At 62.7% G+C, this 101,402-nt stretch overlaps 15 protein-coding genes across 34 annotated transcripts; 8 read left to right on the top strand and 7 right to left on the bottom strand.

Annotated features, from left to right (window-relative positions):
* The first annotated feature begins 393 nt into the window (after positions 1–393).
* Positions 394–2,392, top strand: NDUFA13 (NADH:ubiquinone oxidoreductase subunit A13). The gene is made up of 5 exons (XM_071451993.1): positions 394–552; positions 661–739; positions 922–993; positions 1,410–1,479; positions 2,136–2,392. The coding sequence occupies exons 1-5, from the start codon at positions 459–461 to the stop codon at positions 2,253–2,255; spliced, it is 435 nt and encodes a 144-aa protein (XP_071308094.1). The 5' UTR covers positions 394–458; the 3' UTR covers positions 2,256–2,392.
* Positions 2,393–2,638: 246 nt separating this feature from the next.
* Positions 2,639–8,566, top strand: YJEFN3 (YjeF N-terminal domain containing 3). Of its 2 annotated transcripts, none has more exons than XM_071451991.1 (6): positions 2,639–3,161; positions 4,836–4,944; positions 6,146–6,256; positions 6,344–6,457; positions 7,029–7,182; positions 7,890–8,566. In XM_071451991.1, exons 1-6 carry the CDS (start codon positions 3,115–3,117, stop codon positions 8,090–8,092), a joined length of 738 nt encoding a protein of 245 aa, XP_071308092.1. In that variant the 5' UTR covers positions 2,639–3,114; the 3' UTR covers positions 8,093–8,566. The 2 variants fall into 2 exon arrangements, with proteins under 2 accessions (XP_071308092.1, XP_071308093.1); XM_071451992.1 differs by having other exon boundaries at positions 2,780–3,161; positions 4,832–4,944.
* A 1,127-nt stretch (positions 8,567–9,693) lies between these two features.
* CILP2 (cartilage intermediate layer protein 2) lies at positions 9,694–15,416 on the top strand. The gene is made up of 8 exons (XM_071451996.1): positions 9,694–9,989; positions 10,347–10,445; positions 10,908–11,180; positions 11,628–11,810; positions 11,924–12,406; positions 12,497–12,605; positions 12,684–12,841; positions 12,924–15,416. The coding sequence occupies exons 1-8, from the start codon at positions 9,866–9,868 to the stop codon at positions 15,314–15,316; spliced, it is 3,822 nt and encodes a 1,273-aa protein (XP_071308097.1). The 5' UTR covers positions 9,694–9,865; the 3' UTR covers positions 15,317–15,416.
* A 5,401-nt stretch (positions 15,417–20,817) lies between these two features.
* ABHD8 (abhydrolase domain containing 8) lies at positions 20,818–27,314 on the bottom strand. Its single transcript, XM_071451990.1, has 5 exons — positions 27,176–27,314; positions 24,372–25,074; positions 23,574–23,744; positions 22,977–23,193; positions 20,818–22,498 (listed from the first exon to the last, which is right to left on the bottom strand). Exons 2-5 carry the CDS (start codon positions 25,064–25,066, stop codon positions 22,349–22,351), a joined length of 1,233 nt encoding a protein of 410 aa, XP_071308091.1. The 5' UTR covers positions 25,067–25,074; positions 27,176–27,314; the 3' UTR covers positions 20,818–22,348.
* Positions 27,250–29,157, top strand: MRPL34 (mitochondrial ribosomal protein L34). Its single transcript, XM_071451994.1, has 3 exons — positions 27,250–27,365; positions 28,272–28,569; positions 28,661–29,157. Exons 2-3 carry the CDS (start codon positions 28,493–28,495, stop codon positions 28,929–28,931), a joined length of 348 nt encoding a protein of 115 aa, XP_071308095.1. The 5' UTR covers positions 27,250–27,365; positions 28,272–28,492; the 3' UTR covers positions 28,932–29,157.
* A 402-nt stretch (positions 29,158–29,559) lies between these two features.
* Positions 29,560–33,725, top strand: DDA1 (DET1 and DDB1 associated 1). The gene is made up of 5 exons (XM_071451995.1): positions 29,560–29,681; positions 30,342–30,422; positions 30,732–30,783; positions 31,097–31,158; positions 31,679–33,725. Exons 1-5 carry the CDS (start codon positions 29,679–29,681, stop codon positions 31,787–31,789), a joined length of 309 nt encoding a protein of 102 aa, XP_071308096.1. The 5' UTR covers positions 29,560–29,678; the 3' UTR covers positions 31,790–33,725.
* Positions 33,726–34,636: 911 nt separating this feature from the next.
* Positions 34,637–48,096, bottom strand: ANO8 (anoctamin 8). Of its 5 annotated transcripts, none has more exons than XM_071451984.1 (18): positions 47,742–48,023; positions 44,913–45,023; positions 44,221–44,353; positions 43,984–44,122; positions 43,647–43,743; positions 43,133–43,249; positions 42,857–42,984; positions 42,263–42,445; positions 41,756–41,908; positions 41,422–41,548; positions 41,266–41,321; positions 40,718–40,792; positions 40,381–40,524; positions 39,158–39,817; positions 38,641–38,832; positions 38,323–38,454; positions 37,751–37,861; positions 34,637–37,399 (listed from the first exon to the last, which is right to left on the bottom strand). In XM_071451984.1, exons 1-18 carry the CDS (start codon positions 47,842–47,844, stop codon positions 36,737–36,739), a joined length of 3,324 nt encoding a protein of 1,107 aa, XP_071308085.1. In that variant the 5' UTR covers positions 47,845–48,023; the 3' UTR covers positions 34,637–36,736. The 5 variants fall into 5 exon arrangements, with proteins under 5 accessions (XP_071308085.1, XP_071308086.1, XP_071308088.1 ...); XM_071451985.1 differs by having other exon boundaries at positions 42,263–42,424; positions 47,742–48,021; XM_071451987.1 differs by lacking the exon at positions 47,742–48,023 and adding an exon at positions 47,100–47,310.
* Positions 48,097–49,584: 1,488 nt separating this feature from the next.
* On the top strand, positions 49,585–53,403 carry GTPBP3 (GTP binding protein 3, mitochondrial). 6 transcript variants are annotated; one of them, XM_071451909.1, is made up of 10 exons: positions 49,585–49,638; positions 50,011–50,111; positions 50,184–50,402; positions 50,664–50,750; positions 51,051–51,253; positions 51,371–51,443; positions 51,808–51,951; positions 52,192–52,357; positions 52,452–52,778; positions 53,109–53,403. In XM_071451909.1, exons 1-10 carry the CDS (start codon positions 49,601–49,603, stop codon positions 53,341–53,343), a joined length of 1,593 nt encoding a protein of 530 aa, XP_071308010.1. In that variant the 5' UTR covers positions 49,585–49,600; the 3' UTR covers positions 53,344–53,403. The 6 variants fall into 6 exon arrangements, with proteins under 6 accessions (XP_071308010.1, XP_071308008.1, XP_071308007.1 ...); XM_071451907.1 differs by having other exon boundaries at positions 50,148–50,402; XM_071451910.1 differs by having other exon boundaries at positions 49,593–49,638; positions 50,011–50,075; positions 50,148–50,402.
* Positions 53,404–54,574: 1,171 nt separating this feature from the next.
* On the bottom strand, positions 54,575–57,466 carry PLVAP (plasmalemma vesicle associated protein). The gene is made up of 6 exons (XM_071451832.1): positions 56,695–57,466; positions 56,236–56,314; positions 55,422–56,014; positions 55,038–55,158; positions 54,812–54,890; positions 54,575–54,722 (listed from the first exon to the last, which is right to left on the bottom strand). The coding sequence occupies exons 1-6, from the start codon at positions 57,070–57,072 to the stop codon at positions 54,716–54,718; spliced, it is 1,257 nt and encodes a 418-aa protein (XP_071307933.1). The 5' UTR covers positions 57,073–57,466; the 3' UTR covers positions 54,575–54,715.
* A 2,144-nt stretch (positions 57,467–59,610) lies between these two features.
* LOC139602222 (coiled-coil domain-containing protein 194-like) lies at positions 59,611–63,086 on the bottom strand. The gene is made up of 5 exons (XM_071451863.1): positions 62,241–63,086; positions 61,119–61,215; positions 60,906–61,029; positions 60,509–60,592; positions 59,611–60,188 (listed from the first exon to the last, which is right to left on the bottom strand). The coding sequence occupies exons 1-5, from the start codon at positions 63,084–63,086 to the stop codon at positions 60,179–60,181; spliced, it is 1,161 nt and encodes a 386-aa protein (XP_071307964.1). The 3' UTR covers positions 59,611–60,178.
* Positions 63,087–63,117: 31 nt separating this feature from the next.
* Positions 63,118–67,286, bottom strand: BABAM1 (BRISC and BRCA1 A complex member 1). 8 transcript variants are annotated; one of them, XM_071451857.1, is made up of 9 exons: positions 67,177–67,240; positions 66,328–66,793; positions 65,985–66,043; positions 65,646–65,766; positions 65,225–65,303; positions 64,947–64,971; positions 64,554–64,683; positions 64,124–64,207; positions 63,118–63,564 (listed from the first exon to the last, which is right to left on the bottom strand). In XM_071451857.1, exons 2-9 carry the CDS (start codon positions 66,664–66,666, stop codon positions 63,364–63,366), a joined length of 1,038 nt encoding a protein of 345 aa, XP_071307958.1. In that variant the 5' UTR covers positions 66,667–66,793; positions 67,177–67,240; the 3' UTR covers positions 63,118–63,363. The 8 variants fall into 8 exon arrangements, 7 of the variants coding, with proteins under 7 accessions (XP_071307958.1, XP_071307956.1, XP_071307962.1 ...); XM_071451855.1 differs by having other exon boundaries at positions 64,124–64,210; positions 67,177–67,239; XM_071451861.1 differs by having other exon boundaries at positions 64,124–64,210; positions 66,328–66,681; positions 67,177–67,234.
* Positions 67,287–68,194: 908 nt separating this feature from the next.
* Positions 68,195–73,656, top strand: USHBP1 (USH1 protein network component harmonin binding protein 1). Its single transcript, XM_071451972.1, has 16 exons — positions 68,195–68,207; positions 68,851–68,913; positions 69,092–69,309; positions 69,411–69,475; positions 69,563–69,690; positions 69,762–69,971; positions 70,073–70,237; positions 70,404–70,480; positions 70,597–70,737; positions 71,066–71,145; positions 71,493–71,658; positions 71,747–71,978; positions 72,144–72,356; positions 72,435–72,526; positions 72,759–72,881; positions 73,352–73,656. The coding sequence occupies exons 2-16, from the start codon at positions 68,905–68,907 to the stop codon at positions 73,512–73,514; spliced, it is 2,082 nt and encodes a 693-aa protein (XP_071308073.1). The 5' UTR covers positions 68,195–68,207; positions 68,851–68,904; the 3' UTR covers positions 73,515–73,656.
* A 2,726-nt stretch (positions 73,657–76,382) lies between these two features.
* NR2F6 (nuclear receptor subfamily 2 group F member 6) lies at positions 76,383–84,027 on the top strand. Of its 2 annotated transcripts, XR_011683121.1 has the most exons (5): positions 76,383–77,443; positions 80,418–80,512; positions 81,190–81,726; positions 82,247–83,158; positions 83,322–84,027. XR_011683121.1 is itself a non-coding variant. In XM_071451765.1 (4 exons), exons 1-4 carry the CDS (start codon positions 77,175–77,177, stop codon positions 82,519–82,521), a joined length of 1,176 nt encoding a protein of 391 aa, XP_071307866.1. In that variant the 5' UTR covers positions 76,383–77,174; the 3' UTR covers positions 82,522–84,027. The 2 variants fall into 2 exon arrangements, 1 of the variants encoding a protein (XP_071307866.1); XM_071451765.1 differs by having other exon boundaries at positions 82,247–84,027.
* A 364-nt stretch (positions 84,028–84,391) lies between these two features.
* Positions 84,392–92,970, bottom strand: OCLN (occludin). Of its 2 annotated transcripts, none has more exons than XM_071451763.1 (8): positions 92,863–92,970; positions 90,389–91,086; positions 88,952–89,110; positions 86,767–86,906; positions 86,143–86,340; positions 85,532–85,703; positions 85,091–85,132; positions 84,392–84,983 (listed from the first exon to the last, which is right to left on the bottom strand). In XM_071451763.1, the coding sequence occupies exons 2-8, from the start codon at positions 91,082–91,084 to the stop codon at positions 84,882–84,884; spliced, it is 1,509 nt and encodes a 502-aa protein (XP_071307864.1). In that variant the 5' UTR covers positions 91,085–91,086; positions 92,863–92,970; the 3' UTR covers positions 84,392–84,881. The 2 variants fall into 2 exon arrangements, with proteins under 2 accessions (XP_071307864.1, XP_071307865.1); XM_071451764.1 differs by lacking the exon at positions 92,863–92,970 and adding an exon at positions 91,905–92,671.
* Positions 92,971–94,388: 1,418 nt separating this feature from the next.
* LOC139602223 (small conductance calcium-activated potassium channel protein 1-like) lies at positions 94,389–101,387 on the bottom strand. Its single transcript, XM_071451864.1, has 6 exons — positions 100,972–101,387; positions 98,732–98,873; positions 98,264–98,374; positions 97,717–97,844; positions 96,604–96,673; positions 94,389–96,009 (listed from the first exon to the last, which is right to left on the bottom strand). The coding sequence occupies exons 1-6, from the start codon at positions 101,382–101,384 to the stop codon at positions 95,680–95,682; spliced, it is 1,194 nt and encodes a 397-aa protein (XP_071307965.1). The 5' UTR covers positions 101,385–101,387; the 3' UTR covers positions 94,389–95,679.
* Positions 101,388–101,402: the final 15 nt, after the last annotated feature.

The following is a 101,402-nucleotide window of genomic DNA, read 5'->3' as shown; positions in this document are numbered from 1 at the left end:
GGAAGGAGAACGGGCCAAGGACATTCCCAGATGGATTTCTCCCCCAGTTCTGGATAAAATCCAAATCCTCAGAGCCTGGGAAGAGCCATGGCCACGTGGGAATTGCCATGGAATTGTCCCAAATTCCCGTGGAATTGGGTGGGGGATGATCCCAAGGAATCGTTGGATCCCCTTGGGTGGGAGATGATCCCAAGGAATCGTTGGATCCCGTTGGGTGGGAGATGATCCCAAGGAATCGTTGGATCCCGTTGGGTGGGGGATGATCCCAAGGAATCGTTGGATCCCGTTGGGTGGGAGATGATCCCAGGGAATTGATGTGGCATTGCCCTTTTAAGCGCGCGTTGCCCCTTTAAGTGAGGGTCCCCATCGCTCACGTGGCTGCATCACGTGAGGTTCCCGCGCGCGGGAGCTGGGCGGGCAGGCGGCGCGGCCCAGTGACGTCACCAATCCGCGCCGCGATGGCGGCGCCGAAGGTGAAGCAGGACATGGCCCCGCCGGGCGGGTACGGCCCCATCGACTACAAGCGGCACCTCCCGCGCCGCGGCCTCTCAGGTGAGCCCGGGGGGGGCCGCGGAGGCGCCGCCGAGGGGCGGCGGGGCCAGGAGCGGGGCCGTGCGGCCGCTCCGCACTGAGCTCCCCTCACGGCCCTCCGGCCCTCAGGGTACAGCCTGTTCGCGCTCGGCATCGGGAGCCTCCTGCTCGGGTACTACACCCTCGTCAAGTGGAACCGCGAGCGCAGGTGACGCTGCGAGCCCCCCGCGGGCACCCCCGGCCCGATCCCGGGGCTCCTCCCTGCGCTTCTGGCCCCGGGATGGGCTTTTCACACCCGGGACACCCAGTGCCCCCCGGGACCCCCCAGTGCCCCATTCCCAGTGCTCCCATTCCCCCCAGTTCCCCATTCCCCCGTTGCTGTCCCTGCAGGCGGTTGCTGATCGAGGAGCTGGAGGCTCGGATCGCGCTGATGCCGCTGCTGCAGGCGGAGTCCGACCGCAGGTACGGGGCTGGGAGCTCCCTTTATGGGATTTGGAATTTACCTTGCATTGGGATCCTCCTTTATGGATTGGGAACTTCCCTTTGGGACTGGGATCCCCCTTTATGGGACTGGGAGCTTCCCTTGGCACTGGGAACCTCCCTTTATGGAACTGGGAACTTCCATTGATGGGATTGGGGTCCCCCTTTATGGGATTGGGATACCCCCGTTGGGATTGGGATACCCCCACTGGGATTGGGAACTTCCCTTTGGGATCGGGATCCACTTTGGGAACTGGGAATTTGGGATGGGGATCCCCTCTATGGGATGGGGATCCCCTGTATGGGATCAGGGTGCCCTGTATGAGATCGGGGTCCCCTTTGGGGTTGGGATCCCCCGTATGGGATCGGGGTTCCTTCCCGTGCCCTGTGTCCCTCAGGACGCTCCGGTTGCTGCGGGAGAACCTGGAGGAGGAGGCCAAGATCATGCGGGACGTTCCGGGCTGGAAGGTTCGGGATTCCCGGGGGGAATGGGGGGGGGCTGCCCCTCTGGGACCCCATGGGATGCAGCATCCCCGTGGATGTGGCTCCCTCCCATGGATTTGGGATCCCCGGGCACTGGGGCTCACCCCTGGCACTCCCCGGTGTCCCCCCGGTGTGGGGCGGTGCCGCCCTCCCCCTGTCAGCTCCAGGGGGAGCTGCCAGGTCCTGACCGGGACAATCTCGGGAATTCCTGGCGATTCCTGACACAATTCCCAGTGATTCCCAACACAATTCTGGACAATTCCTACTAATTCCCAACACAATTCCCGGCGATTCCCAACACAATTCCCAACACAATTCCCAGCAATTCCCGACACAGTTCCCAACACAATTCTCGGCGATTCCCAGCCCAATTCCCGACAATTCCCAGCCCAATTCCCGGCACAATTCCCAACACAATTCCCAGCCCAATTCCCAACACAATTCCCAGCCCAATTCCCGACAATTCCCAGCCCAATTCCCGACACAATTCCCAGCCCAATTCCCGGCACAATTCCCGACACAATTCCCAGCCCAATTCCCGACAATTCCCAGCCCAATTCCCGACACAATTCCCAGCCCAATTCCCGGCACAATTCCCATTCCGATTCCCGCTGATTCCCAGCCCGTTCCCGCTGTTGCAGGTGGGCGAGTCCCGGTTCCACACGGATCGCTGGGTGCCCCCCACGGTGGAGGAGCTCTACTACCTGCGGCCCCCGGCCGAGCTGGAGCGAGAGAAGTTCGGGCTGCAGAACTACGTCTGACACCCCAAACCCCAACCCCGGCTCCTTCCAGAGCTTCCCCCCTTTCCTGTCCCTCTCCAGCCTGAGTCCCCCATCCCGAGCTTCTTCTGACGCCTGTTCATTAATAATTAATAAATAAATAATGAATGAATAAATAATGAATAAATAAATAAATCCTTTGGGGATTGGAATTGCCCCATGGAATTGGGGACCCCCCCTCCGGAAATTGGGATCCTCCCTTTGGGACTTGGAACCCCGTGGCTCCCGGACTCTGCTCTCTCCATCTCTCCCTGGAATTCGGCAGCTCCCGGGGGATTTTCCCTGGAATTCGGGCTGGGAATTTGGGATGGAGGGAGGGGCCGTGTCCTTGTCCCCCTCCCCGCGTGCCCCCCGCTCCCGGGACTGCGGATCCCGCGGGAAAAGCCCCGATCTGGGGGCGTTTAACCCCAAAATTCGGCCCGGTTGGAATTCCCGGGTGGGAACCACGGGCGGCATTCCCGGAGCGGGGCCGGGCCGGGAGCGGGGCGGGGGCACCGGAGCCGCCTCCCCCCGGGCGGCACCGCCGAGCGCCCCCCGCTCCGGCCGGAGCATCCTCGGCATTCCCGGGGGATCCGGTGGGACCGGAGCATCCTCGGCATTCCCGGGGGATCCGGTGGGACCGGAGCATCCTCGGCATTCCGGGGGATCCGGTGGGACCGGAGCATCCTCGGCATTCCGGGGGATCCGCTCCGACCGGAGCATCCTCGGCATTCCCGGGGGATCCGCTCCCGCCGGCGGCTCTGCGGAGATTCCAGCGGATCCGGTCCAGCCGCGGCTCCCGCCGGCTCCGCTCCTGCCGGGGTTCGGTTCCGCCGCCGCCGCCCCGGTCCCGCTCCCCGCCATGAGCTCCGCGCCCTGCCCGTCCCGGGAGCCGCCCCGGTACCTCAGGTGAGCCCGGGGTCCCCCCGAGGAGCCCCCGGCACTCGGGCGGTGCCGCTCAGCGGGGGCTGCCCCGGGACCGCCCCGTTCCCGTTCCGGGACCCCGCGGGGGCGGGACGGGAGCTCCCCCTGCCCCGGGAGCGGCCCCGGCTCGGAGCCGGCCCCGCGCGCCGCCCCCGGGCGGGGTCCCGGTCCCCACGCGCGTCCCTGGGCACGGGGAGGGGGGGTCGGTACCCACGGAGCCGCCGTCGCCGGAGCAACCGCATCGTCCCGGGTCTCCATGGCTGCGGCGGGGATGCTCCGGGACTCGGGATGGGCACCGGGGGCACCGGGGACACGCGGCGGGGACGGGCTGTACCGGGAGGGAGCAACGGAACGGGAACGGGGAACGGCACCGGGATGTGGGACTGGGGGGTGACACTGGGATTTGGACCGGGGGCGCAGAGAGCGGACACAGCCGGGATAAAGTGTCGGGACGTGGAGCTGGGATATGGAGCGGGGATGCGGGACCGGGATGCGTTCCGGGGGTGGGGCCGCAGCTCCCGGGGAGCCCCGGCCGTGTCCCCGCCCGGGGCCGGTGCCAGCCCCGCGGAGCCAGCGGGTGTCGCTGCCAGCCCGGGCTGTCCCTGCCAGCAGCGATTAGGGACAATGTTCCCGGGAACGGCGGCGGACACGTGGCTTTTGTTGGGCGAGGGACAACACAGCTGGGCCCGGCCGCCCCCGCCACCCCCGCTCGGCACGGGAGCGGCTCCGGGCACCGCTCGGGCCCTTCCCGCCCCTTTTCCCCCCGGTTTTCTCCCCAGAGCTCCCGCCTGGGGCTGGGACAGGGCTGGGACAGGGCTGGGACTCACTAGAGGGCACCAAAGGATCGGGGACAGGGACGGGACGGGAATGCGGGACGGGAATGTGGGATGGGAATGTGGGACGGGATGAAGTTTTCCTGGCAGGTTTATCAGGACAGCCAAGGGATGGGGTGTGGGAATGGGGGAACCAGGAGCTTCCTGGGGCCCTGAGATTTTTTGGGCTCTGCCAGAACACGGCTGGTCCGTGGGGACAGCCTGGATGGGTGGGAGCCCCCTGCGGCCTGGGACCCCGGCCCGGGCCCCCTCAGCTGCGCCCTGGCAGGGCCGGGTTCCCTCCCGGGGCTGCTCTGAGCGGTTCCCCCCAGCCCGGGGTACGGCGGGGTCTGGATCCGCCCAGCTCCGCTCGGTTCCCCCGGTACCGCCGGGATCCCGGCCCGGCGGGGCTCGCGTTCCCTCCCGGCGGCCGCGGCGGGCGCTGGAGGCGGCCCAGGCCGCTCCGCCCGCGCAGGTGAAGCCAACAGATGTGAGCAATTATTGTCGCGCTGGGCGCTGCCAGCTCCGGGCTCGGCGGCGGCGGAACAACCGCGGCTTTGTTCGCTTTTATGTAACCGGGGAACCGGGGCCGCCGCCAGCTCGGCCGAGCGCCGCTCCCGCCGGGCCCGTGCGGCCACGGTCCCCTCCGTGCGACATCCGTGTGACATCCGTGTGACATCCGTGCGACCTCCGTGCCCGTCCCCACCGCGGTGTCCACCCCGAGCCCCCGGCACGCTCGCCCCGTGTCCCAAAACCCCGTCCCGGGGGTGGAGCGGGGTCCCGAACCCTCCGCGGGGTGGGGACAGCTCTGTCCCCCTGCCCTGAGCGGGGACTGTCCCCAAGGCAGCCAGGCGGAGGCGGAGGCCATGGAGAAGGAGCTGCTGGAGGATTATCGCTTCGGGCGGCAGCAGCTGATCGAGATCTGGGGACACGCCTGTGCCGTGGCTGTCACCAAGGTGAGCCTGGGGACACCCAGAGGGGCTGGGGACACCTCAGAGGGGCTGGGAACACCTCAGAGGGGCTGGGGACACCTCAGAGGGGCTGGGAACACCTCAGAGGGCTGGGGTCCCCGCCGGGGGTCGGGGCGAGGGCCCTGGGGAGTCCCCGGAGGTGCCCGGGTGTCCCCGAGCCCCGGCGATGTCGCTGCCGCGGGGATGGCCCGAGGCTCGTGCGAAATGTGAGGAGCAGGAGGAGGAGGAGCAGGAGGAGGAGGAGGAGGAGGAGGAGGAGGAGCAGGGGTCCATCAAGGGCGGCTTTGTGCCTGGGGCCCGAGCGCCTCAGCTTTTCCATCGGCCCTTCCCTGCTCCGAGCGCTGCCTGAGGAGCAGGAATGTTTTGGTGCCGGAGCTGTTGCAGCATCCCTGACCCCACCTGGCGCTCGGCATCCTCCTCTTCCTCGGAGCCACCCCAGCTCCGGCTCCCCCAGCTGGCCGCGCTGTCCCCGCGCTGTCCCCGCGCTGTCCCCGGTGCCAGGAGGTGCCGGCAGCGTGGCCAGCGCTGGGCCGGGGCCAGGCCCGGGCTACCGGGGCCGTGTCCCGCTCCGGGCACTCGGGACGTGTCCCAGAGCCAGGATCCGTGAGCAGGAAAAAATCCGTCAGTGGATAAACAGAGGCAGCGTCCCTGCCTCCCTCCCTCCCTGCCCGAGCCATCCCGGAATGCGCAGCGGGCGGGACCGGGGCGGGGGCGGGGGGGCAGCGGGCACGGCCCGGCCCGGGCACCCCCCGGTCCTGCTGGGGGCATCGCCCCGAGGGTACCACGGGCATCGCCCCGAGGGTACCACGGGCATCGCCCCATCCCACCCAGGGCAGCGCCCGAATCCCACCCGGGGCACCTTCCCGAGCCCACCCTGGAATTCCACCGCAGGCACTGTCCCCATCCCACCACGGGCACCATCCTCATCCCAGTACGGCCCCTGTTCCATCCCACTCGAGGTGCCCAAGTCCTGCTGTGGATGCCCTGCCGTGCCATGCCAAACCATGCCAAGCCATCCCGTGCTATGGATCCCATCCCCATCCTGCTCCTTGTGCCACCTCCATCCCATGCTGGGTGCTGTGTGACAGCGCCATCCCCCGCGTCCCCTGTCCCTGTGTGACGCTGTCCCCGCTGTCCCCGCTGTCCCCTCGGTGTGACGCTGTCCCCGCTGTCCCTGTCCCCGCAGGCGTTCCCGCTGCGCTCTCTGCGGCGCAGGCAGCCCACGCTGCTGGTGGCGTGCGGGCCGGCGCAGAACGGGGCCGTGGGGCTGGTGTGCGCCCGCCACCTGCGCAGCTTTGTGGGTACCTCTGCCCCCGCCCTCCTCCTCCTCCTCCTGGCCTTCCTCCCAAGCCCCCCCGGCTCCAGGGCTCCGTTTTTCCCGCAGGATTACGAGCCCACCATCTTCTACCCCAAGCGCTCCCCGGACCCGCTGCACCGCGACTTCACCACGCAGTGCGAGAAGATGGACATCCCCTTCCTGTCCTACCTGCCCACCGAGGTGACCCCAGCCCCAGCTCCCCCTGCTTGGCCCCTTCTCCTTCTGCTTTCCCTCTGTGAACCCCCAAATCCCCCAGATCCCCCTGCTTGGCCCCTTCTCCTTCCCTTTTCACCCTGCGAGCCCCCAAAAGAAAGGAAATTCTCCTTCCCTTTGTCCTTCCCTTGAAATTCCCCTGCTTATCCCCCTCTTCTCTTTCCCCTCCCTGAACCCCAAAATCCCCCCAAATCCCCCCAAACCCCCCGGCTCTCCTTTTCTCCCTCTTTCCCCTCCTTTTCCCCCTCTCCCCTCCCCATCCCGGCGCTGCTGGGATCCCGGGAATGCCAGAAAATCCAGAAAATCCAGAAAATCCAGCGGCTGCTGCCCGCAGCCACCGGCTCTGTTATTTTTGGAACCTCTCAGCGCTGGGAACGGAGGAATTTGACCCAAAATTCGCCGTCTCGGCTCCGCGGCCCCTCCCTCTCTGCTCCACTTGGGGGGGATTTTTTTTTATTTTTTATTTTTTTGGCACCGCCGGGGGTTTGTGCCGTCAAAGGTGACACGGGGACACCACAGATGCCGCTGTCGCCTGCAGGTGCAGCTCATCAACGACGCCTACAACGCCGTGGTGGACGCGGTGCTGGGAGCCGAGGGGACGCAGGGGACAGAGGGGACAGAGCCGTGCGCGGCCATCCTGGCCACCCTCAGGCACGTCCGCATCCCCATCGTCAGCCTGGATGTCCCCTCAGGTGCTGCCCGCGTCCTCTCGGGTGTCCCCCGGTGCCCCCCCTGCCCCTCCAGGTGTCCCCTGTGTCCCCTCAGCACTGCCCGTGTCCCCCCGGGCCCTCCCGCGCTGCCGTCCCCGTGCCCCTGGCGGTGTCACCCCGGGACCCACCTGCGGTGGCCCTGGCGGGGTTGGGGACATCCACAGGAAATGACAGCGCGCCCGGCCCAGACATGACGTCACTGGCAGTGGCATTCCCGAACCGCCGCGTGCCTGCTGGCCAGGCCTGGCATTGTCACCAGCCGTGTCCCCCAGCCCGGCCTGGCCGTGTCACCCACCCCGGGGGGGTCCCCGCGGGGACAAACTCCGCCCGTGTCACCCCTGCCTGTGTCACCCCTGTGCCCTCCCTGCCACCGTCCACGGCAGCACCGGGACCCCCTGAGCCACCCCGTGTGTCCCCAAGGGTGGCATGTGTCCCCTGGGGCCACACCTGTCCTCTGTCTGTGACCCCACCGACCGTTCCGTGTCCCCGGTGTCACTCGTGTCCCCTGTCCGCAGAGCAGGCTGTGTCCCCTGATGTCCCCCGTCCCCTCTCTGTGTCCCCCGTGTCCCCGCTGTCCCTGGTGTCCCCGGTGTCCCCGTGACCGCTGTCCCCGGGCTGTCCCCGCTGTCCCCCTGTCCCCTCTCTGTGTCCCCGCTGTCCCCGTGACCGCTGTCCCCTCCCCGGGGCAGGCTGGGTGCCCGGCCCGGTGGGTGGCAGCGGTGACATCAGCCCGGACGTGCTGGTGTCGCTGGCGGCCCCCAAGGAGGTGGCGCGGCGCTTCCGGGGACGGCGACATTTCCTGGCCGGGCGCTTCGTGCCCGAGGAGCTGCGCAGGAAATTCGGGCTCAGCCCCCCCGAGTACCCGGGCAGCGACTGCGTGGTGGCCCTGTGACCCCAAATCAACCCTTGGGACCCCAAATAAACCCCTGGGACCCCAAATAACCCCCTGGGACCCCAAATAAACCCCTGGGACCCCAAATAAACCCCTGGGACCCCAAATAACCCCTGGGACCCCAAATAAACCCCTGGGACCCCAAAAACCCCTGAGACCCCAAATAAACCCCTGGGACCCCAAATAAACCCCTGGGACCCCAAAATCCCCTGGGACCCCAAGAAACCCTACTGGTGACCCTGGGACCCCAAAACCCCTGGGAGTCCAAATAAATCCCCTGGGATCCCCCAAATCCCCTGGGACCCCAAAATCCCCTGGGACCCCCAAAAAACCCTGCCAGTGGCCCTGTGACCTCAAAACCCCTGTGACCCCAAAGAAACCCTGGGACCCCAAAAACCCCTGGTGGGCCCTGGGACCCCAAATAAACCCCTGTGACCCCAAATAAAGCTCTGCTGATGGCCCTGTGACCCCAAATAAAGCTCTGCTGGTGGCCTTGTGACCTCAAAAATAAAGTGGTGGTGGCTCTTGAAATAAAGTGCTGGTGGCCCTGGAACCCCGAACCCCTGGTGGTGGCCCTGGAACCCCGAACCCCTGGTGGTGGCCCTGCGACCCCGACCTGCAGCACCGGTGCCCCTCAGTGGGGCTGTTTGGAGATGGGGACAGGGGGACCTTGGTGGCCTTGGGCTGGGCTGGGGACTTGTCCTGACCCTGCAGGGCCTGGCCTGGCCCTGGGCAGTGCCACCCCCGCTGCTGGGGACAGATGGGGAGACAGAGCTGTCACCACCCCTGCCACCCACCCCGGGGGACAGCGGCACCGCCGGATCCCACGGGCTGAAATGCCGCCAAAATGTCACCAAAATCCCACAAAATGTCACCAAAATGTCACCAGAATGCCACCAAAACCCCAGGAAAAGCACACGGGAACCACCCCCAGGGCACACAGAGGGTGAGGAGCCACCTCTGGGCACTGTCCCCTCCATCCCTTCTGTCCCCTCTGTCCCCTCCGTCCCCTCCATCCCCTCTGTCCCCAGTGCCCCCAGTGCCCCCAGTGCCCCCCTCCGGCCCCGGGGGGGCTCGGAGCCGCCGGAATGCCGGGAATGCGCCGGGATTTCCGCGCGCCGGGGCCGCTGATCCCGAACCCCCCGGTGCCCCTGGTGCCCTCCCGGTGCCCTCCGGTGCCTCCCGGTCCCCTCCAACCCCTCAGAGCGGCACCGGCTCCTTCTTTTCCCTTTTCTCGTAGTTTTGTTTTCCCCGTGTTTTTATTTTCCCCATAGTTTTCAGTTTTTATTTTGTCCTGTACTTTTATGTTTCCCATACTTTTTAGTTTTTATTTTCCTGTGTTTTCTAGTTTTTATTTTTCCTGTATTTTTATTTTTCCCGTATTTTTATTTTCTCATATTTTATTTTCCCCGTATTTTTATTTTCCACCTGGTTTTTATTTTTCCCATAGTTTCTAGTTTTTATTTTCCCCATATTTTTATTTCCCCCGTATTTTTTTCCCACATTTTATTTCCCCCGTGTTTTTATTTGCCCGTATTTTATTTTTCCCGTAGTTTTTATTTTTTATTCCCGAGTATTTTTATTTCCTTTCCCCTCCCTCCCGCCGCATTCCCGGCTCATCCCTCAGCCAATTTTCGCAGCTGGACCCGAACGGCGGCGGCGCTGCCCCGGGCGGGCTCCGCTCCCGATAAAAGCGGGGCCGGCCCCGCCGCGGCCGCACTCGCGCCCGGAGCGGCCCTGGCACGGCTGGCACGGCTGGCACAGCCAGCACCGATGGCACAGCTGGCACGGCTGGCACAAATGGCACGGGTGGCACAGATGGCACGGGTGGCACGGTTGGCACAGCTGCTGGCAGTGCTGGCGGTGCTGGGAGTCTCATATGCTGCCAGGGTGGCAGGTAAGGGATTGGGTTTGGGATTTAGGGGTTTGGGTTTTGGGTATTGGGGTTTGGTGTTTGGGGTCAGCAGTTTTGGGTCTGGGGTTTGGGAGCTGGGAGCTGGGGTTTGGGATTTGGGATTTGGGGATTTTGTGCCACCAGGGTTTTGGGATTCCCGGTGGGATGAAGGGAGGAAGGGGTGGGGATGAGCTGTGGCACAGGGAGGTGGCACGGGCTGGTGGGAGGGGGTGAGGGTGGATGGGGATCAGGGAATTTTGCCCTTCATGGGGCTGGAGGGACAGGGATGGGGACAGGGCCAGGGACAGGGATGGGGACAGGGATCCCGGGAATGTGGCAGTGCCACCCGTGTGCCCCCAGAGCCAATGGAGAACGAATCAGAGCCGGGCAAGGCTGGCACGAGCGGGAAGCCCTGGAAAGCCACACCTGACCTGGAGGAGCTGGACCTGGGCACGGCAGGTGAGGCCACCCCGAGGGCCACCGTGTCCCCTCAGTGTCCCCAGGGGCGCTGCCCACCCCGTGCCACCCCCACGGGACACTGATGGTGACCACCATGACATTCCCACGGGGACAGTGCCCACCTCATGCCACCCCGCGCGTGCCCCTGCCGTGTCCCCTGGGGTCACCTGTGTCCCCGTCTGTGTCCCCACAGGGCGGGCTGTGAACCCTGGGGTCACCTGTCCCCTCTCCATGTCCCCACAGCCCCCACCCCGTGTCCCTCTCACTGCCCCAGTGGCCATTCCTGCCCCACCAGCCCCTCAGGGGTGACCTCCATCCCCACACCCTCTGCCCTCCAGGTCCCCAGGCTGTCCCCAACCCCTGCCCAGTGACCCCCAAGCTGTCCCCAACCCATCCCCAACCATCTCCAACCCATCCCCAACCATCCCAAGCTGTCCCCGAGCCGTCCCCACCTCCCCTCAGGCAAAGGCGCCGCCTGGACCTCGTGGTTCAACATCGACCACCCGGGCGGTGACGGTGACCACGAGAGCCTGGCGGCCATCAGGTTCTACTACGGGGACCGCGTGTGTGCCCGGCCCGTGGCCATCCAGGCACGCAGCACCGAGTGGCACCTGCCCGAGGCCCTGGGACAGGTGGTTCGTGCCAGCCCCGAGCGCGGCTTCCACTGCCTGCACCGCGAGCAGCCGGCGGGCACCGCCTGTGCCAACTACCACGTGCGCTTCCTGTGCCCGCTGGGTGAGCTGGGGGGCACCTGGGGTACCTGGGGTACCTGGGGTACCTGGGGGGTACCTGGGGGCACACCTGAGCACCTGGGGGCACCTGGGGTAGCTGGGGGCACACCTGGGCAGCTGGGAGGTACCTGGAGGGCAGCTGGGGGCAGCTGGGGGTACCTGGCACACCTGGGGGCAGCTGGGGGCAGCTGACACAGCTGTGTGTAACTTCTGTCACAGCTGTCACACTTGTGTCTCACCTCTATCTCACCTGTCACATCTGTATTTCACCTGGGGCACACCTGGGGCACACCTGTGTCTCACCTTCACCTCGCCTGTATCCCACCTCTATTTCATGTTTGTCTCACCTGTGTCCCACCTGGGCTGTGGGACGGGGGCGTTTCTTCCCCCTGTAACCCCTTGGCTGCCGTCTCCAGCCCCGTGCGCCCCAGTCACCCCCAGTATCCCGCAGATCACGTGTACTGGTCGCACTGGTCCCCGTGGAGCCCCTGCTCACGCAGCGCCTGCGGCACCCGGGGCACGCAGAGCCGCTCCCGGCGCTGCGGCAGCGCCCGCAGCCCGGCCCCGCTCCGGGAGCTCCGGTGCCGCGGCAAAGCCACCGAGCGGCGGCCCTGCAGCGCCGGGCCCTGCCCAGGTACGGGCCTGAGCCCGCGGCGACAGCCGGCCGTCCCTGGGGGCTGCCGGGGAGGGACACGGCGGTGACCGCACGGGCCACAGTGACCGTTCCCACCGGGAATGTCCCCTCAGAGCCCACCTGGACGGAATGGGGCGCTTGGGGTCCCTGCTCCCGCAGCTGCGGCCGCTCGGGGACGCGCATCCGGCGCCGGAGCTGCCGCACCGCCAAGAACCCCCCGTGTCCCGGCCGCGCCACCGAGGTGCAGAAATGTCGCCCGCCCCCGTGCCCAGGTAACCCCAGCGGTGCCCCCTCGGCGGCGCCCCCGCTGCCCACGGGCTCCGAGCCCCCCGCGGGCTGCCCCGGGCACACGCTGCAGGGCACGGTGGTGACAGCGGCCGGGGCGGCACTGCCGGGTGCCCGCGTGTACCTGGAGGGCCGCCCGCCCGTGCTGCTGGCCCGCAGCGATGCCCGGGGCCACTTCATGGCCTCGGGGCTGTGCCCGGGCCCCGCCGCCAACCTCAGCGCCCACCGCGACGGCTTCGCCCCGGGGCTGGCACCCATCGTCACCAACGGCTCAGGCGTGGCCGAGGCGCACCTGAGGCTGCGGCGGCTCGGTGAGAAGGAAGGCGGGGGGCGATTTTGGGGCACCCCTGGGGGCGAGCCGGGGGTGCCCATGGGCTCGCTGCCCCTCTCGCCCTTTGCAGAGAAGCCCTACATGGTGCTGCAGCCCGCGGCCAGGGTGCGGGAGGCCGGGCAGGACGTGACCTTCTGCTGCAAAGCCTCGGGTACCCCCGCGCCCCAAAAGTATTACTGGTGAGCTGGCACGGCGGGCACAGCGGGCACGGGCGGGGGTGGCAGCGTCCCCGCTGAACCTGTCGCCTGTCCCCGCAGGTACCACAACGGGACGCTGCTGGAGGGGACAGCGGAGCGCAGCAGCGGCCGCCTGGCACTGCGGGGGCTGGCACTGGAGCAGGCTGGCACCTACCACTGCAAGGCCAGCTCCGAGGCGGGCGCCATCCGCTCGGCGCCCGCACACCTCACCGTGCTGGGTGAGCGCGCACGGGGGGCCCCTCCGGGCTGGCGAGACCCCCGCTGACCCCTCTAATGCCCCCCTCCCCTCCGTGCCCCCAGCCCCGGGCCAGCAGAGCTGCAGGGCGGAGCCCGAGCCCAGCCTGGTGGAGCTGCCCAGCGAGTGCCCGCAGGACGCCAGCGGCTCCCGCTACTACAACGTGGGGCGCTGCCCGGCCTCGCCGTGCCCGGGCGGCCCCGCCGAGCCCTCGGGCTGCGGGGGGGAGTCGGGGCTGTGCTGCGGCGTGCGGAGGATGGAGCTGCGGCAGGTGCCGTGCGCCGGCTCCGTGCTGCCCCTCAAGGTGGTGGCCGAGTGCGGCTGCGGGCCCTGCGCACAGCCCCGGGTGCTGGTGCAGGGCCGGGTGACGGCGGCCGACACCGGGGAGCCGCTGCGCTTCGGCCACATCTTCCTCGGGGGCAGGAAGGTGGGCTTCACCGGCTACCAGGGCTCCTTCACCATCGAGGTGCCGCCCGACACGCAGCGCCTGGTCACTCGCTTCGTGGACGGCCAGCAGCGCTTGGTGGACGCCGTCAAGGTGCTGCCCTTCGACCCCCGGGGAGGAGCCGTGTACCAGGAGGTGAAGATGCTGCGCAAGAAGGAGCCGGTGGAGCTGGACGGAGGGCGGAGCAACGCCATCCCCCTGGGCGAGGCCGGCGGCCGGGAGCCCGTCGGGGAGCTGGTGCTGCCGGCCGGAGCCTTCCTGCGGCCGTCCGGGGAGGTTTTCAACGGCACCGTCAAGGCCAGCGTCACCTTCGTGGACCCCAGGGATGTGGGCACAGCCAGCGCCGCCTCCAGCGACCTGAGCTTCGCCAACGCCGAGGGGGAGATTGTGCCCCTGCGCACCTACGGCATGTTCGCCGTGGATTTCCGCGAGGGCGAGAGCGGCGCGGCGCTGCAGGTGGGGCCCGTGCAGGTGAGGATGGACGCGGGGCAGGTGTGGATGGCCGAGCACCTGCAGAAGATGAAGCTGTGGTCCTTGAACCCCGAGAGCGGCCTGTGGGAGGAGGAGGCGGTGCTGCGGCCGGCCGAGGGCGGGCAGAGGAGGAGGAGGGAGGAGAGGACCTTCCTGGTGGGCAACCTGGAGATCCGCGAGCGGCGCCTCTTCAACCTGGACGTGCCCGAGGATCGCCGCTGCTTCGTCAAGGTCAGGGCCTACAGCAACGAGAAGTTCAACCCCTACGAGCAGCTGGAAGGGGTGGTGGTCAGCCTCATCAACCTGGAGCCGCAGCCCGGCTTCCCCAGCAACCCGCGGGCCTGGGGCCGCTTCGACAGCGCCGTCACCGGCCCCAACGGCGCCTGCCTGCCCGCCTTCTGCGACGCCCGGCGCCCCGACGCCTACACGGCCCTGGTGACGGCCACGCTGGGCGGGGAGGAGCTGGAAGCCGTGGCCTCCAGCCCCAAGCTGAACCCCAACGCCGTGGGGGTGGCGCAGCCCTACCTGGGCAAGCTGGGCTACCGCCGCTCAGACCATGAGGACCCGGCGCTGAAGAAGACGGCGTTCCAGATCAACGTGGCCAAACCCGACCCCAACAACGTGGACGAGAGCAACGGCCCCGTCTACTCCTACCGGAGCCTGCGGGAGTGCGAGGAGGCGCCGGTCAGCGCCAACCACCTGCGCTTCTACCGCGTGGAGGTGGACAAGTACGAGTACAACGTGGTGCCCTTCAAGGAGAGCGATGTCACCTCCTGGACCGGCGACTACCTGGCGTGGTGGCCCAACCCGCAGGAGTTCCGGGCGTGCTACATCAAGGTGCAGCTGCAGGGGCCGCAGGAGTACATGGTGAGGTCCAGGAACGTCGGGGGCAGCCACCCCCGCACGCGGGGCCAGCTCTACGGGCTGCGGGACAGCCGGAGCGTGCGGGACCCGCTGCTGGACAACACCTCGGGCGCCTGCGTGGAGTTCAAGTGCGGCGGGATGCTCTTCGACCAGAGCCTGGCCGACAGGACCCTGGTGTCCATCGTGCCCCAGGGCAGCTGCCGCCGCACGGCCATCAACGGGCTCCTGCGGGACTACCTGAGCCGCCACCCGCCGCTGGCCGACAACAACCACACCGGGGCCTTCTCCATGCTGGCCCCGCTGGACCCGCTGGGCCACAACTACGGCATCTACACCGTGACGGACCAGAACCCGCGGCTGGCCAAGGAGATCGCCATCGGCCGCTGCTTCGCGGGCACCTCGGACGGCTTCTCGAGGGAGATGAGGGCGGGCGAGGGCACGGCCGTCACCTTCGAGTGCCAGGAGCGGCCGGCGGGCAGGGAGAGCCTCTTCCAGCGCCTGCTGAGCGCCCCGGCCGAGGCGCTGGCCGAGATCCGCAGGGAGATGGGGAGCTCCGAGCTGCGCCGCGCTCCCCCCGAGGTGATGGACTTCGCCTCCGGAGCCCCCTCCGGGCCCGCGGCCACCCGCCGGACCCCCAGCAGCCAGCGGAGACCGGGCCGGCCGCGGGGACAGCCCTGAGTCCCCTGCGTGTCCCCTCCCCGGCTCTGCTTTGTCGCCCCCTTTCCCCGTCGCTTTTGGCCGCGCTCATTTATAACGCCCGGAGGACTGGGGGGACCCGCGGAGCGGGGGACGGGGGGCAGGGGACGGCGGGGACGTGGGGAGGGGGCCCCGCCACCCCCCGGTGCTGTCGCTGCCTCCTCTTGGTGCTCAGCCCCGCGCTGGCGGCCCCGCGGACGGGATGGAAATAAAAGGAATAAAAGAGGGGCTGGGGGCAAACCGGGGCAGGGGCGGGCATGGCAAGGGGGTCCCTGCCCGGTGCTTTGCCCGGTGCCACCGGCGCAGCCCCGGTGTGCCCGCGCCGGGAGCTGGGGGCGCTGCTTTCATCCCTGAATCCCACAAAACCGGGATTTTTGGGGGGGAAACCCCAAGGATAACGCGGATAAAACTCCCTCCCTGCGGTGTCACCCCCGCGGCGCCTCGGCCACCGCGCCGGCCCGGATTCGGGCGGATTTGTACATTATTTATTACAAAATATACAATTCTTGTACACCCGCCTGGCTGCTGGGCTTCTCCGGGACGGGGGCCCGGCCCCGCGTGTCCCCCGCGTGTCCCCCACGTGTCCCCCCGCGCGTCTCCGTTGTCCCCAGCCCCTGCCCCCGTTCGGTAGCACCGTCCCGGCCGCTCCTGTTTGCCTTGGGCCGGGCTCGGCCGGGCTGGCGGCGGCGGGGGGGGCTCGGTGCCAGCTCCCCGCGGCCAGCGGGACGTGGCAGCCGGGGCGGGGGCACCCCCCGGGACCCCCCCGCTGGCCCCGGGACGGGCCAAGCCAGCGGCCGGGCACCCCCGGCGTGACCCCCGCGGGAGGGGCAGGGGTGGCTCTGTCCCGCTGCCACCCGGGTGTCCCCAGCGCGGTTATTTTTGGGTGTCCCCCCCTCGCCGCCTCCCGCCGTCCCAGGCGCGGATGCTGTAATGGAACAGGCGGCGTTTATGGGGCCAAACCCGGGACAACATTTCCCTTCTCCAAGCCGCCCTGGCCCCCGCGCGGCATTTTTCCACCCTTTTTTCCACCCTTCTCGCTGGATGCGGCATCAAAGGGGGGCGCGGGGGCCCCCGGGGGGGCTCCTTGGCCCGGGCAGCGGCCAAATCCCGGCCCCGCTGTCCCGGCCCGGTCCCGCCGGGCCGCGATCCCAGCGCGGGCGGATGCCGGCACGGCGGGGGGGAGGCGGAGGGAGGAGGCACCTGGAATGCTGAGATTCCATGGCGAGGTGTCGTTCCAGCCCCTCCTTCCCAAAATCTGGCTGCTCCCTGTCCTGGGTTCTCCCTGTCCTCGGTGTTGTTTTTCCCTGGGTTCTCCTTGTCCTGGATTTCCCCTGTCCTGGATTTTCCTTGTCCTGGGTTCTCCTTATCCTGTATTTTCCCTAGCCTGGGTTCTCCTTATTCTGGATTCTCCTTATCCTGGATTCTCCCGATCCTGGATTTTCCCTGTCCTGGATTTTCCCTGTCCCGTTTTTCTCCTTATCCTGGATTTTCCTGTTTTTCCCTGGATCCCGATTTCCCCGGGTTCCAGGAATTGTTCCCACCGGATTCCAGGTCCCCTCCCCAGGGACCCCCCCGGGGGAGGCTCCCGGTGGCAGCGCCCGGGACAGGGCCGGGATCCTGCGGGAATGTGGGAATGTGGGAATGTGGGAATTCGATGTGGGAATGCCGGGATCCTGCGGGAATGTGGGAATGTGGGAATGCAAGGATTCCACGTGGGAATTCCGGCTTGGGCCTGGGCAGATGGAAATGGCTCCCGTTGCTATTCCTGGAGCCAGGAAGGAAAACAGGAGCGGAAAAGGCAAAAAAGGGGGGAAAATTGGGAAAATGGGAGAAAAAATGGGGGGACAGAGAAAAAAGGGGAAAAAAGGGGGGAGGGAAGGGCAAAAATAAAAAAAGAGGGACAGAAGGGGTGACCCCAATCCCAGGGACACCCCGGGGACCCCAATCTGTGGGATGGGGGATCCAGGGGGGATTTTTGCAGGTTTTGGGTCAAACCCCCTCAATTTTCCTGCTTTTTTCATGGAATGTGGGATGGGGATGGAGCGAGGATGCCCTGAAAGGCCCCGGCCGCGGATTTTGGGGTGCCCCAGAGGTGGATTTAACCCTGGAGGGTCCGGGAGGCAGGAGCAGAGCTGGGAACATCCCGGGAGACAGGAAAAACGGGATGAGAAGAGCTCAGAAAAAAACTTATTTTCCCCATTCCCGGCCCCTTTCCAAGCGGGAATGGGAGCCCGGAGCTGGCAGCTCCCGGCCCGCCCCAGCAATTTGGGATGGCCAGATCCCAAAAAAAGACGGGAAAAGGATGTGCCAGCACGTCGGGATCTCGAAGAGGCTTTTTTTGGGATATTCCCCCCTCCTACGCATCCCAAAACCCCTAAAAACCCCACAGGGAAGCGGGAGTGGAAGGATTTGGGATTTTATTTTGATTTTTTGGGATTTTTGGGGGATATTTTGGGATATTCTGCCCCTTTCCTCAGGGAATAAGGAGCTGGAAAGGCCCCTGGGAAGCTGCTTTTGTTTTGTGGGGTTTTTTATTTCTTTGAAAGAATGGAAAATGTAATGACAGGCTCTGAATGAAAAGAATAAAAGGAAGCAGCTGGAAAGGCCCTAAATAGAGAAAAATCCACCCAAAAATAAAACAGGATGAGAGGGAACAGGGGGTGAAAAGGGGAAGGGAAGGATTTGGGATCCCCTTTCCAGATCCTGTCCCCAAATGGGGCATCCCTGGGGACCCCAAAACCGGGAATCCCTGGGCATCCTGAATTGGAACATTCCAGAAACCCCAAATCAGAGAATCCCAGACCTGAGCATCTCTGGGGACCCCAAACTGGAGCATCCCTGGGGACTCCAAATCTGGGAATCCCTGGGCACCCCAAAACAGCTCATCCCGAGGCATCCAGAGCATTCCCAGGGACCCCAAATCAAAAATCCTGAACCACAGCATCCCTGGGGACCCCAGACCCAGAAATCCCTGGGAATCCCGAACTGGATCATCCCTGGGGACACCAAACCAGGGAATCCCTGGGAATTCTGAATCGGAGCATTCCAGGGAACTCCAAATCAGGGAATCCTGGACCTGAGCATCCCTGGGGACCCCAAACTGGAATCCCTGGGAATCCCAAAGCAGAGCATTCCAGCCCATCCAGCTGTGGAATTCCAGCTGTGGAATTCCAGCCCGTCTGGCCAAGAGGCGCCGCTGCGCTCCCACCGTTCCCTCTGCTGGGAGCCGGGAAAATCCCTGATCCCAAAAATCCTGCATCCCAAAAACCCCTGATCCCAAAAATCCCGGATCCCAAAAATCCCAGCTCCCCAAAATCCCCGATCGCAAAAATCCTCAATCCCAAAAATCCCTGATCCCAAAATCCACAATCCCCAGAAACCCCAATCCCCAAAAATCCCTGATCCCAAAAATCCCAGACCCCAAAAATCCTAAAAATCCCCAAAATCCCAAAAATCCCTGATCCCAAAAATTCCCAATCCCAAAACCCCGACCCCTAAAAACCCCCAATTTATTTGTGTTTTTCCAAGGTATTTTATTTTATTTTTCAGCCACCTCTGGAAAAAACATCCCGATTTTTTTTTTCTTCTTTTTCCATCTATTTTTGAACCTTTTTTTGGCTCCTTTTCCCTCTCTGGAGTTCCAGCCCATAAATAATAATAAAAACAACATTTTAAAAGCCTTTTCGCTGACACTTCACCAGCCCTGCCAGAGCCTTTTAATTCTCCAGATGGCGAAAATCCGCCTCAAAATAATAATAAAAAAAAAAAGTAAAAAAGGAAAAAAAAGGCCTTAAAAAAAAATAAAGGTCTGGAAGTTTTGGTAAATATTTGGTGTTTTTCTTTTTTTATTTTTCCTTTTTTTTTTTCCTTTTTTTTTTTTTTTGCTTTTTTGAAATTCTGTCACATGAAGTCGTAAAAGTGGACCAGCTTTTTTTGGGATATTTTTGGGATATTTTGAGGAAGGTGCCAGGGCTCCGTGCCCGCTTTGGGGTGCCCGAGGGTTTCCCCATGGTTTGGGGGTGTCACACCCGAGGGGTGGAAACTGAGGCACGGAAAGAAAAAAATTAAAGAATTAAAGAAAAATTAAACTTTAGGAAACTTTTTTCTTTAAAGAATTAAAGAAAAATTAAACTAATTAAAGAAAGTGGAATGATTATTGAACCTCCCAAATGTGTGAAATTCTCAGAGCTCCTCCCCTCAAATTTGGGATTCCCAAAAATGTACATATTCATAGGCTCACCCAACAAACTCATGCATATTCATTATGTGATCACGCCCACTTCGCTCCATATTGGTTGGAATATGAAATTCAAGGAAATCTCAAAACTTTGGGCCTGGAAGGCCAAATTTGGGAGAGAATTTCCCCAAATCCTTTCGGGAAATATTTCCTGGGAGAAAAGTGGAAAATCTGTGTCGGAATTAAGGCCAGGATTCGATCCCAGACCGGATTTGTGGTGTCGTGGTGGCTTTGTGGGGTTGGGGTCGCCTGTCCCGGCCCTGTGTCCCCTCTCCCGGCCCTGTGTCACCTCCAGGACATGGGCATCGAGGTCCAGTTGATGGCACTGGGCAGTGTCACTGGGCAGTGCCCACAGTTTGGGGACACCAGGTTGGGGACACTGGCACTGGTGGCACTGGTGGCACTGGTGGCACCGGGCAGTGCCAGTTCTGGCCACTGGGGGGCGCTGAGTGTATTGGCCCTGCCCCCTGTATGTGACGTCATGAGCCGGGATGGGCGTCACCCCAAATCCCCACCCCCGACCCCAAATCCCGCAGCCCCAACCCCAAATCCCCCATTCCCAATCCCGAATTCCCCATTCCCATTCCCTCATTCCCAATTCCACAGCCCCCAACTCTCCCAGCACGGTCAGGGGGTGCCGGGGCTGTCCCCAATCTCTGTGGGTGCCACCCTTGTCCCCGTGCCCACCCCCAGGCCTGTGGCCGCTGGCTGGGCCCAAGTGGCACCAGGGTGTCCTCGTCCTGCACCGCCTGGGGACACCCTCAGTGGCCCAGGGTGACACCAAACACCCCAAGGTGACACCGAGCGGCCCAAGGTGACACCAAGCACCCCAGGGTGTGACATTTTTGGGGAACATTCTGATTCTCCCAGTAAATTCTTCCCCGGGAATTTTGGGATCCCGTCCCTGCCCCGGCGCTCCCAGCATGGGCCCGGCACGGCTGGCATTGAGCACAGCCTTAGTGGGTGCCATGGCACGGGGGGGGCATTCAGCACGGCTTTAGTGGGTGCCATGGCACGGGGGGGCATTGAGCATGGCTTTAGTGGGTGCCATGGCACGGGGGGGCATTGAGCACAGCCTTAGTGGGTGCCATGGCACGGGGGGGCATTGAGCACGGCTTTAGTGGGTGCTGGCATTCAGCACGGCTTTAGTGGGTGCCATGGCACGGGGGGCCATTCAGCGCGGCTGTACACGGGTCCTGGCACAGCTGGCATTTAGCACGGCTTCACTGGCACGCTTGGCACGGGCTGGCATTTAGCACGGCTTTACTGGGTCCTGGCACGGACGCGGCGGTGGCAGCGGGGGTGGCAGCGCGACAGGAATGTGGCTCCCGGAGGGAGGGGACAGGGCTGTGACCCCACAGCCCGTGCGTGGCATTTTGGGGGCGTTACTGGCGGTTTTGGGGTAAAATTCTCATTATGAGACAGCAGCGGGCGGGGCTGGCACAGGGGACACCCTGGGGACATCAGTGGGGATATCACGGCGTCCCCTGAGCCCCTCGGTGCGGTGCCAGCCCCGTGTGGGGCAGGGGACAGGCTGGGGACAAGGGACAGGGGCGAGGTGTCCGTGGGGTCGGCGCCTTCTTTGGTTTAAATGTCGGGAATTTTGGAGAGGGGGGGTGACAGGTGGCACCTCCTGGCATTGCGGGTGGCACCGGCGACAGCCTCGGGTGGCTGCTCCAGCCGTGCTGGCTCCTGGGAACGGGGGTGTGGTACAGGAGGGGCGGGATCGGCGCGGATCGGGTGGGGTCGGGCGGTCCGGGACCCCGCGGAACCGGGCGGGAATGATCAGGAATCCCGGGAATCATCACCGGGAATCATCACCGGGAATCATCACCGGGAATGGGGGTCCCGCTGTCCCCCCCCCGTTGCTCCAGGGGCGGATCCCGGGGACGGAGCCGCGGGAAAGGCCCGGGAGTGGCCCCGAGGGGCTCTGCCCTGAAAGCGCTGCGGGCAGCGGGGACGTGGCCGTGGTGGCACTGGGGACACTCCAGGAATCTTCATCCTCATCATCCTCCTCCTCATGCCAGCAGGAGCCGCCGAACCCCACAAGGAACCCCCAAAATCCACGCAAATCCCGACGTGGGGGAGCCTCTGGATTCTCCTGAAAACTGCCCCAAAAATCCCTGTGGCGACCCTCCGTGTCCTCCCGGTGTCCCCGGGTCCTTCCGTGTCCTCCCGGTGTCCCCGGGACCCTCCATGTCCTCCCGGTGTCGCTGTGTGCGGGAATGACAACGACGGCGACAAAAAAACCGGGGCGGAGCCGCTCCAGCGCCGGGGGTGGCGTGTCCGGGTTTGGGGACCAGCTGTGCCGTGTCCCCGCTGTCCCCGGGATTTGGGGACCAGCTGTGCCGTGTCCCCGCTGTCCCCGGGATTTGGGGACCAGCTGTGCCGTGTCCCCGCTGTCTCCCCGGGGTTGGGGACTCGGTGTGACATGTCCGGGGTCCAGGTGTGACATGTCCGGGGTTTGGGGACCGGCCGTGCCGTGTCCCCGCTGTCCCCCTGGGGTCGGGAATTCGGTGTGACATGTCCGGGGTTGGGGACCGGCCGTGCCGTGTCCCCGCAGTCCTGTCGGGGTTGGGGACCGGCCGAGCCGTGTCCCCGCTGTCCCCGGCCCTGGGCACTCGCCGCGCTCCTCTCCCGGCGCTGCCATCGCAGCCCGGGGCTCCTCCTCGCTCGGCCCCGGGCACAAACCGGGCTGGCGGCCGGGCCGAGCCCGCTCCGCGCTCCGCCTCTGCCGCGGGAGCAGCCAGCCCGCTGTCCCCGCGTGTCGCTGGCCCTCATTTGGTGTCGCCGTCGCCGCGGGCCGCGGGCGTGTCGGGCTCCCAGAGGACGAACTCGTGCAGCAGCGTGTTCACCGTGTCGGGGCACTCCAGCATCACCATGTGGCTGCCCTCGTCGATCACCTTCAGGAAGGCGATCAGCAGGATCTGCGGGTGGCCAGCGGCACGGTGAGACCCCTCCCAGAGGTGGCACGAGCCCCAAAAGCTGCTGTGTCCCCTCCTTGGCGAGTGGCAGGGCCGGGATGAGCCCCAGCCCTGCCCCAGCCCTCAAAGCCACTCTGTCCCCTCGCAGGGAATGCCCCTGGCAGGGCTTGGAGCACCCTGGGACAGGGGGAGGCGTCCCTGCCCTGCCAAGCTGGCCCTGCCCATGTCCCTGTCCCTGTGCCACCCCTTGGAGCACCCTGGGACAGTGGAGGGTGTCCCCACCCATGACAAAGTGTCCCTCTCCCATGTCCCTGCCCGTGCCAAGCTGTCTCTGCCCATCCCTGTGCCACCCTGGCAGTGTCCCTTGGGTCACAAGAGGATTTTCCCCTCCCTCCCCACCCCTCCCCAAAGCTCCACAGCACCCCCCCATTTCTGGGGGGGCAGGGTCCCCAGAACCCCTCTCGGAGGTGCCACCCCATACCTCTGCCATCCTCTGGTCCTCCTCGATGGGCACGAACTTGTCGTGCATGCCGTGCACCAGCAGCACGGGCACGGCCAGCTCGGCGTGGTACAGCTCGTCGCCCTCGGGCCAGTACTGCCCGCTCATGGTGGCCCTCAGCACAAAGGACGAGACGTTGAAGGCGTTGCCCTCCTTCAGCAGCTGCTTCTCCTTGGCACCTTGGCGGGCAAAGCCAGCCCTGGCACAGGGGGAGGGGGCTCAGCCCGAAATTCGGGGGATGGCAGCAAGGGGGAGCAGCCCAGCCCCGTGGAAGTCACACTTTGTCACCTCCCTCGGGGTGGCAGTGCCAGGGTGAGCCCCTGGGTGGTGGCACAAGACCCTGGCCCCAAAATTCCACACTCTGTCCCCTCCCTCGGGGTGGCAGTGCCAGGGTGAGCCCCAGCCCTCCAGGCCCCCCAAAGCCACCCCCTGCCCCCTCCCTCAGAGTGGCACTGCAGGCCTGAGAGGTGACAGGAGATTCCAGCCCCTCAAAAGCCACCCCCTGTCCCCTCCCTCGGCAGTGGCAGTGCCAGGCTGACCCCTGGGTGGCACAGGACCCTCCCCCGGGCTGCCACTCACTTGAGGAAGCTCCAGGCCAGGCAGGGGGACAGGCAGTGCAGCACACAGGGGGGCAGGTTGAAGATGGAGCACAGGCTGGGCTCCAGCGCTGTGGGGCCGCCCCCATTGATCATGATCACCTTGTGCACCAGCTCGGGGTACTCGTGAGCCAGGAACGTGCAGAAGGACACCCTGAAAGGGTTAAAAATAACCACAGAGTTGTTGGCTTTCCCTATTTTAAATGTTAATTATACTAATTATATTGATTATATTGATTGTGATCACTTTGTGCACCAGCTCGGGGTACTTGTGAGCCAGGAACGTGCAGAAGGCCACCCTGAGGGGACATGGGGACGTGGTGCCAGCGTGGCAGGGCTCCGTCTCCTTTGTTAGTCTGCACCTAATCAGGAGCCCTAATCCTGGTTTATCCTAATTATAGCCCCTGCCCTTGCACTTCCCTCTCGGGATTAGCTGGACACCGAGATGGTGCCCACCCCAAGGGCACTCAGGAGCTCTGAATCAGGGGAGAAATGGGATAAAAATGGGATAAAAAGAATGGGAACCCCAAACTCCTAAAACACGGGGTTTGTGACCATTCCCATTTTCTAGGATGATCCCAGCCCCTTACCCATAGGAGGGCCCGATGAGGATGTTCCTTTTCTTGGGGAACACTTGAACAGAACCCAAGGATTCTGGAGCTCCAAACCCCCGGATAAATGGGATAAACATGGGACAAATCCCCCAGAATGGGAACCCCACACCCCTAAAACCTGGGGTTTGTGTCCATTCCCATTTTCCAGGTTGATCCCAGCCCCTTACCCGTAGGAGTGCCCGATGAGGATGTTCCTTTTCTTGGCATAACGCTTGAACACGGCCCTCATGTCCTCGGCCAGCGCGTAGAAGGTGTAGGCGGCGGCCACGGGCGGCGCCGAGCTGCAGCCGTGCCCCGCCAAGTCCGGCGCCACCACCTCGTAGCCCAGCTTGGAGAAGAACTCCAGCTGCTCCTTCCAGATGTCCAAAGAGCCTCCAACCCCATGGATGAAGAACAGCACCACGTCCCCGTGCGTGCCCTTGCAGCTGGTGATGCGCTTCTTGCAGTCCACCGTCACCACCCTCTTGGGCTTGCGCTTGCGGCGCTTGGCGGCGACACCGGCGGGCTCCGGCGCTCCCGGCTCGCCGTTGGCCTCGGGCACGGGGCACGGCGGGCACCGCCGCGGGCTCCGGGCGCTCTCGGGGCGCGAGGCCTCGGCCAGGTTCTCGATCAGCAGCTGCCCGTTGCGGTAGAGCGTGATGCGGCGCTGGCAGCGCACGGCGCCGCGCTCGGGGGACGATCCCGGGAATTCCGGGGGCCCCGGGCGCTCGGGAGCGCTGTGGTGGATGCGCAGGATCCGGCCGGGTTTCACCTCCAGGAAGGTGAAGCCATCGCTGGACTCAACGCTGTCCAGAGGCCCCACGGCGTTGGGGGTCTTGCCCAGCAGGCAGCAGAGGAAGCCGTCGGTGATGCTGGTCAGCATGGTGATGCCTGGGGAAATGGGGGAAATTGTGGGAAAAAACTGGGGAAAATGTGGGAAAACAAGGAAGACCACGGGAAAGCATGGAAAAATGTGGAAAACCAGGGAAAAACACGGAAACATGGACAATTCCCCATCCTGTTTTTTTCTGGGTCACATCTCTGTCCCCAAGCCCTGAAGTTCCCGTCACAGCCCTTGGAAAAGGGATTTATTCTGGCTGAAAGAAAAAACCTAGGGGGAAAAAAACCTGTTTGGAAGAGAAAATTCCCTTTTCCCAATAAATGTGGAGCACCGGGAAGCTCCAGCCCAGGGAATTCATTATTTATCCCACAAAGATAAATATTTATCCCATAAAATTGAAATATTTATTCCATTAAATATAAATGTGGCTGTGGTCAGAAGCAGCATCCGAAGTGGGAATTAAAATTTAATTAAAATCTCTCCACAAAATAAACTAAAGAATGTGGGGTGTGGGATTATCCAGGCTGTTCCCGAAGCTCGCTGCTGGAGTTGAAATCTTGGGATTTTGGGAATATTCAGGGAAAAGCTGGTGAGAATGGGGGCACGGAGGTTGGGAATGGGTTAATTATGGCGAAGGGAAAACGAACATGGTGAATTATTGATGGCAGCGGGAGGAGAGAGCGGGATCCAAGCGCTGATCCTGCAGGATCCTGATCCCAGATCCCATTCCTGCAGGATGCTGATCCCATTCCAGCGGGATCCGATCCCATTCCTGCGGGATAGGGATCCCAGTTCCCATTCCTGAACGATCCCAGGTCCCATTCCTGAACGATCCCAGGTCCCATTCCTTCAGGATCCCAGGTCCCATCCTTGCGGGATCAGGATCCCAGTTCCCATTCCTGCAGGATCCCAGTTCCCTGGACTCCTGGATTCCTGAATCCCCATATTCCTGGATCCCCAGACCCGTGGATTCCCAGATTCCCGGAGTCCCAAATTCCTGGATCCCCAGATCCCAGATCCCGGATCCCTGGCTCCTGTCTCCCACCTCCCCCGCGCTCGGTGCCCGGAACATCCAGGGAGGAAAGGCTGGAACAGGATCCCGATGGATGCGGGAATGGCGCCGGTTGCCATGGAAACGGGATGGGGGGATTATCCCGACCCGGCTCCTTCCCAGCCCCGCTCTGGCTGCCCGAGGGATCCCGGGAATCCGGGGATCCGGGAACCTGGGAAATCAGAAATGTGGGAATATGGGGATTTGGGAATCTGGGTATCCGGGAATCCGGGGATCTGGGAATCTGGGAAATCAGAAATGTGGGAATATGGGAATTTGAGAATCTGGGAGTTTGGGAATCCTGGAATTGGGGAATTCAGGAATCTGGGAATTCGGGAATTCGGGATTTTGGGAATCCAGGATTTTGAGAAATTGGGAATCTGGGAATTTGGGGTTTCAGGAATTCAGGATTTTGGGAATCCAATGCCTCTTATGTAAGGCTGGGAATGGAAATGAGGCAGGAATGGCAGGATCTGGCAGAGAGATCCTGGAGCCAGAGAGATCCAGCCTTGGGATCCTGCCTTGGGATCCTGCCTTGGGATCCTGGCACCGGGAATGGCACGGGGGACTCGGGAGCAGGAATAGGAACCAGGATTTGGAACCAGGAGCCTTTGGGATCAGGATTTGGGATCAGGGTTTGGGATCTGGGTTTGGAATCAGGCACTGGAACCAGCACTGGAGCCAGCCCAGCCTCTCCCTCCACCTCGGGCAGGTTTTCCCAAAATTCCGGCCGAAATTCCAGCGGGATCGGACCCCCCTCCCCCCCAGCAATCCTTCCCCGCCGTTGCATCACGAGGGGGGGAAAGAAGGAACGAAGGAATGAAGGAAGGAATGAAGGAATGAAGGAATGAAGGAAGCTTTTCCCCGAGCTGGTTTTCCAGGATAATCCCCCTCCTTCCCCCCCTCCCTGGCGCACCTGCACAAATCCGGGCTTTTCCCGGCTCCTCTCTGCCCCACAACATCCCAACCCCCCTCGCATCCCAGATTTTGTTTTCCCGACGGGAAAAATTCCCGCATTTTTGGGTCATCCCCACCCCCAGCAGCACCTCGGGCTCCAGGACATTCCCGCAGCCCCGGGGGGGGAAAAAAGCGCCGCTCACCTCATCGATGGCCCAGGGGCTCCGGGGATGCGGGAGGAGGGAAAAATCCTGGAAAAATCCTTGCGCAGGATTCCCGGTGCGAATCCTGGAATTGCGCAGAATTCCCGGTGCAAATCTTAGAATTGCGCCGAGTTCCCGGTGCAAATCCTGGAATTCCGCAGAATTCCCGGTGGAGAGGCGGAGCAGGGCGGTGAGAATCCTGATTTTTTTTTTTTTCCCAGGCGTTTTTGGGGGGGCGGGAGGGAGCGAATTCCTTCAGCCCCCCCCGAAAATTCCCCAAAACGCCCCAAATTGCCCAAATGCCCCCGACTGCCGCCCGTGCCCGCTCCGGGGGCGCTCCGGGCTCGTCCTTGGAGCGGTCGCCATGGAAAAGGCAAAGCCCGAAGAGCTCCGGAGGGGCGGGACCGCGGCTGATGGACAGGGACAGAGGGGACAGGGACAGAGCGAGGGACAGGGATGGGGACAGGGACAGGGGACAGGGACAGGATGGGACAAGGACAGAGGTGGCATTTGGGATGGAGTGGTGACACTGTGGTGCTTGTGGGGTGGCAAAGGGGGCGAGTGTGGCAGTGCCATGAGGGTGGCAGTGCCACAAACATGGCAGTGCCACCAACGTGTCACATGTATGGTAGTGCCATGAATGTAGCAGTGTCCCAAACCCATCAGTGCCACCAAGGTGTCACACGTGTGGCAGTGTCAGGGGTGTGGCAGTGCCACCCCCAGGAGGCTAAACACCAAACCAGGGCTGAGTTTTGGGTTTATTTTCCAAGATTTTGGGCTCGGGGAGGGTTGAGCCACATCCCCTCATTCCTGCCGGGCCACAAAAACCAGGAGGGAAAACCCTGGAGCTGCTCCTGCTCTTGGGCTGGGATTGATCCCAAAAAGGAAAATCCTGGAATTGTCTGGCTTGGAAGGACCTGAAATCCCACCCAGTCCCATCTTGGACCATCCCAGGCTGATGCCACCTTTCCTTGGACATTCCAGGGCTGAAGCAGCTCAGCTGCTCTGGGAATTCCTTCCCAAAATCCCACCCGAATCTTCCTTTTCCCATCCCAAATCCATTCCCTGGCTCCTGTCCCTCCATCCCTTGTCCCAGGTCCCTTTCCAGCTCTCCTGGAGCCCTTTCAGGCACTGAGAGTGACTTGATCGCCCTGTCGCGACATCCTGGGGGACAACTGACAGCCCCCGAGGCGACAAGGCCTCGGGTGCAGTGTGCGCCGTTGCCATGGTAATTCTGCCACGACCCCCGAGAGGACTACAACCCCCATCAGCTCTTGCGGCGCAGCGCCGCTGTGATTGGCTGGGAGGACGGAGCCAATGGGAAGCGGCGTTGTTGGCGGGCGGAGCAAAATGGCGGCGCTGGGCCCGGTGTGGGCGCGGGCCGGGGGTCGCAGGTACCAGGAGGGGAAAACTCAACTTTAAAATTCCAAATTTATCCTTTATTTCCCTTTTCTCACTCCTTTCTCTGCTTTAATTTCCCCCAAGTTTTTCCCTGCTGCGAGGTTTTCCCTTCCCGCTGCTCCCAAGCGCTCTGGAGCCTCTTGCCGGGACTTCCAACACCGCCGTTCTCTGCCGCATCCCGGTCCCAGCGTGGAATTTCCGACAAATCCGTGGAAAATCCCGGGGGAACGAGTACCAGCCCAACAACTGGAAGCGGAAGAAGACTCACGGCTGGATCAAACGGATCAGTACTCCCGGCGGGGTCGCCGTGATCCTGCGGCGGATGCTGAAGGGCAGGAAATCCCTGAGCCACTGAGGGAGCCCCGGAATTCTCCGGGAATTCTTCTCTGGGAATTCGGGATGAGCCCGCCGGGCCCTGGAGGGAGTGCCCAGCCCCGCTGGCCCTGTTATCCGTGCCCCTGACGGGTTTGAGGCGCGGCTGCTGCTTCGGTTATTAAATTATCCTCGCGTTTCCCATGTGTTTATTCCAGCTTTTAAAATTTTGTTTGTTTATAAACGTGGGAATGTGGAGTGTTTTGAAATCCCAGCGTGTCTCCTGCGTTAATTAGGGTGGGGAATTTAACGAGGAGGGGGAATCTGCAGCGTTCCAGGGCACATATTTGGGAAAGTTGGGGGTGCGGAAATTAGGGGTGGAATTCAGGTTTTTTCACTCATCAGCGCCTCTGCCCCATCATCTGGGCTCCTGATTCCACCATCACCTCTGGGATGGGATATAGGGAAGGAATTCTCCTCTTTTTCCCGCGCTGCTAATGAGCCTACACTTAATGAGCCGCCCCTTAATTAAAGAGCGGACTCGCCGTCCAAACTACAACTCCCAGCATGCCCCGCACCGCGCTCCATCCGGGTCTTCCAGCACTGCACCCGCCCCGCCCTTCCGCGCGAGCACTTCCTGCCTCAACCGAGCCCTCCCATCGATGATTGACAGACGCGGCGCCCAATAGAAACGCAGCGTTCCGCGGCGCGGACCAATCGGCGCGCGCGAGGCGGGCGGCCATGACAGTGGGCGGGCCGGGGCGGCTCCTCCTGGCTGGTGGCGGCGAAGATGGTACGTGAGCCCCCCGCCGCAATGGCGGCCCCGCGCCGGCCTCGGCGGGCCGCCCGCGGCTCCCGGGACCCGCCGCGCCGCCCGCGGCCTTCACGGTACCGCAGCGGCGGCGCCGCGGCCGCTTCCGGCCTGTAGGGCCCGCGCCCGCTGCGGCCTGGGCGGGGGTGGCGGGGCTGAGGGGGTGTGAGGGGTTCTCGCTCTCAGGGGTGGCGGTGAGGGGAGCTCCGGGCGGGGTGCGGGGGATTTGGGGGATGAGGGGAGCCCCAGGGCGGGCTGCGGGGGATTTGGGGTGAGAGGGAGCCCCAGGGCGGGGTTTGGGCTCGCGATGAGGTTGGAGGACCCCAATATGGGTGGGGGGCATCCTAAGGGGGGGCCGAACCATTTCTTTTGGGTGAGGGGTGACTTAAAGTTGGGCAGAACCATTTGTTTCATCGGGGGGGTTAGGGATCACCCTAAAATGAGGCTGAACCATTTGTTTTATGGGGGGGCTGAGGGGTCACAGCCTTGGGACCACCCTGGGAATTTTATCTGGGGAAGGAAAGTTTGGAGCTGCCCAAATCTCCCGGCAATTTCCCTTCAGCCCCTGGAATTTGGGGTCGGTTGGACCGACACCAATTCCTGGGGTTCCCTGAGGGGTTTTTGGGAATTGTGGCTCCCCAGGCAGATTTCCTGAAAGGGCTCCCGGTGTACAACAAGAGCAACTTCAGCAGGTTCCATGCGGATTCCGTCTGCAAGGCTTCCGTGAGTGCTCCGGGGCCCCATTCCTTAATCCTGGAATTCCCCAATCCTGGAATTCCCCCGTACCAGAGTTCCACAATCTCAGAATTCCCCAATATTGGAATTCCCCAATCCCGGAATTCCCAAATCCTGGAATTCCAAAATCCTGGAATTCCCGAGTCTTGGAATTCACAAATCGTGGCATTTCGTAGTCCTGGAGTTCCCCAGTCCCAGAGTTCTTGAATCCTGGAATTCCCCAATCCCTGAATTCCCAAATCCCCCCATTCCCCATTTCCATCCCGTCCCTGAGTCTCTCTCTCATTCCCATTCCAGAACCGCCGGCCCTCGGTGTATTTGCCCACCAGAGAATTCCCCTCGGAACAGAGTGAGTCCTGCTGGGAAAATCCCAATTTTTATTGGCTCCACCGGGGACATCCCACAGTCCCAGCTCCCCCTCTTCTTTCCCAGTATTCCCTCTCTTCATTCCCAGCTTCCCCCCTTTTGATTCCCATTTTCCCCTTTTAATTCCCATTTTCCCCCTTTTAATTCCCATTTTCCCCTTTATTCATTCCCATTTTTCCCCTTCTTTATCCTCAATTTCCCCCCCAACAATTCCCAATTTTTCCTCCCTCCTTACCCATTGAAATCCTCCTAAAACCTGATTTTTTTCCCCTGTTTTTCCTTGGAATTATTCCCAGTTATCGTGACAGAGAAGACAAACATCCTCCTGCGCTACCTCCACCAGCAGTGGGACAAAAAGGTGACTTTTGGGATCCAAATTCCCCAATTTTTCTGGGAATTTGGGATGGATTCATTCCAGGAATCGTTCCCGTAGGAATGGTGAACGTGGGAATTCCAGGCAGGAAATCCTGGGGTGGTTCTGGCCCTGGAAATGAGGGGAAATTGGGATTGAGGGGGAGTTGTGGTTGGGAATTTGGGAATGCTGGGATTAGGGAACTCTGGGATTGGGAATGCTGGGATTTGGAGACTCTGGGATTGGGGATGGTTGGCTTTGGGAATTACGGGCTTGTGAATGTTGGGGTGTGGGAATGTTGAGAATGGGAATACCGGGGAGTGGGAATGTTGGGATTTGGGAATCTGGGGATTTAGGAATCCCAGCATGTGGGAGCACCGGGGATCCCCGTGCTGGGAGTCTGCCCTGGAATTGCCCTCGGATTTCCCTGGAACCCCCCAAATTCCCTGAAAGCCCCTAAGCCCCCTGGCACGTCCCGAGGTGCCCCGATGGCCCCGGCCCTGCCTGAGCCCCGGCGCTGTTGCAGAATGCGGCCAAGAAGCGGGAGCAGGAGCAGGGCGAGCTCGAGGGGGAGAACTCGGCCCCGCCGCGCAAAATCGCCCGGACCGGCAGCCAGGACATGACCGAGGACACTTAAAAACCCTGGAGCTGGGAATTCCCAAGGCTCTTCCCGCTTTTTGTCACCTCCCTCACCCCTCCCCTGACCCGCTGGGAATTCCCAGGATCCGCCCTATTTATTTGGGATTTGCCTCGTGCCTGGTTTTTGGTTTGTATTTATGGGGTTTTTATGGAGAGGGAGAGTTGTTCGTCCTTAGGGGCCCTAATTCCCAAAACTCCTGGTTTTTCTGGGGTATCCCAGAATTCCTAATTCCCAAAATTCCCCTTTTTCCTGGGATTCCTGGGTGCTGTTCCCTGGGAAATCCCAGAATTCCTAATTCCCCAAAATTCCCCCTTGTCCTGAGATTCCTGGAATTTGTTCCTGAGATCTCCCAGGAGAGCTCATTTCCAAAAATCCACCTTTCCTGGGATTTATTCCCTTCCCAAAATTCCCTTTTTCCTGGGATTCCTCGGATCTGCTCCTTGTGAAATTCCAGGACGACTCCCTCCCCTTTTTTTTCCCCCCCAAAATTCCACTTTTTTTGGGATTCTTGGGATCTACTCCCTGTGATACCCCAGAATTCCTCATTCCCAAAACGCCACTTTTTCTGGGATCTCCTCCCTTCCCAAAAATCCCCTTTTCCCAGGATTCCCCACATCCCCTCCCTGTAAAATTCCAGGATTTTTTTCCCTTCACAACCCCCTGGAGAAATTCCCAGGAATCCTTTGGATATTCCCAATCCAACCACAACTGTGAGGCCTTTCCCATTTTTCCAGAAAATTCCCAACCCCTTCCCAGGCTCCGATCATGGCTGGAGCCGATCCCTGGGAATTTAGATCCTGGGATTTTTTTGGGGCTGGATCCACGGAATTTTTTTTCCCACCCTCTGGAAAAGCTGGGAATGTCGATCCTTAAATCCCGATTTTCTCCCGGGAATCGCCGGATCCTCTCCGAGGGATCACTCGGAATTCCCAGGACTGGGAGCGGCCCCGGATCTGGGAGAATCCAGGCTGGAATTCCAGGAATCCAGGATGGAATCTGGGATCTGGGCTGGAAGAATCCAGGCTGGAATTCTGGGAATCCAGGCTGGAATTCCAGAATCCAGGCTGGAAATCCGGGAATCCAGGATGGAATTTGGGATCTGGGCTGGAATTCAGGAATCCAAGATGGAATTCAGGATCTGGGCTGGAAGAATCCAGGATGGAATTCAGGAATCCAGGATGGAAGAACCCAGGATGGAATTCCGGGAATGCAGAGCCCATCCCTCGCTCCCCAAATCCTCGGGATTGAGACAATTCCCAGCCGCCTTTCCGGGAGCATCCAGAGGCTCAGGATCCACGGAGAACCTCAGGAAAGGACGGGATGATCCCAAAATTTCAGCTGCTTTTCCATGAGGAGCTGATTCCCGCAGGAATCCCGGAATTCGGGGCCCTTCTCCCTCCCCTTGCTGGGAAACCCACGGGGACTTTTCCATGAGATTCCCAGAATCGATTCCCAGCTCTGACTCTGGGAGGGTTCCTGCCGCCCCTTTTCCCGGAAAATCCCGGATCCACCCTGGGAATTCCGGGCTGGGAAGGGCCAGAGCTCCTCCAGAAGCCTGGGAGGAGCAGGACACGGCTCCGGTCGGAATTCCCAGAATTTGGGACTGGAATTCAATCCAGAACTTTGGCTCTGCCTCCGTTTTTCCCAATTTTTTTTTTTTTTTTTTGTTTGTTTGTTTTGTTTTGGTTGGTTGGTTTTTTTATGGAAGCGACTTTGGAATTCCTGGAATGCGGTGTTGGGGGGGTGGGGGGAGGGGAAGGACAAGCGGAATTCCCGGGATTTTGGTTTGGTTTGGGATTTTCAGCTGGAGAACTCTGGGAGGAGCCGGATTTGAGGAATCTCTGGGAGGAATTCCGGGGGTTCCAGGAGAGGAGGGCGGATCCCGGGGTTCCCGAGGCTCGGGAATGTTGTTCCATTAAAGAGTTGGCACTTCCTGCTGGAATTCCCACTTTTCTTCCCCCTGGGAAAGGGGGACGGGAGCCTCGGGAATGGGAATTTATCCCGGGAAAAACAGGGCTGGGGAATTCCGGGGGGAAAGGTCGGGATTGGCCGGAGCTGGGCGGGTTTGGGATTGCCGGGGGTTCCGGGTCCATTCGGGATTTGGGATCCCTGGATTTGGGGCTCTCATCCCATCCCTGGATTGGGGATCCCCCTTCCCCCTCTCCTCCAGCTCATTCCCAGCTTTTCCTGGAATTCCTGGAGCTCTGTTTCCCCCTTCCCTTGATCTGATTCAGGAAGTCTTCTGGAAAATTCCCGGAAAACCCCCCCCCGCCACTTCCTGGTGCCTTCCCACCCAGAATTCCCAAACTCCACCATTTTTCTGGTGGTTTTTGCCCAGTTCCCACCTCTTCCTCCTCATCCCGGGATTTCCTGTGTCCTGCAGCTCCCAAATCCCAGGATTCCCTCCCCAGACACCCCCAGGGCTTGGAATTCTTGGAATTCCTGGAGTTCCCAGAGCCCAATCCTGAATTTTTTGGGAATTTTCCACCCAATTTTGGCCATTCCCAAACCCCAGCAAGCTCTGTCATTTAGATTTTCCCTTCAAATCCTTCAATTTCCACCCAAAATCTGGGATCACAGAGCTGGAAAAACCTGGATTTTCCCAGCATTCCTGCTAAAATCCCAGGTGTCCACCGGAATTCTTTTTCCAGGAATTTCTTTTCCAACAATTCCACATTTTTATCAACAAGAAATTGATGGAATTTCAAGGATTTAATCGGATTTTTCCATCCTTTCCTGGATCCTGGAGATATTTGGATCTTGTTTTCCAGAGGTTGGGAATGCTGCTCTGGATCCTGGAGCCTAACTCAAATATTCAAAAATGCAAATGAGATGCAAATGAGCTGTCGAAATAAATTTCTTTTTTATTGCGGATTTTACAAAAATAAATTAAAAATAAATAAATTAAACCCCCCCCCCCCCCCCCCCTTTCCTTCCTTTCCTGGAATTCCCACGGAATTCGCACTCCAAGGAAAAAAATCAAAGGAAAAACCATTCCCGAATATTTCCCTCCTCCGAAATTCCAGGGATTTTTTTGTTGTTTTTTTGGGAAAGGGATGAAAATTCCCCAGATTTGGGGCTTTTCCCTCTGGGAATTCTCCACTCCAGAGGGAGATGGGATCAAAGCCATTCCCGGGGATTTTTGGGAAAATCCCATGGGATGAGGGAGGGAGAAGGAGCTGGAGCCTCCCGGAATTCCCAACGTTCCCAGGGCTCCCTTTTCCTGGGATTTGCCCCAGGATCTCTGCAGGATATTCCAGGCCAGGGCAGGTGGGGGGGATTGGGATCCTCCTGCATCCACGTTCCCAAATCTCCTTCCCTGTTCCCAAATCTCCATCCCTAATTCCCAAATCTCCACCCCCATTCCCCAACTCCATCCCTAATCCTGGTCTCCATCCCCAATTCCCAAACTTTCCTTCCCAATCTCCATCCCCAGTTTCCACATTCCCAAATTAACCCTCCCGATCGCACCTGGATTTTTCCCACCCCGGAGTGGGAACATGGAACTTTTCCCTTTTGGGAATCCCGGATTTTCCTGCCCTTATTGCTCTGGAAAATGGCTTCGATTTGGGATCCCGAAAAAAACCCCAAACCCCAAAATTCCATGGATTCTTCGACATTCCATGGATTCTTCGAAAGAGGAGGGGGGGAAAAAACCCCAAAAAAATTCCAACCTGATTTTTGGGAAGAGGGAACAGGAGGGGACTTGGGACCACCCCCCCCCCCCCCCCCCCTTTCCCAGCTTTTCCCTCTTTTTCCAGATTTTTCCCTTTGAGAATGGATGTCCCCAAGTGCCACCAACCCCGCGAAGCGAAGCAGGGAAAGGAGGGAGCGCATTCCCAGCATGGATCCCGCTGGATCCGGGGAATCCCGGGAAATCCGGGAATTCCTTCCCGCGGCAGCAGCGAAGCGGCTCCCACCCCCTCCCCATTGTCCCTCCCCGTGTCCCCTCCTTGTCCCGCCCTTTATTGCGACAGAATTCCAGGGAATTCGGAGCTGGAGCCGGGAATGTCCCGCTGGGATTCGGGATTTGGGAGAAGCGGCACCGGCGGCGGGATCGGGGTTGGGATTTAGTGCAAGAAACGCTGCCCATGCACGGCATTCCCGGGAAATGCGCCCCATTCCCGGCTGGAAAACTCCCGGGAAGGATCTCCGGGATTTGGGGTTGGGATCCGGGATTGGGATCCGGGATCCAGGCGGGGGGAGCGGGCGGAGCAGGGTTGAGGCACGGCTGAATCGGGCTCGTCCCGGGGTTCCCGGGAATTCCAGGAGCGGGATGTGGCTCCCGGAGGATCCCAAGGCTGGAGCGCGGCGTCTCTGGGGGAAGCGGAGTCTGGGAGAGTTCGGGATGCTCCAAAAACCGGGATAACTGCCCCCGGTTCCCATGGAAACCGGGATAACTGCCCCCGGTGAGCCTAGGAAGTTTCGGGATGCTCCAGCCGCACCGGGCTGTCCCGGCCGTCCCGGGATACCTCGCGCCGTGCCCGGGTACCGGGACTCCGCCGCCCGCCGCTCTCAGGCCTCCCCCGCCGTTCCCCCGCGGCTCCCGGGGCGGTGGCGGCGGCTCCGCGCGGCGGCGCCGGGGGGACCCGGGGGACCGGGGGGACACGGGGGGACGCAGCCCGGGGGACCGGGGGGACACGGCGGGGGGACGCAGCACAGAGCACCGGAGCGGAGCGCGGCGCTGGCGGCTCCCGGGCCGGCCCCGCGGGCGAGCGGCGGCGAGAGGCTCCCGACGGCCACGGCCGCTCGCAGCAGGGACCGGGCGGCCCCCGGAACCGCCGGAACCGCCGGAGCCCCGCTCAGAACCGGGCACCGCCGCCCTCCTCCTCCTCCTGCTCCGCCCGGTTCTCCGGTTCCCCGTGCCCCCGGAGCCCCGCTCAGAGCCCGGCACCGCCGCTCCCCTCCCCCGCCCGGCTCCTCCCGACCCCCCGGAGCCCCCGGTCAGAGCCGGGCACCGCCGCCCTCCTCCTCCGCCCGGTTCTCCGCTTCCTCCCTCGCCCCTTCCTCGTTGAGATGCGACTTCCCGGGCCCCGCGTCCGCCGAGGGCCCCGCGCGGGGCTGCGGGGACGCTCCGGCCGCGCCCCCGTTGGCACCGAGCCCTTCGGACTTGCCGAAATTAAAGAGCTTGCCGGGGTTGAAGGGCTTGGTGGGCGACTGCACCTTCTCGGTGCCCGCGTCCCGCTTAGTCTCGGGCGATTTGAGGAATTTGAAGCTCAGGAACCCCGGCAGTTTGTTCTCGCTGCCCGTGGGCGACTGCGGCGACCTGGCGGTGGCGGTGCCAGCCGCGCCGGTGCCCCCGGACAGGAACTTGCCCTGCAGGGGGATGATCTGCTTCAGCTTCATCACGTTGTTGGTGGCCAGCAGCGAGCTGGGCCGCTTGGGTTTGTCGGGGCCGTGCGCGGAGGAGCCGCCGGAGCTTTTCCCTTTGGCCTGGCCCTTGTCGTGCGCCGGGTCCTGCCCGGTGGCCTCGGCCTTGGCGGCCTCGTCGCGGGCGGGGTCGCGGTCGCGGCGCGCCTGGAGCTCGGCGTGGCGCTGCCGCTCCTCCTCCTCGCGCTTGCGGCGCTGCTGCTGCTGGAAATGGTGCTGGGCCTGCCGCTCGTGCTTCTGGGGACAGCGACAGGGGACATCGAGGGGACACCGGGAATGGGGCAGGGCCCGGGGACATCAGGAGGACGCAGCCAGGAGACATTGAGGGAACAGAAACAGGGGATGAGGAGGGGACACCAGGAAAGTGAGGGGACACTGGGCATGGGGTGCAGCCAGGGGACACAGCCCCGGGACATCGAGGGGACAGAGACAGGGGACACCAGGCATGGGGACACAACAGGGGGCACATCTAGGGACACATTGAGGGGCACATTCAGGGGACACTGGCCATGGGGACACCCCAGGGAGCCCAGTGGTGCCGGGGACACCTTGGGGACACCTTGGGGATGCCATCCCAGCAGGACCCACCTTGAAGGCCTCGCGGCGCTGGTACTCCAGCTTGGCCATCTCCTCGGCCACCCAGGCGGGAATGTCGGGAATGGCCACCTGGATCACGTACTTGAGGAGCAGGGCAAAGTGCTGGAGACACGGGGACACAGGGACACAGGGACACAGCTCAGCATTCCCGGCATTCCTGAAATCCCATCTTTCCACCCCAAAATCTGCCCCTTCTATCCAAAAATCCAGAATTTCCACCCCAAAATCTGGCCCAGTGTCCAGGGAATATATTAATTAATTGTCCAGGGATTTGAGTACCCAGGGCTGTGAGTCCCCAGGGATTTCAGTACTCAGGGATTTGAATATCCAGGGATTTGAGTACCCAGGGCTGTGAGTACCATGGAGTGTGAATATCCAGGGGTGTGAGTACCCAGGGATTTCAGTACCCAGGGATTTCTGGCCCATCCAGCCCAGAACTCCCCCGGCCATTCCCACCCTTGGCCATCACCTCCCTGAGCCGTGACCCAACCTGGGCACCCCAAACCCCATTGGGGTGATCCCAAACCCCATTGGGGTGACCCCAGCCCCGCTGCCCCCAGTACCTCGAGCACCACGACGCAGACGATGGCAGCCTGGGGGCTGAGCCCTGGGAAGAGGCGCTGCAGCTGCCCGCACTGAGCGATCAGGTAGCAGTTAACCACGATGGCCAGGACGCCCATGGCCTCCATCACCTTCTGCAGGACAGATTTGGGGCATTAATTAAAGGGTTTTTGGTTAATTTGTTAATTAGTGTGGTGGTTAATGGGGATCACACTGAGCCGATGCTGTCCCTGCTGTCCCCGTGTCCCTTGTCCCACCTGCCAGTGGCCGATGCTGTCCCCTCTGTCCCCACTGTCCCCATGTCCCACTGTCCCCAGCACCTGCCAGTGGCCGATGCTGGCCACGCGCTGCCCGAAGGGTCTCTGCAGGCCCGTGCAGAGCTTGAAGGCGTCGCTGCGGATCTCCAGGACGTTGTTGAGCAGCGCGCAGGCAGCCGCCAGCGGGAAGGCTGAGGAGAAGAGCACCACGTAGCCAAACTGGATGAACATCTCCTGGTAGTCCTGGAAGGTGTCCTGAGGGGACAGCGGGGACAGTGCCCAGGTCACCGGGGGCTCCGGGGTGGCTCCTGATGGGACAGCTTGGGAAGGGACGTTCTGGGAGGCCACTGGCCATGGGGACACCTCATGGAGCCCTGGGACACCCTGGGCATCCTGATGGCCACGGGGATACCTCAGGAAGGGACACTTTGGGAGGCCACCAGACACAGGGACACCTCAGGGGACCCATGGGACACCTCGGGTCCTGATGGCCACAGGGACACCTCAGAGAGCCCCAGAACACCTTGGGGAACCCAGCAAGTCCAGGGACATGGGGACAAAGGGGACAGAAGCCACCCACCTCGTACTTCTTCATGCAGCTCTCCACCTCAGCCTGGGTCAGCTGCGTGGAGTAATCCTCCTCGGGGGGGTCAATCCACGAGGCGCGGTTGCGCTTCCTCCCTTCCTCCTCGCCCTCCTCCTCCTCCCTCCTCCTCCTCCTCGCCAGCACCGCCGGCTCCGCCGCCCTGCCGGGGCTGCCGGGCTGCGCTTCGGCCTCCTCCTCCTCCTCGCAGAGCTCGAACACGGCCGCGGGGTCCATGCCCTTCTCCACCATGGTGGGGCTGCCCTCCTCCAGGAAGGGCTCGTCCTCGGTGCCGGCGGGCTCGGCGCGGCGCTCGGCGCGCTCGATGAAGCTCACCTTCTTCAGCTTCAGCCCGCAGTCCAGCGCGCTCTCCTCCTCCGAGTCCGAGCCGCGCCGCTCTTCCTCCCCTCCCGCCTCCTCCTCCTCCTCCTCGGGCACGCCGCAGCCCCCGTTCAGGCATTTCTTCTCGCCGCGCTGTCCCTCCGCAGGGGCGTGCGGGGGCGGCCGCGGGGCGAGCAGGCGGAGCAGGGCCCGCCCGAGCTCCCGCAGGCTCCGCACGCTCAGCTCGCCGCGCCGGAGCCGCCGGTACAGGTGCGGCTGCGACACCTCCCGCACGTTCTGCAGGAACTGCCGCGTGATCAGCAGCGTGGCCAGCATCTGCGGGGAACACGGGGGACACGGGGGACGCGGTGTCACCCCCCGCCGATAGCCGGGGATTGTCCCCATGGCCTGGCCCCGTGGGGTTCCTGGTGCTCCTGGCGTGTCCCTGCTTCTCCTGTGGGGTCGCTGCTCCTCTCTGATGTCCCCTCAGTGTCCCTGCTCCCCTTGTGGTGTCTCTGATGTCCCTTTAGTGTCCCCACCCCTCCTGTGATGTCCCCGTGCTGTCCCTGCTCCTCTCTGCTGTCCCCACAGGGTCCCTGCTCTTGGGTGTCCCCGTGCTGTCCCTGCTCCTCTCTGCTGTCCCCGCAGTGTCCCCACCCCTCCTGTGATGTCCCCGTGCTGTCCCTGCTCCTCTCTGCTGTCCCCGTGGTGTCTCCACCCCTCCGTGTCAGCCCCCCAGTGTCCCCTCTGCTGTGACCCCCGCCCACCACTGGCACCCCCATGGGGCGGGGCCGCAGCAGAGCCACCGCCACCCTGGGCGGGTTGGGTGTCCCCTGGGTGTCCCTTGAGTGTCCCCTGGGTGTCCCCTGGGTGTCCCCTGGATGTCCCCACGCTCCTACTTTGGATACTCCCAGGGTCCAGCAAAAGCGCAGGAGGCGCCTGAGGAAGATGAGGGAGAGGTGGAGGTGGAGGAGGATGGAGGGGAGCAGAGCCTCCCGGAGCTGCCGCGCGAGGCTCTGCGACAGGGACAGGATGAGCAGGAGCTGCGGAAGGGACACAAAAGGGACACAAAAGGGACAACACGGCGACACCACACAGGGATAGAGACACGCTGTGAGCCACGCTGGGCGGGGACACAGGCGGGGACACCCGGAGGGATGCGGTGGTGGTGGAGGGGGGTGGAGGGGTGCTGGGGACACTGTGGGGACATCAGCCCCGCTGGCAGGGTCCCCTCACCTCCTTGAGGCGCTCCATGTCCTTGAGGTAGAATCCGATGTAGAAAAGGCTCAGGTAGGAATTGACGAACTGGAACTGGCGGTGACAGCGGGGTGGCACCTCGGTCACCTCGGTGTCCCCTCAGCGCTGGCTGAGACCTTCTGCTTCCCTCCGTGTCCCCTCTGTGACACCTCCAGCCCCAGCTGCCACCTCTGCAGCTGCCAGGAGCCCTCCGGTCCCCTCTGTCCCTCCTGGACCTCTCTGGTCCCCTCTGTCCCTCACCAAGAGCCCCCAGTACCCCCCAGTGCCCTCTGTCCCCTCTGTCCCCTCAGCAAGAGCTGCCAGGACCTCTCCAGTCCCTCCCACTCCCCTGTGTCCCTGATCCTGGCCCCTCCAGTCCCCCAGTGTCCCCCCCGTGTCCCCATGTCCCTGTGTGCCCCCGTGCCTCCATGTTCCCCCCATGTCCCCATGTCCCCCAGTGTCCCCTTGTCCCCGTGTCCCCAATGTCCCTGTGTCCCAGTCTCCCCTCAGTGTCACCCCAGTGTCCCTGTGTCCCCGTGTCCCCTCACCAGGACCATTTTGATGATGAGGTGTTTCTCGTAGGCGCTCTGAAGCCGATAATTCTCTGCAGGGCACAGGGCGAGTCAGGGGGGCCCGGGGGTCCCAGGGCCACCCCAGGGCCACCCCAGGGCCACCCCAGGGCCACCGCAGGGTCCCCAGCGCACCCATGTCATTGAGCCACAAGGCCACTTTCTTGTAGATCTCGTCACAGGCAGTGACAATGACAGCCAGGATGATTTTGGGCAGGAAGCGAAGGACGCGCGGCAGCTCCTGGATGCTGAGCACCAACTCCTGTGGGGACAAGTGGGGACAGGGACAGGAACAGGGTGGGGACAGATGGGGACAGGGTGGAGACAGGGACAGGGATTGGACAGGGACAGGGATGGGACAGGGACAGGGGACAGGGAGACAATCGGGGTCAAGATCAGGATCAGGAACCGGAGCAGCACCAGCAGGAGGAGCAGTGCCACTGTCGCTGTCCCCAGAGCAGGGCCACACCTGGAGCTGGAAGCAGCCAAGCATGAGGAGGAAGACGAGGATGAGGCAGGCCAGGCAGACGGGGAGGCTGACAAGGCTCTGGAACAGGAGGCGCTTCCAGGGCGGGTAATAGAACTCCTCAGCGCTGGTCACTGGGCTGATCCGCTTGGTGCCCTGCAGGCACGGCCCGTGGCACACCCAGGGACAGGGACCCACGGGACACTCACAGGGACAGGGACAGGGACAGGGACAGGGACAGGGACAGGGACAGGAACAGGGACAAGAACCCCCGGGGCACCCACAGGGACAGGGACCCCACAGCCCCAGGGACCCCACAGATCCAGGGTCCCCTGCTGGGACCCTGGGGCTGGTGGCTGAGCCCCCCTCAGGAAGGGATCTGGGGGCCTTCCCGAGGAATGGGATACCCCAAAAGGAATGGGATACCCCAAAAGGAATGGGATCCCCCAAGGAACGGGACCCCCAGGAATGGGACCCCGGAAGGGAGGTGACCCCGTGCTGGTGTCTGACCCGGAACTGGGGCCGGGGCTCCTCCAGGGACTCTGCGGGGGTGTCCAGCGTCCCCCACTTGTAGGCGAACTCGGCGCCGCGGCGCTTCCACTCCTCCAGGAACAGCGTGGCCCAGATGACATTGAAGATGGCAAAGACCACGCAGGAGATGTCCTGGCTGGTCTGGGGGACAGACGGCACCAACTGCACCAGGGTTGGTCCCCTCCCCGCCCCCACAGACCCCAAATGCAGCCCTGGGGGGTTGGGAGCCCCCCAGCCTCGAGGGAAGGGATGGGGTGGGGCATTGAGGGAAAAGGGGGAAGGAATCCATCAGGGACGGGGGGAAAACCCCACAAGGACGGATGTAAAACCCCACAAGGAAGAAAAGGAAACCCCACAAGGAGAGATGGAAAACCTCAAGGAAGGATGGAAACCCTCAAGGAGAATTGGTAAACCCCAAGGAGGGATGAAAACATGTAAAGGAGTGTGGAAACCCTCACAGAAGGATGGGAACCCCAAGGGGGGGTGGAAACCCCCCAGGAAGGTTGGGAAGCCCCCAGAGTGACCCCAGAGTGGCCCCAGGGTGGCCCCAGAGTGGCCCCAGAGTGGCCCCACCTGGTCTCTGTCGGTGAAGGTGTAGAGGATGGAGCCGAACACGGCCGGGTACACCATGGCCGAGGTGTAGAAGCCCAGCCAGGCAAAGTACATCGCAATCTTCACCCCAAAATAGTCACAGATGTCATCTGGGCGGGGCACAGGAGACATCAGCAGGGCCGGGACCCCAAAACTCCACTGGGGTCACCCCAAAGCTCACTGAAGGGCTAGGGCCCCACAAACCCTCCTGGGGTGACCCCAAACCCTCCGAGCCCCCCGAAGCGCCCCTGGTCTCACCGAGGGGCTGCGCCTCGCACACCGCCTGCACCCAGGACTTCATCAGGCGCTTGAGGATCCTCTGCTCGTGCAGCGGGAACAGCTGCTGGATCACCCCCCGTGCGGCCAGCTCCGGGACTGCCACGGGGACACGGCGTCAGCGACATCGGGGACACGGGGACACGGCCCGGGGTCTCCGCTGCCACCCCGCGTGGCCCTGGGGGGGCGGGAGTAGGGGCGGGGACAATGGGGACAATGGGGACAGCTCTGTGCCCACCAGGATCCTACAGACCCCGCCCAGCACACGGCCCCAGGGATGGGGACAATGGGGACAGGGGGTCAGGGACAGTGGGGACACGGCCCGGGATCCCCACTGCCACCCTGCATGGCCCTGGGGTGCTGGGGCTGGCACAGGGACAATGGGGACGGTGGCACGTGGGAGCTCCGTGCCACAGGGGCAGTGTCAGCAGTGTCACCGGCTGCCGTGGCACTGTCACCGGCTGCCATGGCAGTTGTTACCGGGTGCCACACTCACTGATGGGCTGGCCCTCCAGGAAGTGGATGTTGTGCAGGGACTCGCCCTGCTTGGCCCGCAGGTTCTCCAGCCAGTAGCGGATGATGCTCTGCCGCTCCTGTGGGGGACATGCCGCCAGTGACCCTGTCCTTGTCCCCTCCCTGACCCTATCCCCTCCCTGTCTCTGTCCCTGTCCCCAGTGCCAGGGGTGGCTGAATCCTCACCCAGCCTCCCCAGATCCCCATATCCCCATATCCCAACACCCCCATATCCCTGGATTCCTGACGTTCTGTATCCCCTATCCCTGTACCCCACATCCGGGTACCCCATGTCCCCATATCCCACACCCCGTCCCCACCTGGGAGCTGAAGAAGCCGAGCTCGTTGTCGATGTTCTCGTAGATGAAATCCTCCTCGCAGGAGAAGCCGCGGGTGCCGCCCCCGAACTCCGCCTTCACCGGCTTGCGCAGCCCCAGCTCGTCCGCCCCACGCAGCAAACTGCGGGGACAGCGCGGGGACAGTGTGGGGACATGTTGAGGACAGCATTGGGGATACATTGGGGACACTCTGGGGACATTCTGGGGACAGGCACGCACCTCTCGTAGGTGGCGGTGAGGAAGAAGGCGTAGACGCGCGTGTGCCGGTGGTGCCGCACCTGCACGATCAGCTCGGGGATGCCCAGGCGGATGTGGTTCAGCAGCCACAGCAGCGTGTGGTCATCCGTGCTGTCTGCGGGGACAGTGCCGTGTGTCCTGCCCCGTGTCACCGGCCCGGTGCCCATCCTGACGCGTGTCCCTCATCCCTGCTCCGGTGCCCCTCCATCCCTATGTCCCTCACCCCAGTCCTGATCCTGCCATGTGTCCCTATCCCGGTCCTCATCCCTCCAGGTGTCCCTCATCCCTGTCCCCATCCTGTCGCGTGTCCCTGTCCCGGTCCCCATCCATCACACACTCCCTATCCGTCCCCACCCCTCCCTGCATCCCCAATCCCTCCCCCATCCCACATCCCACATCCCACCCCAATCCCGCATCCCAAATCCCCCAATCCCCCATCCCCCATCCCCTCTGCCCCCTCCCGGACTCTTCCTCCCATCCCCACCCCCTCCTGCCCCAGCTATCCCGGTTTTACCGATTACATCCCAGTCCCTGTTTTCCCGGTCCCACCCCACCCGATCCCGGTTTTCCTGGCCACATCCCAATCCCGTTCTCCCGATCACATCCCAGTCCCTGTTTTCCCAGTCCCACCCCACCCCTATCCCGGTTTTCCCGGTTTCCCGGACCGTTCCTACCCGGGAATGTCATCAGCACGTCGCAGTTCTCCGTGGGCACCGTTTTCATCCAGGCCTTGTGGGACATGATGTAGCGCCCGGCCTGGAGCAGCCGCTTCCCGAAGAGTTTATCTGCGGGGGGAGGCCGGGCAGGGATCAACCCCCGCGGGCAGCGGATCCCAGAGCGCCCCGGAGCCCCGGGCTGGCGGCGGGACGCGTCCCCGCCTGTCCCCAGCCCGGCCGTGGCACGGGGCACGGCGGTGCCACCGCCCTGGCATCGGGTTTCTCCTGCGGTAGCTCCCAAAATCGGCCCCGACAGCTGCGGGGAGGAGCCGCCAGCGCGTCCCGCCACCCCCGGCGGTGCCGAATGTCGCGGGGTGTCCCCTCGGAGCGTCCCCAAAGGCTCTCACCTCCTCCCGGAGCCCGGGCACGGAAAAGCGCAGGAAAAACGGGGATCGGGAAAAGCAGCCGGTCTCCATGGAAACCGCGCCGCCGCGCCGGGCTGCGGTGGGGACAGTCCCCAAAGCACCCCCGGGGCGCGGTGGCACCGAGGGGACACGGCCGCTGCCCCGCCCGGCGTGGCTGGGACGCGCTGTCCCCGTGCCCGGTGTCCCCAAAGCGCCGCCCGGGGAGGGTGGGGACGGGGGGGGGGGTCCCAAAAAATCCACCCGGGGCTGGCAGGGAGGGAGGGGGCCCCCGATGGCGTGGGGACCCCGTTTGTCGCTTCCCTGCCTCAGTGTCCCCTTGTGCCTCAGTGTCCCCTCCTCGGCCCGGGATGTGGCGGTGCCCCGGGGCTGGGAAGGGCTCGGGGTGCCGGAAACCGCCCGGGAAAACAGGAAATGCCAGAGCTGCTGATGCCAAGAAGGCACCCCAAAACCGGACACTTGTGGGGCCCCCAAAACCGGACACCTCTGCTGGGACCCCCCAAACCCGGGAACCTCTGCTGGGACCCTCCAAACCCCGCGCCCTGACGGGCTCTGAAAGGCTCCGCTGTCCCCGAGCCGAGGGTGGCACTTGAGGACAGCGCCAGGCTGCCACCCCCGCTGTGGCACCCGTCCGGCAGGCTGGGCACGGCCGTGCCCCGCCCTGGGGTGCGGGGGTGCCAGGCTGTGGGGCAATGGGGTGCCAAGGTTTGGGGGTAATGGGGTGCCAGGCTGCTGGGGCTTTGAGGTTTAGGGGTGCTCGGGTATCGGGGTGTCAGGGCGTTGGGGGGCTGGGGTACCCGGGTGTGGGGATGTTGAGGTATTGGGGTGCTGGGGGTATCAGGGTACTGGGATGTTGGGGTGTTGGGGTGTCTGGGTGTGTTGGGGTGCCAGGCTGTTGGGGTGTTGGGGTGTCAGGGTGTTGGTGCCAGGCTGTTGGGGTGCCAGGCTGTTGATGTTTCTGGGTGCAGGGGTACCAGGGTGTTACAGTGCAGAGCTCTTGGGGTGACAGGGATGGGATGCCAGGGTGTCAGGGTACTGGGGTACGGGGGTGCCCAAGTGCCTGGGTGTTGGGGTATCAGCATGCCAAGGTGCCAGGGTGTTGGGGTGCCAGGGTGCTGGGGGGCTGAGGTATTGGGGTACCAGGGTGTTGGGGTGTCAGGCTTTGGGGATGTTGGAGTACCAGGGTGTTGGGGTACAGGTGCAGCTGGGTTTTGGGGTACTGGGGTGTAGAGGCACCATGGTGGTGAGGCGCAGGGTGTTGGGGTATTGGGGTGCCAGACTCTCAGGGTGCCCGTGTTTTAGGGTGCCAGTGTTTCAGGGTGCCAGGCCATGGGGATATCAAGCTCTGGGGTTACCCGAGTGCCCACGGTGGGCATGGGGCGCTGGCGGAGGTGGCCGTGCCACCCTGGCCGGGCAGCCGGGTGACGCCGGCGGGCTGAGCTCACCCACCCTGCATTATTTATGTCCTGCCCGCAGCGGTGCCACCCGGCGCGGGCGGCGGCTGCGGGGCCACTGCCACCCGCGTGGGGCAGTGCCCACCCCGGGGGCACAGACCCAGGCCCGGGGGGGCCCAAGCTCACGGAAAAGGGGGGTCCCCAGCACCCCCAGGCTGGCTGGGCTTTGGGGGGTGACCGCCACCCTCAACCCCGCTGTCCCCGCGGCCCCTCCCGACACGAGGTGCCACCACCGAGGTGGCCCCGAGGGCTCGGCGGGGCCGGCGCGCCGTGTGCCACCCCCCGGGTCTCCCCGCTTGTCCCCGTTTGTCGCCGGCCGTGCCGCTCACCTTGGCTCCCGGGCTAAGGTCACCGGAGCTGCGGCGTGGCGGGCACCGAGCGGTGTCCCCGGGGGCACGAAGTGGGTCACCCGCCCGCCGGCAGGAGCCCCGCTCGGTGCCACAGCTGCCACCAGGCCCTGCCACCCCCCCGCGCCGCGGGGACCCTGATCCGGGGATGTCACCTGGCCCCGCGCCACGCGGGGGAGGGGACCCCAAGGCCGGCGTGGGGACAGCGACACAAAGGCTGCGAGCTGCGCCACCCCCCTGTCGTGCTGGGGGGGGCACGGGCCTGGCGAGGGAGGGTGGCGGGGGCAAAACGCCTTCCCGGGGTGGGGAGGGTGACACGGGGGGTGTCACCGGTGGGGGGGGACGGGACACGGCGCCGGCTGCCAGCGCCATCCCGGGGGGAGCTCGGGGCTGTCCGGGGAGGGGGGAGAGGTGACAAAAACCCTCCGAGAGCCACAGAACCCCCGCCATGAGGCGGGACCCGCCCGGGCGGGGGGGCTCGGAGCCCTCCCGGTACCGGGGGGATGCTCAGAGCTCCGGTACCGGCAGCCTCGACCGCCCCCCCGCCGCATCCCGGCCCGCATCCGCAGCGAGCCGCATCCCGGTCCTCCCCGTGCCCCCCCCGCCTCTCCCGGTTCCCCGTACCCAGCACTCCGGTGGGCGCCGCCGGTTCCGCTCGCTCCTCCGCGGCCGGGCCCCGCCGGGGCCGCTCTCCGTCCTGCGCCGCGGCCGCCGCCGCTTCGGGCATGGTGCGGGGCTCGGCGGCGGCGGCGGGGCCGGTGCATGGGGCCGCCGGGGCCGCCGGGGCCGCCGCTGCCGCCGCCGCTGCGGCCGGGAGGAGGGACAAAGGCGGCAGCGGCGGAGCGGAGCGCGGAGCCGCCGCTCCCGGTTCGCTCCGGTTGGCCGCGGCTCCCGGCCACGCGTGTCCGGCCGCGCCCCGCGGGGGGGTCCCGGGGGGAGCGCGGGGGGCGGCTCGGAACGGGGGTGGCACGGTGGGGCCCCCGCGGCGGCACCGGTGTGCCCCGAGGTGTCCCCCCCCCCGCTCCCCACATCGCCCCCCCGCTGTGCTCGGCCTGTCCCCAGCGGTGTCCCCAAGTGCCACCCCCCCGTGCCCCCCCGTGCCCCCTCAGTGCCCCCCCCGCCCGGTGAGGCGGCTCCCGGTAACCCGAGCGGGGTGAGCGCTGCCCGGTGACATTTGGGGTGACCCCCCCCTCCCCCAGAGCGGCCGCCCCAGCACGGGGGGGTCCCCCCAAAGTCCCACAAAGGCCCCCAGAGCCCCCCCAAAGCCACTCCAAACCGGGGGTCCCGCCCAGCCCGGCCGCTCGGAGCCCCCCGGGATGCGGGAATTGGGCCCGGTGCCAGCCCGGCTACCCGGTGCCACCGGGAGATGTCCCCGAGCCGTCACCTCGGCTGGCACGGGGGAGGCGGGAGCCGCTGCCAGGCCCGGGACTGGGGGGGCACGGGGGGGGCACGGGGTCAACGGGGCCGTGCGGGCTGTCCCTGCCTGTCCCAGTCCATCCCAGCCCGTCCCAGTCCATCCGTGCCTATATCCCCCCTGGAAGACAAGCCCAGATTTTGGGAATTGCAATAGGAATAATAATAATAATATACACTATCTAAATTATCATTATAATTATCATTACCATTATCATTATCGTTATCATTATTTAGCCACAAGAAGAAGTAAAATATATTGGTTTAATCTACAAGGTGGCGAGAAGACAAGTCAAAGGTTAAAACCAAGCAAAAAAAAGGTCTAAATGCAAAGAAATATTTTAAGATAAACTCTTATAAATCTGCATGAACCTCTGTAATGGAGTCTATAGAAAATATGGTTTAAGTTAAATAAATATACGTATATTTTTATATATTTTATATTTATATATAAATTATATATATTTAGTACAAAACCACTACAATACTATATTAAATATATATTATTTATATACATAAAACTATATATTTAATAAATTTATATTTATATTTATTTAACTTAAAACATATTCTCTACGGACTGCTCATTTACAGGGGGTACCTGCATATTCATATCAATAAATACAAATAAAAATAAATTAATTAAAAATATAAAAATAGAAATATCAAGCAAATAGCCAAGCACCCCAGCACCGGATTTTATCTCTTAATAAAATTTATAAATTTTTAAATTTTCTTTCAATATAAATAGATTTTAAATCTTACAAGAATTTAAATAATGTTTCTCACTGGGACCGGGCGGAGCGGAGGGGTTCGCGTGGCTTCACCAGGGCGCCGCCATCTTTGCCCACTAACCAATCAGAAGCCGTGTTTCACCGTAAGCCCCGCCCCTCAGTGTGTCTTGACCAATAACGTGCGTTAATGGGCGGGGGCGCTGAGGCCGGTGTGGCGGCTGTGCTTCTTATTAACCAATCAGAAGTAGAATCACCGTTATGACCACGCCCCCTCGGTAGGTTTGGCCAATGGCGCGGGGCGGTAGGCGGGGCCAGGCGGGCGCGGGGAGGGCAGCGATGGCGCTGAGCGGGGCCGTGAGGGCGGCGAGGGGCAGGTGAGGGGACGGGGGGGGCACAGAGGGACACGGGGGGACAGAGGAACAGAGGGGATAGGGGGGACAGGGGGGATAGAGGGACAGAGGGGACACGGGGGGGACAGAGGGGACACCGGGACAGGGGGGACACCGGTGGTGGCTGTGGGATGCGAGGGTACGGGAGTGGGTGAGCCGGGGTTTGGGGGTACCTGGGGAGGGAGGGGGCACACGTGCAGAAGGGTCCCACCTGGGGAGGGTCTCACTTGGGGAGGGAACACCTGAGGTCAGTGCACACCTGGGGAGGGGTCTCATGCCCACGGGGCTGGGGACACGGGGGTCGCGCCCCCTTCGTGCCCACCGGGGGTGCCCATAACGCCCCCCCCAATTCCCCAGGTGTGCGCGGGCTCTGCGCTCGGCGGTGCCACCTGCGGCGGGCACAGGTGCCACCCGGGGCACAGGTGCCACCAGAGGCACAGGTGACACCAGAGGCACAGGTGCCACCGCGGGCACAGATGCCACCCGGGGCACAGGTGACACCAGAGGCACAGATGCCACCCGGGGCACAGGTGCCACCCGGGGCACAGGTGACACCATCTTCGCGCTGTCCTCGGCGCCGGGGCGCTGTGGCGTGGCCGTGATCCGGGCCAGCGGGCCGGGCAGCGGGGCCGCCCTGCGCAGCCTCACCGGGATCCCCGAGCCCCCGCCCCGGGTCATGGCCCTGCGGCGCATCCAGGACCCCCAGACCACCGAGACCCTGGACAGGGGGCTCGTAGTGTGGTTCCCAGGTGGGAACACGGGGCTGGGGACATGTGGGGGGGACATGGGCACGGGACATGGGGCTGGGGACACAGGGATGGGTACCTAGGTCTGGGGATATGGGGCTGGGGTTTGGGGGCCATGAATTGGGGTTTGGGGACACAGATGTGGGGTTGGGGACATGGGGTTGGGGTCGCGGGGCATGAACTGGGGTTTGGGGACATGGGGTTGGGTTTTGGGGGCAGGGGGTTGGCAGCCGGAGGTGCCCACCCAGCCCCGTGTGCCCGCAGGGCCCCGCAGCTTTACCGGGGAGGACTGCGCCGAGCTGCACGTGCACGGGGGGCCCGCCGTGGTCAGCGGGGTGCTGCGGGCCCTGGGTGAGCCCCGACCCCCTCCTGACCCTGCTCCATTGTATCCTGTCCCTATTCCCATCCCATCCTGCCCCTATTCCAGCCCTTCCCGATCCTTTCCCTCTTTCCCTTGGGATGCCGGGTGATCCTCCCCACCACTTTCCCCCCTTCCCTTTGGGATTTCGGGGATTCAGCCTGATTCTCCTCCGTCCCATTTCCCCCTGTACCCTTTCCCCTTTCCATTGGGATCCCGGGGGTTCCTCCTGCTCCTCTCCAGCCCATTTCCCGGTCCCCCTCTCCATCCTGCCGTGCCCGGTGTCCCCCCAGGCCGTTTGCCGGGGCTGCGTCCGGCCGAGCCGGGCGAGTTCACCCGCCGGGCGTTTGCCCACGGCAAGCTGGACCTGACGGCGGCCGAGGGGCTGCGGGACCTCATCGGGGCCGAGACGGAGGCGCAGCGGCGCCAGGCGCTCCGGCAGATGGAGGGCGACCTGGGCCGGCTCTACCAGCGCTGGAGCCACTCCCTCACCCAGGTGGGGCTGACCTGCGGGGCCGCCGAGCCCTCCCGGGTGCAGCCGAGCCCTCCCTGGTGGCCACCGAGCCCTCCCTGGTGGCCAGCAGCTCAGGACTGACTCCCAGCCCAATGGCAGGCACTCGCCCACCTGGAGGCCTACATCGACTTCAGCGAGGATGACAACGTGGAGGAAGAGGTTCTGACCCAAGGTGAGCCCCTGCTGTCCCCAGCTGTGTCACGGCTGTGTCCCCACAGTGGCACAGTAGCCCAAAGTAAGCCTCTGCTTGTCCCCATGTCATGGCTGTGTTCCCATGGTGTCACTCTGGAAATGGGGACATCCAGGGGGCTTGTCCCATCCAGCCACTCCAGGTCCTTGTTCGTCCCCCTGACTGGGACATGGGGTCATCTGCCCCGGTGTTTTTATCCCAAATTTAGGGGTCAGGACTCGGGGTCTGTTCCAGTGTTTTATCCCAATTGAGGGGTCAGGACCCGGGGTCTGTCCCGGTGTTTTCCCCAGTCTGGGGCTCGGGCCCCGCTGTCCCCAGCTGGGCTGACCCCGCCGTGTCCCCACAGTGCGTGTCACCGTGCGGGCGCTGCTGCAGGAGCTCCGGGGCCACCTGCGGGACGGGCGCCGGGGGGAGCTGCTGCGGGGGGGGGTCCGGGCCGTCATCGCCGGCCCCCCCAACGTGGGCAAGAGCAGCCTGCTCAACCTGCTCTGTGAGTGGGGCTCGGGGGAAAAGGAAGAAAGGGAGCGTTCCGGGCCTCCAGAGGGAGCCATTCCCTCTGTCCCCAGGCCATCATGTCACCTGGGGTGGGGACTGGTGTGGAGGGGTTGGGATCATTCCCCAAATCCCACAGGGACCATTCCTGATGTGCCCAAGCCATCGTGTCACCCACGGGCATGGAGGGGTTGGGACCATTCCCCAAATCCCCCAGGAGCTTTCCCGCTGTCCCCAGGTCGGCGCCCGGCCGCCATCGTGTCCCCCACGGCGGGCACCACGCGGGACGTGCTGGAGGTGGCCCTGGACATCGGGGGGTACCCGCTGGTGCTCAGTGACACCGCGGGGCTGCGCCAGGCCACCGACCCTGTGGAGCGCGAGGGGGTGGCCCGGGCACGCGCCCGGTGAGCTCTGGGGGTTTTTGGGGCGTTTTCGGGCATTTTGGGGTGTCCCCACAGCTCAGCGCAGAAGGTGACATTGCCCTGTGTGTGTCCCCAGGTTGTGCCAGGCTGACCTGGTGCTGGCAGTGCTGGATGCCACCTCGGTGCCACCCACGCCGGTGGCTCTGGAGGCAGCGCTGGCAGCGCTGGAGCCGCCCCCGGGCACCCCCTGTGTGCTGGTGCTCAACAAGGCCGACCTGCTGGGGGGGCATGGGGGGTCCCTGAGTGCCACCAGTGCCCAGGGACCCCCTGCCACCCTCCTGTCCTGCGGGGGGTCCCCGAGTGCCACCGGTGCCCAGGGACCCCCTGCCACCCTGCTGTCCTGCAAGACGGGCGAGGGGCTGGAGGCGCTGCTGGAGCTGCTGACACAACAGCTGGCACAGCTGTGAGTCCAGGGGATCCCAAACCCTCGTCCTGGTTTTTGGGGCTGGCTGATCCCCCTTTCCCTGCCTGATCCCCTTTTCTATTCCTGATCCCCTTTCCCGTTCCCAATCCCCATTCCCATGCCCAATCCGCTTTTCCCTGCCTAATCCCCTTTTCCATTCCTGATCCCCTTTTCCATTCCCCATTCCCACTCCCAATCCCCGTTCCCACTCCCAATCCCTGTTCCCGTTCCCTTTCCCATTCCCAATCCCATTCCCAATCCCTTTCTCAATCCCTTTCCCGTTCCCAATCCCATTCCCGATCCCTTTCCTGTTCCCAATCTCTTTTCCAGGTGCGGGGATCCCCTCCTGGGCTCTCCCAGCCTGACTCAGAGCAGGCACAGCCGCCACCTCGGGGCGTGCGCAGCGGCCCTGGAGCGCTTTGGGGACCTTGGGGACAGCGGGGACCTGGCGGTGGCGGCCGAGCAGCTGCGGGTGGCGCGGCGGGAGCTGGGCAGGATCACCGGGCACGTGGGCGCCGAGGACGTCCTGGATATCATTTTTAGGGATTTTTGTGTCGGGAAGTGACGGTGGCACGCCATGGGGTGTGGTGTCACCGGCATTAAACCATGGTGCCTTTGGTGGCTTTGCTGTTGTCCCCTCGCTGGTGGCCATGTTTAGGAGTGTGTCCTGAGCCCCAAATGTGGGAAAAACCCCTGGAAAAAGTCCCAGTTCCTGGCCAGGGGGACAAACAAGGAGCTGGAGGGGAAAAGCCATCCCCAGTGTCCCCGTTTGAGGTGTCCCCATCCCCAGTGTGACATGGGGCACATCCCTGTCCCCCCCGACCCCAAGGATTCAATGTGGGGGGTTTGGGACCCCCGGGATCCCTCCCAATCCACGGAATTCCCCCAAGCTGTGGCAGATGTGGGGTCTTGCTGGTGCTCAGCCACCCCAAAAACGGTGGCATCTCCTGGGGACACCCCCGTGCCACCCCCCTGTGCCACCACCCAGCCGGGAGCTCGGGAAGCACCTGGTACTCCGAGATTATCCATGGAGGAATTCCAGGAAATCCTCTGGCAGCGCCTGCGGCCCCCCCAGACCTTCAGGGACAGTGAGACTTTGTCACCTTTGTCACCTTTGTCACCACGGTCCCACCCTGGGGCTGGGCAGGAGGTGGGAGGGGGGAGGTGGCATCGCCATCCTTGGAGGGGTGGCAGGAGGTGGCAGTGCCCTTCTCCCGGCACGGACACGGCTCGGGGGACACTTGGGATGGGGAAAGGGACAAGGGACGCTCCGGGAGGCCTCGGTGGCGCCTGGCGTGCGGGCAGGGGCGGCGGGGCAGGAAAAGGATTTTCCACAGGAAACGCAGCTGTAAATCCTGGGAATAAATCCTGGGAATAAATCCCTGCCCCGCTCCGGGAGGGGCGGGGGACAAGGACAGCACGGTCCCTCATCCTTTGGGGACAAGGACATCCCTGTGCCTCGTCCTTGTGCATTTCCCACCCCTCTCTGCAGAGCTGGGATGGAATTCCCGCTCCAAAAATTCCCGATTTTTCCATGGATTTCCACCCACACAAGCGGCAAGCTGTCTCCAAATTCAGGGCTGGGGGACAAGGACACTGCTGTCCTTCATCCTTTGGGGACAAGGACATCCCTGTCCTTCATCCTTGGGCATTTCCCACCCCTCTGTGTGGAATTCCCGCTCCCAAAATTTCCAATTTTTCCATGGATTTCCACCCACACAAGCAGCGAGTTGTCCCCAGATTCGGGGCCGGCTGTTGTCCCGCTCCAGCCGAAAGGCGGGGATACATCTGAGGGGACACGCGGGGTGGGCTTGGGGACACGGGGAAAAAGGGACAAAGGGACAAAGGGAGGGTGGCCCTGGGGCGGGGGTTGCCATCCGTGCTGCGGGAAGCACCTCCTGGGCGGCTCTCCTGGTTTTCCGTGGGATTTTCCAGCATTATCCGCTGTGGGAAAATGGGATCAGGTCAGGGGCAGCTCCAGGAGCCGTGGGTGCCCCAGGGAGGGTGGCCCGGTGTCACCACTGTCCCCTCACCTGGCGTTCTTCAGGGTGGCCGCGTACTGCTCCATCAGCTGCAGCATCTGCTGGATCTCCGCTGGGTTCTGCATTCCTCCTGGGATTGGGATGGGATCCATGGAATTGGGATCCATGGGATGGGGTCCATGGGATGGGATGGGATGGGATGGGATCTGTGGGATTGGGATGGGATCCGTGGGATGGGATGGGCACCCAGCATGTCCCCAGTCCCCCAGGGACTCACCCATGGTTCCCAGGGTGGCCGGGTTCTTCAGGAGCTCCATGTAGGCACCCGTGCCAGGGAAGGAGCCCGAGCGGGCAGAGCTGCCCAGCCCCCGCGAGCCTGGCAGGTCCAGGTGGGACATCTGGGGGGACAGTGGGCACTGCTCAGGGTGGCACCGCTCAGGGGTGGCAGTGCCCCCAGCAGGAAATTCCCACAGAAACAAAATCTCAGTGTCAGGAAGGAAAACCCCAGTGCAGAGGTGCCCGTGCCCATGTCCCCATGGGAGTCCCCATGTCCCCAGTGCCCAAATGTCCCATGTCCCCATGTCCCCGTGTCCCCATGTTCCCATGTTCCCATGTCCCTGTGTCCCCATGTCCCCATGTCCCCAGGGCTCCATGTCCCCACCTTGGTTCCCATGCAGACCCCGAGCTGCTGCCTCAGCGACTCCTCCATTGCCGCTGCCGCCTTCCTCTTCTCCTCCAGCTCCTTCCCCACCTTCTCCTTGTCCGCCTGCAGCCTCTTCCTCTCCTCCTCGCCGTCCTTCTGGTGCTTCTCCAGCCCCTGGATCCTCTGCTGCAGCTCCCGCGTGTCCCGGGAGCAGTTGTGGCGGCACTGCTGCACGCTCAGCTCGCAGCTGCTCCTCCACATGAAGAGCGAGTCGCGCTCCTTCTGCCGCCGCAGCAGCTCCTCCACGCGCTCCCGGATCTGCCCCAGCTCCTTCTCGGCCTCTTTGCACTGATATTGCTTGGCCAGATCCAAAACCCTCAGGATTTTCTCGCTCACTTCGCTCTGCAGGGAGCTGCAGTGCTGTTTCTGCACTTCCAGCTCCATCCTGCTCAGGTGGCCCTCGGTCCTGGTGCTCTGCAGGTCCTGCTGGCACTTGTCCCTCTCCTGGGTGGCTTTGGTCAGCTCGGCCTGGCTCTGCTTCCTGCTGTCCTCCACGGTTCTCTTGGAGGAGCTGGCCTGGTCCAGCTGCCGCTGCAGCTGCAGCTTCTCAGCTTGGGGGGAGTTGGGGGACAGGGTTTAGCTCTGGGGAATTTGGGATCCGGGGGTTTGGGTCCCCCCAGGTGCCACCTCATGGCTTGGGGTGACGCCTCTGCCTGGCACGGGTCATGTGGGGGTGCCCAGGAGGGTGGGGAGGGAGAGTTGGGGGTCCCCAAGGGGTGGGAAGGGGATGCTGGGGTCCCCAGGGATTTTTGGGGCTGGGGGTGTCTCTTACCGGTGCAGGTGCTGTTGATGAGGGTGGTGACCACCTGGCACTCGGTCAGCCTCACCTGCCAGAACAGGAGCTCCCGCAGCTGCGCGGGAGGAAGAGGAGAAGGAGGAGAGGGGTCAGAGAATCCCAAAAGAACCCCCCGGCATCTCCTCATGGGCTCTGGGAGAGCTCCAGGGCAACGGGAGGAAGACGAGGAGGAGGAGGAGGTGAGGAGGATGAAGAGGGGTGAGAACATCCCAAAAGGATCCCCTGGCACCACTTCAGGGGCTCTGGGAGAGCTCCAGGGAGGAGGAGGAGGAGGAGAAGGAAGAGAACGCCAAGATTGGAACCCCCTTGACCAAAACCCCACGGCACTTTCTGGGGTCCCCTCGCCGCCACCACCGGCAGGGACGAGGAGGCGACAGCAGCGTCACCCGCAGGCGGTGCCACCCTCCCGCGGGATTCCCAGGAGCCCGGGCTCACCTGCGGGATGCTGCTGGAGGCCTGGCTGCTGTTACACTTCTCCAGCTCCCTCTGCACCTTCAGCGCCATCCCCTGCACCTTGTCCCTGTCCTTCAGGGTGGCGTTGAGCGTGCGGCTCAGGTTGGCGTTGGTGGCACCCAGGGCGACAATCCTGCGGTAGTGGCTCTGCACCTGCTCCTCCAGCAGCCTCAGGTGGGTGTCGGTGCCCGCCTGGGCGTTCCCGTACACCATGAAGAGCACGAGCCCCAGGATGATCAGGAATTGGATCAGCGAGGTGAAAAGGAAAATGTACTTGAGGTAAAAACCGCAGTCGCGCTTCGGCATCGCCTCCTTGTGCTCCAGCCCGAACTTGGCCATTGCAAAGCTGCTCTTCTCCATCCTCGCCGCCGCTCTGGCCGCCCCACCCCGCGGGGACCGCGCTTTTCAGGGGGGCCGCGCCGGGGCGGGGCTGCTCCCGCCGCCGTGTTTATATCCCAGGATTTAATATTTCCTCCTGCCGGGCTCCTTCCTGCCGTGCCGGATGCTCCCGGGGACCCGCCGGGTTATCAGGGCACAGCTTCTGCTGGGGTTGTTGTTCCTGAAGTGTGGAAAGGGAAAAAAAAAAGGGATTTCGTTCCCTCCATCCAATTTCGGTGCCTGGAGCGCCCCTGGAATTGTCTGCCCCAAAATTGTCACTCCCAGCGTGAGAATTCCAATAAATTCAATCCCGCTGGGTGATCAGGGCGCTGGGATTGTTGTTCCTGGAGTGGAGGGGAAAAAAAAAAGGGATTTCATTGCCTCCATCCAATTTCAGTGCCCGGCGTGCCCTGGAACTGTCTGGAATTGTCTCCTGTCCCCAAATTCCCACTGCCGGCGTGAGAATTGCAGGGAATTCGATCCCACTCCCTTGGGATTGTCTGGAATTGTCTCCTGCCCCAGAATTCCCACTCTCGGCACGGGAATTCCAGGGAATTTGATCCCACCGGGTGATCAGGGCGCAGCTTCTGCTGGGATTGTTGCTCCTGGAGTGGAGAGGGGGAAAAAAAGTGGGATTCCATTCCTTGCAACCCATTTCAGTGCCCAGAGCATCCCTGGAATTGCCTCCCGCCCCAAAATCATGGGATTCGATTCCCCCCATCCCATTTCGGTGTCCTGCGCTCCTGGAATTGCCTGGATTTTGCCTGGGATTGTTTGGAATTGCCTGGAAATGTTTACAATTGTCGGGAATTGCCTCCCGCCCCAAAATTCCCACCCCTGGCACGGGAATTGCAGCGCTGATCCCGCCGAGAGTGCCGGGGGGGACCCCGAGGACGGCACGGGGGTGGCACACGGGGACGGGGACAGCTCGGGTGGCACCGAGTGAGGCGGGGACGAAGCCCCCCGTGGGAAGGCAGGGCAGGGACGGGGACAGGGACCGGGAGCAGCTCTGCCGTGGCTTCCCAGCATCCTTGGGTGCACTTTGAAGAGGGTTTCCAGGAAAGTTGGATTTTCCTGCGGCCGCATCCTGTGCAAAGGGCAGCGACGCATCCGGGCCCCCCCACCCCGAGCCCCCCAACCCGCCGGGAGGAGACAGAGGTGACATCCCAGTGTCCCGCCCCCTCCCCGAGCCCCCCGTTCCCTCAGGGGATCCCCCCGAGCCGCCGGGAGGGGACAGAGGTGACATCCCAGTGTCCCCGTGAGCCACTCCCAGCGGGGGATCCCAAATCCCAAACTTGGGTGGGGCCACAGCGGCCCCCCCGCCCTGCGAGGCTTCGGGATGGGGAGGGGAACCGGGAACGGCGCTCCCGAACTGGGAACAGAGTTCCCGAACTGGGAACGGCGCTCCCGAACTGGGAACGGCATTCCCGAACTGGGAACGGCATTCCCACGGTGTGGGGATGGGTTAATTAGGGCGGGGGTTAATTGGAGGGGTTAACTTGGGAATGGGAGGGGATCTGTGGGGTCCCGGGAGACTGCGAGGAGCCCTCGGGATGGGATCCGGGATGGGGCATCCCAAAGGTGACACCGGCGGCGCAGGGGCGCGGGTGGCAGTGTCGCCTCGAGGGGATTCAGGGATGGCAGTGCCCCCTCGGGGGAGGTCAGGGGTGGCGGTGTCCCCCCTCACGGGTGGCACTGTCCCCGCGGGTGACTCACTGTTATTTGCAGCTCAGGAAAAGGAAGCGGCGGTAGCTGAGAATGGCTCCGGCAGCGACACCGGCCGGGCCATCGCAGACACTTCCCTGTCCCCGAGGGATGCAGGGAAGCCAGGGCAGGAAACAGCCACCGGCCAGGGGTCAGCGCCCGGGGCGCCGCGCGGCCCGGTCCCCCCGAACCCCCGGAACCGCCCGGAACACCCCGGGGACCCCCCCGGAACCCCCAGGAACCCCCTGGGCGTCCTGCGGGTCTGGGGGATCGCGACATCCCCACGGGATGGGGACAGGGGGACAGTGGCCGTAGCCAGGACCTCGACACCCCCAGAGACCCGGTTTGAGGTGGCACTGAGTGACAAAGGGCAATGTCCCCCGCTTCAGCCATGCCACCCCAAACTCCACCCTTTTCCCTGCGCTGAGTCCCCTCCATGTCCCCAAGGTGTCCCCAAGGCCACCCCGACCCCCAGGGACCCGCAGGGACCGGGATCGGGTTGGGGACACAGTGACAACCCCGGCTCTGCCACTCCAAGCTGGGCGGAGCCACCGTGGCGGCGATGTCCCCGTGAGGGGACAGACACCGGGGGTGGCCTCACGGCAGGGGGGTGGCTCTGAGTCCCCCAGTCCCCCCTCGGGGTGTTTTGGGGTCCGGGATAGGGGAAATCCCTGGAGCTTGGGGGGCCATGTGGGTTTGGGGAGGGGACAGTTGGGGTCAGAGGAGCAGGGGACAGCGAGCTGGTGGCACAGGGACATGTCCTGGTGAGCAGCGCAGCTTTTATTGCCCAATCTCCCCCAAATCCCCCAGATTCGCGCTGTTCCCGGGTTCTGGAGCACCGTGGATGTGGCTGGAGCTCCCGGAGGGGATTCCAGGAAGATACGTGCCCGGGATGAGCCAAAACTGCCCCAAAAAGCTGAGAAGGGACACCCCTGTCCCCTGTCTGGCTGCGATGGGGACACAGCAGGAGTGGCACACGGGATGGTGGCACAAAGAGGTCGGGATTGGGACTGGGACATGGCGGGATCGGGATCGGGACCAGGATCAGGATTGGGATCAGGACATGGGATGAGATCAGGACCCAATGGGACCAAGAATCACAGTGGCATCAGGGATCAATGGCATCAGGACATGGGATGCGTCAGGGATTGATGGAATCAGGGATCAATAGGATCAGGACCCAATGGGATCAGGGATCAATGGGATCAGGGATCACGGTGGGATCAGGGATCAGTGGGATCAGGGAATCAATGGCATCAGGACCCGTGTCCCACCTCCAGGGCTCCCACGCTGCGCTGGCGGCTCCGGGGCCGAGCCAGCCCGGCAGGTGGCAGCGCTGGGGACACCGCGGCACCGGGGATGTGGCCGGGGGCGCTGCGGGGCCTCAGCCCTTCCTGCAAGGGGCGGGACAGGGAGTGAGTCCCGCACGGGTCCTGCCGCCCTGGGGACACGGCGACAAGGGCGGTGAAGCCGCCGCTCCTTGCTGCCCCTCCTCCCGGGGGTGTCCCCTCCTCCCGGATGTCCCCTCTTCCCAGGATGTCCCCCCGTGCGGGATTTCCCGGTCCGTGGGTTGTGACACCTTCCAGGGGTGTCCCTTTCCCGGATTGTGCCCCTCCCCGAGCTGTCCCCCCTCTCCGAGCTGTCCCCCTCGGTCTGTCCCCCTCTCGGAGTTGTTCCCTCGGGCTGTCCCCCCTCCCCGGGTCCCCCCAAGTACCGCTGGCCCGGGGGACACCTGCGCCCGCTGCCTCTGTCCCGGCCCCGCCGCCGCAGCGCCTCCAGCTCGGCCGCGTAATCTCGGCTGTGGGGACAGCAGGGACACATTGGGGGTGGCCCTGACCCGGGCCGGGGGCGTGGGGGGTCCCCAAGGGGAGGAGGGACAGGACAGGGCGTCTCCAAAAGGGGACAGGGAAGGGGAGGAGGGGACTAGGGGGACACCTGAGGGGTCCCCATGAGGAGGGAGGGACAGGACAGGGTCTCACAAGGGCGGGGGTTGGCTGCTCTGGGGGTGGCCCACCCTGAGGAGGGTGACAAGGACCTTAGAGGGGGATGTCCCCGAGGGACAGGGGGATGTCATCAAGGGACAGGGGTGTCTCGGGAGCCAGGGCCCTTACAGGCTGTCCTGCAGCTCCCTCTGTCGCGCCTCGCAGCGCTCCCGGCGCTCCCGCTGCTCCTCCAGCGCCTCCTGCAGCCGCCGCCGCAGCCCCCGCGCCTGCTCCGCGCCCCGCGCCACCTCCTCTGGGGACAGCGGCGACACCGGTGTCACCCCAGGGCGGAGCGCAGCCCCCGCCTCCGGGCCGGGCTCCCCGTGGGGCGACAGAGCTCACCTTGCAGCGCCGCTTTGTCACCGGCCAGCTGCGCCCGCTCGCGCCGCAGCGCCACCAGCTCGTCCCCCAGCGCGGTGACATTGGCCTCCAGCCTGGCCTGGGGACAGGGGACACGTGGGGACAGCGGTGGGCAGTGTCCACCCCCCCCCCCCCCCGCCACCCCCGACTCTTCATCTACTGCCAGAGCCCTCCTGCTCCTTTGCCTCACTGTCACCCCATGTCCCCAAACTGTCCCCACGCTCCTGGTGGCCTTGGGTTCTCTCTCATCCTCCTCCAAGGCGGGGGATATGGATTTGGGGACAATCCCTCTGCCCTGGAGGGATGGCTCATCCTGAGGGTGGGGAGCACAGGAGAGCCCCAGGTCACCCATGTCCCCAAGTGTCCCCCCGCTCCTGGTGGCCTTGGGTGCCTGTCCCCATCCCATCACGTCCCTCAAAGCGTTGGGGATGTGGCTTTGGGGACAATCCCTCCTTCCTGAAGTGACAACTCCTCCTGGGGGAGCTGTGACTTGTCCCAGCAGGCCGAGGTCACCCCGCGGGTGTCACCACTGGTGCCAGGGAGGGGACAGGGGGACAGGAGCTCTCCAACAAGCTGCCCAGACCAGCCCTGCCCGGCTCCCGGCGCCAGCCCCGGGAAACGGGGACATTTTCCAGCCTCTCCGGGCCATTGTTCGGCCGGATGAGCCCGAGAGGGGCGGCGGGACCCGGCTCTTCCTCCGGGCCCTTTCCCGGCTGCGACCGCAGCTAAAAATACCCGGGAAGGACAAACCCGGGAGCTGCGGCCCCGCCGCTGCCTCGGGACTCGGTAATTACCGGGATGGAGCCGGGAACAGCGGCCCCGCCAGGAGCGGGACGGGCGGGGAGCAGCCAGGGCTCGGGTTTGGGGTGTCCCTGCAGGGAGGTGGCGGCTGTGCCCCCCAGGTGCCTGTGCCCGTGTCCCAGCTCACCCTCCCGGCTGGAACTGGGAATTCTCCCAGAGATGGAGCAGCCCCCGGGCTTGGCCGCTGGACAGGGAGAGAGGGACAGGGGACACTGCTGAGGGGACAGGGGATGTTGTCCCCAACCCACTTTCCATCCCAAAGTGACCAAACCCCTCCTCGTCCCCATCCCTCCGGCCACCTACCGCCCGCTGGCGGCAGGACACGAGGCTGGCATTGTCCCTGCTGCTGTCCCCCCGTGCCCGTGCCAGCTCCCGGCGCAGCGCGTCCCCGTCGCTCTGCAGCCGTTCCCGGTGCCGCTCCAGCTCCGCCAGGCGCGTCCCGAGCTCCCGGCTCTCGTTCGCCGCCCGCTCCTGGCAGCCGCGCAGCTTCCCCAGCGCCTCGGAGCGCCACAGCAGCAGGGCCACCGCCACTGTCACCGCCGCCACCAGCAGCAGCAGCGCCGCGCACAGCGCCAGCACCTTCAGCGTGGCCCGGGGCACCGCGGGGTCCATGGCGGGGACCAGGGGGGGACAGAGGGGACGGGGGGGACAGAGGAGACAGGCGGGGACCAGAGGGGGACAGAGGGGACAGGAGGGCACAGAGGAGACAGGAGGGGACAGACGGGGACGGGAGGACCCGCTCCGGTGGTGGCTGTGTCGGGATGTGGCGGTAGCACTGCTGGCGACACTGTAATTGTCGCGCGTGGGCCGAGGTTCGGGGCAGGTCAGGGCCCAGAATAGGTTTTTGTTTGTGCTGGACAGGGGACAGGTCTCTGCCCCAGCTGCGGGGACAAGCCAGGGTGGCCTCAGTGACCGCTGGGACGCTGAGGTTCCCATCTGTCCCCAGCACGGAGCTCCGTGTCCCCTGCAGCGAGAGCAAGGCAGGTTTGGCCAGGATTTATGGAAATGGGTTAAAAAATGAGGATTTGTGGAATGGCTGCGGCTCAGGGCAGTGTTGGCATGTCCCTGTCCCCTGTCCATGTCCCCGTCCCCTGTCCCCTCCCTACCCCTGGTGGCCAGAGGGGAATGGTCACTTCGGGGTGTCCCCATGGAGCTGGGACAGAGGGACCCACACCGTCCGTAACTCTTTTGTTTTTATTTTCCCCTACTGTCCTAAATCCCAGTTGTCCAAATCTGCATTCCTCTAATTATATTGCTGGCTTTAGAACCATTTCATTCCTATTCAACTTTTAATATTTTAAAAACAAGGGACTGGCGTTTTTCTCAGGGTCGTCCCCTCAGGCGGTGGCATCGCCCTCGGGCCTGTCCCCTCAGGGCTGTCCCCTCTCTTGGGGCTGTCCCCTCAGAGGGTGGCCTGTCCCCTGCCTCAGTTGGTGGCCTCCCCCTCGGGGCTGTCCCCCCCGTCCAGCAGCCCGTAGTGTGCGTGGCTCTGGCAGGGCCGCTGCAGGGGATGCGCCAGCAGCTTGGCCATGCAGTTGTGCAGCTCCAGCGCCGGCCCCGCCAGGGCCACCTCGTACTTGTAGTTGGTGCCTTTGGTGTCCAGGCTGCCGAAAAACCCGAACATGTCCTGGGGAGGGGACACACAGGGATACAATGGGGTCAGAGCTGGGCTTGTACTGACCTCAGATTCTGAGAAATTTCCTCTTTTTGTCCTCTAGATTTGCCCAAAAATTTCCCCCCAAAATGCCGTTCTTTTGTCACCCCATTGTTGGTGATACCCCAGTGTCCTTTGGCCTCCTAAATCCCCCACAAACCCATGCCATTTCTACCCCATTTTCCCCTAATCCCCCAATTCCCACCCTATTTTCCCCTAATCGTCCCATTGCCCCCTAAATCCCCCCATTCCCATCCCATTTCCTCCTTTTTTTACCCCAATCCCCCCAACCCCCCCTTTTTTCCCCAATTTCCCCCCAAAATCCCTCTCAAATCCTCTCCCAACCCCCTCATTCCCACAAAAAAAAAGGGGGGGAATTTGGGTGGGAAAATTTGGGGGGGGGGATTTGGGGGAAAAAGAAAATAAAAAAGGTAAAATGGAGACAAATGAGGGGGAAAATAGGGGAATTTTGGGGGGGAAAGGGAGGATCTGGGGAGAAAGAGAGGAATTGGGGGAATTTGTCTCCTTTTACCTTCCAGCTGCTCTCGTCTTCCTTTTCATCCACCCCGTTGTGGATGTAAACGACGTCAAAGAAGAAATAGGGGCACTGCAGCAGCTTCTGGGGGGAAAAAGGGGAAATTGGGGGCTTTGGGGGGAGATTTGGTGGGTTTGGGGGGAGATTTGGGGTGGAAATGGGGAATTTTGCGGCTGGCATAGGGAGATTTTGGGGCTGGCATGGGGAGATCTGGGGTGGAAATGGGGGGATTTTGGGGGTGGCATGGGGGGATTTTGAGAGTGGAAATGGGGGGAGTTTGGGTGGAAACGTGGGGATTTTGGGGGTGGCACAGGGGGATTTGGATGTCCCAGACCTTGATGTGCTCGCCCCTGCAGAAGTGGGGGTTTTTGGGGTGTCACAGGGGGGATTTTGGGTGGAAAAGGGGGGATTTTGGGGTGTCCCAGACCTTGACGTGCTCGCCCCCACAGAAGTGGGGCTGGCAGCGCGGGCGCCCGAACACCAGGATGGTTCTGACCACGAAGGGCGGGGGGATGGTCTGGACATTGTCGGTCACCGGCAGCTCCACCTTCTGCTGGCTGGGATGGGGACAGGACAGGGTGGCACCCATGGGGACAGAGACAGGGATGGGGTGGCATCCATGGGGACAGGACAGGGATGGGGTGGCACCCATGGGGACAGGACAGGGTGGCAGCCACAGGGACAGGGGACAGAGACAGGTGGCACCCCCAGGTCAGGGTGGCTGCCACAGGGACAGGGGACAGGGCTCAGGTGCCACCCCCCCAGCACCCTCCAAACCCCCCAGCACCCCCAGAACGTTCTGGAACCCTCCAGTGCTCACATGAGGTTGAAGAGCCCATCCAGATCTGAGCTTGGAGTCAAGGCTGGTCCTGGCACCTGTGACACCCCCAGGGCCACCCCCAGGGCGACCCAGACACCTGTGCCACCCCCAGGGCCACCCCTGGCACCCAAGACACCCCAATGCCACCCAAGGGACCCCAGTGGCACACTGGTGACCCCAGTGGCAAAAAAGGTATCCCCCCTGGCACCCAAGACATCCAGGACCCCCTGATGCCACCCAGGTGGCACCCAGGACACCCCAGTGGCACGGCAGGATACTGAAGGACTGGCACACGACAGTGTCCAGGTCGTAGAGGCAGCTGCAAACCTCACGTGGGTCTGACGTGAACCCCGAGAGCTGCGGGGGCACCAGGCTGGCACCGAGCTGGCACTGGCCCTGTGTCCACCCTGTCCCCTGTGCCCAGCTCTGTGCCCACCCCTGTCCCCACCTCTGTGCCCACCCCTGTGTCCCTCCCTGTCCCTTTGCCCTGTGCCCATCCCTGTCCCCACTGCCAGTCCCCTGTGCCCATCCCTGGCCCTGGCCCCACCCTGTGCCCGTCCCCTCCTGGCACCCCAGGCCCCCTCTCCCTGTCCCTATCCCTGTCCCACCCCGTGCCCATCCCTGTCCTTGTCCCTGCCCGGTGCCCCCTGGCACCCCAGCCCCCCCTGTCCCCCCTGTGGTTGTGCCCGTGTCACCCACCCAGGTGGCATCGTTGTTCACCACCACCAGGGCGAACTCGTGGCTTTTGTCGATTTTGTGTTTGGTCCTGACGAACATCTCGATCATCTTCTGGGCCACCGTCAGGGCGTTGCTGCGGCACCTGCGGGGCACGGGCTCAGGGCACCCCAGAAACCCCAAAACACACAAACCCCACACACCACAAACCCCAGAGACACCACCAAACCCTGCCCAGCACCCCAAAAACCAGACAAATCCCAGAAACACCACAAACCCTCACCTGGCACCCCAAACACACCAGAAACCCCAGGAACCCACCCAGCACCCCAAAAACACCACCTGGCAGCCCCTGGCACTGACCCATTGAAGGACTCCAGTTTGGGCACTGCCATCTCCTCGGCCAGGTCCAGGCAGATGATCTGGGGTGGGGGGGGGGCACGGCTGAGACCCCCGAGTGTCCCCAGGGACCCTCAGGATGTCCCCAGTCCATCCCAGTCCCTCGCAATCCCCTCCCAGTCCACCCCAATTCCCCCCCACCAATTCCCTCCCAGTCCCTCTCATTTCCCCACAATCCCCTCCCAGTCCTCCCCAGTCCCCTCCATCCCCCCCAGTCCGTCCCAGTCGCCCCGAATTCCCCCTTCCAACCCTTCCCAGTCCCTCCCACTCCCCTCCCAACTCCTCCCAGTCCCTCCCAGTCACTCACCACCTTCTCGGGGCAGTTCACCCGCGGTGTTCTGACGGTCACCTCGCCGTGCTGCCCGTGGCTGCCCGGGCCGTGCCAGGCCGTGCCAGGCTGCCCGGGGGGGCTGTGCCCGGCGCTGGCCGCCTCCCCCTCGCCCTCGCTGCGGTTCCCCGGAGCCTCTCCCCGGTTCCCCGGAGCCTCTCCCCGGTTCCCCGGGGCCTCTCCCCGGCTGCCCACGCTGCCTGGCCCGCTCGGGGCTCGGTCCTCGGCGCCTTCGGGGTTGGAGCGGGTGCGGGGCCGAACTTCTGGAACCTTCTCCTCCTCATCCTCGGCCGCGCTGCCCGGCTCCGACGTGTCCATCCCGAAACTGCGGGGCTGGCACCCCAAAACCGGGGGGTGTGCTGCGGCTGGCACCCCAAAATCAGCGGGTTTGGGGGTGCTGTGAGGCTGGGGCCCCAAACCTGGGGGTTCTCTGTGCCTGGGACCCCTAAAGTGGGGAAATTCCGGTGCGGCTGTGACCCCAAAATCAGTGGTGTCCCGGTGCGGCTGTGACCCCAAACCCGGGGGGCTCGGGGGGGATCTCACTGCGTGGGGAGGGGCTCCACAGACAGGGGGGTAGGAGGGGCAGGGGCTCCGCGGAGTTTGGGGGTTCCCCAATCACTCCCCCTCTCCACTCAGCCCCATTCTCTGATCCCCTTTCCCACGCCCCCCACCTTCCCACGCCCCTCCCCTGCCCCATTTCCCCCGCCCCACGCCCCCATCTCCTCCCTCCCTCCCTTCCTTCCCCATCCCCTGCCCCGCTCCTGTTCGCCCTCGATCCCCCAAAACCCGCCTGAAACCCCCAAAATCCCCCGAGCCCCCCGCGCTCACCGCTCACCGCCGCTCGGGCTCCGCCGGAAATGGCGCCGCGGGAGGGCTGCTGGGAGTTGTAGTCCCTTTGGATGCCCCGCCGCCACCATGGGGATGACCCCTGGGCCCCGAACGCCTCCTCACGGCCCCGTCCCCTCACGCACCCCCTTCCCCACCTCCCTCCCGTTCGTGTTCGCCCGCCAGAGCCCCCGCGCTCACCGCTCAGGTCCGGCCCCGTTCCGTCGGAAGTGGTGCCGCACGGAGGCTGCTGGGAGTTGCAGTCCCCCTGGACCCCCGGCAAAGCCCCCGAACGCCGCCCCCCGCCCCACGAATGCCGTTCTAAACCGTGCTGCGCCTCTGCTGCACCCCAAACATCGTGTGAACCCCCCCGAACGGCTTCCTGCACCCCAAATATCCCCGTGCACCGCCCTCTGTACCCCAAATGCTCGTGTTTTACCTTAAATATCCATGTGCACCCCCAAAACTGCTTCCCGCACCCCAAATGTCCACGTGCACCCCCCAAACATCCGCCTGCACCTCAAATATCGATGTCCGCACTCCATATACCCACCTGCACCCCAAATATCCACGCGCACCCTAAATCCCCGTGTACCCCCCCCAGTACCGCCTCCCACACCCCAAATCCCACACCTCTCCACACCCCTCCCTCCCTCCCCGCACCCCAAATACCCTCCCAGCACCCCAAACCCAGCACCCTCCTACTTCTCACAGCACCCCAAAGCTCTCACAGCACCCCCAAATTCTCCTGCACACCCCAAAAGCGTTTTGGGGTCCCCGTCCCGTTGCAGGGGGTGCTCTGTGGGGTGAGGGTGGCACCGGCCTGGCACCGGGGAGGGCACAGCCACACGGGGGGCTGGGGCATTTGGGGGGGGTTGGGGTTTTTGGGGGGTTTTTGAGGGGGTTTTGGGGGGGGACGAGCACCCCAAAAGGCCCCGCGGTGCCCCCCAGGCGGGGCAGCTGAACGGTTAAAGGAAGAGGAAATCCCGGCAGGAACACGGCCGGGGCCGGAGGCGCTGCCCGAGCTACCGGAGGTGCCGCGGGACAGGAGGGGACCGGGAGAGAACGGGGGGAACCGGGACGGAACAGGGGGAACCGGGACAGAATGGGAACCAGGGGGACCAGGACAGAACGAGAATGTGGGGGGAACCGGGGGGCACCGGGAGAGAATGGGAACCGGGACAGAATGGGGGGAACAGGGAGAGACCGGGAACTGGGACAGAACAAGAACCAGGGGGACCGGGACAGAACGGGAATGTGGGGAAACCGGGACAGAATGAGAACTGGGACAGAACGGGACCTGGGACAGAACAGGGGGAACCTGGGGGGACCAGGAGAGAATGAGGGGAACTGGTACGGAACGGGGACGTGGGGGAACTGGGACAGAACGGGGGGAACTGGGATGGAGCAGGGACAGAAAGGGGATGTGAGGGGAACCGGGAGAGAACGGGAACCTGGAGGGAATGGGGATAGAACAGGGAATAGGGAGACAACGGGAACTTGGAGGGAGCCGGGGGAGAACGGAAACTTTGGGGAACGGGGAGAGAACGGGAACCTCGGGATAGAGCGTGGCCTGCTGGGACCCTGGGGGGAAACTGGGACTTACTGGGAGCCTGGGTGTGGAGCCAGGACATCCCGGAGCCCCCTTGTGGAACCGGGACGTGTTGGGACCCTCAGAGTGGAACCGGGACCTGCTGGGAGCCACGGGCAGGACGATCCCGGACCGCGGGCATGGAGGAGGTGAGGGGGCACTGTCCGTGCTGGGCACAGCGCGGGGCTGACCCCAAACGGGGCTGACCCCATCCGGTCCCGGGGCTCCTCGTGCCGCGCTCCGCGGTGGAATTCCCACTCCGGGCACCGGGATGGGGCCGGTGGCCCAGCGGGCCGGGCTGGTGGCCACAGCTCATCCCTGTGCCAGGAGAACCCGGTAGGTGCCACCCGCTCTGCCCCCGGGGCTGAACGGGGCACGGGCACCCCCACGGGCACCCCGGCCCGGCCCCCGCGCCAGGAGGAGGAGGAGAAAGCGGAGGAAGAGGATGAGGAGGATGACGAGGACGTGGCCAGTGACACCGAGGACATCCCGCTGCTGGCAGGGGCGGCCCCGCGACAGCAGCGGCGACAGCAGCGCCCCGCCAGGTACCGGCACCGGGAGAGCCACCCGCGGGAACACCGGGAACGAGGGGACACCGGGAACGAGGGGACACCGGGACCTCACCGTGCCCTTCCTTGCCCCGCAGGGCGGATGAGGACGGCTGGGAGGCCACCGCCACTGTCCCCACTGTCGCCGCTGTCAGCCCGGACGGTGAGCGCCGCCCCCCGTGCCACCACAGGTGCCACCGCCGCGCTGTCCCTGCCCTGACGGCGGCCGTGTCGCTGTCGCTGTCCCCAGTGCGCAGTCCGGATCTCTTCGAGCGCCTGCAGCACGCCGTGAGCTCCCTGGAGCGCGCCGCCTTCTCCCGCCGCCGGCAGCCCCCGGCGTGGCCGCCGCCCGTCCCGGCCTGGCACCGGGCGCTCCAGGTGAGCCTCGCCACGCCCGCGGTGCCTGCGGCGGCACGGCGGGCACGGACTGACCGGCCTGGCACGGGCAGAGCCTGCAGGAGCTGAGCCGGACACCGGGCTGGGCGCGCCGCTGCTGGCCGGAGGCGGCGGCGGGACCGGGGCCACCGGCGGAGGTGGGGGCGGCGGCGGCAAGGAACGCGAGCCTGCGGGCAGCCCTGGGCCAGCGGGATGAGGAGCTGGGCCAGGCCACGGCCGCGCTGCGGGCGCTGCGGGGCGAGCGGGAGCGCCTGCAGGGCAAGGTGGGTGCGGGACAGCGGGTGCCACCCTCGGGGTGTCCCCGGGTGCCACCGTCGGGGTGTCACCAAAGCGGTGCCGGTGCTGAGTCCCGTGTCCGGTTCAGGTGCGGGATCTGCGGGAGGCTCTGGCCAGGCTGGAGGAGCCGGGAGGGTCTGGCAGTGACACCCCCGGGACCGGTCACACCCTCGTGACTGGTGACACCTCTGGGACTGGCGACACCCCCGGGGTCGGTGACACCCCCGGGCCCAGCAGCCCCCCGGGGCACCGGGTGAGTGCGGGGCTGGAGCACGGGGTGTTCCTGCCCTGGCACGGGGCTCTGGGTCCCCTCCGCGCGATGTCACCCGGGGTGGTGGCAGTGCTCAGTCCCACGGGGTGCCGGCCCCCGGGATGACCTCCCTGGGCCGCTCCCCTCCATGTCGCCCCCTCCCCTGCAGCCCCGCGCCCCGCTGTCCCCCCAGCCCTCGGCGGGGCCCGGCCGGGAACAGGAGGAGCGGCTGCAGCAGCTGCAGGGGTGAGTCCCCCCCGAATCCCGAGTCTCCCCCGAGCCCCGAGTCTCCCCCGAGCCCCGAGTCCCCCGAACACCCCTGGGGACACTGAGGCACGGCCCCGGTGCCCGCGGGCCCGCAGGGTGCTGGCGCGGCTGCAGGAGGCGAACCGGGAGCTGCTGGCGGCGCTGGGCGAGTGCAAGGGCGAGGCGGAGCGGCTGAGCATGGAGCTGGGCAGGCGGGAGGCGCACTGCAGCGGGCTGCGGCTGGCGCTGAGCTGCAGGTGGGACAGGGGACACGGGAGGGGGGACACAGGATGGGGACAGAGACAGGGATGGGGACACGGGATGGGGAAAGTTCCCTGAGACCCTCGGGACGGGGGCCTGAATAGAGATAGGCATGGGATGGGATGGGATGGGATGGGATGGGATGGGATGGGATGGACAAGATTGATGGGATGGGGACAGGGATCAGGATGGGACTAGGATCAGAATCAGGATGGGGACTCGGGTGGGGATAGGGACAAGGATGAGGAATGGGGACAGGGACTGGGCTGGGGACAGGGATGGGACAGGGTTGGGGACAGTCCCCCTGAGCCCCTTGTCCCCCAGCGAGCGCTGTGGGGGCGCCTACGCCGCCCTCCTGGACCTGGTGCGGGCAAAGGTGGCACCGGAGGGTGGCACCCATGGGGGTGAGTGACAGCGGGGGGACACAGGGGGCTGGGGGAGACTGAGGGAAACTGGGGGCTTATGAGGGGGGATGCTGGTGTGCTGGGGAGAATACTGGGAAGATACTGGGAAGTTATCTGGGAGGATACTGGGGGGATACTGGGAATACTGGGGGGATACTGGGGAGCAGTCAGGGAGGATGCCAAAGGGATGTGTAAGGTCCACGTGGGGGTACTGGGGCATGCACGAGGGATACTGGGAGGTACTGGAAGGACTTCGGGGGGATGCAGGGAGCTTGTGGGGCATCCCAATGCCCCCTACACCCCTTGCGGTCACTCCTGGGCAGCGGCACTGCCCGCACCGTGCCCAGGAACCGCGGCGGAACCGAGCCCGGGCCACGAACCGGGACCTGGCCCCGCCACACCGGAACAGAGCCCCGACCGCGCGCCCGGCCCCGGCCCCGCCACACCGGAGCCCCCGGGCCCAGCGGAGGCGGAGAGCCGTGAGGACCCCGCGGACAGCCCCGGGGCTCACAGGTACCGGGGGGCGCGGGGGTCCCGGCGCTGAGCCCCCCCCCCCCCCCCCGGGTGCCCCGTGCCCACCGCCGCCGTGCCCGCCCCGCAGCCCCCGGGGGATGGAGGAGGAGGGAGCGCTGCGGGAGCTCATCCGGCGGCTCCGCGCCGAGCAGGCGGCGGTGAAGGGGTCCCTGCTGGACGCCGCCGAGCTCTCGGAGCCCCCGCGGGAGCGCGACCTCCGGGGCCGGGCGGAGCGGGCGCTGCGGGAAGCGCGGGCGCTGCTGCCCGGCTGGAGGCGGCCGGAGAAGGAGGAACTGCTGCAGGAGCTGGCGGTGCTCAAGGTGGGTTGGGATCCTTCCCTAGATCCCTTCATGGATCCTTCCCTGGGACCCTCCCCGGATTTCTCCATCGATCCCTCCTTGAATCCTTTCCTGGATCCCTCCCCGGCTCCCTCCCCGGTCCCCCGCTGTCTCCCCGGCCGTGCCTCAGTTTCCCCGCGCTGCCAGGAGGCGCTGGCGGAGCTGCGGACGCGGCTGCAGCTGGCTCAGAAGGAGAAGCGAGCCCTGGAGCTGCTGCTGGCCGCGCACGGGCCCCGCGAGGCCGCGCTGCGCCTCCTGCTGCGGGAACGGGAGCGGGAACGGCACCGGGACGGGCGGGACGGAGCCTCCGGCAGCTCCGGCAGCAGCTCTGGCAGCAGCTCCGGCAGCAGCTCCGAGGAGGTAGGGATGGATCCCGTGGGGCTGTTCCTGGGGTTTGGGGGATGCCGAGGGATGGGAGACAGCCGGAAATCTCTGCAGGAGGCGCGGATGGGGCGGGGGGCGGCGATGGCCCCGCTGAACCCCCCGGACCCCGAGAGAACGAGGGAGGAACTGCTCCGGATCCGGGCCAGGTGAGGGATGGGAGCTGTGGGGGATCGGGAAATGTGTGGGGTTGGGAATTCTGTGGGGTCAGCAACTGTGTGGCATCGGGAACTGTGTGGGATCGGGAAATGTGTGGGGTTGGGAATTCTGTGGGGACGGGGAATGGTGTGAGACTGGAATTGCGTGGAGTTGGGAATGGTGCTGTGCGGGCTGGTGGGGCGGGCTCGGGGTGGCCCTGGTGACACTGCCCCGTGTCCCCAGGACGGAGCAGCTGCGTGGCCGTGCCCGGGAGCTGGCGCTGGCCCTGGAGCAGGGCAGCGCTGCCAGCCGTGCCCAGCAGGGGCACAGTGCCACCGTCACCCTGGAGCTTCTCCAGGCGCACAGGTGGGCACGGGCCGGGTCCCTTGGGTGTCCCTGGGTCCCCTTGGTTCCCTCAGTCCCCCTGACTCCCTGGAAGCCCTGACTCCCCTCATCCCCCTGGCTTCCTAAATCCCTGGCTCCCCCAATTCACTAAATCCCTAAATCCCAAAATTCACGGCTCCTCCTCATGCTCCCAGCTCTTCCAACTCTCGGACTCCCTAAATCCCCAAATCCCGGGCTCCCCTGGATCTCCCAGCTCCCCTGACTCCTTAAATCCCTAAATCCCCATCTCCCCCGATTCCCTAAATCCCAAAACCTCCGGCTCCCTTGGATCCCCCGGCTCCCCCAACTCCCTGACTCCCTAAATCCCAAAATCCCCCGACGCCCCAAACCCTCCGAGCTCCTCCCATTCCTCGGCTCCCTAAATCCCCAAACCCCCCAAAGCCCCTGCTCCCCCTGGGTGCCCCCAATCCCCTGACGCCCGCTGCCCGCAGCTCGCTGGCCCTGGCGTACCGCGGGGCGCGGCGCAAGCAGGCGGAGCAGCTGCGGCGGCTGCAGGCGCGGGCGGCGGCGCTGCGGGGCCAGCACGGCCGCAGGGAGCGAGCCCTGGCCCGGACACTGCGGGAGCTGGAGCGAGGAGGCGAGACCTGCATCTAAGGAGCCCCGGAAATCCCTGGGGAAACTCGGAAATTCATGGGGAGCCCCGGAAACCCCTGGGGAAATTCGGAAATCTATGGGAAAACTCGGAAATCCCTGGGGAAACTTGGAAAATCATGGGGAAATTCGGAAATCTTTGGGAAAATTTGGAAATCTATGGGGAAATCTGAAAATCTGTCTGGTGTCCGTGTCCAGTGTCCATGTCCGTGTCCGGGGGCCCGACTGACCCCGGGGTCGGAGGTCAGGGCTTGGCCCCTTTTGAGATTCAAATTCGCTTTGTGCGGGGTCAGGGCCCTGTGACAGGCGGGGCCACCTCGGGGCTGGGGACAGCAGGGGACACAGCGGGTGGCACCGGACACGGCAGGTGGCACCGGACACGGCAGGTGGCACCTGGCGCTGGCACCTCCCCCCGCCACGTCCCCCATAGCCCCTGGCCACCGCGAGTCCCTGGCTGGTGCCTCAGTTTCCCCCTGGAAAGGTGGAGAAGTCAGGTCAGCCCCGGGGATTGTCCGGAGGTGTCACCATCACCGCTCCTTGGGGTGACACTGGGGACGTGGGGGGGTGGCAATGTGGGGACAGTGAGGCTTGAATGCCCAGAGTGGCTGAAAATCAGGGATTTGACCCCAAAATGCTCCATTTCACTCATGGGACATCGGGGGGACAGAGGGATGGGGTGGAACCAGTCCAATCCCGATCCAATCCCAGTCCAATCCTGATCCGATCCCAGTCCAATCCCAGCCCAATCCAAATCCAATCCCAAATCCACATGGGGGATCCCCAGGTGATTTCACCCACTGAAAAAAATCCAGGATGATTTTTAGGATCTTTCTCTGACCTCCCACCAAGGCTGGGTTTGTCCATTAGGAAGGATCTGGGATGATTTTGGGGATCTTTTCCTGCTTTTCCGCCATCCCCAACCCCATCCCCATCCTCCACACCCCACCAGAGCCCCAAACCATCCCGAAGCCTCTGGAGCTGCCGCTGACCCCAAAAAGGAGCCCAGAAAAACATCGGAGCCTTCCCGGGGCCCTTTTGTGGGGCGGGAGCAGCAGAGCAGAGCGAGGAGCAGGAGGAGGAGGGGTGGGAATGGGAATTCTTCGGGAATTTGGGAATTCAGGAACTGGAATTCCTCCGGAGATCAAACATCAAAACAAACCCAGATCCCATTTCCACCTTTGTTCCTGGATTGTTATTTTGGGGGGTTTTTGGGGGGTTTGGGTTGGTTTTTTTCCAGGGAATCCGAGGCCACAAATCCCAACCTGGCATGGGTGAAGGGTGGGGGTGACCCCACTGGGCCCGGATTGGGATCCCCCAAAACCCAACCCCATTCCCAGCTGGGGTTCCCAGGGCTTGTCCCATGATCAGGGGAACTGGGATCCCCTAAATCCAGGGAACTGGGGCACCCCACTCTTGGGGACATTGTGGGGACAGGGGGACTCTGTGGATTGGGATCCCTCAAAAGCCAGTCCCATTCCCAGCTGGATTTTCCAGGGATTGTCCCATGATTTGGGGAACTGGGATCCCTTCAGAGCACCCTAAATCCAGAGAATTATGGCACCCCACTCTTGGGGACATTGTGGGGACAGGGGATTGGGATCTCCCAAAGCTGACCCCATTCCCAGCTGGATTTTCCAGGGGTTATCCCATGATTTGTTTGGCTTTAGGATCAAACCACTAAATTCAGGGAATTCAGGGTTTAATTCCATTTATGGCCATCTCTGCTGCACCCCAGTTCCAGGTTTAGCTTCACTTTTCCCTAAACCCCGAGCCAGAACCCAGATCAGGAACTCCAAGGTCGATCCCAGCCTGGCACCTTGGGGACACTGCGGCGTTTTTGGGGTCACTTTGGGGACTTTGCCCCGTAAGTGCCTGGGGCAGGGCGGGGTGCCGGGGTCAGGCACCTTTTCCTGCTGGGATTATCCCGATTATCCCGGGTTAATGATTCCCAGGAATCCCAGCACCCACCGGGAGACGGGTCCGACTGGATTGACCGCATTGCAGCCGCATTTATGGGGCCGCAGGACCTTTGGGGCCGCAGGGACTTTATGGGGCTGCAGGGACCTTTTGGGACCATGGAGGTTTATGGGGCCACAGGATTTTGTCCTGGTGCAATGTGGGGTTCCCAGTACAACACCAGTTTGATACTGGGATCCCAGCTAGATCCTGGAATCCCAGTTCCAGTGCCAGGCTCCCAGTTTGACCCAGAATCCCAGTGATCCCAGGGTGATCCTGGAATCCCAGTGATCCCATTTTGATACCAGATTCCCAGTTCCGTGCTGGGATCCCGGTGCCACGTGGGGCTCCTGTCCCAGTGCCAGGTTCCTGGCACACTGTGGGGCTCCCAGTTTGATCCAGGAACCCCCGAGCCGTGCCAGGCCCCCGCCTGGACCCCGGGATCCCAGTTTGATTTGGGATCCCAGTGCCAGGCTCCTAGTCTGATCCCGGTTTCCCAATCTGATCCCAGTTCCCCAGTCCCATCCCTTTTTCTCAGTTTGATCCTGGTTTCCCAGTCTGATCCTGGTTTCCTGGCCCCATCCCGGTTTCCCAGTTTGATCCCGGTTTCCCAGCCCCATTCCGGTTTCCCGGTCCCATCCCGATTTCCCAGCGCTCCCGGTGCCGGCCGAGCCCCGGGCGTGCCCGAACCGCCGCGGGGGCCCGGGAAGGGCCCCGGCCGCCGCCTCCGGTGCCGAACCGCGCTCTCCATCCCCGCTCCCCTCGCTCCCTCCGGCCCCGCTGGTCCCGGTGGCTCCGCTGGTCCCGGTGGCCGTTCCCGACCCGCGGAGCGCGGGGGGCGTGGAGCGGCCCCGGTGCGGCGGCGGCGGCGGGGCCGGGACCGGGGCAGGACCCGGGAGCGGAAGGGGAGGAGGCCGGGGAGGAGCATCCAGGGCGGCCACCGCGGCAGCGGCTGAACTTTGCTCTTTCACGGGAGGCGGGGAGAGCCCCGGGGCTCGGCGGAGCCGGTCCCGCCGCACCCGCAGCCGCACCGGCACCGGGCTGCGAGCGGCGGCGGGGCCCGGAGAGCGGCGAGGGCGAACCGGGGCAGCGCCGCCTCCTTCCTCCTCCTCCTCCTCCTCTTCTCCTCCTCCTCCTTCCAGCCGGTGCCGCGGAGCGCAGGAGCCACCGGGGGCGGGAGCGGCCCCGCATGCGGCCGGTGCCCGCGGGGGGATGCGCCGCGCCCCGGCCCCGCCGCCGCCGCCGCCGCAAACTTTCCGCGGGGCCGTGAACCGGCAGGAGGAGGAGGAGGAGGAGGAGAGCGACAAATCCCTGAGGGGGCGACCCCAAAAAAAAACCTGAAAAAGAAAAACTACCCCAAAAAGCGGAGCTTTTCCCAGCCGGCGGTTCCTCGGTAAAACTTACCGAACTCGGCGCGGGGAAGCACCGGGAGGGGAAGAACCGGGAGGAGAAGAACCGGGAGCAGAACCGGGAGGGGAAGAACTGGGAGCAGAACCAGCACCGGGAGGGGAAGAACCGGGAGAAGAACCGTGAGGAGAAGAACCGGGGGAAGAACCAAGAGCAGAACCAGCACCGGGAGGGGAAGCACCGGGAGCAGAAGCAGCACCGGGCAGAGAAGAACCGGGAGCAGAAGCAGCACCGGGAGGAGCAGCAGCACCGGCAGGCTCCGCTCGATGCGGCGCTGAGCCCCCGCGGCCCCGCGGAGCCATGGCCATGGTGGCCGGCGCTTGGGGCGAGCCGAACGGCGGCGGAGCCGGTGGCACCGGGGGCGGCGGCGGCGGCGCGGAGGAGGCGGCGTCCCCCGGCGGCGGCGGCAGCGACGCGGAGCACGGCGAGGAGGAGCGGCCCGGGGCCGGCGCGGACTGCGTGGTGTGCGGGGACAAATCCAGCGGGAAGCACTACGGCGTGTTCACCTGCGAGGGCTGCAAGAGCTTCTTCAAGCGCAGCATCCGCAGGAACCTCAGCTACACCTGCAGGTGACAGCGGGGGGACAGCGGGGGATCCCGGCTGGGGATGAGTTGGGGTCTCGGTGTGGTGGTGCTGGGGGTGTCCCAGTACAAACCAGTGGCCCTCAGTACAGCACGAGGGTCTCCCAGTACAAACCACTGGGTTCCAGTAGAACACGCGGGTCTCCCAGTACAGCGCGAGAGTCTCCCAGTACAAACCAGTGGCTCCCAGTGCAAATGAGGGGTCCCCAGTGCAGCTCGAAACGGCGCTCCCAGTTCAGCCCAGGGGCTCCCGGTTCAGCTGAGGTTTCCCCCCAGCCCATCCCAGTATCCCCCAGTCCATCCCAGTATCCCCCAGTCCATCCCAGTATCCCCCAGCCCCGGCTGTCCCCATTCCCGGCATTCCAGGTCCATCTCCCGGCATTCCCAGTCCATGTCGGTCCATTCCCGGTCCATTCCGGTCCATCCCGGTGTTCCCGCGGTGCCCGTGAATCACCCCGGGCACGGCCGGGATCCAGTGGGAGTCGCGGGAATGCCGGGAGCACCGGGAACACCGGGGTGGACTGGGATGGACCGGGAACACCGGGATCCAGCAGGAGCAGGATCCTCTGGAATACCGGGGGCAGCGATCCACCGGGATACCGGGACCGGGGAGCCTCTGGAATTCCGGGATAATGGGAGCAGGGAGCCTCTGGAATTCCGGGATACGGGGAGCAGGGAGTCCCTGGAATTCCAGGATAATGGGACCGGGGATCCTCTGGAATTCCAGGATACCGGGAACAGGAATCCCCTGGAATTCCAGGATACCGGGATCTCTGAGGAATCTAGGATGGGATCTCCAGGAATTTCCAGAGTTTGGAACAAGGGAGTTCCCAATCCCAGGCTGCTCCTGGAGGGCGGAATTCCCAAATTTCTGAGGGTCCCCATTCCCTCATCCCAGCTCACGGACGGCTCTGGAATTTTTGGGAGGAGGGAAAAGGATTGGAAATCATCCAGGAGCCATTGGATCCAATCTTGGCAGGAATAGGTTCCAGATCCTAAAAAATCCTGGATTTTGGGAAAAGTTCCCCTGAAATTATCCCAAATTTTTTTTTTCCAGTTGATAAAACCACCAGGATAATTCCTCGAATTTTGGGAAAAGCTCCTAAAATTTTAATGGATTTTTTTCCCAGTGGATAAAATCACCAGGATAATTCCCACTATGCCTGTGGAATTTTGGGAAAAGCTCCCAGAAATATCCCGGATTATTGCCAATGAGCAAAATCACTTGGATGATCCCACCACAGCCTTGGAATTTTGGGAAAAGCTCCCCAAAACTCATCCCAGATTTCTCCCAGTCCCAACAGGAATTCCCTCAATCCCTCCGCAGCTGCAGGAGTGGCACAGGCCAGAATTCCCAGCTGGAAAACCTTCCCAAAAAATCCTCCTGGATTTTTCCCAGTGGATAAAACCAACTGGGTAATTCCTTGGAATTTTGGGAAAAGCTCCCTAAATTATCCTGGATTTTTTTCCCAATGGATAAAACCACCTGATTAATTCCTTGGAATTTCGGGAAAAGCTCCGCAGTTTCCTCCTGGATTTTTCCCAAGAGCTGAACCCTCCCCCAGCATCGGGAAAACCTTTCCCAAAAATCCCCTCTGGAGTTTTCCAATGGGATAGGAGGCAGCGAGCTGGGAAATTTGGGAAGCTCCGAAAGGCCCGGGCTGTGCTAATGACTTAATTAGGGCGGGTAATTAGCGGGAGCGATAATTAAAGGCATTTTGAATATGCAAATGAGCTCGGGGCCGCTTTGGATTCCCAGAACAAAAGCGGGAACCTGGAGCTTTGTTCCACTGGAAAAGCCAAAAATTCCCAAGTCACTTCCTGGCTTTTGAAATTAAAAAAAAAAAGGGGGGGAAAAACCTTTGGATTTTTCCTTTTTGGATTCCGGCCTGTGCCGCCCCTGGAGCTGGGGAGGGATTGAGGGAATTCCTGCTGGGATTGGGAGAAATCTGGCAAGAGTTTTGGGGAGCTTTTCCCAAAATTCCAAGGAATTACCCAGGTGGTTTTATCCACTGGGAAAAAATCTGACATAATTTTTGGGATCTTTTCCCAAAATTCCAAGGAATTATCCATTGGGGAAAAACTAATCCAGGATAATTTTGGGATCTTTTCCTGCTGCTCCCAGACCTTGGTGGCTCCCCTGGATATTTTCATCACTGGAAAAAAATATTCCGGGATAATTCCCATTTTTTTCCCAGTTCTTCGAGCCTTTCCCGATCGTTTTCTGGGAATTCAGGCCTGGATGAAGACATCAGGGCCGCTCCTGATCCTGCTTTTCATCGGGATCACGTTCCCGGCCGCGCCGGGGATGTTGAAGATGAATTAATTCCGTGTTGGGATTCCGGAAGGTTCTGTGGCGGGATTCCCGCGGCTCCAGCCCTGGAATTCATCCCAAATTCTCTTTTCCCGCCCCGATTCTGGCTAGGAAGGGATTTCCTGCTCTGGGATCAGCCTGGGAATGGGATCTGGGGGGTTGGATGGGAGATTCCATGTGGGAGTGGGAGCCAGGAGCCCTTTTCCAGGGATTTTGGGAATTTGAGGAATTTTGGGATGAATCCATCCTTTTGCAGGCTCTGAGGAATTTGGGGAATTCTCTCCCTTTATCCCAGAATCCTGTGGGATTTGGGGTCAGCACTGCCTGAGAGATTTCAGGCCCAACCCCACAGGAAATTCCTGGAATTCTTTGGAATTCCTGGAGCTGCATCCATGGGCTCACCAACAATTAAATCCCAAAACCGTTTCCAGACATGGCAGGGATCAGGATGAAAATCAGTGGGATTTTTTGGGATCAGGATGAAAATCCAATGGGATTTTTTGGGATCACCATGAAAAAAACCCCATCAGCAACGACCATCTCAATAAAATCCCATAAAAATTGGGGAATGGGCTCTGGGATTCCTGGGATGGATTTGGGGGGGCTGAAATTCCTGGGAATTCTGGCTGATCCCAATGATTCCCGCAGGTCCAACCGGGACTGCCAGATTGACCAACACCACCGGAACCAGTGCCAGTACTGCCGCCTCAAGAAGTGCTTCCGAGTGGGCATGAGGAAGGAAGGTAGGGAAAAAATTCCCAAGGAATCCCAGGAATTCTGGGAATCCCCAGGTTTTGGGGGAAAAAACCCTAATTCTTTCCTATTTTTTGTGGATTTTTTTTTGATTTTTGGGGGATCTGTGTGAGGTCAGGATGAAAATCCAGTGGGATTTTAGGATCAGGATGAAAATCCAGAAGGTTTCTTTGGTATTGGGATGAAGGTCCAGTAGGACCTGATTGGGGTCAGGATGAAGATCCAGTAGGATCCGTGTGGGATCAGGATAAAAATCTGGTGGGATTTTTTGGGATCGGATTGAAAATCCAGTAAGATCCATGTAGGATCAGGATGAAGATCCAGAAGGATCCGTGTGAGATTGGGATGAAAATCCGATGGGATGTTTTTGGATTGGGATGAAAACCCAGTAGGATCCATGTAGGATCAGGACGAAGATCCAGTAGGATCTGTGTGGGATCAGGATGAAAATCTGATGGGATTTTTTGGGATCGGGATGAAAATCTGGTGGGATCATTTGGGTTTACCATGCAAACCCAGTAGGATCCATGTAGGATCGGAATGCAGATCCATGTAGGATCCATGTGGGGTTGGGATAAAAATGTGGTGGGATTTTTTGGATTGGGATGAAACTCTAATGGGATTTTTTTTGCTCACCATGAAAACCCCAACCTTCCTCCCCCTCCAGCTGTGCAGCGGGGCCGAATCCCGCCCAGCCACTCCAGCAGCAGCCCCAACCCCCTCCCAGCCGGCGACTTCTTCAACGGGCAGCCGGTGTCGGAGCTGATCTCACAGCTGCTGCGCGCCGAGCCCTACCCGGCGGCGCGCTACGGCTCGCAGTACGCGCAGCAGCAGCAGCCGCCGGGCAGCGTCATGGGCATCGACAACATCTGCGAGCTGGCCGCCCGCCTGCTCTTCAGCACGGTGGAGTGGGCGCGAAACATCCCCTTCTTCCCCGAGCTGCCCGTGTCCGACCAGGTGGCCCTGCTGCGGCTGAGCTGGAGCGAGCTGTTCGTGCTGAACGCGGCGCAGTCAGCGCTGCCGCTGCACATGGCGCCGCTGCTGGCAGCCGCCGGCTTCCACGCCTCGCCCATGTCGGCAGAGAGGGTGGTGGCCTTCATGGATCAGATCCGGGTCTTCCAGGAGCAGGTGGAAAAGCTCAACCGGCTGCAGGTGGACTCGGCTGAGTACAGCTGCCTCAAGGCCATCGCGCTCTTCACGCCTGGTGAGGGGCTGGGGGCAGGTGGGAGGGACTGGGGTTTTCCTGAGGGTTTTTGGGGTTGGGGATGGGTAGGGAGAGGTTGTTCTGAGCATTTTTCTGAGGGTTTGGGGGTTCTGGGAGTGAGTAAGGAGAGGTTTTCCTGTGTTTTTCCAAGAGTTGGTGGTTGGATCTGTCTGAATTTGGGAATGAACAGGGAAAGGTTTTTGTGGGTTTATCTGAGGGTTTGGGGACTTGAGATTTTTAAAGATTCCTAATGGATTTGAGGATATTCTCAATGGATTTGGGGATATTCCCTATAAATTTCAGGATATTTCTTTAAATTTTGGAATATTCCAAATGGATTTTGGGGTATTCCCAATAGATTTTGAGAGATTCCCAATGGATTTTGGGAGATTGGATCTGAGGATATTCCCAATAGATTCGGGGATATTCCCAGTGGATTTTGGGGATACTGGATTTGGGGACATTCCCAACGGATCCCATGCCACCCCCCCACATCCAACCGCTCTCCGTTCCCTCGCAGATGCCTGCGGGCTGTCGGACCCGGCACACGTGGAGACGCTGCAGGAGAAGGCGCAGGTGGCGCTGACCGAGTATGAGCGCTCGCAGTTCCCGTCGCAGCCGCAGCGCTTCGGGCGGCTCCTGCTGCGGCTGCCCGCGCTGCGCGCCGTGCCCGCCGCCCTCATCTCACAGCTCTTCTTCATGCGCCTGGTGGGCAAGACGCCCATCGAGACCCTGATCCGCGACATGCTGCTGTCCGGCAGCACCTTCAACTGGCCCTACGGCGCCGGGCAGTAGGGACGGATGGACGCATGGACACACAGACGGACGGCAGGATGGATGGATGGACGCATGGACAGATGGGCAGTGGGACGGATGGATGGACAGTGGGACGGATGGACAGTGGGACAAGTCGGACAGATGGACAGATGGACAGCGGGATGGGCCGGAGAACAAGATGGACCCGAAAATGGGATGGGCCAGATAATGGAACAGGCTGGACAGTGAGATGGGCTGGACAATGGGATGGGATGGACAACAGGACAGGCCGGATAATAGGGATGGGCCAGACAATGTGATGGACCAGACAATGGGACGGGCTGGACAGTGTGATGGACGGACAACGGGACAGGCTGGACAATGGGACGGGCTGGACAATGGGATGGGCTGGAAAATGGGATGGGCCAGACAACAGGACAGGCCGGACAACGGGATGGGCCAGATAATAGGGGCAGGCTGGACAGTGGGATGGGCCAGACAATGGGCCGGACAGACAGCAGGATGGGCCTGACAGTGGAATGGGCCAGAGAACAGGATGGACACTCCCCAGGAAGGGAATTGGGATTCTCCACAATGCCGGCGGCTCCTGGCCCTGCCGGAATGGGGGTGCACCCTCGCGGGTTGTGCCTGCAGAGTTGTGGGGTTGGCACCAAAGGTTTTGGGGCATTGTCACGGGAATTTGTGGGGTTCCAGCATTGTCCCAAAAAGTTTTGGGGTATTGAGGTTGTCCCCAAAAGAGATCCCAGTGTTGTCCCAAAATGTTTTGGGGCCCCGGCATTCTCACCAGAAGTTTTGGGGTCGTGGAGTTTTCACCAAAGGTTTTGGGGTCCTGGTGTTGTCTCCAGAAGAGGTCCCAATGTCATCCTCAAATTGTCCCTGAATGTTTTGGGGTCCTGGAATTGTCCCCAAAAGTTTTGGGGTCCTGGTGTTGTCCCCAAAGACTTTGGGGTCCTGGTGTTGTCCAAAATGGTTTTGGGGTCCTGGCATTGTCCCCAAAAGTTTTGGGGTCCTGGTGTTGTCACCAAAGGTTTTGGGGTCCTGAGGTTGTCCCCATAAGTTTTGGGGTCCCGGTGTTGTCTCCAAAAGAGCTCCTAGTGTTGTCCCAAATAGTTCTGGGGCCCTGGCCTTGTCCCCAGGGTCTTCCCAAAGATGGAGGGGACACACAAGGAACACAGACCCCCCCCCCCCCCCCCCCCCCCCCCGAGACTGTCGTCCCCAGCTGGCACCAGGATGAGCCAGGATTTCGGACTTCGGGATTTGGGATTTTGGGATTCTGGGACCATACCCGGCCGATGGAATCCTCGCTCCGCCATATAAACTCATTAATTAATGCCAATTAAAGATGTTTCCTACAACTCCGGCGGTCTGGAATGAGCCAACATTTGGGATTTTGGGATTTGGGATTTCAGTATTTTGGGATTTGGAATTTCAGGATGTTGGGATTCCAGGACCATTCACCGATTGGAATCCTCACTCCACCATATAAACCCGTTAACTAACACCAATTAAAGACATTTCCTACAATCCCAGGGTCTGGATTTGGGATCTAGCAGCAAAATTGGAACTGGGGAGATCAAACCCACCCCAAAAATAGGGAACATTCCATAAAAATCCTGAAATTGGGATTTTTTTTTTGGGGGGTGGATTAGGGATTTCAGGGGTTCTTCTTCAGTTTGGGGTTTTTTTTGAGGAGGGGGGAATTTGGGATTTGGGTGATTTGGGTTTCTCTTCTCAAGATTTGGGATTTTTCTTCCTAAACAGAGATATTTGAGATTTCCTTCCTAAAGTGGAGGGATTTGGGATTTCCCCTCCAAAACTGGGAGGGGTTTTGGAGTCCCCTCCCAAATTTAGGGGAATTTCAACCTTCTCATTTCACCCTGACCCCAAATGAAAATCAACAATTACACTTAATTTATTACAAAACAATTAAAATATTACACGATTCCCACAGATCCCACCAATTCCCTACAAAATATTTTGGGATTTGGGTCGTCCTTCCCCCAAACAAAAAACCCCAAAAAGGTTTTTTTTGGTCCCCAAACCCCAATTTGGGACCCCCAAAACCCCTTTAAGGCAGCCTGGGGAGTGCAAACCCCATAAAAAACCCTATTTACAACCAGGGGAAGGCACTGGGGGGGAGTCCCAAAGGGTGTGGGGACATTTGGGGACATCTTGGGGTGGGGGGGGGAGGGGGGGGTCACACCAACAGCTGCCATCATCCCCCTCCCCACCCTTGGCACTGGGGAGGGCTCAAAACGAGAAATTTTGGAATATTTTAAGACAAAAAAAGGCACAAAAGTCTTTGGAGGGGGTTGGGGGGGGGGGTTGGGGTGTCCCCCCTACAAATGTCCCTTTTTTTGGGGGTGGTGGCTTTGGGGTCAGCCCCGGAGCTTGTCATAGTCGCTGACCATCCTTTTGATGTGGAAGAGTTTGTTCCGGAGGGTTTTGGATTCCCGCTTCTTGTCCTGGTATTCCGGGCTCTGGGAAGGCATTTGGGGACTTTAGGAGATGTCTGGGGACATTTTGAGGATATGGGGGATGTCGCCAAAGAGGGAGGCAACCCTAAAAGTCAGGCCCGAGAACTCACCCGCTTCACGTCCTTGAGGTGGTTGTACTCCTCGGCCAGCGCCTGCAGGGACAGCAGGGTCAGGGACAGAGGGGTCAGGGACAGAGGGGACAGGGACAGGGACAGGGGAGAAACGGGGGGACAGGGACAGAGGGACAGGGTACAGGGACAGGGGATGGGGGGGACAAAGGGGGCAGAGGGAAGAGGGAGAGGACAGAAGGACAGCGGAATCAGGGACAGGGGACACAAGGACAGAGGAGACAGAGGGACAGAGGGGACAGGAAGGGACAGAGGAACGGGAGGGGACAGGGACATGGAAGGGACGGGGGGACAGAGAGGGGACAATAGTGGGGAAATGGGGGAAGAAATAAGGGGGGAGTGGAGGTGAAAAAGGGGTCAAAAAGAAGGAAAAAGGGATGAAAAGGGGCACCAAGGGTGGTCTGGGGGTAAGCAGGGGCACACCTGGTACTGGGCGCTGTCCTCGGGCACCTGGTCCAGCTGTGCTGCCAGCTGTGCCAGGCGCTCGTTGAGCCCATCCATGTGGGCACAGAGCTCCTTGTAGCGCCGCAGCTCCTGCCCAAAATCCGCCTTGTAGCGCTGGCGTGTGCCTGGGGAGCTGATCGGGGGGTACAGCCTGCAGGAGGACATGGGGACATCACTGGGGACATGGGGGTATTGGGGACATTGGGGACATCGGGGGTATTTGGGATATTGGATATGGGGACATTGGGGACATTGGATTTGGGATATGGGGACATTGGAGACATTGGGGACGTTGGGATTTGGGATATGGGGACATTGGGGACAGTGGATATGGGATATTGGGACACTGGGGACAGTGGATATGGGATATTGGGACATTGGGGACATTGGGACATTAGATATGGGATATGGGGACATTGGGGACATTGGGGATATTTGGGCCATTGGATTTGGGATATGGGGACACTGGGGACATTGGGATATGGGGACACTGGGTGTGGGACATGGGGGCACTGGGGACACTGGGGACACGGAGACACCAGACACAGGGCCACAGGGACCCAGTGACTCGCGCTGTCCCTGAGTGTCACCTGTGCCACTGCTCGCTGTCACGCTCGTCACTGGACTCAGGGGCGGTGGCGGGGTCGGTGTCGTACTGGGAGCCCTGGGAGCCCTGCGAGCCCTCGGGCTGGCGCCGGCCCCGGCGGCCGCGGCGGGCGGGGGGCTTGTGGGGGGCATGGGCGGCGTCCGGCTCCTCCGAGGGCGAGGGGGGGTCCGAGGGGGGGTCACTGGTGGGACACGGGGACATCGGACACGGGGACACGGCCCTGGGGGTGCACAGGGAGATTCCCCCTTTCCCGACCCCTCAAATCCTTCCCCACCCCTTTCCAGACCCCTCCCCTGATTTCCCAACCTCTCCACCCTTTCCCGACCCCTCCCACATCTCCCAAACTTTCCCGCCCCTTTCCAGACCCCTCCCCATATTACCCACCTCTTTCTCTCCCCTTCCCACTTTTTCCACCCCTCTCCCGACCCTTCCCCATATTTCCCCACCCCTCCTCACCTTTTCCTCCCTCTTCTGCCCCTTCCCCATTTTTCCCACCCCTTTTCTGACCCCTCCCCAAATTCCCTGACCTCTCCAATCTTTTCCCGCCCCCTCCCCATATTCTCCACATTCCTCATCCCTTCCCCTGGCGCTGCCGCCCCCTCCCCACCTTTTCCAGCCCTTCTGGGGGGTGTCGCTGTACAAGGGGGGGCTGTAGGGCGGGGCCGGCCCGGGGGTCCCGCCCTTCTCCGAGTACGCGACGGTGGCGGCCTCGTCAGGAACGCTCGTCCCGCCCGACACGTTTTTCACCTGGAAAAAGGGATTTGGGATTTTGGGGGAGAACTCAGCTGGGATAAAGGAGAAGCCGGCGAGAAACGTCCCGAGAAATTTGCGAGGGAATTGGCCCGAAATTCCCGGAGAAATCTCTGAAAATTCACCGAGAAGCACTCAAAAATTCCCTGAAAATTGTCCGAGAAATCCCTGAAAATTCACCGAGAAACCACAGAAAATTCCTTGAAGATCCACCAAGAATTCCCTAAAAATTCCCTGAAAATCCACCAAGAAACCCCAGAGAATTCCCTGAAAATTCACCAATAAATCCCTGATAATCCCACAAGAAATCCCTGAAAATTCCCTGAGAAATCTGGCAGAAAGTCCACGGAAACCAGGGGTTGTTGTCCCACCTGGAGTGTCCCCAAATCCTCCAGGGACATCCCCAAAAAGCCCAAAACCCAGAAACCCCAAAACCAAAAAACCCAAAAACTCCAAAACCAAAAAAATCCAAAACCCCAAAACCTCAAAACCAAAAACCCCCAAACCCAGAAACCCCCAAAAAACCAAAACCCCCAAACCCCCAAAACCCCAAAACCCCAAAAACCTCAAAACCCCAAAAAACCCAAAACCCCAAATGCTCGTGGAGAGACAGCGACAAAGGGACAGAGCTGGGGGTTGGCACCACCCTCAGGGTGACGCCCCCAAAGGTTCGGGGTGGCCCCACAGGGGGACAAGGGACATCCGGCTGTCCCCTGTCCCCTTCCTTCCGGCCCTTTGTGGGTTGTTTGTGCCGGACGCCGGTCCCCGCCGCCTTGGTGGACTTGGGGACATCCGGCCGGACACGCCACTTCCGCCACTGTCCCCTCCCGGGGGCCACCAGGTGCGTCCCCAAGCTGTGGTGGCGTCTGGGGACAGAGATGTCCCCAAAGCGGGTGACATCCCCAAAGCCGGGGAGGTGGCACTAGGGGGGGGTGGCAGCTGGGGTGGCAGCTGGGGTGGCAGCTGGGGTGGCACCATATCCTCAGAGGGACAGGAAATGCTCGGCCAGGGAGGGGCTTTGGGCATATAAAGGCGGGCAGGATCAAAAGAAATGAAAATAAATAAAATTAAATAAAACGAACATAAATAAAAATCGACACAGAGAGCATGGCCCCAGGGATACGGGACTGGGAGTGGTGGTGTGGGGACAGGGATGGGGACAGGGGAGAGGGATGGGGACAGGGATGGGGACACAGGGGCCAGGAGATGGGGACAGGGGACACAGATGGGGACAGGGACAGGAGACAGGGACAGAGACGGGGACACAGGGGACAGAGGACAGGGATGGGGAGAGGGACGGGGACAAGGAAGGGGTTAGGGACAGGGGACAGAGATAGAGACAGGGCACAGGGACAGAACTGTCCCCAAAGCCACTGTCCCAACCCTTCCCATGAGAACGCTGTGACATTCCCACCCCTCCCCCAGCAGGTGACACATCCCGGGCCATGCTGGCCGCACTGGGATGTCCCCAAGGTCCCCATCCAGTGCCACCACTCCGGGTTTTCCCGGTGCCACCTCCCGGTTAATCATTGGCCAGACCGAAACCGCGCCGTGGCCCCGGTGTCACCTGGCAGTGTCACCTGGCAGTGTCCCCAAGCACTCTTGGGGTCCCTAAACCCCCTCCTGAAGTCACCACACAAAGTCCCCAAACCCCTCCTGGTGTCCCCACATCCCCCTTGAAGTCCCCAAATTCCCCTGAAGTCCCCTCCTGGTGTCCCCAAACCCCTTACCAGTGTCCCCAAATCCCCTAAATCCCCCAAATCCAACTCTTCCAACAATCCCAACCTGCCCAAACTCCCCAAATCCCAACAATCCCCAAAATCCCAACATTTCCAACAATCCAAACAATCCCAAAATTCCCCCAAATCCCAACAATCCCAAACTCCCAACAATCCCCAAAATCCCAACATTTCCAACAATCCGAAAACCTCAAAATCCAACATTTCCACCAATCCCAACAATCCCAAAAACCCCAAAAACCCAACAATCCAAACAATCCCAAAGCCCCAAACAACCCCAAATCCCGAACTTGCAGCTCTCACCCACTCCTCGACGTCAGGTCCCTGGGGCTCGGCGGGGATTTTATCCCAGTAAATGTTGTGTTTTCCGTATTTCCAGATCTTGCTGCGTGTTTTGTGCGCCAGAACGCAGATGAGGCACAGCAGGAGCACAGTCAGGAACCCGCAGGCAATGGCCACGGCCTGAGGGAGTGCAGGGGTTATTCGGGAATTATTCAGGAATTATTTGGGAATTATTTGCAAATTCGGGGATTCCGGGTTTGGGAATTCGGGGTTCAGGGATTTGGGGATTCAGGATTTGGGAATTTGGGGATTCGGGGGTTTGGGAATTTGGGGTTTAGGGATTCCTGGCATCAGGACTCTCATCCCCAAAATCCTCGTGGTGTTGGGTGAGCCCAATCCCAAAAATTCTCTGTGTGCTTCCCAAACCCCAAACCTTCCCAAACCCCAAACTTTTCCAAATCCCAAACTCTAAACCTTCCTAGATCCCAAACCTTTCCCTGTCCTTCCCAAATCCCAAACCTTTCCAAATCCCAAAGCTTTTCTGTCCTTCCCAAATCTTCCCAAACCCCAAACCTTTCCTCTCCTTCCCAAACCTCAACTTCGGGATTTGGGAAGTTTTGGGATTCTAAAAGGACAGAAAAGGTTTGGGGTTTGAGAAGGTTCGGGGTTTGGGAAGGATGGGCAGGATCTGGGGGCTCCCGGTGCCAGCCGGGCACTACCGGGCCCCCATCCCGTGCCAGTCCCGGGCGGCCCCGGGTGCTCCCGGTCCCACCGGCCGGGCTGGAAGCGCCGCATTCCAATTCCAGCCCCGGCGGGGGGAGCGGCCCCTGCCTGGTGAGGCACGGGACCGGGACCGGGACCTGGACCAGGATTGGGATCGGGATCGGGACCAGGATTGGGATCTGGGAATTATTTGGGACCGGGACCGGGATCCGGGAATGCTTTGGGATCCCTGCTATTTGAGGCTGGCTCGGGGAAGAGCAAGGGGGGAGGTGAGCGAGGGGGCGGGGCTGATTCCTGAGTCCCAAATTTTTCTCTGCCCTTCCCGAATCCCAAACATTTCCGTGGGGATCCTTCCCTCACCCCCGGGTGGTTCCTCCCTCATTTTTTGGGGGTGTCTCCCTCCCTCCCTTCCCTCCTGGAGGGGGGTCCTCCTCGGCCCCTTCCTCGGTCCATCTCTCATTTCCTGGTGGTCCTTCCCTCATCTTTTGGGGGTCCTTCCTTCCCCTCCCGGTGGTCCCCATCTTCCCGGTGGTCCCTGTCCCCTCCTGGTAGTCCCTGTCCCCTCCTGGTGATCCCCATCCCCTGGTGGCCCTTCCTCCCCTCCCAGTAGTCCCTGTCCCCTCCCGATGGTCCCCATCCCCTCATGGTAGTCCCTGCCCCTCCTGGTGGTCCTCACCCCCTGGTGGTCCCCATTCCCTCCCAGTAGCCCCCATCCTCCCCGGTGTCCCCGCTGACCTCCTGCGGGTCCACGGTGCAGTAGTGGTACAGGTACTGGTTGAGCACGGTGCCCCCGGCGTACACCTGGCTGCACATGGCCAGCAGCGGGCTGTAGTAGTACCCCCCGCCGCTCATCTGTGCCTGCGGGTTCACCCCCACCACATAGACGATGCTGGCCACCAGCATCACCAAGGCCAGCACGGCGCACACCACAATGACCACCAGGTAGAAACGGCGCGACCGCGAGCTGCTGGACTTGCTCAAGCTGGCCACCAACAGCCCCAGCTGGGCCAGGAAGCAGAGCACGGCCATGGCGATCATGAAGCCGTTGGCCGCCCGCGGGTTGGTGACGCCTCCGTAGTATCCCCCGTAGCCGTAGCCGTAGTTCACCCCGCTGCCGTAGTAACCGGAGCCGTAGAAGCCGCCCAGGCCGGTGCCCAGCACGCCGCCGTAGCCGTAGCCATAGTCCCAGGCCAGTGTGGAGGCCACGCAGGCGAACACGGCGATGCACAGCAGCATCACCACGCCCTCCAGCAGCCGCACCAGCCCCGGCGGTGACGACCACTTGTAGAAATGCTGAGGGACGTCCTCGATGTAGTAGGAGCCCGGTGGCGGCGAGCGGGTGCCGAAATTGTAGCCGTAGTCACCCGTGGGTGGCCCATAGGAGGCAGGGGGTGGCCCGTAGGCGCTGTCGTAGTGTTTCTTGGTGAACATCCCTGCAGGGGACAGGGGACAGAAAGCTCGAGAGAGGTTCTGTCACCGGAGGAGGTGGTGGAGGAAGGACTTTGGTCCCTTTGTCATTGTCGCCACCCAGCTGGAGAGGGAGTGGGAGGCACGGCGGTTTGTGTGGGGAACCTGAGGCACAGGGTTGTCGCACGGAGTTGGGGTGTCCAAAAAACTTTGGAGATCCCACCAAAGAAGCCTTGGAGACCCCACAAAAAAACCTGGGAAACCTCCTCAAAAAGAACCTGGAGAGACCCCCACAAAAAACCTTGGAGCCCCACCAAAAAAACCTTGGAGATCCCACCAAAAAAGGCTGGGAAATCTTCTCCAAAAGAACCTGGAAAGACCCCTCCAAAAAAAACCTTGGAGACTCCTCCAAAAAAACCTTGGAGACCCCCATAAAAACCTTGGAAATCCCACAAACAAATTCAGAGACTCCCCCAAAAAGTACCTGGAGACTCCCTCAAAAAACCTTGGAGACCCCACCAAAAAAACCTTGGAGACCTCACAAGAACCTTGGAGACTCCATAAAAAAGACGCCACAAAAGTTTCGTGGGGAAACTGAGGCACGGCATCGCCACGGGTTGACGTGGAGAAACTGAGGCATGGTGAGTCACCGGCCGGTGCCACCCCAGGCACGCTGGGCTCTCGGTGTCACCTCCCTGTCCCCAACAGCCCGGAGCCGGCAGGGAATTAATTGGGATTGTTGAAATTCCCCCATGGGAAGCGGGGGGCCTAAGCTGATCCGGCCGGATTAAAAATCAAAATAATCGCAATCAAAATCAAAATAATTAAAAATAATTATAATTACCGAGTCCACGTGAGGCAGAACCACGAGGAGAGCGGCTGGAAAATTTGGGAGGGGGGCGGGCTTAAAATCAGCAAAATTAATGTGGGGACCTCCCCGTGCCATGCAGAGACCCAAAAAAAAGCCAAAAAAACCCCCCAGATCGCTGCGGGAAACGCGAATTCCTGTGGGAAACCCAAAGCGGGCGCCCGTTCCGGCGGTACCGGGGCTCGACGGGACCCCCGGGACGGGCGGGGAGGAGTTTTGGGGGTGCCCAAAGGTCCCGGTTCCCAATCCCACCGATCCCAAATGCCCCGGTCCCACCGATCCCAAATCTCCCGGTCCCACCGATTCCAAATGCCCCGGTCCCGGGCGGATCCCCCCGTTTGACTCCACTGGGGACCCCTGGGAGGCCACCGGGACCCGCAGCAGGGACCGGAGCGCGATGTCGCCGGTGGCGGCCGGGCTGGGGACGGCTCCGGTACCGGGAGCACTACCGGGGGCAGCACGGAGGGGATTTCAGTGGTGTCGGGGAGCCCGGTACCGGTGCGGAGCCGCTGGGGACCCCGCTACCGCTCTGGAATCCGGAACCGACGGGGACCCGGGTGCCCGTGGGGACCCCAGTACCGCTGTGGAATCCCGTGGCCGCTACCGGTGTGAACCTGTTGGGGCCCCGGTACCGGTGTGGACCCGGTGGGGACGCCGGTACCGCTTTAGGATCCGGTACCGAGGGGGACCCTGGTGCCGGTGGGGACCCCGGTACCGCTCTGGAATCCCGTGGCCGCTCCCGGTCCGGCCCGCGGTACCGGAGAGAAGCCCGGCGAGGCCCCCGGTGCCTCGGGGAAGGACGAACCCCCCCCCCCCCGTGCGCAGCGGGGAGCGGAGACCCCCGTTGCTCCCTCCCGTTCCGGTACCGCCCTCCTCCCGCGCTGCCGGTACCGGTGCCGGTACCGGGGGTTCCCGGTGCCGCGGAGCCGCTCACCTGCCACCTCCTCCGCCGCTTTGTTCACCTTAAAATGGCAGCCGGGAGCGGCGGAGGCGGCGGCGGCGGCGGCGGCGCTGCGGGACCAGCCCCGGGTCCCGCCCCCGGGGAGGGCGGGGGGCAGCACCGGGCACGGAGGGGTTAAAAGGGGGCGGGGCCCAACCGGGAGGAGCCCCCGGGGTTGGTCTGGGGGAAATTTTGGGGGGACAAAAGGAGAAATTTGGGACAGGAGGGTCCTCAAAGTGGGGGCGGCTTAGATCATCCCGTCTCTCCCGAAAAAAAACTTGGAGATTTTTTTTGTTAATTACCAAAGGTAATTAATGAATTAATTAATGTTTAATTATCCCAGTTCCCGGGGGGGGGGGGGGGCAAGGGACACATCCAGGGGGGCGCAAAGGGGGCGGGGCCTCCCCAAAAACCTCAAAATGAGGGGAGGGGACCCCGGGGTGGCGCCGGGGGTGTCCCCGGCTGTCCCCGATTTTGGCGGCTCCGGTGGCACCGGGATCGGGATGGATCCCGCCGGGATCGGGATGGATTGTTCGGTCGCGGTGACACTTTTGGGGGCCCCTTTGGGGACCCAGCGCCGTCCCCCGGCCTCCCCGGCAGCCCCGAGCGTCCCCCGCGCTGTCACCAGCTCGTCCTCGAAGGTGACACGCCTGGCACGCGCTGGCGGCGACATCGCCACACGAGGGGTGGCGGCGCTGAGGTGTGTTGTCGCCGTGCGGGGGGGACACGGCGGGGACCTCGCGGGATGTCACCGCTCCTGGCGACCGCGGCACCCCCGGGGGGCTCCTGGCGCTTCGAGGCCACCCCTGGAGGGGACACATAAGCCGCGGTGTCACCGTGACTCAGTTTCCCCCACGGGCCACGTGCGGCCATCCCTCCTTGGTGGCACCGCAAGGCCACCGTGTCCTTCGGGGTGTCCCTATACCCCCACTTTGGGCTGGGATGAGCGGGAAACACCCGCTGGTGACTCTCAGGGACCCCCGTCCTATCCCCTCCCCGTGCCAGCCCTTGGGGACAATGGCCGGTGTCCTGTCCCCTGCCACCGCCGTTACCTGTCCGTCGCATGGGGAGGGGACACACGCGACCCCCGGGCACAGCGCGATGTCCCCTGGCTGCTCCCCAGTGCCACTAGCAGTGCCACTAGAAGTGCCACCAGCAGTGCCACCAGTGCCACCGCCGCCCGGCACCGCACGTTAATCATTGACAGCCCCGCACCACCCTGATTGTCGCACGGGGGCACCACGGGGCCACCACCCCACTCCCCTACCCGCGGAGTGTCCCCCACCCTCCTGGCGCCCCAAAAAGGGTCTGGGGTCCCCCAAAATCTGCCCCAAAAACCCACGCGGGGTTTTGTCACCTCCACAAAGTTCCCAGGGCCAGGGGAACTCCTGGGAGGGGGAAACCCAAAAACCCCCCAAAATCGGCCCAAAACCCCAAAAAATCCCCCCAAAACACAACCATCCCCCCAAACCTCCCCAAAATCCCTCCAAACCCCCCCAGGCCGAGCAGAGAGCGACATGTCCAGTTCAGGCTCCTTTAATTTGCGCCTCAGCCCCCCCAAAAAACCCCAAATCCCACCCACGACCTCCCCACAGCACGGAGGGAGCAGAACCGGACCCGAAGGGGTGTCCAGGACTGTGGGGAGGGGTCCTGACCCCCACCAGAGGGTCAGTATTGCATCCAGGGGTGCCCCCCCCTCCCCCCCGCAATTTTCCAGCTGGGGGAAACTGAGGCACGGAGAGGTGACGGTGACATCGCCAAGGTCACTTTGGGGGCAGAGCCACGAATGGAGACCCTTCCCCCAAAAAAATCCACCCTCCCCCGACCCCATTTTGGGGGTCACCACGGGGGTCTCCCCCCCCCTCCGAACCCCCCACCCTGTCCCCAAATTTCAGCCTCCCCCCAAAAACCACTCATGGCTCCTGGTTTGTCCCCTCTGTCCCTTGTCCCCTCCCCTCTCCCACCCCCCCCCCCCCCAAAAAAAAGGCTCAGCTCGGCTCCCACCACTTGGGGGGTCCCAGAGGGATTTTGGGGGGGTCCCGGGGGGGTTTGGGGGGGTCCAGCACAGTGAACGCAGGAGATTTTATACAGAGCTTTCCAGAACAAAGCTACGGGAACGGCCACACGATGGCCAGAGATAAACACGGGGACCCCCCCCGCACCCCAAACCGCGGGGGGAGTGAGGGGATGGGAGACCCCCCTGCACCCCAAAACCAGGGAGGTACAAAAGGTTCTGAGACCCTCCCCCTCTGCACCCCAAAACCGCCCTCCTGGGGCTGGGGGGGACACAAAGGGGTCTGGGGGTGTCCCCAACGCCCCCCACCCCCTCCCCCGACGGCATCACCCACTGTCCCAGGTGACAGGAGGTGACACGGGGGTGTACCATGGCCCCCCACCCCACTGCCACAGTCCAAAGGGGTGGGAGGGTGACAGAAGGGGACAGGGGGGTGTCCCCAGCACCCCTCAGCTGCTGTCCGAGGGAACACACGGCAACACGTGGTGACACACGGTGACATGGTGCTGTCCCCATCACCCTGAGGTGACTGACACATGGTGACACAACACGGGTGTCTTGCCGCTGTCCCTCAGCCGCTGTCCGAGGTGACATGGGTGACACACGGTGACACGGGTGACACATGGGTGTCCTGCTGCCATCCTCCAGCCGCTGTCCGGGGTGACGGTGACACACAGTGACATGGTGCTGTCCCCATCATCCCGAGGTGACACACAGTGACACAGGTGTCCCACTGCCATCCCTCAGCTGCTGTCCGAGGTGACACGGGTGACACACAGGTGTCCTGCCTCTGTCCCTCATCCGCTGTCCGAGGCGGCCCGGGGGCTGTCCCGGGGGCTGTCCCGGGGGCTGTGCCGGGGGCTGTGCCGGGGGCTGTCGCTGCTGTCGCTGCCGTGGCAGGGGCTGCAGGGCGCGGTGGTGTCCCGCGGTGTCCCCGCTGTCCCCAGGGCTGTCCCCGGGGCTGTCCGGGCCGGCGGCTGGCGCAGGGCGCGGCCGAGCAGCGCGGGCAGCGCCTGCAGGAGCCCCCCCAGGGCCTCCAGCTGCGCCTCCAGAGCCCCCAGGCGCCGGCCCAGCTCCTCATGGCGCTCCTGCAGCTCCGAGAGCAGCTCCAGCATCACCGACTGAGTCTGCAATGGGGCACGGTCAGGGGCACCCCAAAAATAGGGGGTGTGGGGGCAGAGAGACCCCAAAAACATGGGGGTGTGGAATCAGGCATCACTGATTGCGTCTGCAATGGGGCATGGTCAGGGGGACCCCAAAATAAGGGGAAGTTTGGGGTCAGGGGCACCTCAAAAATAGAGGGGGTTTGGAGTCAGGCATCACCGACTGCGTCTGCAATGGGGCATGGTCAGGGGCATCCCAAAAATAGGGGGACTTTGGGGGAAGGGGTCAGTGACTGTATCTGCAACGGGGGTTGGGGTCAGGGGGATCCCAAAACAACAGGGGTGTGGGGGCACAGGTCAGCAAGACCCCAAAAACATTGGGGTGTGGGGGCAGGGATCAGTGCCACGCAAAAAATGGGAGGTTCGGGGTCAGGGATGGGTGTGACCCCAAAGCAATGGGGGGTTTGAGGAGGGTCTGATCCCATAAAAACAGGGGGTGGTAGGAGCTGGGTCTGACCCCATAAAAATGGGGGGTTTGGGGAGGGGTTGATCCCATAAAAATGGGAGGTTCAAAGCTGCTCTGACCCCACAACAATGGGGTTTTTGGAAGGAGCTCACCTTGGCCAGGTCCACCAGGGTGTTGGCCTGGTCGTTGAGTTTGCGTTGCTCCATCTTCACACTCCTCAGCCTGAGGGGACAATGGCAGTCTTGGGGACACTCCTGGCAGCGCTCTCACCCCCTGGCAGCTCTGTCATCCTGCAAGCGTGGTGTGTCCTCCCCCCGACCCCCAGCAGCGTTGTCACCCCCCTCAGGAGCTCTGTGACCCCCCTGGCAGTGCTGTCATCTCTATCCCCCCCCATGCAGCCCCTCCCCCAGACGTGCAGCCCCTCCCATAAAGCGCAGCCCCTCCCCCCCAAACCAGCCCCCCCCGGGAGGGTCCCCCCCACCCCAAATGTGGCGGCAGAGCCCGTGCGAAGCTGGGGGGACAGGGGAAGGGGGGCACTTACTTCTGAGCTCTGCGGGGGCAGCGCAGCAGAGGGAAAACAAAGGGTTAAAGGCGAGGGGACAGCACGGCAGCGACACCGCCACCACCCCGAAGGGACCCCAAAAAGGGACCCAAAGGGACCCCCCTGTCCCAGCCAGGCCACCCGCAGACCCCACCCGGAAGATGGAGGTGTCTGGGGGTCACCCCAAAGGTGACCGGTGGGGGGTGAGGGACAGGGACAGGAGGGGGACAGGGACGGGGACAGGGACAGGGGACAGCAGAGGTGGGGGACACAGAATGGCACAAGGGGAAAGGGATGGAACAGGGGATGGGGACAGCGGATGGAGGACAAGGACACGGGACAAAGAGAGAGAGGACAGAGGACAAGGAATGAGGACAAGGACAGGAGACAAGAATGGGGACAAGAACAGGATAGGGGACAAGAACAGGATAGAGGACAAGGCCAGGGGAGGGGGACATTGGGAATGGGGGACAGGGGACGAGGAATGGGGCCAAGGAATGGGGCAGAGGTCAAGGCCAGGAGATGGGGACAAAGGCAGGGGACAAGGACAGGACAGAGACCAAAACCAGGTGACAAACCCAGCAGAGACACCCGCTAGGGTGACAAACCCAGGCCACCCCAATGCTGACCATCTGTCACCCACCCAGAGGGGACACACCCCCTTTGGAGACAGGGCCGCGGCCAGAGGGGGTGACAAGGAAGCAGGAAAAGCGGTGGCACTTACTGATGGATGGCTTGAAGGAACTTACGCTGGTGGGTCCGAACTTTGGCGTGGTCGATCTTCTTCACCAGCTTGGTGTGCTTGTAGATGAGCCACGTTTCCCTGAGCACGTTGGCAGCGGCGTTCTTCACCTGCGACCCCAAATCCCACCAGTCACCCATGAAGGGACTTCAGAATTGGCTTTTTTCCATTTTTTCCCATTTCCCTCCACACTATTTTTGGGTTTTTTCCCACTTTTAATTGGTTTTTTTTGCAATTTTAATTGAGATTTTCATGAATTTAATGGAATTTTTTTTCTCAGTTTAATGTGGTATTTCCAGGTTTTAATGGGTTTTTCCCAGTCTTAAGGGGATTTTTCCCATTTTAATGGGTTTTAATGGGAATTTTTCCATTTTAATGAGTTTTAATGGGATTTCCCCCAATTTTAACCGGATTTTTTCCATTTTTAATGGGATTTTCCCCATTTTAATGGAGTTTTCCCCAGTTTTAACATTTTTTCCCATTTTTACTGGGATTTCCCCATTTTTTGGGCCAAGCCAGGCACTCTCACCCGCTTGGTGAGCTGCGTGTCCATCATGAAGTTGTGGACATGTTTCTCGGCTTTGGTCAGCTCCAGCTTCCGGGCCACCACGGCCACCACCAGCGCAGTGCAGCCGGCGCCCTGTGGGAACATTGAGGACAGCATTGTCTCCCCCCCCTTGTTTGCATTTTTGCATTAATTTGGGTTTAAAAATTAAAAAAAAAACCATGGCAGGAAGCGGAAATTCCAGTTTGCTTCTCAATCTGGAGTTAAAAATAATCTCTTTTCCCAAGTGGAAAATCTCCTCGCGGTGTCCCCAAGGCGGTGTCCCCTCATGGTGTCACCTCTTGGTGTACTCTTCCATGTCCCCTCTTGGCGTCCCCTGGTATGTCCCCATGCAGTGTCCCCTCTTGGTGTACCCTGCCATGTCCCTGCCTGTCTCCTCTCGTTGTCCCCAGCCTGTCCCCAGCTGTGTCCCCTGGCTGTCCCCACGCTCACCATGATGCCGGTGAGCAGGCACACGCCCTTGCCGCAGTAGGTGTGTGGCACCATGTCCCCGTAGCCGATGGACAGGAAGGTGATGGAGATCAGCCACATGGCCCCCAGGAAGTTGCTGGTCACCTCCTGCTTGTCGTGGTACCTGCACAGGGCGGTGGCACCGCTGTCACTGCTGTCACCAGCATAACTGAATTCCTCTCCCCATTTTGGGCCCATTGCAGTGGATTTGAGGCGTTGTCCCCAAGATGGAATTGGGGACACCATGGGGATGTCCCATGGCCAGGCTGTGTCCCCCTGGGACAATGAGGGGACAGCACAGAGGTGGCACCACTGTCCCCAAAAACGCGGGATGCCGATGTCACCGTTCACCCCCAAAGGCCACCGCGGGTGATACCGGGGGGGAGAACGGGGGACACTGTGAGATTCCGATGTCACAAACGCCATGGTGCCACCACCCCCCTGTCCCCAAGGGTGGGGACAAGCCTGGCTGGGGGACACGGAGCAGCGGTCAAGCCGGGCAGGGGGACAGGGACATGCGGGGAAATGGGGCGGGAAACGGGGAAAATGGGATTGGGAAAGGGGGAAATGGGATGGGGAAAGGGGAAATGGGACTGGGGAAAGGGGAAATGGGGTGGGAAAAGGGCAATGGGATGGGAAAAGGGAAAATGGGGTCAGAAAAGGGAAAAGGGACAGAGGAACAAGCCGGGGCGGGGCTGTGGGGTCTCAAGCATCAGGAATTTAGGATTGCTGCTTCCCAACCCGGTCTGGGCTTGGAACCTCACCCGGCAGGGACTTGGCAGGCACAGCCCAGGGTGAGGGCGGAAGTGACAGCACGGTGGACAATTCCCGGGACCCGCATTCCCAAGGAACACCCGGGATTCCCCACCAAGGAACCCAAAACGTGCGGGGCCAGGAGGGGAAAGGTGAAGGGACAAAAGACAGATCCCAGGAGAAAAAAAAAAACCCTTTGGAGACCTCCCAGCTCCTTGTGGGGTCTCTCTGAAAGTCCCCCCACAGCCACCACGGAGGTCCCCAAGGCAGGGGATAACGGGGAAGGGACAGGAAGCAGCTGCTGAGGTTCCAAGACGAAAAGGGCTCCAGGCCCCCCTTTCCCCGCGCCCCCCCTCCCGCCCCCGGCCGCAGCCAATCCTAAATTCTGGGGATTCGGGGAGCAGAAGCCTGGGGCAGGGGACGGTCCCCTGCGGTCACTCGGGACAGTCCCCCGCGGTCACTCACAGTTTGTCCCTGCAAGCAGCAGAGGCGGGCAGGGAGGGAAAACAACAGCGGTTAATGCGTGACCCCGGGGGGCTGGGGGGGGCTTGAAACCAGCAGGGGCGAGGATCACGGCGGGGACATCCCGGGAACCCCGCGGGGACATTCCTGGCACCCCGCGGGGGACATCCCGGCACCCTGCGGGGACATCCCGGACACCCCGCGGGGAGCAGCTGAGGAGCGTCCTGAGGGCAAGTCCTGGAGGGTCCCCTCGGTGGCAATGTCATAATCTCGGACCCCTCTGTGGGACCCCAAATCTTTGGTCCCCTCTGCAAGGACTCCAAATCTTTGGTCCCCTTGGCAGCTCCAGCTCTTTGCACCCCTCTGCAGGACCCTCAACCTTCATACCCCTCTGTGAGACCCCAAACCTTTGGTTCCCCCTGAGGGACCCCCAGTTTTCATCCCCTCGCCACCCCCCAGCTCTTGGTTCCCTCTCTGTCACCCCCAGCCTCAGCAGGCCCCAGCCCAGGGTGACACGGAGGAGCCTGGGGACAACTCCACCTGACAAACCCCGAACATCTTGACCATGGGGGTCTCCCCACCACTCAAACTCCCCGATACCTCCTCAGCTGCACCCCCAGCCCCTCCCACCGAAACCCCCTCACTTAGAATCCCGTGAAAATCCCAAAATGGAACCCCTAAAAGATGGCCTTTGCCTCCACCCATGAAAACCCCAAAATAGAACCCCTAAACCCCAACCTTTGCCTCCACCCATGAAAACCCCATGAAAACCCCACAAAAACTCCAAAACTGGAACCCCCAAACCCCGACCTTTAACTCCACACTCAAAAACTCCAAAATGGGAACCCCTAAGCTACAGCCTTTACCTTCACCCACGAAAACCCCAAAATGGAACCCCTAAACCCCGAACTTTCCCTCCACCCACAAAAACCCCATGAAAATCCCATGATAAGCCCAAAACAAGAGCCCTCAAACCCCAACCTTCCCCTGCCTCCCCAGCCCCTCACCTCTCACAGACGCGCACAGTCCAGGCAGCGATGATCCAGGAGGAGATGCTGAAGACCAGCAGCACCGTCCCAGGGCAGATGGTCATGAGGGTCTTCATGACAAAGCGCGTGTTGAAGTTGATCTTGTTGAGGGCGCCGATGCTGCGTGACGAGGCATCGGTGAAGAGCTTGCTGTGCAGCAGCATCACGCGGCCGATCAGGTAGAGCCGCAGGAACATGGGGATGGACAGGATGATGTCCACGTCGGCGTGGGCCACCGAGGCCGCGTAGGTGAAGGCCAGCCGGGCCGTCCAGGTGAACAGGTACTGCCCAGGGATGGGGTGGATGGCGCACACCAGCAGCTCCAGCGCAATGAAGAAGACACGCTCCGAGGTCATGGCGATGCGCCAGTCATCGGCGCCGTTGTCCACCATGAACAGCTGCGGAGGTTT

This window comes from Agelaius tricolor, unplaced genomic scaffold, assembly GCF_023055355.1.
Source record: "Agelaius tricolor isolate 1412-34295 unplaced genomic scaffold, bAgeTri1.0.p SCAF_33, whole genome shotgun sequence".
In the NCBI taxonomy this organism is placed as follows: domain Eukaryota; kingdom Metazoa; phylum Chordata; class Aves; order Passeriformes; family Icteridae; genus Agelaius; species Agelaius tricolor.
Note: the sequence above shows the minus strand (reverse complement) of the source record. Positions and strands in the feature narration are given on the sequence as shown.

Coding starts and splice junctions, on each gene's coding strand:
- YJEFN3 (XM_071451991.1), top strand. CDS start 3,115: ATGAGCTCCGCGCCCTGCCCGTCCCGGGAGCCGCCCCGGTACCTCAG. Junction 3,162..4,835: donor GAGCCGCCCCGGTACCTCAG/GTGAGCCCGGGG, acceptor TCCCCAAGGCAG/CCAGGCGGAGGCGGAGGCCA. Junction 4,945..6,145: donor GTGCCGTGGCTGTCACCAAG/GTGAGCCTGGGG, acceptor CTGTCCCCGCAG/GCGTTCCCGCTGCGCTCTCT.
- BABAM1 (XM_071451855.1), bottom strand. CDS start 66,666: ATGGACACGTCGGAGCCGGGCAGCGCGGCCGAGGATGAGGAGGAGAAG. Junction 65,304..65,645: donor TGAACAACGATGCCACCTGG/GTGGGTGACACG, acceptor GTGCCCCCGCAG/CTCTCGGGGTTCACGTCAGA. Junction 64,972..65,224: donor TGTCGTGTGCCAGTCCTTCA/GTATCCTGCCGT, acceptor CTCCAAGCTCAG/ATCTGGATGGGCTCTTCAAC.
- LOC139602223 (XM_071451864.1), bottom strand. CDS start 101,384: ATGGTGGACAACGGCGCCGATGACTGGCGCATCGCCATGACCTCGGAG. Junction 98,375..98,731: donor GCCTGCTCACCGGCATCATG/GTGAGCGTGGGG, acceptor ATGTTCCCACAG/GGCGCCGGCTGCACTGCGCT. Junction 96,674..97,716: donor TTCCTTCAAGCCATCCATCA/GTAAGTGCCACC, acceptor TTGTCCCCTCAG/GCTGAGGAGTGTGAAGATGG.
- NDUFA13 (XM_071451993.1), top strand. CDS start 459: ATGGCGGCGCCGAAGGTGAAGCAGGACATGGCCCCGCCGGGCGGGTAC. Junction 740..921: donor AAGTGGAACCGCGAGCGCAG/GTGACGCTGCGA, acceptor CTGTCCCTGCAG/GCGGTTGCTGATCGAGGAGC. Junction 1,480..2,135: donor GGGACGTTCCGGGCTGGAAG/GTTCGGGATTCC, acceptor CCGCTGTTGCAG/GTGGGCGAGTCCCGGTTCCA.
- OCLN (XM_071451763.1), bottom strand. CDS start 91,084: ATGTTCACCAAGAAACACTACGACAGCGCCTACGGGCCACCCCCTGCC. Junction 89,111..90,388: donor GCACCGTGGACCCGCAGGAG/GTCAGCGGGGAC, acceptor GCACTCCCTCAG/GCCGTGGCCATTGCCTGCGG. Junction 85,133..85,531: donor AGGACAGCGCCCAGTACCAG/GTGTGCCCCTGC, acceptor CTGTCCCTGCAG/GCGCTGGCCGAGGAGTACAA.
- MRPL34 (XM_071451994.1), top strand. CDS start 28,493: ATGGGAAGCGGCGTTGTTGGCGGGCGGAGCAAAATGGCGGCGCTGGGC. Junction 28,570..28,660: donor GCGCGGGCCGGGGGTCGCAG/GTACCAGGAGGG, acceptor ATTTCCCCCAAG/TTTTTCCCTGCTGCGAGGTT.
- ABHD8 (XM_071451990.1), bottom strand. CDS start 25,066: ATGCTGACCAGCATCACCGACGGCTTCCTCTGCTGCCTGCTGGGCAAG. Junction 23,745..24,371: donor CTCATCGGGCACTCCTACGG/GTAAGGGGCTGG, acceptor TAACCCTTTCAG/GGTGTCCTTCTGCACGTTCC. Junction 23,194..23,573: donor CTGGCCTGGAGCTTCCTCAA/GTGAGTGGCAGC, acceptor CCCCTGTGCCAG/GGCTGGCTTTGCCCGCCAAG.
- NR2F6 (XM_071451765.1), top strand. CDS start 77,175: ATGGCCATGGTGGCCGGCGCTTGGGGCGAGCCGAACGGCGGCGGAGCC. Junction 77,444..80,417: donor AACCTCAGCTACACCTGCAG/GTGACAGCGGGG, acceptor TGATTCCCGCAG/GTCCAACCGGGACTGCCAGA. Junction 81,727..82,246: donor CATCGCGCTCTTCACGCCTG/GTGAGGGGCTGG, acceptor GTTCCCTCGCAG/ATGCCTGCGGGCTGTCGGAC.
- PLVAP (XM_071451832.1), bottom strand. CDS start 57,072: ATGGAGAAGAGCAGCTTTGCAATGGCCAAGTTCGGGCTGGAGCACAAG. Junction 55,159..55,421: donor GGGTCTGCATGGGAACCAAG/GTGGGGACATGG, acceptor CTGTCCCCCCAG/ATGTCCCACCTGGACCTGCC. Junction 54,891..55,037: donor GGCCACCCTGGGAACCATGG/GTGAGTCCCTGG, acceptor TCCCAATCCCAG/GAGGAATGCAGAACCCAGCG.
- DDA1 (XM_071451995.1), top strand. Junction 30,423..30,731: donor ATTCCGTCTGCAAGGCTTCC/GTGAGTGCTCCG, acceptor TTCCCATTCCAG/AACCGCCGGCCCTCGGTGTA. Junction 31,159..31,678: donor ACCAGCAGTGGGACAAAAAG/GTGACTTTTGGG, acceptor GCGCTGTTGCAG/AATGCGGCCAAGAAGCGGGA.
- GTPBP3 (XM_071451906.1), top strand. CDS start 49,601: ATGGCGCTGAGCGGGGCCGTGAGGGCGGCGAGGGGCAG. Junction 50,403..50,663: donor GCTCGTAGTGTGGTTCCCAG/GTGGGAACACGG, acceptor GTGTGCCCGCAG/GGCCCCGCAGCTTTACCGGG. Junction 51,444..51,807: donor GGAAGAGGTTCTGACCCAAG/GTGAGCCCCTGC, acceptor GTGTCCCCACAG/TGCGTGTCACCGTGCGGGCG.
- CILP2 (XM_071451996.1), top strand. CDS start 9,866: ATGGCACAGCTGGCACGGCTGGCACAAATGGCACGGGTGGCACAGATG. Junction 9,990..10,346: donor ATATGCTGCCAGGGTGGCAG/GTAAGGGATTGG, acceptor GTGTGCCCCCAG/AGCCAATGGAGAACGAATCA. Junction 11,181..11,627: donor GCGCTTCCTGTGCCCGCTGG/GTGAGCTGGGGG, acceptor AGTATCCCGCAG/ATCACGTGTACTGGTCGCAC.
- USHBP1 (XM_071451972.1), top strand. Junction 69,310..69,410: donor CGACAGCAGCGCCCCGCCAG/GTACCGGCACCG, acceptor CTTGCCCCGCAG/GGCGGATGAGGACGGCTGGG. Junction 70,481..70,596: donor CGGCTGCAGCAGCTGCAGGG/GTGAGTCCCCCC, acceptor GCGGGCCCGCAG/GGTGCTGGCGCGGCTGCAGG.
- ANO8 (XM_071451984.1), bottom strand. CDS start 47,844: ATGCCCGAAGCGGCGGCGGCCGCGGCGCAGGACGGAGAGCGGCCCCGG. Junction 44,123..44,220: donor CTCACCGCCACCTACGAGAG/GTGCGTGCCTGT, acceptor CTGTCCCCGCAG/TTTGCTGCGTGGGGCGGACG. Junction 42,446..42,856: donor CCTTCACCGACAGAGACCAG/GTGGGGCCACTC, acceptor ACCCTGGTGCAG/TTGGTGCCGTCTGTCCCCCA.
- LOC139602222 (XM_071451863.1), bottom strand. CDS start 63,086: ATGGGGACACCCCGAAGTGACCATTCCCCTCTGGCCACCAGGGGTAGG. Junction 61,216..62,240: donor TGTCCTGCCGCCAGCGGGCG/GTAGGTGGCCGG, acceptor CCCTGTCCCCAG/GCCAGGCTGGAGGCCAATGT. Junction 60,593..60,905: donor AGGGAGCTGCAGGACAGCCT/GTAAGGGCCCTG, acceptor CTGTCCCCACAG/CCGAGATTACGCGGCCGAGC.